Source organism: Microcebus murinus, chromosome 8 (genome assembly GCF_040939455.1).
Source record: "Microcebus murinus isolate Inina chromosome 8, M.murinus_Inina_mat1.0, whole genome shotgun sequence".
In the NCBI taxonomy this organism is placed as follows: domain Eukaryota; kingdom Metazoa; phylum Chordata; class Mammalia; order Primates; family Cheirogaleidae; genus Microcebus; species Microcebus murinus.
In genome coordinates, this window is record NC_134111.1 from 80,067,243 (window position 1) to 80,193,863 (window position 126,621).

At 37.8% G+C, this 126,621-nt stretch overlaps 2 protein-coding genes, 2 long non-coding RNA genes and 1 other non-coding gene across 9 annotated transcripts; 3 read left to right on the plus strand and 2 right to left on the minus strand.

The window, feature by feature from the left end:
- The first annotated feature begins 3,821 nt into the window (after nt 1–3,821).
- On the plus strand, nt 3,822–58,743 carry CREB1 (cAMP responsive element binding protein 1). Of its 3 annotated transcripts, XR_012920612.1 has the most exons (9): nt 3,822–3,935; nt 9,845–9,991; nt 10,751–10,792; nt 17,095–17,195; nt 23,835–23,977; nt 29,347–29,529; nt 31,487–31,637; nt 52,469–53,034; nt 54,335–58,743. XR_012920612.1 is itself a non-coding variant. In XM_012752080.2 (8 exons), exons 1-8 carry the CDS (start codon nt 3,822–3,824, stop codon nt 52,611–52,613), a joined length of 1,026 nt encoding a protein of 341 aa, XP_012607534.1. In that variant the 3' UTR covers nt 52,614–58,743. The 3 variants fall into 3 exon arrangements, 2 of the variants coding, with proteins under 2 accessions (XP_012607534.1, XP_012607536.1); XM_012752080.2 differs by having other exon boundaries at nt 52,469–58,743; XM_012752082.2 differs by lacking the exon at nt 10,751–10,792 and having other exon boundaries at nt 52,469–58,743.
- METTL21A (methyltransferase 21A, HSPA lysine) lies at nt 6,208–80,063 on the minus strand. 3 transcript variants are annotated; one of them, XM_076005879.1, is made up of 5 exons: nt 79,117–79,238; nt 78,047–78,222; nt 76,466–76,577; nt 18,918–19,006; nt 6,208–6,524 (listed from the first exon to the last, which is right to left on the minus strand). In XM_076005879.1, exons 2-5 carry the CDS (start codon nt 78,191–78,193, stop codon nt 6,519–6,521), a joined length of 354 nt encoding a protein of 117 aa, XP_075861994.1. In that variant the 5' UTR covers nt 78,194–78,222; nt 79,117–79,238; the 3' UTR covers nt 6,208–6,518. The 3 variants fall into 3 exon arrangements, with proteins under 3 accessions (XP_075861994.1, XP_012607549.1, XP_012607539.1); XM_012752095.3 differs by lacking the exon at nt 18,918–19,006 and having other exon boundaries at nt 79,117–80,063; XM_012752085.3 differs by lacking the exons at nt 6,208–6,524; nt 18,918–19,006 and adding an exon at nt 66,336–66,960 and having other exon boundaries at nt 79,117–79,311.
- On the plus strand, nt 31,650–52,286 carry LOC142872380 (uncharacterized). The gene is made up of 2 exons (XR_012920615.1): nt 31,650–44,372; nt 45,251–52,286. It is a non-coding gene; the product is annotated as an uncharacterized LOC142872380 (long non-coding RNA).
- LOC105864307 (uncharacterized) lies at nt 79,234–99,966 on the plus strand. Its single transcript, XR_012920614.1, has 3 exons — nt 79,234–79,319; nt 93,485–93,590; nt 98,120–99,966. It is a non-coding gene; the product is annotated as an uncharacterized LOC105864307 (long non-coding RNA).
- On the minus strand, nt 95,434–95,538 carry LOC142872402 (U6 spliceosomal RNA). Its single transcript, XR_012920666.1, has one exon. It is a non-coding gene; the product is annotated as a U6 spliceosomal RNA (small nuclear RNA).
- Nucleotides 99,967–126,621: the final 26,655 nt, after the last annotated feature.

The window sequence follows — 126,621 nt, forward strand, 5'->3', positions numbered from 1 at the left end:
AACCTTAAAATCTGTACCCCCATAATATGCCAAAATAAAAAAAAATTAAAAAAAAATTTGTTTCTTTTAGGCATGACACTTTTGAAATTTATTGTAAGTTCATAGTTTCCAAAGGATTAGTCTTATGGTAATTTTAAGGATAAATTATGATAATTCAACTTTTAAACATTAATCTCAGATAAATTTTAAAATTCATAATTATTGGAAGAACAAGAATTATAGTGCTGTCAAGCCAATAGTATTTTTAAATAATTAATATATTTTAAGTGATTTCTAAGATCCGTTCTGTTTGTAATATTTCAGGCCCAATATTCCTGCAGCATTCTGAGTTCATATGTACCTAGTCTTTTTATTTTTTAGCATTATTCAATTTTGGGTTTTTTATAGTTTTGTATATGTTTAGTGAATTAGGAATCTCCTTTCTTCAAACAATTTTAGGAACCCACATAAATTTCCCCTAATATCTAATCCTGTGTCTGGATACAGCACTGCTGGCTAGACTGATACTGGATTAATAGAATCCAGTATCCAGATTAATAGAAAAATTCAAGATCCTACACATGATACTATGCCATCTCTTCAGCAAAAGCTTTCAAAGTCAAAATAATTGCACCCACTTTAAATGCTATTAATAGTTTAGTCCAGTTGGGAGATTGCTATTTCAGTACCCTCAAGGTGAAAAAATAACAGTGTCTGTTTTAGTTGAGTTACTGAGTTTCTCATCCTGAAAAAGTTGGTCTTCCTTAAATAATTCTTAACAGCACTTTGAGAAAAGGCCTAAGTTTTCTGATGAAAGACTATATTTGTTCTGTTGCCCAAGAGGTTGGTATCTACTTAAAGCTAAGAGTTAGAAAAATTAAGAAGGCTGTGCCCTACACTGAAAAAGGATTGGTAGGCCACCTGAATGAAATAATAATAAAACATTAGCAGTTTAAATGAGCACTCCTATCCATTGGAAATATCATACCTTGGTTTTTTAAGAAAAGAAATATTATCCAGTTGTGGAGGGAAGAAGGATGAAGATCATTTTGACTGTGTCCTTGCAGCTATAATTAACTTATATCAGTAATGGTTTTGTTCCTTTATTGGAATATAGTGTAATAAATATTTTATTTTCCAAAACAAAAAGTTGTAATGATGCCCTGTACCTTAAACATCAAAAAATAATTAGTCTCAATTTGTTGTAGAGTAAACAAAAACAAAAGAAATGTGACTGATCTGTGCTTCAGATTGCATTTAATCAGATAGTAGAGTGAAACTACAAATATCAAATGACAGCATAGCTTAAAAAATGTGGCTTGGAATAAAGTCTTTTTAAAATGGTGTGTATGTTTTGTCTACAGAGGTATACATTTGAATTTGTTTGTCTTCATCCTAGTTGAAAATGATGACTTAGGGGAGAAAAAGGAGAAAAATTTATTTATGTTTACTCTTATTTAGTTTGACTCTGTACCATCCTGAATGAATTTATTCATTTATTGTTATTGAGATGAGGTTTTTTTGTTTTTTGCATACCATTTTCTTCCACACCAAAAGTAGGGTAACTTTTAGGATAGGTAAACTGTTTTGTTGTTGTTGTTGTTATTTTCTGTTACATTTGATGTCTTAAATTCTTTAGTTTAAAAGAGCATAGATTGTAAGTATACAACTCAGTGAATTATTACAAGTGATAATAACTAAAGTTATTTGAGAATTTTTAAAAGCCATTCATTTTTATTATTTAGAAATGTAGAGTAAACAATTTAGGCAAAATTTAAACATAAACAGTCATTTCATGTAAAAAGGGAGGGGGAGCAGAGGATGGGTAAAAAATGTTGTGAACACAATAAAGTATTTACTATTCATGTTAAAAAAATTTGGAATTTGAAAAATTTTTTGTAGAGTATCTCAAAATCAGGATTGAAGTATAGTTTTAAAATGTTATAAATGATTTCTGATATTAAAAATTTTGTTAATTGTACAAATAATCCTGTATCCATGCTCACAGGAAGAAAAAACCTGAATCAATACTAAAATAGTAAAGTATGTAAAGAGTAAAAGGTGAAAGTCATCATTCTGTAGTTCTACCAAATCCTAGTGCTCTCTTCACAGCTACCACTTACAATTTAGTGTTTAACTTCCCACATCTCTTCCGTGCATACACCTTTACAACAATTTGTTTTACTTATTTTTGTAACATAAATGGGATTCTGTTTTACAGTATGTCATTACATTATAGACTATTTTTAATGGTTCTCTTAATGATGGATACTTGTTTTCAGTTTTTTGCTATTAAAAAAAAAACTAAAGTGAATACCTTTGAAGTTTATCTTTCTGAACTAGTCAATAATAGTTTCATATTGACTAGTAGTTGTTTTGTATGTTGGATATTACTGTGTTGATTATATATGACAGATACTTTCTCCCCGTGCACTTACCTTGGGGGCTTTATGAATGTTTTCTTTGTTTTTTTGCAAACTCAATCCTAGGAATAGTGAATGTTTTAAATAATAATATTGTCAAATCTGTTAATCTTTTCCTTGTCATCTGTGTTTTTTGGATTCTGGTATTTCTAAACTATATTCATTTCCACAGATATTTTCATTTCCATTTTTAACAGTCACTTGTAAAACACTTTCTTTTTATAGCACCCTATGAATGATAGCAAGATATATTAGTATATAATACATTGTGATGGTGTATAATGATCACATAAGGATCCGTGACAGTTTTGATTATCAATTTCAGAGTTATAAAATAAATGAAATATATTCTGGAAAAGCAGTGGGGTTTTTGTGTTATTTGTGGAATCACTCTAGGTAGTCCCACACTTTTAATAAATTCATTTTCAACAGGTAATGTGCTAGGCACTGAATTATAACAAGTATTAGAAATATTGCCTGTTTTCCTGAATCCTTTAGACAGGATTGCTTCCCCAGTTACCAGAAATTCCTCTGACCTCCATGTACAGTAGCCATTGCAACTAGGAATTGCTCTCCCCTTGCTTCTGCTACCATCCACTGCCAGATTACCCAACAAATATACTAAGCTCTTAGCAAAGCAGGCTCTAAAAAGTGACAAAAGAAATCTTAATTACCCAGAATTTTACAATTAAAACTTTTAAAGGTAGTTTATTTCTCTGTGTATGTAGGTATGTGTGTAGTGTAGTGTTGCATGCTATACGTGGGGTGAGGAGTCAGAACACTCTAACTTTTTTTAGTGTTTGGGGCCTCCAATTTGCCTCTTTGTCCATTTATTCTACCTTTATATTATATATTAATGTCCCACAATTTAGGCTGTTGAAACTTGATCTGATTTTGTCCTACCACCAGTAATCTTTTGTGAAAGTAGCTTGCAATTTCTCTGCATCTTCTCTGTTATGGGAGAAATACACATATAGGAGATACCATGAAGCCAGTATCTCATAGACTCTATTGTTAGTTCCCTTCTACTCTCTACCCTCTCTCTGTACCTGATTGGTACAGTTTGGGAAGATTATAATTTTGCTGTCATCCCTCTTCTCTTTGTTAGTAGGGGAGATTCATGAAAGAAAGGAATCCCTAATTATTTCTAGATGGGGTAATATCCCAATTGGAAAGAAACACCCAAGAGAGAAGAAAGATTTTTCTTTTCTGAAGGGTCTAGAATTTTTACAGCTCAGCAAATTTGGACAAGTTTGACTATAATTCAGCTACATTATATTTTAACTAAATTTCTGAGTGCATTTGCTAACCTAACTAGCACATATACCTATTTATAACTTGAAATTTACCTTTAAAGTCATAAAAGCACAAAGCACTGTAGTGCTTGTAACATTCTTCCATATTATTATAGGTAACTAAATGACCATGGAATCTGGAGCAGAGAACCAGCAGAGTGGAGATGCAGCTGTAACAGAAGCTGAAAACCAACAAATGACAGTTCAAGCCCAGCCACAGATTGCCACATTAGCCCAGGTATAAATCATATGGAGAGATTCCAAGTTGTGTCTCTTCCAAGAGGAATGTGTTTCCAAGAGAATTTAGTTTTATTCCAGAGATATACATAGAATGACCAGAGATGTTCTTAGAATATCAAAATTCCTATTTACTTAGTATAAGCATATGTTTAGAAATGATAGTATTAATTCAGTAACAAATAGTAAAATATATTGTTAAACATTAATACAGTATTTGTAAGGACACGATCCATAAATAATTACATTTTTAACTGATGAGTAAATTGGCTCTCTGCAGGAAAGAAAATCTTGGCTATGACAATTGCTTTTTTTTAATATCACACAGATTTATTTTTGGGCATATGGGTGCAGATGATATGAAAGCATGAGTTTATATATGCTTAAACTAAAAAATAGGGTAAGCAGATAAATTTACATATAAGTAAATTTTAAGGTTGTTAGTAGTTTTTTTGTTTCCTGTATATTTTAAATACAGTTCCTGATTCTTTCCTTTCATCTTTGTCTTAAACATCCTATCTTTAGGATAGTCTCTCATTCTTGTTTTTTTGTTCTCACATATTTTTTCTCAAATATTTTATTAACAACTATTTACGTAGATATGGGTGAGAAAAGTGGTTAACATAAAAACCAAATCACAAATATAAACCTGCTAGGTAAGAATATGATATTGCCTCTTTCAGATAAAGGTTCCCAGAAGAAAGTAATCTTAGCAGAGGCTCTGATATGTCTAGCTTTAGTTTCCCCAAGAGTTTAAAAGTTCCTAGGGAAGTCACTGAGCAAGAATGAATCACGGGAAATAGAGGGCTCACCACAGTTAGGGTGTCTGACTGAGCTAAAGTGTAGGTCAGATACTGGATTTCCAGCCCTTAGGAGTAAGACAAAGCCACATACACTTAATGTACTCAGATGAGGCAGGCTGTAGGAAAGAAGGGAAGGGAGCAAGGACCTTCATTGGTATAGGGTCAAGGCAAGCAACCCCAGGTGAGAATCAGAGCTCATCCAAGCATTTTGCCCTCTGGTAAAAAGAAGATACAAGGCCAGCATGCATCTTGATGGTGACTGTCCCTAGCATATCTGTCTTTTGGGTCATACCATTTTGTCTCATCTGGTTGTCCTCTAAGCCTACTGTATAGTGTCACCCTGGGAATTCCTTTCATCCTGCTGTCTTTTTCTTGTGGGGTTTGTGTTCTTGGTGTAGTGTAGAGCATGGTTTCCTATGGTTTCTTGAGAAAGAAGGTTTGACTTGGTAAAGAGTTTTTTTGGGAATTTTTAAAGATTTGATCCACAGTTAGCTTTTTCTAGTGTTGTTTGGAAAGACTAAATTCATTTCTTATTTTGTATCTCTGGTATCTTGTAAAATCTTTGTTCATGGTGCTTCAGAATTTTGTCATCATGGTCTTTGGTTCAGATCAATTTTTATCCACTGTGATATATATATATGTATATATATATATATATATATATACACACACACACACATTGGGCCCTTTTGTAGTAGAAACTCAAGTCTTTGATTCTGGGCAATTTCTTTAAAGTATTTGGTTGGTGATTTTTTTCATTTATTCTTTGTAATTTCCCTAGAATCCTTGTGATCCAGATAGTATACTTTTAGGACTGTTTCTCTAATTTTCTCATCTTTTTTTTCTCCCATTTTACATCTTTTTTTGCTCTGCTTTCTGGGAGATTTCTTAAGCACATTCCAACCCATCTGTTGAATTTTTTATTTCTGTTATCCTATTTCCAAGAATTATTTTTTCCTCTGAATAGTTATTTTTTTCTTTTTTTTTTTAATGGCATCTTATTTATGTTTCGCAAAGGCAGTATTTTATCTCTGAGTATATTAATTAGGTTTTTTTTGTTTGTTTCAAGTTTTCTTCTCCCCATGTAGATATTCCAATAGCCTCCCACACACATTTGTTTTGATCCCTATCTTTCATTTTCTCAAATGTTTGATATTTTGTAGTTGTGTGCTCAGGTTTAAAAATAGGGCACCAAAAAGCTATATTGGAAGCTCTTTGGATGTTTGGTGCCTAATAGCTGTGTGAGCTGTGAGCTTCACTTTAGGGTGATTGTGGTAGTCCTAATGTCAGTATCTTTTAGGTCTTTCCTCTGGGCATTGGTCAGGTTCCCCAAAGAAGGCTTCACTAAATTACCCTGCTCATAGAGAAGAGACCTGGGAGCCAAGTAAGAGGGCTGGGTTCTAGTAGCCACCTTTAGCAATGCCTGGTGTTTAAATTCAAGAGACCATCTGTCCAGAGAATAAATCTCCATTTTGTGTGAGGGTGGAGTATATTAGTTGTTCTTCCACAGAGAGTAGGAGAGGGGATACAATAGCTTCTGAAAAAGCCTTCTCACAGCCTTCCTTATTTTCAGTCTCTCTTTTCACTCCACCTTCTAGAGTTCCACAGATCCTGATCCTCTTGAAGATCTTGTGGTACAAATCAGGCTTTGCCTGCTTCTAAATCATGAGTTGACCTGCTGAGCCAACTCTTCCCAGTTCATTACCATTCATCCACCTGCTCTCCAGCTTCCAAAACTCCATTACTATTGTCTCCTTTCCCATTCTCCTATGCTGGTGTCATTATGCCTATAAAAACAAAATCAATTTTGTGAAGTATAATTGAGGACTCAGGAGGAAGCAAAATTATATGTACATGTTCAGTTTATCATCTTTATCAGGCAGCCCTCTAGCACTGAAGACTTAAAAGTAGAGTGACATCAGACTTGAGTTTTAGTATCTGTTCCCATTATGTTTTTAGTTCTTTTTATTCTCAGTTGCAGAGTTTTTTTCACTTGCTCATCCAAGTTCCTTAATACATATATCATCATACATTTTTGACATTTCTTCTCATAATTCTGATTCTTGTTACTTTTTAATGTCAATCTTTAAATGCCAGGAAAATATAATAAAATTGTCAGACAAATCCAAGATGATTGCGATTTGGTCAGAGAACAGAAGAAAACAAATTCAGCCTAAGTAGTATAGGGAGAAAGTCAATCTCAAACAATAATGAGGCCAGGCATGGTGGGTCACATCTGTAATCCTAGCACTGTGGGAGTTTGAGACCAGCCTGGGCAACACAGTGAGAGGCCATCCCTACAAAAAATAGAAAAATTGGCCAGACGTGTGGTGGTGCATGCCTGTAGTCCAGCTACTCGGGAGGCTGAGGCAGAAACATCACTTGAGCCCAGGAGTTTGAGGTTGCAGTGAGCTATGATGATGCCACTGGCACTCTAGACAGAGGGGCGATCTTGTCTCAAAAAAAAAAAAAAAAGCATGCCTGATTTTATGTTTAGAATTTACAGATATTTTTTTAAACTCAAAAAACTGGGAATGAGAATGTAAATTTTTACAGTTTAAGTAAAAAGCAAAAGGATGACCATTGTAGCTTTCTTATATATGGCAGGCAAATTTGAAAACCTAAATATCCAACAGAAAGGAATTTATTAAACAAATTATGTAATTTTCTGTTCAGCCATTAAAACTACAAAAGACTACTTAATGGTATGGAAATATATGTATGACAGATTTGAAAGATAAAATAGATTCCACAATAGTGTGTTATAAAAATTCAGTGTATGCATGTGCCTTAAAAAAACATCTAGGAGATCTATAGCAAAAATATTAACACTGATTGGCTCTGGTTTATAAGAATATACAGGATTTTTATTTTATTTTTGTGTATCTGTATTTTATAAACTCATAATGCAAGCAGTTGTTATAGAATGATAAAGGTAAGAAAGGAGTTTTTCATTGAGTTAGCTTGTTATAATTACCCTAGAGAAGGCTCAGGGAAGAGGACATAATAATTGCTTCAAATATTAGAAAAGCATTTATATGGAATTGAGATGAAATACTCTGAATAACCTTAAGGTTGTGGTTCTCAAACTTCAGTGTAGGGGAAAATATCGTTGGGCTCTTCTTAGATTCTGACTTTACAAACAGGGCAACCTGTGTAATTCTAATGCAGGTAGTCTATGGACCACATTTTGAGAACCATGTAAAACTAAGCAAGACTTACAGTGGCCAAAGAGAAGTAATTAAGGAGGAAGGACTTCCTAACTGTCCAAAGGTAGAAGCTCATAGTTTTAACCTATGTGCCAAACACTCTGTCTTCAGTAGGGATCTTTCCCCCAGGCTTCACAGTCAAATACTTAACTGCCTGCTAAGTATCTCTGCAAATTCAGATGTCAAATCAATTTCATCATCCTCCATTACAACCCAAAAGCTTATCCATCTTGCGTTTTCTGTTTCAGTTAATGACATAGTTTCCCAGTTTTCTCTCAAATATGAAACATGGGTCATTTTTTTATTCTTCCTGATCTGTTCCCAAATTTTCATAAAATCACTTCTTATTCCCATCCCTACTACTGCTGCTGCCCTATTTTTGGCTTCATCATCTCCTACCTTAACTACTGCTTTCCCTGTTGGGCTCCCCACCACCAGCTTTTTCTCCACCTGAAATATGTTATCTTTCACACCGCCAGTTCTTTAATGTGACATGAACAATGTTTTTTATGACTAGCTCATTTAGCCCCTGCCAACCTCTATTATTTTCTCTCTTGGTGCTTCCTACATCATACAATAAAACACTTAGGTGCTCCAGTAGTGCTGAACTGCTAGTTAGCCCTCTTTGCCATGTATGGTATTTTGCTTCTGGTGTTGTTAACCTTGCTCCCTAAAATTCTGTGCCTCTCCCTTGCAAATAATAATAACAAGTCTAACTTATATTCTTTGTTTTAAATTCACATTTTTCCCTGGAAGCTTCTCTTAGGTTGGGTGGGGTAGCTTTTTCAATATGTCCATTTTTCTCTTAGCAAATTCATCACTACACAGAATTGTATTTAATTGTGTCTCCTTTCCCCATTCCTTCACACATACCTCCCAGTGATTTCCTTGAGGTCAGAGACCCATTTTGCAGTTTCAGTTCTAATGTTGTTCCTGACACATAGGTCCCCTATAATTGTTTACTGAATGAGCAAATAGAATTCCTACTTCTGAGTGTGTTCAAGCATAGGAACAATGATACTATCTGATAGACATGTATGACTTAAGGGCTCTTTTAAGCTGGATATCGATTCATTAAAATTTCCTTAGTTCTAGACTAAGCAGGTCAGTTTTGCTCAAGTTTGAGAACAATAAGATTTTAAAACATGGCTCATTTAACACATGATATTCTCAAGACTTTTATGTTTCTTTGGGGCTAGCATATCTGTTGACCTTGGGTAAATTACTTAATTTCTTTGAGCAGTTGTTATTTTTGTCTTTAAAATGTAGATATTCTTTATTACCCAGTCTTCAGTTTTCTTCAAGAACAAAATGAGAAATCGGATATAAAAGCAGGTAGAAAAATGTAAAGCACCATACAAATAAAGTGGTACTTAGTGTTCAGAAGAAGTCTATGTTACATATTTTAATATAACATTAAAATAGTTTTTTGTAATTTGGGAAGAGTTAATGGGGGGATAGTTTTGGGCTTTTTTGTTGGTTTTTTTGTTTGTTGGTTTTTGTTTTTTTACTTTCTTAAAGAATATTAAATTTTTTTGGCTGTGCATGGTGGCACATGCCTGTAGTCCCAGCTAGTTGGGAGGCTGAGGCAGGAAGACTGCTTGAGCCCAGAAGTTTGAGGCTGCACTGAGCTATGATCCTGCCACTGTACTCCATTGAGTGACAGAGTGATACCCTGTCTCTAAAAAAAACGTATTTAACATTGTCACCTGCAACTGAAAAAAAAATAAAAATAAAAAAAACGTATTAAATCATTAGTTTCTTTCATATTGGTGAAATACTTATCTAACAGAAAGTATATAAGTATTTTTTGCTTCTAAAAAGATATTTCATATTGAACATGAGTACTCCAAGGAGGTATCTGTGATGGTAATTTTTTTCTATGTTCAACACCATAGGTATCTATGCCAGCAGCTCATGCAACATCATCTGCTCCCACCGTAACTTTAGTACAGCTACCCAATGGGCAGACAGTTCAAGTCCATGGAGTTATTCAGGCGGCCCAGCCATCAGTTATTCAGTCTCCACAAGTCCAGACAGTTCAGGTATGTGTATATAAAGTTCTGCATCTACTTTCATAACTGTTGTTTATAGCCATATCTCTTTCCTTTCATTAGTTATGAAAATAAGGGCACATCTAGTTCAGAGTTTATTTTACTCCACAGTAAAGGAATATGCTGCATCTGTAGAGTCACCTTATATATAGGAACATATATACACAAGAATAGACATAAAAACAATGACTTTTTCATCAGATACAGAAGAAAAAGAATTGATCAGGGAAAGTACTTTAAGTATGTGGGATAAAGTGGAAATGCTTGGGAGAGACTGTGTAGAGTTGATGTACCTCAGTTAAGGAAAATTGAGATATAAAAATAATAACTGTACAATTTTCTAAACCTATAATTGGAAAAAATAAATAAACCTGTGATCAAAAATTAGTTAATAACCTTACCTAAGATATTAGTTGAGCTTAGAGATCACTAAAACATTTGCAAAATCAGCTATCTTTAGGGTTTCAGTTAGAGTATATAACTTTGAAATAATAATGTATTCAGAAGGTACATCTTAAAGGTCAGAGATTATACTATGCATGTTATCTTATTCTTTGAGGAGATTTTTCCTTTGGGTTTGATCCAAAGGGAAAAAGTCACTGTAAATCTTTGAAGGTGGCTACTCTATTTAGCTGTAGGGAACCAAGAGCAGTATAGATCTTTGCAGTCGAGCTTATTGAAAAAAAGACCTGAATGTTCATTCAAGTAGGCCATAACCCCAGCCTCCCATTTCATATTTTTGCTTCACAGTCTTCCTGTAAGGACTTAAAAAGACTTTTCTCCGGAACACAGGTGAGTCCTAGGTCCTAGATTTGGAGAGAACTATTATTAGAAAGGAAGGTGAGAAATTATTCTTTATGTCTGTGTCCTTCTCTATAAACATGGAATTTCAACTTGGGTAAAAAACTTAGAGATCTAGGTCTACACCAAACGTGTTACCTACCTAGCCCTTAGTCTATTACTTAACTCCCCTATGTAATATTTCTCCCCTCTTCTAAATGGTAGTAGAGTGTTACTTGAGCACTTTTGGAGTTTATTAAAGTAACCTATTTATAATTAGGGATGATTCCCAAAATATTATTTCCCATGGTGAGCAAGACTATAGCTTCCTAAAACTTTTACCAGGTGATCCCAGTTCTATTCTTGGAAAATAGGTTAGCAAGTCCTTTTCTATTAGACTGCTTCCTCTTCCCTGTACCCCACATCCTTCATATTTTTAAGAAAAATTTTAGACTAAACAAATTCCTGTTTTTCTTCAGCCATTTATTATATGATGTAGCATTGATCCCTCTTCACTGTCTTGGTGGTTTTCTTCTTGGTGAGAGCTGTTGTATTTTCCTTGAGTGCGGTAACCAGAACTAGTTGATGCTTATAGAGGGGAGAAGTGCTCTCTTTGTCCTAGAAGCATTCTATTAATGTCATCAGATTTCATCAGCCATTTATACTATTGAGTCATTGAGCTGCATTTACCTACCTCTACTTTATTCTGTCCTTGTGCTTTTGGTTTGCTTCGACATTTATATGGGGGGGGAAAATAATGTTTTTATGTGAAATCATTAAGTTGTATGGAATTTCCGTAAGACACTGAGAATGGAATTGGCTAACAAATACGAGATAGTATTGTCCACATAAAGACCTAAGAATTGATATGTCTAAGAAGTCACAGTGACTGAGCATTAGTTCTTTGCCTCAGTTACTATTCCATTGAATGCTGACTTACCATTCTCTATGCTATCTCATTACTAATTCCCTACCATATTCTCCTCTTAATAATAGTGGAAAGAACTTGATCTGCTAGTCAGGAAACTTAGGCCCAGTTTGAATATTTATAAGTCAAATGACCTTGGTCACATCATCCCTATATAGCCATATAGAAGAAGATCTTTCTATAAAGAACACACAAAAATTACTAAAATTATAGCCACAAAATTTGCTAAGACTATCATTTTTGGTTTTAATATGTGGTGTTTATATTCTTAATTTTAATCTTTATTTTGGGACAACATAATTTGGACCTGGAGGACCAGGCATGGTGTCTCATACCTGTAATCCTAGCACTTTGAAAGGCCAAGACAGAAGGTTTTCTTGAGGCCAGGAGTTTGAAACCAGCCTGGGCAACATAGTGAGACTCCCATCTCTACAAAAAAATAAAAAAACTAGCTGAGCACAGTGTCACATACCGCTAGTCCCAGCTACTTACGAGGCTGAGGCAGGAGAATCACTTGATCCCAGAAGTTAAAGGTTACTGTGAACTATGATTGTGCCCACTGCATTCTAGCCTAGGTGACAGAGTGAGACCCTGACTCTAAAAAAATAAAATAATTTGGACTTGGGGATTATATGGCCCTTAATTTTATAGAAATAAGTATTTATCTTTTCAGGAACACATTTTTTCATTAAGGTGAGCTATGCTGACAATTTTAAGTGTGTATATTTGCAGAAGAAAAGTTGGGCTTTCTGAACCCTGGATTCTACAATAGAGACACAAACATACTGTTTTATTTTGCTTTAAAAGACCTAAACCATGGAAAATTTATTAAACTTTAATGGTCATTTCAACTGGTTAATAGTGATTAGTATTAATAATTAGGAAGTAGTTTATATCAGAAGAGGTCATCAAACAAGGAGGTTCTTCATACTTCTAGATGGGAGAATATTAGTATTCCTGAACAAAATTTTCAAAATATACAAGGTTCATTTCTCTTGATGTGAAAATAAGATATTGGGACTTCTGTTTATATAATTTAATCTATGTAATTAGTGTAAAAACTAATACGTACTAATATTTCATATCCGGTGTGGCTTTAGTGCCCCAACTTTATCTGTATGTATTTACACAAACCACCTCTCAATAGATTTTGTGAGAATCCTTGCAAAAATAATGTGGATTTCACAATGTATAGGGATTGGCAGGGTGACATCCTCACTTATCCTACATTTCAATATAGTGCCAGAGAGAGGATTTATGAATTATATTACTTTAAATTATTATATCCATTTCTTCAACAAATGTTTGTTGATCACATGCTATGTGCCAGTCGCTGTTCTAGGTGGTTTGAAAGACAGCAGTGAACAAATAATACTTCTCTGTTCTCATGAAGATCATATTTGAATCAAGAGAAACAGACTATGAAAAAATAAAGTATGGCAGGTGAGGATAAGTGTTAGATGAATCAGGGAAAAGGATAGAGAATGATGTGGAGGGAATGATGTGTTCTAGTTTACCTAACATGGTCAAGGAACACAGTGAGCTAAGATCAGAAGGCAGTGAAGGAGGTTAAGCCATGAAGATCCGAAGGTTTGGAAATGAGAGAGCCATGCAGAGATAATAAAAGCAAACCCAAATGTTTGAAGTGAGAGTATGTTTGCGATATTAAGAAATAGCAGAAAGATGTTGCTGGAATGTAGTAAGCAAAGAGGAGAGTGGTTGGAGATGTAAGTTTGTCTTCTTTAAAAACTTAAATCTATATACTTTAAAAAGCATATAGATAGAACATGGATAGAATTTTATATGGATAGAAGCATATAGATAGACTATGGATAGAATTTTCTAAACTATTCAGAAGTATATTCTAGTATTTCAGTGGGTGTTGAATTTATTTGTTAAAAATATGAAATAGTAACACTTTTATATGAGCATATAATAAACTGACTTAGAGCCAGGGAGATAAAAATATACTAAATAAATGTTGTTAAAAACTTGCATAGTCGATAGATGAAAATGAAAGCATAGCCTAAAATGTACTTAGTTTTATCTTATATGAGTTCTCTTTTCCAACACTAGCAGGTGTTAAATCACATTTCAAAAAACCTAAGCTTAGAGTCAGATTTCTAAATCACTGTTATAAGGTATTAAATGATTTTTTAGTGAAACATGTTAAATCACATCATTCTCACTATAGTGAAAAATTAAATGATTTACCTTTAAGAAATGTAGAAATTAGTTTTTAATATTTATACTTATTCTATCTCTTTAAGAACTCTGGTTTTATAAAGAGTACACTTTAAAAATTTTACAAGTAATGTATATATACTTACGTAAAATTTTTTTATTTATAAGGGATATCTGCAAATTAAGAGTTTGAAGATAATTGCTCTAGATGTTTACTAAGCTTCTTGATCCAATGAGTAAAAAACTGTATCTAAATCATGAGCCTCAGCTCTACCCAGGGAAAGTACTTACATTTCCTGAGAACCATGCATAGTTTTAGAAAATATCAAATATTACCATTGCTTTGATTTTGTTCTAGTCAGTGTATAGTTTATTTTCAAATTTCAATAATCAAAACCAGGAGATTTTTTTCCCCTCATATAAAAGGTCCGTATGGGTTTTAAACAAACCAAAGTTGTGAAATACAGATCTAAAAGCTTTATATCTGCAAGTGATAGTTTGGCTTTTTGAAAGCTTCTTGACTTGCAAGTGGCCAAAATTAAAGACCTATTTAAGGAACTTAGGAAATAGTTAATAAGAGAAGTAATAGGAGATGAAGACCAGAGAAAGAGCTTCCATCATTGGAATGTGTATCTGTGATACTTATGAAATATAATTTTCCATGGGGTCATTTTTAATAATATGTTAAGTATTGAACCATAATTAATAATTATTTATAAAATGGATTTTGACATGGTTTTCGTTAGTCTCAGAAATGTGGATCCAGTATGATTTTTTTTGAGATTTTATTGCTGTAGAGACATTTTTGGTTCACAGCAAAATTGAGAAGGTACAGATACTTCCCATGTGCCTCCTACATGTATAGCCTCCTCCATTCTTAACATCCTCCACCAGATTGGTACATTTGTGTTATAATAGAGGTACCTGCATTGTACCATAGTTTACATTAGCCTGCATTCTAGGTGTTGGTATATTCTTTGGCAGTTTTTTGTTATTGTTTTGTTTTGTTGTTTTTTGGAGGTTTTGTTAGAGAGTTCATAGGAATTGGCTTTCTTCTCTCTGGATAATATTCCCAAAGAGCAAATGTTACATTCACTATGTGGTATTGAATAGTTCTAAATTCCCTTTATATTTAAAAAGTTGTAATCACTAAATAGTGATAAGTTAATTCCTTCTGTCTGAATTGACAAACTGTTTTAAATCAAAAAAGGACAACCTTTTATGTACTAAGGGCCACAGATTAAAAAGTAACATTAACTTACTTCATTTCAAAACTATTCTGTGGATTATTTATGTAGCATATTTTAATGTTGTTTTAATGAGTTTCAACTTGGAGGGGGTATTACTAAATCACTATAGTCCTTAAGAGAGGGTTGTAAGGATGGAACTTTTAAGAGTTAAACAAACAGAGGGCAGAGCGAAAGAGCCACAGAAAAACTAAGTAGATTTTGAGTGGAGTATTAATGAAGGTAAACAATAATTGTCACAGTACTGTCCACTTTGAGTTCAGTCTTGTTGCTGTTCCTTGAATTTCTGACCCTTTGCTAAGGTCTTTTCATAGTTCCTAATCTGCCCTATATCTAAAAAGTTTATGCAGAAACTGTTGCATGGGCTAGTTACAGCAGCTACTGATAAATGAAAAATTTTTCTATATGCTCCTTTGGCAATAACTATAGCATTATTACTCCTCCGAGAATCACAGATTAAATTCAGCCTTGACCATCTTTTTGTCTGTAATTCCTGGATTCATTAAATGTTGCCTATTGATTTTTAGGTCTTTCAGACTATACTACTTATACTTTAAAGTGTTTGGATGGTGTATATTACTTTATTATAGGTATATTTTTCAAAGCATTACTGGATTTACCTGATTTTGTTTTAAAGTGAGCATGCATATATCACAAAGCCCTATCAAAATGAATACCTGCTCTCCAGAACCATCAGGCTCACACCATATACACAGTACCCTTGAAATTTCTCAAGTACCTCTGAATATGTTTTTTTTTTTTTACTGCCATTGCCATATGTTTTGATGTGGAGCTAACCCACAGAGACCCTTTTGTCTTGGTTAAATATAATTCTCTCTCTGACAGCATCATGTGCACCTAGTTCAGGAAGAAGCATAAGGCTCCTGCTAATTACACTAGAGAAACTTGGCAGTATTAATTTGACAGATAAACATTTTAGGTGAGTGAACTTTTAGTCTAGAAATGGTCTAAAAATGCCACCGGTTGCTGCTTCTGACAAAATTGCTTTGAGACTGGAACCACCAGGATTTTGATGCTGGTAAGGATGTCTAAAATGGAGATGCTAAGTATTAACAGTGGCTTCACTACTTCTTAACTTTGTGACTTGGGTGAGTTACTTAATCTCTTTGTGCCTTAGTTCTTCCATCTATAAAACGGATATAGTAGTAAAGTACCCATTTGACACCTACTTTACTATGAGTATTAAATAATGTAATAATACGTAAGTGCATAACACCTGGCACATAGTAAGTTGTCAATAAATTCTAGTTTCTGCTATTATCCCATGTAAAATCTTTATTCAATTATATGATTACTTTTCAGTCTTAGGGACATTTAACTAGAAATGCATAGTTCTTTCCTTACCTTGAATTTTTGCTTAAAAATAATTATAGACTGCCAACTTGGAAGCATGTCTATATGCAGGAAGAACTTTTTCCTAAATTGTCAGAAACAACCATCTGAGATGTGGTGAGGGATTGCCGATCTTATTTGTACAATTGTAAATATGTTCATAAGTATTTACACAATATAAATATAAAATATATAAAAAATATTTGGATAGTCACTTTATAGACTTTTGACCAAATATTTAGTTATTCATTATATTCCGCAGTCAGGAGCCTTACTTTAATTGATAGTTTTGTTACAACAAATGTTAAGAAAAAATTGATAAGTAATACTGATGCATTCAGAATCAGTATCATGGAGTCCTGAAAGAAATTAAGCTACAAAGTTTCAGGTTCTCTCCCTTCATCTTAAATAGTCTATAGGGTAAGTAAAGGGAAGGGGAGAGTGATTGGTGTGGTTGACTCCCATGAAAATTGATTTTTTTCCCCTATTGAAGCATGTACAAGGCTTATATATGTATTTTTGTGTTTGGCTTTCTTAAAATTTATAAAAATTTTATGGAAACTAAATTTGATTATCAAGATAAAGTTCTTCTTTATTTTCAGATTTCAACTATTGCAGAGAGTGAAGATTCACAGGAGTCAGTGGATAGTGTAACTGATTCCCAAAAACGAAGGGAAATTCTTTCAAGGAGGCCTTCCTACAGGTATGGAATTTAATGGTTAGAATTTAGAATCAAGGATGTGCAGAAAGCCTTAGTTAGTTGCAGATAAAGAGATGTTAGAAGACCAGTTGGCTCCTCAAGTCACTACCTTACAGATTACTTCTCTTCATCTTGAGTTACTTCTCTCAAATAAATTGAAACTTATCATGCAGAATAAGAAAAACTTCTTACTCTGAACAGTCCTGGGTAAACACTGATAATTTTTGTTTGTTTTTGTAGGCTGTGCTGACTGCTGCCTTTCTGTTAAAAATCTGGAACACATTTGATAAGGTTATAGCATTTTCTAGTTATATGTCAGTTCTGAAGCTACATCATTTATCTACTTAGCAACACATTTGTAAACCATTTGTTCATGCTGTGGTACTTAGCAGAAAACTATTAATTTAATAGCTGTCTCCGAGTTATGTTCTGCTAACATCTCCTAATTTTAGGGGCTCCTTTATTCTAGTTTGTGTTCAGCTATAGATACTGCCTTACCTCCATGGTGGACCAAAAATTTTTTTTTTTTTTTTTTTTTTTTTTTTTGAGACAGAGTCTCACTTTGTTGCCCAGGCTAGACTGAGTGCCGTGGCGTCAGCCTGGCTCACAGCAACCTCAATCTCCGGGGCTCAGAGATCCTCCTGCCTCAGCCTCCTGAGTAGCTGGGACTACAGGCATGCGCCACCATGCCCGGCTAATTTTTTGTATATATATTTTTAGTTGGTCAATTAATTTCTTTCTATTTTTGGTAGAGACGGGGTCTCGCTCAGGCTGGTTTCGAACTCCTGACCTTGAGCAATCCGCCCGCCTCAGCCTCCCAAAGTGCTAAGATTACAGGCGTGAGCCACCGCGCCCGGCCTCAAAATTATTTTTTATATGTAGAAATTAGTTCCATATTAAATATCTCCAAGAAGGGTAATTCCACAGATCTTGATAAGCTTACTTCAGAGATTAATAAACTTCAGGCTCATAATTATCTTCCTTGTTAGTCTAAATTATTCTCTTTATTTTCCTGTTTTTCAAGGGGTGGTTGGTGTCTTTTTTCTCCCTCTTACTTGGCTACTAAACTAACCCTTTTGTTCATCCTCACAATTAAATTAAGGGTCCAAAATGAATGTGGATAAATTATTTTGAAGTCTTAAAAACTTTTATGTGACCAGGTATATGTTATATGCATTTACACTCATAATTTCTTTTGTTTTAAATATAGCTAGTGTTAGATTTTAGCTTTGAAGTATATCTCATGTTAGTATATAACACATTTGATCTTGAAGCACATGTGTTAGCATATAACACATTTGGTACTAACAAGCCACATGGCTTCTCTCTATATAAATTCTAAGGAAATCTTAATTGTAGACCTTATAAAATATGAGCTTTCATTGGAAAAAAACCTTTTTATTTGCTTTAATTGGTATGTAGTCTAAATCTTAGCAAAGGTCATTTAAGTAATAACACTTTAATAATCAGATGAAAGATGTCCCAAGACCACACATATGCAGAGAAAGGACCACTGTCATGAAAGATAATTGTATCTTCCTTACAATCAAACTTCCACACTGGGATACTGTTCTTTTATTTTAAACGTATAAATTTGTAAAACCTAGTCTCAGTGTCTTGGGCAAAGTATTTAACAAAAGTTTTTTTATATGCTTGTAAGGTTGGAGAAATGGGGATTACATGATAAGTGAAAATAATGTGTGAGTTTTTATTGGAACAACCCACCTTAATAGTGATTAATTTATAGCCAGAGGAAGTTCTCAAAGGGCTCTCACTTGGTCTCATTTGGCTTGGTATTTTTACCAGCAGTTTATCTGAAAAACATAGAAACCATGCTTATCAAATTTGTAAATGACAAGGTACTTAAAAGTACCTTGATGGATGGGGGAGAATAAGTACTTTGAAAGATCATAGCAGCCAATGGAAATAGACTGAAACAAATAGGGTGAAATGGTAGTAATAACTGTAAAGTTTCTGAACTTGTATAAAATAAAACAAGTTATTCAGTATAGGATTTTGGATTAAGAATTCATTTGTAAAAGATAATTAAGCTCTTTAATTATTGTTGTGATATTGCTGCCCAAAAAACCAATACATTGTAAAACTACATTAATAAAAATCTAGTGTCTAGATTAAGGGAATTAATCGCAATGCTTAGACTACATCTGGAATATACTTTAAGAGAAAGTAAACTGTCTTCAGGGAGGATAACAAAATGCTCTAGAGCAATAATATGAAAAACTGGAAACAAAAATCGAAGAATAATCACTTCATATGTTTGCATTGTCATGCAAAAGAGTAGATTTATTTGCAAGTCTAGTAAGTAGCTTTTAAACTTTTTTGACCATAATCCGCAGTAAGAAGTGTTTCTTTAAATTACAGTTTACGCCGGGCGTGGTGGCTCACGCCTGTAATCCTAGCTCTCTGGGAGGCTGAGGCGGGCAGATTGCTCAAGGTCAGGAGTTCAAAACCAGCCTGAGCAAGAGCGAGACCCCGTCTCTACTATAAATAGAAAGAAATTAATTGGCCAACTGATATGTATATAAAAAATTAGCCGGGCATGGTGGCGCATGCCTGTAGTCCCAGCTACTCGGGAGGCTGAGGCAGAAGGATCGCTCGAGCCCAGGAGTTTGAGGTTGCTGTGAGCTAGCCTGACGCCACGGCACTCACTCTAGCCTGGACAACAAAGCGAGACTCTGTCTCAAAAAAAAAAAATAAATAAATTACAGTTTTCTATATAATACATACAAATATATACACATAAATATATACATATATTTATGTGTATCTGTACACTTATATATACACACAGACATCTGAAGCAAAAGATACACAAAGCAGTACTTAACCCTTCTCATGTGTGATGTTCAGCTATATTTTTAGAGATAAAATATACATGTAAAATTTATCGTCTTTATTGTTTTTAAGTGTGTAGTTCAGTGGTAATAAATACATCTGTATTCCTTTTTTCCACCCTTCTCCATTCCTCTTTTCCCCACTATTCTCAGCCTCTGGTTCACCTATTTCTCATTTGGTGTTTTATGTTGGTCACAGTGCACTTACTTGCTTTCATGGCCCGCATGAGGATTGTGACTTTAGTTTAAAAAACAGTGCTCTGGAGTCCAGTACTACTCACAATGTTGTCTATAGACCAGACTGGTAAATCAGCATCTGACTAGACATGCAAATTGGGCCCCCACCCCACATGTAATGCATTAGACTCTTTAAAGTAGGGACGCAGAATTCTGTTTTAATACACTCTTTAAGTGCTTCTTTTTCATGCTCAGTTTGAGAAACACTGTTCTAAATCAGCGTTCCTCAACCTTTTTGGCACCAGCGACCAGTTTCATGGAAGATAATGTTTCCAGAGGTGAGGGAATGGTTTGGGGAGGATTCAAGCATATTACGTTTATTGTGTAGTCAAACCTCTCTGCTAATGATAATCTATTTGCAGCCACTCCCCTGCAGATCAGGTACCTCAGATCATCAGGTATTGGATTCTCACAAGGAGTGTACAATCTAGATCCCCTGAATGCACAATTTGTGTTAAGGTTCAAGATCCTATGAAAATCTAATGCAGCTGATCTGACAGGAGGCAAAGCTTATGCAGTGATGCAAGCAGTGGGGAGCTGCTGTAAATACAGATGAATCTTGGCTCACCTCACTGGCTGCTCCACCGTACACCTCCTGGTGTATGGCCTGGTTCCTAACAAGCCACAGACTGGTACCAGTCTACAGCTCCAGGGTTGGGGACCACAGTTCTAGAGCATTGTTAACCTAAGGTGTATGATCTGTTGACCAGCTGCCAGTTTATGAGTTGTTTAAAATAACATAGTTATGTTTTTATTTCCAAAGAGATAGAGAGAAAAGCATCCTTACAATAAGGAGTTCACAGAACAGATAGAAAAGAATCAGTAAGAAATCTTGGAAATGAGAAGTACATTCATGGGAATTTTAAAAATAAATAGTAAGTGGGCCGAGCATGATGGCTCATGCCTGTAATCCTAGCACTCTGGAAGGCCAAGGTAGGCGGATCACTCAAGGTCAGGAGTTCGAAACCAGCCTGAGCAAGAGTGAGACCCTGTCTCTACTAAAAAAATAGAAAGAAATTAGCTGGACAACTAAAAAAAAAATACACACACACACACATAAAAATTAGCTGGGCATGGTGGTACATCCCTGTAGTCCCAGCTATTCGGGAGGCTGAGGCAGGAGGATTGCTTAAGCCCAGGAGTTTGAGGTTGCTGTGAGCTAGGCTGACATCATGGAACTCTAGCCCGGGCAACAGAATGAGACTCTGTCTCAAATAAATAAATAAATAAACAAACAAACAAACAGTAAATGGGATAAACTAGATGAAAGTAGCTGATGAGAAAATTGGTAAACTGGAAGAGATCTGAGGAAATAACTAAGAGTGGAGAACAGAAATAAAGTAGACTATGTGACACACAGGTGAAAAGTCATGGAGAACAGAATGAGATGCTCCAATAGAAGCATTTATAGAATTTCCAGAGGAGGAAATTGGGAGAAAGGAAGTATTTAAAGAGAGATAATAGTAAAATAGTTTCTATATTAGTTAAAAGTACTTACATAGGTAAATATAAAAGCCAGGATTATTATAGTTGTGGTTTGTAACTCCTTTTTTTCTTCCTATGTGATTTGAAAGACAAAGGCATAAAAATAATAACTAAAAATCTTGTTAATGAGCATACAGTGTATGAAGATGTCATTTGTTTAGCAATAACAACATAAAGGGGCAGAGCTTGGGTAGACTGTTGAAGCTAAATATTGTTATAAATTTTACAATGTCAAAAATTATTTGGGTTAGGGGTTTTTTCCCTCCTCAGTGTGATTGTGTTATTCATTTGAAATATGATAAGATTCATTTGTTTTTGTATTACATTTTAGAGTTCTTCCCCCATCCCTGTTGACCTTAACTTTATTTTTTTAAGTATGTGAAACATTAACACTGTTCTTTATATCAGAATTATTTTAAAAAGTGTACTCAATAGTGCACCGTCGACCCTCCCCCCATTTCTTCTATCCTTTTCACTTTTGTCCCATCTACCCATAACCCCTAGTAGATAACTGAACTCACTAAGCTCTGGTTTATCCAACCTGATTTTTTTTCTTGAACAAATAGTAAATACATATATACTTTCTTTCTTTCTTACATGATAGATGTCATGCTATACCCATTATTTGGATGTACTGTAGTTTATTCAACCACTTTCCTATGTGTGAACATATAGATTATTTCCAGTATTTTGCAGTTATAAAAAGTACTACTGTGAATAACCTTAAGCAAATGTGTTTATACTGTTGGAAGTAGGGTGAATTGCTGGAAGTGAAATTGATGTTTAAACATGTAATTTTCTTAGATGTCACCAAGTTCCTTCTGTCAGGGTTGTGCCAATTTTATAATCCCAGCAGCAGTGTGGGTCTTGTTTCCCTGCAGCTTTGCTAACAGAATATGTTGTTACACTTTTTAATTTCTACCAGTCTGATAATTAAGAAGTTAAAAGATCAGGTTTTTTGTCTTTTTTACCCCTTAATTTTTTTATTTTTATTTTTTTATATTTTTTGTTTGAGACTGGGTGTTACTCTCTTGGTGCAGTGGTGTCATTATAGCTGACTGCAACTTCAAACTCCTGGGCTGAAGCAATCCACCTACCTCTCAAGTAGCTGGGACTATAGGCATGTGCTACCATGCTCACTTAATTTTTCTATCTTTTGTAGAGATGGTGTCTTGCTATGTTTTTCAGGCTGGTCTTGGACTCCTGGCCTCAAGCATTCCTCCAGCCTTGGCCTCCCAAAGTGCTAAGATTATAGATGTGAGCCACCATGCCTAATTTGGCCACCAGGCCAAATTAAGGCCCACCCCTTAATTTTTAAGAGTTCTTTATATATTGAGGATGGTGGCCCTTGATCTGTAAATATCTTCTCTGTAAATATCAGGTGACCCCTGATATATGTAAATATCTTCTAGTTTTTTGGTTTTTATTTATTTTTTTTATATTGGTATTTTTTGCAATGCAAAAGAATTTATGTAGTCAGTTTTATTTATCTCTGATTGCATGTGGATTTTAGGTCATAGTGAGCTTTTACTTACACTCAAGCCAAAGAGAATTCATCTTTGGTTTTGTTTTTTGAGGGGGGTATCACTTTGTCACTCGGGCTGGAGTACATTGGTGCAATCATAGCTTATTGCACCCTCAAACTCCTGGTCTCAAATAGTCCTCCCACCTCAGCTTCCCGAGTAGCTAGGATTACAGGTGCATGCTACCACACCCAGCTAATTTTTCTGTTTTTGTAGAGATGGGGTCTCACTGTGTTGCCCAGGTTGGTCTCAAACTCCTGGCCTGAAGCCATTCTCCTCCCTGAGCCTCCCAAACTGTTGGGATTACAGGCATGAGGCACTGCACCTGCCAGTCTTTGATGTTTTCAGTGCTTATTTGGGTTCGTTTTGACATATAGATTGATCCCTGATCCATTTGGAGTTTATTCTTATAATTCATATATTTTAAGTTTCTATCCTAAGCACTGGCAGCTTTATGCCAATTTTCTCATCTTTAACTATTTGTATTTAAGCAGTAAATTTTACTTACATTTTTAAATTAATACAGTTCTCTATTTTTCTAGGAAAATTCTGAATGACTTATCTTCTGATGCACCAGGAGTGCCAAGGATTGAAGAAGAAAAGTCTGAAGAGGAGACTTCAGCACCTGCCATCACCACTGTAACGGTGCCAACTCCGATTTACCAAACTAGCAGTGGACAGTATAGTGAGTAATAGATCATTTCTGTTTTTAAAATTGAGAAGAAAAACTAATGTTTGCATTCTCTTTGAAGGAATCATATAAGTGCCAAGTCTTTTCTTAGTCTTGCTGCCATTATTATATTTCCTTTACTCTTTAATATGCAAAGGTCTGTAATAGAAGTATTTTCTTCAGAGTTTTATTTAGGATTACTCAAATATGTAAGCCCTTTAGATGTCCCTTTATTTTGTGCAGGTTCATGAAGAGTCTAAAGTTTTTTGAACCTCTAGACTTAGTCTTCATATATGTTAAGAGAGGACATGAGTTTTTTTCAGATAAGGAAAACAATTATCCTTTGATATATTTAATGCCAAAAATGGTCTCATTATTCCTTAGAATAATTTGTCTTTCCTTCTAAAAGTGGCATTTAAAAATCTTTGTATTTTATAATGTTTCAAGTGGAGGTGGGATTGGCTTGGTTGTAGTCTGCCAGCACATTCAATCATTACTCCTTTTCATATAAAGGTAGTGTCATGAATTCTGATAATGTAAACATAAGGACTGCTGAAATTCAGACACTTTGCATTTTGGCTTACAGAAGGCAAAATTATTGAAGTTTTCATTTCTATGATGTCTTTGTCTGGCATTTAGTTTTCCCATCTCTTTTACCTCTTCTTATCTTTCACCTAAATCTATTATAAAATGCTTTTGAATTCTGCTTTTATGTGACCAAAGGTATTTGTGCGAAGGTACTTTTTTTCCCTCTTTTTCCCCTAAACCATTGCTTCTCCAAATGCTTCATTCATTCATTTTTTCATTTTGATTTGTTCATTAAACCTAGTACTGCCCATTATATAGTTTTCCTCCCACCTTAATTACAAATTAAATATACACATTAAACCTCCTTCATTGCATTAGTTTTCTAATACCCTGAAGTAATCTGTATCTGAAATATATGTAAAAGTTTGACCCCCCCCACCCCAGGACACTAATTTTTTAGTTATAGCTAAAAAAATCAGCCTTGGTTTGTATTACACTTAATTAGCATTCCAACTCTATTAGGAGCAGATTTTCAAGTAGCAAACTTTTTAGCTCTCCCAAAGCTGAAACTTTTGATAGTAAGTAGAAGGCAGGCATTTTTTACTAAACTTTTTATCCACTATTTAAGTTGAATGAGCTCTTTGTTGGTAGATATGAAGAGGTGCATATCTATACCTACCTGTATGTGTATTTTTAGTTTAAGTTAGCTTCATATCCAGATAATTTTAGTTATTTAAGATGTTCTGCAACATTGATACATAATCTTTATTGTTTCCCTACTTCAGCATACCTAAGGTCTACAACATTCTCCTGTCAGTAACAGAGATGCATTATTACAGAGATTCTCACTCAGACTAGAAAGCATGCTCTTTAGAAAAGAGGCTTATCATAATCCGAAAAAGGGAAGTGAAGTTTAGAGAAATACCACTGTCCCCCTACATGTTTAATTTGGTATACCCGTCTCCTCCAGCAACTGAAAACTACTAGTTTTAAGAGATTAATACCTTGGGATTTTTAAAGCTTTGTTCATTATCTTTATCCCTCATCCTCTCTGTATATGCATTTGATGGAACTGATTTAACATTATGTTCTTGATTTTTTCATTAAGAAGCAATATAATAAATATTCACATATATAGCAATATTTACATCTTAACTTATAAAATGAATACATGGTTGTCAAAATTCAAATGCTAGAGGTTTATAATATTAATGAAAAGTAAAAATCCTTTTCATCCCTTTCCAATAGTAAGAGTGATATATCTTCCTCCATTCTTTTCCATTCTGTGTATATATACACATGTTATCAGGTTTTTTACACAAGTCAAATCTACATTATTTATATGCTGTAGACATACAAACATACATATAGTTATGTATATTGTTTCTTTAACCATTACATGCATCATGTTTCACTGTATAAATGTACCATTTAACATTATTCCACTGAGGAACATTTAGGACATTTCTACTATTTCAAATAAGTCTAAATAAACGTCCTTATATATGTAGCAGCATCTCAGTGGGATAGCATACTAAGAGTGGAATTGTTGAATGAATGCATATCCTCCCCAATTGCTCTTCCAAGTGCTTGTGTCAGTTTATATTCCTTCCATAAATTGGTTATTTTTAATTCATCCTGTTATTGGGTTTATTCATTACTTGGTTCACCTCTCCCTGATATTGAAGTTTTATTAGAGATTCTGCTCTTAGGTAGAAAAACATGTAACTGTCATTTTGAACTTGAATTTTTTTGTTTCACTAAATAAAACTGTCTCATGATGTTTTCTCCTTTATTCCAGAATCTCAACTAAGTTTATACTTAATTGTTTATATACTTTTCTTAGTATAGATTTTCTGATAGAATTGTTATATATAGTTAGAGGTATATCATTGACTTGACTTTTATCTTTTTATTCTTGCTTTAATGATTTTTGTTTTATTAAAAACAATCTCAAACGCTTTTGGAATAATGAAGCATATAAATAAATATTAGAGAGAGCCGGGCGCGGTGGCTCACGCCTGTAATCCTAGCTCTCTCGGATGCCGAGGTGGGCGGATTGCTCGAGGTCAGGAGTTCGAAACCAGCCTGAGCAAGAGCGAGACCCCGTCTCTACTATAAATAGAAAGAAATTAATTGGCCAACTAATATATATACAAAAAATTAGCCGGGCATGGTGGCGAATGCCTGTAGTCCCAGCTACTTGGGAGGCTGAGGCAGGAGGATTGCTTGAGCCAGGAGTTTGAGGTTGCTGTGAGCTAGGCTGACGCCATGGCACTCACTCTAGCCTGGGCAACAAAGCGAGACTCTGTCTCAAAAAAAAAAAAAATATTAGAGAGAAAAACCATGTTCAGTAGGATCAGATTTTAGCTTTCAACATATTTTCATATATATGACCACATTTGATATTTACCACAATTGTACTTAGTGGCTAGAACCTTATGTTTTTATTTATAAATAAGTTGGTTTTTTGTGGGTTTTTTTTGAGACAGAGTCTCGCTTTATTGCCCAGGCTAGAGTGAGTGCCATGGCATCAGCCTAGCTCACAGCAACCTCAAACTCCTGGGCTCAAGCAATCCTTCTGCCTCAGCCTCCCGAGTAGCTGGGACTACAGGCATGTGCCACCATGCCCGGCTGTATATTAGTTGGCCAATTAATTTCTTTCTATTTATAGTAGAGACGGGGCCTCGCTCTTGCTCAGGCTGGTTTCGAACTCCTGACCTCGAGCAATCCGCCCGACTTGGCCTCCCAAAGTGCTAGGATTACAGGCGTAAGCCACCGCGCCTGACCTTATAAATAAGTTTAGTGATGGCACTTGGACTAGAACTCAGGTCTTTTCATATATGGTTTACTACTTCCTTCCTCATACCTTGAGTTCATTGCTGTGCAAACCAAGCAAAAAGTGGTGTGTTACACTTAGTGGAATTTGCATATTAACTATACATGAGAAATTGGGATTTGATTCTGTTAACCTTCTGATTCTTTGAAGTAATCACACAAAATTAATCTTAGAATAATTCTTCCACATTCCATTTTTTTCCCCTTGTCTAAGATAAGTAAAACTTTTGGGATTAGCTAAAGTGGATGGATTATATATGCCAATGTTTTAATTTCCACAAGTATTATTTTTGCTAAACTAACCACATCATAGCCATTAACTCTTCTTATTTCTTTTTTTTTTTTTTTTTTTTTTTTTGAGAGAGTCTCGCTTTGTTGCCCAGGCTAGCGTGAGTGCCATGGCGTCAGCCTAGCTCACAGCAACCTCAAACTCCTGGGCTCAAGCAATCCTGCTGCCTCAGCCTCCCGAGTAGCTGGGACTACAGGCACGAGCCACCATGCCCCGCTAATTTTTTATATATATATATTAGTTGGCCAATTAATTTCTTTCTATTTTTATAGTAGAGACGGGGTCTTGCTCAGGCTGGTTTTGAACTCCTGACCTTGAGCAATCCGCCCGCCTCGGCCTCCCAGAGTGCTAGGATTACAAGCGTGAGCCACCTCGCCCGGCCTCTTTTTTTTTTAATATTTATTTTTTTGTGGAGACAGAGTCTCACTATGTTGCTTAGGCTAGTCTCAACTCCTGGCCTCAAGTGATCCTCCCACTTTTGCCTCCCAAAGTGCTGGGCATGAGCCACTGCACCCAGCCTCCTCTTATTTCTTGATTGAGCAGTGGAGAATTAATTTTCCATGTACAAATGCTTCAGGATATTATAGTTTCCCAGAACTTGCTAACAATTCATCCCAAACTAATTCCTTTCTAATAGGTATTTAATAGTAACATGCTTAAGTCAGACATGTTGATTTTCTTACATATTTTAGTTTTTTCTTAGTTAAGATCCATTACACTATTTTATATATAATGTGATTTTTGGTCTGTCTCTTTCTGGAAAACTTGACCCCTATTAGGGAGATTTGTCTAGAGAGGATCCAAGTGTGTATCTCAGTGCTAGAATCTAAAGGATTGCTTCTTCCAAATAAAATTATCTATTTTTTAAATTAACTTTTTCCATATATGGTAGCATAAAGGTGATTTCAGCTTTTTATAAAGGGAAATGTCTATTAGTGTTAGCAAAAGTTGATTTAGTTTGTAATAGATGAATGGCAAATGTGGTTAATTATGGTATGAACAACAAATGGTCCTATATGCAAATGTTTGAATATGTAACTTAGAAATGACAGTAAAATATTTTTTTCTAAATGATGATCTTGAGCTCTGATTTTAAACTCTATGAGCGACTCTGTGATAATTAAGTTCCATAGGATATTTCAGTTGCTTCGTTGAGTGGACTTTTGAAATAGTTTATGAATTGCTAGAAGAGTTAGAGTAGAATGGACTGCACTGATGAACTGTCATGAATTACACTTTAAAACAACCATTTATTGGGTGCCTATTACATGCCCACCACTGTGCTAAGTGCATGAAAGAAGAGAAGAAAAATCACATTTCTAACCCTAAAATTTATTTACTAGTCGTATAGCAAATATTAAACAATTAATATATTATATAGTTAATGCTAAAATAAAGTATGGATCACAAAGTGGAACCTCTTCAGAATCACATAACTTCAAAAGGGATTTAACATTTTCCCACTTACATGTTTTTTTAAAGATGTTAATAGGCATAATTATTATAAATTATAATATGGTTCATAGAGTGCATTTCTATTGTAGAAATTGATTATGGGTTTCCTGTGCAGCAGGTTACTTGAGTATACCAGATCCTTCTTGGTGATGTTATTTACTGTAATTTCTCTTAGATTATGTCTTGCAAATTATTCTACATTGGATTTAATGTATTTTAAATGTATTATATGGTATCAATTACACTTATAACAATAAAATCCATTGGGTTTTAGTTGCCATTACCCAGGGAGGAGCAATACAACTGGCTAACAATGGTACCGATGGGGTACAGGGCCTGCAAACATTAACCATGACCAATGCAGCCGCCACTCAGCCGGGTACTACCATTCTGCAGTATGCACAGACCACTGATGGACAACAGATCTTAGTGCCCAGCAACCAAGTTGTTGTTCAAGGTAAGGGAATTCCGAATTCACAGGTGTAGAAAATTCCTTGAAATATTAAAATTTTATAAACTCTCAGAAAAAGTAAGTATCATATTACAAAGCACTGTTAAAATGTAGTTAATTTTTCTTCAGTATATTACAGAAAATATTTTCCATGAGCTCTTCCATTATTCCAATTGGACCAAAATGTCATGGCATAAAAACAACTATTTTCAGTTTTAAAAATACAGCATCTATCTATCTTTAACACCTTTAGTATTTGGGGTAGGAGAAATAGGGTAGGTTAGAAGGAAAGGCAAGGAAATAAGGAATTGGGAAAGATAGATTCAAGATCTAACTTTGCTTCAATCTGCTATGTGACCTTGAACAAGACCCATCCTCTCTGGGCCTCATTTTTTTCCCCATGTTTCAAATGAGAGTTGTGCTAAATCACTGATAAGAATCTTTGGAGGTTCTGTTTGGAATCTTTGGATTCCAAAGATTCAAAGATTCAAAACAGAATCTTTGGAGAATTCTGTTTCTCTGTATTTTGTTAAAAGAAATTTTAGGACCTCTTTTTTCTAAGACCATCAGTTTTTATTTTGAATGAAAACATTCTATTCCAAAAGATATTATATCAGTATGCAAATCTGCTGGTCTTTAGAGAAAAAGTAGTAGCTAAATCCTTGATGAATCATAGAAATTGCTTTTTTTATTTTGGGAACCTTTATGGATAGGAATTGACCATTTTTCTTTGAATTTATTTAAATATTTCAAGAATATAAATTGGGCCAGATTAGAAATTTGCAGATTGAGGAAATAATAATAAATTTTTTAAAATGTTTTCATAAATAATACATTTTTCCTATGTTAGGTAATGACATATATATCCCTTTATTGTGGATAATAACTTTTGAATGATCCTAAAATACCAACTGGAGAGAATCATAACTTTTTTTTCCTAAAAAGCCAAAGTTGTTTCTATAGTCATAACTTATTTAAAGAGCCCTAATGTATTTACAGAATATATTCTGTTACAAACAAATATTTGAAAAAGATAATATTTTCCTTATTGATGGGAATAAAACACCTTTTCACTTTACATGCAGGTACTCAAAAATTGTAAAGCAGGATGTCAGTGAATTTGAATTCTCAACGTCAGTTTGAAGATGGTAACACATTTAGTATAAATTTTTCCACTCAAACTATACACATTTTAATTGATATTAATAATATGAATGATTTTATATACCTTCAAATTCTCTTAAGTAATGTTAGGTTCCTTATTAGGAGAGCATATTATGAAGCTGTTTTTAGAAGCAGTTTGACAAATAGTGATTGTGTTTGTTTTCAGAAATGGTGATCAGTTAGAAAAATAAAACTTCAGTTTATTTAGCCATTATCATTTACATTAAAAGAATATGTTTACAGATTATATAATTGACATCAAGTCAGTACACTTTTTCATACTTTCAGTTTTGTTTTAATTAGAAATCTATAATAGTTGACCATAATGCTTTATTTTCTCTTCTATTTTGCTATTTTATGAAAAATCATGGTCGTTTTTATGTCGTGGCAAGAGTCTACTTGAAATTTTTTAATATGAATTTACCAATATCAAAAGGAAGACATTGAGGACTATATCTAGGAAGATCATCCAAGCTGTGCCCTACTTACCTTTTAGACTTAAGGTTGGTAAGCATGTTAACAACAGCATAGAACTTCATTCCAATGAAAAATAAATATAAAACCCAGACATAGGTTAAGACCTCTTTCACCCGTGTCTATACTAATAAATACATTAAATTGGGAATTATTTCTTAATAATGACCCAAAGAGTGCTGATTCTTTCAACATGTTAGTCAGAATCATCATCTGTTATTTTTGCTTCCCTTTTAATCCAGAATGTTTGCTTAGATAGATGATTGACACGGTTGCATCAAGTTGCAGTGTTTCTGTCTTATATCATGTTCACTATTCTTTTCAGCTGCCTCTGGAGATGTACAAACATACCAGATTCGCACAGCACCCACTAGCACTATTGCCCCTGGAGTTGTTATGGCATCCTCTCCAGCACTTCCTACACAACCTGCTGAAGAAGCAGCCCGAAAGAGAGAGGTTCGTCTAATGAAGAACAGGTACATATATTGCATTTACTTAGATTGCTATAGGTTAAGTACATCCTCAGATTTTGCCAGATGTGTGTCTTTACATCTACTGGTAATAGAATCTTTGTATTGGATTTTTTTTCTGATAGAATTGATACATCTTGAGATCATGTGTCAATTTTTGACCATAGAGTAGTTTTCTTTCATACAATTTCCCCATGGGAGATTAATGTGCAGCTTTGCTGGTTGACCTTTGCTCCAAACTACTAGCCAGGTTATTTAGAAATTGTTTCTTTTAATGAGTAGTATTGTTCAAGAAAATCAAGAGTTTCATGTAGGTATATTAACATTGAATGTTAAATTTTATTAATTCTAAGTTTACTTGATATAAAGTATATGTATGATGGGCCAGTCCATGTTGTAATGAATATTATCTTTACTCAAAATGATAACAATTTAACACCTAAGGATTCTTCAAAACTATATTAATTCTAGGAATGCATGTTACTGACAAAAACCTTAAAATATAGTCTTTGGCAATGAAAATACTATATATCAAAAGCTATGAAATGTGAGTAAAGCAATTCTCAGTAAGTTCATTGCTATAAATAGTTTTGCCATCCGAAAGCAAAATAAAAGTAAGTTACTATTTAACTTAGTATTTTAATATGGAATGATGACTAACAAGAACATGAAAATAAAGGTGTAAAAAGTTTGAAATTGGTGTAAGTATTCTGCTGTTCACCTAAGATACTTCAAACACTATGATAAAGTAAAAGAAACAGATTGAATTTGGAAGATCTGTCTTCGAGTCTGGGCTTTATCTGTCATCTGTGATTTGGAGAGAACATAATTATCTTCTAATCCCCAGTTTTCTCCTTTGTAAAATGGGATCCCACCACCTACCTAAAGTGTTGTTCTAACAGTCAAGTAAGATAATTCCTCTGAAAGCACTTTGTAACTGTAGTGCTTTGTTGAAATGTTTTGTGTATGCAATTTTGTGTTTCAGTTCAGATCATCTTCTTTGTTCCAAAAATATTCTTAATTGTCATACAGTGTTAATAAATTACATCTAAACTATGAGAAATGGCAGAAGGTGGGTGCATTGATGCACTGAGGCAAGAGGATCCCTTGAGCCCAGGAGTTTAAGGCCAGCCTGGGTAAAACAATGAGATACTGTCTCGAAAAAATAAAGCAGGTCTTTTTCTGGGATGTTAGGAAAAGAGTTGGACACAGCCAGGTGACTTTTTTTGTTTGTTTGTGAAAATCAATTTCTGATTTTCTTTTGAATATTTGTTATAATACTAAACAAAAGCATAAAAACTGTGCATTCATATTTAAATGCATTTTAAAATATAAATGTAAATCTTTCCAGCTTTAAATCTTTTCAGTTTTAAAAAATGTAAGGAAACGCTTTACCATTGTTAAAATTAGAAGCAAGTCTGATTGAGAAGTCTTAAGCAGAGGGTAAGTCTAAATTTAAAGATAACTAAGCTTAATGAAATAAAACAGAAAGAGTTTAAAAAAAAAAGACAACAGTGCTTACTAAAGAAAACAGTTCTAAGAGACACAGGAGAACAATCAGAAAATAAATTATTTTGATGATAAAAACAACAGAAACACTTTGGATTATGTGTATATAGCTTGGCTCTGTGAAACAAAACCGTTTCCCCGTTATGCAGAAAAGACTTAAGCAGCGGTGTAATGGTAGTAAATGAGAAAGCAGCACTGTAGCTTCCTGCCTGCTCCACTTTGTAGAGGCCAGCCCAGAGCACTGTCCATTTGGGAAAACTGTTTTAAGTTGACTGGCACATAAGATTTCCTTTTTTTCTCTATTCGTTTTTCCTTCAGATTTATGACCTTTTCTACCACCACCACCAAGTTAGTGATAAGACACACCTAACCACAGTTCCTGACAACCTTTGCTTACATGAGATAATCAGGGAAGCTACCTGATTTACCATGGACTCTTTAATAAAATACTGTTGCATTTCAACTCAGGGACTGGATAATGAAAAAAGAATTTTTTTAATAAAAAATACTTTTCCTTAGATTTAGTTACACCATCCGTAAAAGGGGGGAACTTCCCATTGATTCTGCTGTAGTTCTTTTTCCCCTTCATTACCAGATTACTGCTGCTTCTACTATTTAGTTTCCATTCACTGGAGTCTGGTTTCTGTGACTATCGTACCACTCACATATCTATAAAAAGGTACAAATTCCCTCCCACTTTGCAAGTCTAGTATTCACTTTTCATTTAATTTTACCTCTATGGAGTATTTGACACTTTTGACTGCTCATTACTCTAAACTCTTCTTTGACTTATCTGGTTTTCTGACTACTTTTCAAATTTTTCCTTGGAACCTTTATTTATATCCACATATTTCAGGTATCACTTCCATGCTAGTACCTCCTAATTTTATACATTCTGCCTTTGACCTTTCCCCTAAGGTACTATTTATTAAGTCCCACTATATACTGGAAATTATACTGAGGTTCTTTATATATTAATATATTATTTTATTAATTCTACCTGCACTACAATAGAAGCTTAGCTTATCCCCACTTTACAGAGGAGGAGACAGTAAATATAAAAGTTAAATATAATGCCAAAGGTCACACCTTTTAAGAAATTGGTGGAACTGAAATTTGAACCTATGTCTGGCACCAAAGCCTATGAACATGCTACTTCACTGATTCCAGTATGCATCGATCTCCTGCTGTGCCTCTCAAACCAGAACAGTTTGCTTGGGATATGTAGCACCAGGAAATAAACATGGAATGCTTTTCTTGAATGTTCATTTTGCTCAAAGATTTTAAAGAAATAAACATTATTTTTGAAGTCAAATAAGAGATTTAAAAGAAATTTATATCAGCAGTGGTTGCTTTGTGATGTGCCTACAGAACACCCATATTTAGTTTCCTGTGCTATTGTGGCTATTTCAGAGGAAAGGTTAAGAGTAGCACTCTCCTCCTGAAACATACTCACTTGAATGAATGTCCCTTATACATATCAAACAGTCTATCTTAAACTAAACTTTAATGGTTTGAAATGGTTGTGATCCAAGAATTCAGCACTATCCAAATTGCCATTTATGTCAAATGAAGTGATAAACATTCTAAAAGAAAATATAGATGATTGTTCATTTGTGTTGCTGCAGTAACAATCACAAAATCTCAGTGTCTTAGAACATAATTTCTCTCTCACTTACATTACATTTTGGCAACTGCAAGTCAGTTGCCCTGGGCTTCTTCACCTGGTTCTCTTTCACATACTCATCTGGTTCTAGGATCTCGCCTAGAGCAGCACCTCTTTGAGACATGCCATTCTTGTGGCCATGGGAAAAGGGCAATGCTTTTTTAAACATTGCTTGATTGTGGTGAACATCACGTCTGCTTGTGTTCCATGGGCCACAGCATAAGCAAAGACAAGACTAAAGTCAAGGGAGTGTGGATGTGACCTTTTCCCATAGGAGTTAGCAGTGAACAATTGTGAAAGTATTATAATACAGTCTACCGCCCTTGCCTTTATATACCTTTAGCGTGTAGGGGAATTTTATTTATTTATTTTAAAAAATTTTTTATGACAGCCTGCTACTAAATAGAGTGTAGGTAGATTTTAATAGCAGATTTACTAAAGGCAGAAGTAATAAAGGCAAAGGTTAAATAGATTAGACCATAGAAAAATATAAAACCTCTGTTTAGCAAAGAAAAGGATAAAGTAGCAAAGCAAACAATAAATAGGAAACCATTTCAACAAATAAGGTCAGAAGACTAAATGAGTTGAAGGATATAAACAGGCAGATTCCTAAAATTAAAGTGTATTCAATGTAAGTTAAGGTACGTCCATTCAACTCTTTACAGCTAGTCATTAAGAATGAAGATAGGTAGAAAGATGTTCTTGGTGGACAAAAGCAAATTACCAGAAAGTACGTATATTATAATCATTTTTTAAAATTTATCCTTACAAGTGAAATACATTCATTATAAATAAGTAAATTAGAAAACATAAGCTAAAAATTTAATCACCTATAAGCACACCATCCAAAATGTTAACATTCTAGAGTCAACTTGTCCCCAGTACAAAGAAAGATAAATATATATTTTTAATGTATGATTTTTAACTTTGAAATAATTTTAGATTTAAAAAAGTTATAAAAATAGTACTAAAAAGTTCCAGATACCTTTCATCCACCTTCCTCTAATTTTAGTATATTATATAACCAGGGTACTTTTATCAAAACTAAGAAATACATTGATATAATACCATTAACTGAATTATACATTTTACTGAGATTTTCCTAGTTTTTCTACTTACGTAGTTCAATTCAGGTACCATATTGCATTTAGTTGTCATGGCTCCTTCATCTCCTCCAATCTGTGAAAGTTTCGCTTTACTTGTCTTTCATAGCCCTGTCACTTTTGAAGAGTAGTGGTATGGTTTCTTTTAGAATATCCCTTAATTTGGGTTTGTCCAATGTTTTCTTATGATTGGATTGAGGTGTAATAGGTTTGGGGAAAGAATACCACAGAAGTATAGTGTGCCCATCTCATAACATCACATCAGGGAGCACATATCAGCCTGACTTATTACTGATGATGCAAACTTTGATCACTTGGCTAACGTGCTATCTGGGGGTCTCTACTATAGAGCTACCAGTTTTCTCTTTATATACTCTGCTCCTTAGAAGTGAGTCACTAAGTCTCACCCACATTCAAAGGGAGGAGAATTAAATTCCACCTCCTAAAAAGGAGAATATCAAAGAATTTGTGGCCATGTGTGTTAAAACCATTATAGTAATCAGTGTATTTTGGAGGCTATGCAAATATCCTCTTTCTTCTTAAAGTTTTGCCCACTAATTTTAGGATTGACCAGTGAATCTTGTCTATAATAATTATTACTGATATTTTAATGGAAAATTTCTATTTCCCCCTTTGCTTCTCTATTTATTAACTGGAATTCTTCTATATTGAAAATGTGTCCCTTCACATTACTTATATCAATGTGGATTCATGGGTATTTTATTTTGGGGGTTAAAATCCAATCCAGCTTTGTCCTTTGGGATCTCTTTTAAGGTGCTTTCTGTATCCTTTGACATATCCCATCCTTCCCCAGCCTCCACTCACGACCTTTTTACTTTCTGGCACTGTAAGATTGTCCAAGCTCAAATTCTCATCTCGTATTTTCCCTTCTTTAGCCTTGGAGTCAACCATTTCTCCAATGAACTCTAGTTCTTTTTATTAGAAAATGGTATTTAGAAGTCAAGAATTAGGCACTAGGTTAGTTGTGTTCTTTGTTATTATTGAAGTTTCATATCTGTAGGCCCTCACAAAGACAGAGCTAGGAAATATATGTATGGCTTCATGAAGGCATACATCCTTATTTCTGTATCTGTGTGTGTGTGTGTGTATTTTCCACAGGTTCCTCATCTGTAGATTCAACTAACTGCAGATTGAAAATATATGAGAAAAAATAGAAAAGTAACAGGAATAAAAAATAATACAAAGTAAAAAGCAATACATTTTAACTATTTATATAGCATTTACATTGCATTAGGTATTATAAGTAATCTAGAGATGATTTTAAGTATATAGGAGAATGTGCATAGGTTATATGCAAATACTATATGCCATTTTTTATAAGAGACTTGAGCATTTGTGGATTTTGGTATTTGAGGTGATTTCTGGAACCAGTCCCCCACAGATACCGAGGGACAACTGCACACTAAAATAAATACATATATGCACTAACATATGTGATTTTAATCTATAACCACAAGATTCATTGTGGACTTCCCCCATTTGCTCATTTATAACTTCTTTCTCTGACAGAAACTTGGCTTACATATTGGTTTAAATCTAGTATCCATATAAAATATTTTCTGAATTGGTAATGTGTGTACCCTGTGATAAAGAAATTTACCAATAACAATATAGTGTTTATACTTTTTCTTTTTGTTTTTAGCCTTATTACATTTAGTGAAGTACTGTTTTCTAAAGTTACTTAGCTCTGCTCCTTCTTTCTCCACCCCCTTCAGTGAGGGTATGTTATGTTTTTAATAAGTTAGATTCGTTATCTTCATTTAGTTCTGGGACATCATGTTTTTTATTTTTAAATTTGCATATAACTAAGTTCACTCTTTGTGCTGTATGGTTTTATGGGGTTTGTTTGTTTGTTTGTTTGTTTGTTTTGAGACAGAGTCTCGCTTTGTTGCCCAGGCTAGAGTGAGTGCCGTGGCGTCAGCCTCGCTCACAGCAACCTCAAACTCCTGGGCTCAAGCCATCCTTCTGCCTTAGCCTCCCAAGTAGCTGAGACTACAGGCATGCGCCACCACGCCCAGCTAATTTTTTCTATATGTATTAGTTGGCCAATTTCTTTCTATTTTTATAGTAGAGCCAGGGTCTCGCTCTTGCTCAGGTTGGTTTCAAACTCCTGACCTCGAGCAATCCTCCCGCCTCGGCTCCCAGAGTGCTAGGATTACAGGCGTGAGCTACCGCGCCCGGCCGGGTTTTGACAGATGCATAGCGTCATGCATCTACCACTACAGTGCCATACAGAACAGTTATACTATCATAAAGATATTCTCTAGGTAGTCAGCCTCTACCCCTTCCCTCATGCCCTGGAAACCACTGAACCCTTAAAGTTTTGCCTTTTGCAGAATCTCTGTAAATGAAATTATACAATATGTAGCCTTTTAGATCTGGTTCTTTCACTTAGCAAAATGCATTTAAGTCCCATCATTATTGTTGCATGAATGAATGGTTTTATCACAGAATATTTCACTATGGATGTACTGGTATGTATGGTAAAATAACTGTTCAACTTGATTGTTTCCAATTTGGGAGGAATAAAGTTTGTAAACACTTATGTAGAGTGCTTTTTTTCTCCAAACTCATGAAGTAAAACAGCAATGTAAAGCTTTTTATATGGACTTCCAATTCACTTGGGTAATTATCAATAATAAAAAGTCTCCCAATAACAACAGCCCAACAGCCCAAGAATTCTGCTGATTCTACCAAACTTATAAAGAAGAACTAATACCAATTCTCCTTAAACTATTCCAAAAAATTGAGGAGGAAGAATTCTTCCTGATTCATTCTATGAGGCCAGCATTACCCTGATAATAAAACCAGACTAGGACAAAGAAAAAAAGAAAACCACAGGCCAATATCCCTGATGAACCTGGATTCAAAAATCCTCAACAAAATACTAGCAAACCAAATCTAACAACACATCAAAAAGATAATACACCATGATCAGGTGGAGTGGATGCAAGGACAGTTCAACATATACAAATCAATAAATATGATACATCACCAGAATAAAGGAAAGAACCATATGATCATCTCAATAGACACAAGAAAAGAATTTGATAAAATTTAACATCCCTTCATAATAAAAACTCTTAACAAATTAGGTAGGCATAGAAGGAACATACCTCAACACAATATAGGCCATGTATGATAAACCCACAGCTAACATCATATTGAATAGAGAAAAGCTAAGAGACTTTCCTCTTAGAACTGGAATAAGACAGAGATGCTCACTTTTACTATTCTTATTCAACATAGTACTCAAAGTTCTAGCCGGAGCCATTAGGCAAGGGAAAGAAGTAAAGGGCATCCCAGCTGGAAAAGAGGAAGTCAAATTGTCCCTGTTTGCAGAAGACATGATCTTATATGTATATAAACCCTACCAATTCTTAGAACATACACAAATTCAGTAAAGTTGCAGTATACAAAAGCAACTACAAAATTAGTAGCATTTCTATATACTGAAGAGTGAACTAGCTGGAAAAAAATCAAGAAAGCAATCCCATTTATAATAGCTATGAAAAATAAAATTTGAAAAAAACCTAGTAATCAATTTAACCAAGAAAGTAAAAGACCTCTACAGTGAAAAAACTACAAAACATTGATAAAAGACATTGAAGAGGACAAAAGCAAATGTAGACATCGCATTCTCATGGAGTAGAAGAATTAATATTGTTAAAATGGCCATACTACTCAAAGCAATTTACAGATTCATTGCAACCCCTATCAAAATACAGTGGCGGCCGGGCGCGGTGGCTCACGCCTGTAATCCTAGGACTCTGGGAGGCCGAGGCGGGCGGATTGCTCAAAGTCAGGAGTTCAAAACCAGCCTGAGCGAGACTCCGTCTCTACTATAAAAAATAATAGAAAGAAATTAATTGGCCAACTAATATATATAGAAAAAAAATATTAGCCAGGCATGGTGGCGCATGCCTGTAGTCCCAGCTACTCAGGAGGCTGAGGCAGGAGGATCGCTTGAGCCCAGGAGTTTGAGGTTGCTGTGAGCTAGGCTGATGCCATGGCACTCACTCTAGCCTGGGCAACAAAGTGAGACTCTGTCTCAAAAAAAAAAAAAAAAAAAAAATTACAGGGGCATTTCACATAAATAGAGAAAAACAATTCTATAGTGCATATTGAACCAAAAAAAAAGCCTAAATAGCCAAAGCAATCCTGAGCAAAAAAATAAAAAACCAAAGCTTAATGCATCACACCACCTGACTTCTCATTATGCTATAACGCTGTAATAAGCAAAGCAGCATAGTATTGGTATTAAAAGCAGACGCATAGACCAATGGAACAAGATAGAGAACCCAGAAATAAATCCACCTATTTACAGCCAACTGATCTTCGACAAAGGTACCAAGAACATATACTGGGGAAAGGACACCCTCTTCAATAAATGGTGTTGAGAAAACTGGATATCTATATGCAGAAGAATGAAACTAGATCCCTGTCGCCATATATAAAAATCAACTCAAAATGGATTAAAGACTTAAACATATAACCCAAAACTATAAGACTGCTAGAAGAAAAGATAGGGGAAATGCTTCAGGACATTGGTCTAGGCAAAAATATTATGGCTAAGGTTTCAAAAGCATAGGCAACAACAAAAAAATAGACAAATGGGACTATATTAAATTAAAAACCTTCTGAACAGCAAAGGAAACAGTCAGTGAAGTGAAGAGGCAACCTGCAGAATAGGAGAAAATATTTGCAAATTATATATCCTACAAGGAACTAATAGCCAGAATATAAAAGGAACTCAATTCAATAGCAAAAAAAAAAAAAAGAAAGAAAGAAAAAATTTCACTGAAATGTGGGCAAAGAATCTCAATAGATATTTCTCAAAAGAAGACAAATGACTATTAAATATATGAAAAAATACTCATCATCACTAATTATCAGGGAAATGCAAATTAAAACTATAGTGAGGTACACATATCATCTTACCTGAGTTAGAATGGCTATTACCAAAAAGACAAAAAATAACTTAGTGAAAGTGAACATTAGTGCAGCCATTATGTAAAACTATGGAGATTTGTTTTTTAAAAACTAAAAATAGAACTGCCATATGATCCAGCAATTCTGCTACTAGGTACTTATTCAAAGAAAAGGAAATCAGTCTATCAAAGGGATACCTGCCATGTTTATTGCAACATTATTCACAATAGCTAAGAAATGGCATCAGCCTAAATTTCCATCAACAGATGAATGGATAAAGAAAATGTGGTGTAGATACACAGTGGAATGCTATCTAGCCACAAAAAGAATGAAATTCTGTCATTTGCAGCAACATAGATGAGCTTGGCAGACAAGGGTTAAGCGAAATGAGGCACAGAAAGATAAAGACCACACATTCTCACTCATATGTGAAGCTAAAAAAAAAAAAGGTTGAGCTCATGGAAGTAGAGAGTAGAAATTTTGGTATTAGAGGCTGGGAAGGGAAGGAGAACAGGGAGCATGGGGAAAGATTAGTTAATGGAAAAAAAATTACCACTTAGATAGGTGGAATGAGTTCTTGGTGTTCAGCAGCACTGTACGGTGAATATGGTTAACTACAATTTATTGTATATTTTGAGAAAGCTAAAAGAGAAAACTTCAAATGTTCACAACACAAATGATAAAAATTTGAAGTGATGGATATGTTAATTAATCAATGCATATTATATATGTGTATCAAATCAATGCATATTATATATGTGTATCAAAATGTCACTCTGTCCCATAAATGTGTATGATTATTATGTGTCAACTAAAAAAGGGAAAAAAATCTTTGCCTAACCCAAGATTACACAGATTTTCTCCTATGTTTTCTTCTAGAAGTGTTACAGTTTTATGTTTTACATTTGGGTCTATGATCCCTTTTGAGTAAACTTCTGTTTAAGGTGTGAGGGATGTGTGAAGAGAAATGTTTTATATATGGACATCCATTTGTTCCAGACCATTTAATTAAAACAGTATTCTTTCTCTGTTGAATTGCCTTTGTTCTTTTTTTCAATGGTTGACTATTTGTGTGGGTTGTTTCTGGGATGCCTAGCTTCTTCCATTGATCTTTATGTCTATTTTTTAGCCAATACCATGTGTCTTGATTACTATACCTTCATAATAAGTCTTGAATTTGGTAGTTTGAGTCCTCCTGCAACTTTGTTCTTGTACATAATTGATTTGGCTATTCTGGTTCCTTTGCATTTTTATACATATTTTAGAATCAACTTGTTGATATCTACAGAAAGCTTATCAGGATTTGGATTAGGATTGTGTTGTGTTTATAGATCAAATTGAGGAGAATTCACATCTTAATACTGAGTCTTCCATTCCTTGAACACAATATACTCTTCATCTATTTTTTAGCATATAGATCCTGAACATACCTTATTAGATTTATACCTAAGTACTTCTGGGATTTTTATATTTATTTTAGGGCAGTGCTCTTTGAAATGGTATATTCAATAGTTCATTGCTGGTATATAGAAATAAAATTGACTTCTGTATATCAACTTTTTATCCTGTGACCATTCTAAATTTTACTTCTTCTAGGAGCCTTTTTAAAGTAGATTCTTTGGGATTTTCTACATAGACAGTCATGTCATCTACAAATATAGATAGTTTGAATTCTTCCTTTCTAATCTGTATGTCTTTTATTTTTCTTTTTTCCCTTATTGCAATGTGTAGGACTTCTGGTATGATATTAAATAGAAGTGATGAGAGGATATCCTTGTTCTATTCTTGATCTTAAAGAGTATGTTAGTTTTCTATTATTGCTTATCACAGATTACAACAAATTTAATGGCTTAAACAGCACAAATTTATTATCCTCTAGCTTTATAGGATTCAAAGCCCTCATGAGCTCTCACTGAGCTAAATACAGTCAAGATGTCAGCAGGACTGCATTGCTTTCTGGAGATTCTAGGGGAGAAATCTGTTTCCTTGCCCTTTCCAGCTTCTAGAGGCCACCCACATTCCTTGGTTTATGGCCCCTTTCTCCAGATTCACGCCTCTCTCTGTGTCTTCCTTTCATAGTCACATCTTCTGCCTCCTCCTTCATTTAAGAACTCATATGGTTTCACTGGGCCCACCCAAGTAATCCAGGATAATTTTCCTATTTTAAGGCCAGCTAATTAACAACGTTAATTCCATCTGCAACCTTAATTCCTCTTTGCCATGTCAGGTAATTCACAGATTCCAGAGATTAAGTCATGGACATCTTTGGGGGACCACAAATAGTTATAATAGCCATAGCTTCTTTGTAAATGCTCCTTATTAGGTTAAAAGCCTCTTTTATTGTAGTTTTCTGAGAGTTTTTATCATAAATGCTTGTTGAATTTTGTCAGATACTTTTGCTGAATATATTGAGGTGATAATGTGGTTTTTCTTATTTAGTCTGTTAACAGGGTGAATTATGTTGATTGATATTCCATTGTTGAGACATGCTTGCATTCCTGGGATGAACCCCTACTTGGTCATGATGTAGCATCATTTTTACATATTGCTGGATTCAGGTTATCAATATTTTGTTGAGGGTTTTCCTGTCTACATTCATGACTAATGAGGTTTTAGTTTTCTTGTCATAGGTTTGTTATTAGGGCAATGCTTGCTTCATAAAATGAGAAGTGTTCCCTTCTCTTTTTCTAGAAGAGGTTGTATAGAATTGGTGTTATTTACACCTTATATATTTGGTAGGATTTGCCATCAAAACCATCTAAGCCTGAAGTTGGCTTTTTTTTTGGAAGCCTGCCCCCCTTCCCTACCCAAAACCATGAATTAAATTTCTTTAATAGATATGGGCCAATTCAGACTACTATTTCTTCATTGAGTTTTAGAAGAAATGGATTTGTTTCTTCTAAATTGTCAAATTCATAGGCATAGAGTTATTTGTAGTATTTATTCATTATCTTTTTAATGTATTATAGGGTCAATAGGTATATCCCTTCTTTCATTCCTAATATTGATAAGTTCTGTCTTTTCTCTTTTTTGTTTTGGGCAACCAATTGTTAGTGTCATTGGTTTTCTTTTTACAGTGTCATTGATTTGTTCTCTGATCTTTATTATTTTCTTCCTTCTGCTTGCTTTGGTTTTAATTATTCCTTTTCTAGTTTCTTAAGGGTGGAACTTAGATCAGAGGTTGGCAAACTTTTTTAAAAAGGATCAAAAAATACATATTTTAGGCTTTTTGGACCAAATGGTCTCTGTCTCAGCTACTTAAGTCTGTCATTTTAGGACCAGAGCAGCCATGAATAATACATAAACAAATGAGTATGGCTGTGTTCCAGGAAAATTTTATTTACAAAAACAAGCAGTGAGGTGCATGTTGGCAACCCTTGATATAAATGATTGATTTAAGACCTTCTTTTCTAACATAAGTATTTCAGACTATACATTTCCATCTAAATATTGATTTAGCTGCATCCTACAAATTTTTATTTATTTATTTATCTATTTATTAAGAGACAGGCCCAGGCTGGAGTATAGTGGTGCAGTCACAGCTCACTGCAGCTTCAAACTCCTGGGCTCAAGTAGTCTTCCACCTCAGCCTTCCAAGTAGCTGGGACTACAAGTGCACACAGCACCATGCCTGGCTAATTTTTTATTTTTTGTAGAGATGGAGTCTTGCTGTGTTACCCAGGCTGGTCTTGAACTCTAGCCTTAAGTGATCATCCCACTTTGGCCTACCAAAGTGCTGGATTACAGGTGTGAGCTACCATGCCCAGCCTCATTTGTCAAATTTTTATTTGCATTCAGTTCAAAAAATTTTTTATTTCCTTTAGACTTCCTTTTTGGCTTATAGATTTAGAAATGTTTAATATTTAATTTCCAAATGAGGATTTCCCAGGTGTTTTATGGCCTAAGAATATACTTTGTATAATTTCTTTTTTCTTAAATTAGCAAGTATCATATTAATGTCAAATAGGTATAATGGGTTATGTCACTCAAGTACTCTATATCCTTTTTTTATTTTCTACTTATTCTATCATCACTGAGAGAAAAGTGTGAAGTATTCAGCTGTATTTATGAATTTTTTCATTTCTCTTTTCAGTTCCATCAGCTTTTGCCTCATGTGTGTAGAAACTCTGTTAAAAGAATACACATTGAAGGCCGGGCGCGGTGGCTCACGCCTGTAATCCTAGCACTCTGGGAGGCTGAGGCGGGCGGATTGCTCAAGGTCAGGAGTTCAAAACCAGCCTGAGCGAGACCCCGTCTCTACCATAAAAATAGAAAGAAATTAATTGGCCAATTAATATATATAATATAAAAATCAGCCAGGCATGGTGGCTCGTGCTTGTAGTCCCAGCTACGCGGGAGGCTGAGGCAGCAGGATCGCTTGAGCCCAGGAGTTTGAGGTTGCTGTGAGCTAGGCTCACACCACGGCACTCACTCTAGCCTAGGCAAGAAAGCGAGACTCTGTCTCAAAAAAAAAAAAAAAAGAATACACATTGAGAATTATATCTTCTTATAGGATTGACCTCTTTATAATTGTATAATGTCCTTTATCCCTGACAATATTCCTTCTGAAGTCTGCTTTGTCTGATAATAATAAAACTACCCCAGGTTCCTTTTGATTAGTTTTTACATAGTATTCTCTTCTCTATTCTTTTCCTTCTCCATGTCTTTATATTTGAAGCATATACTTAGGTCTTCCTTTTTTATTGAGTTTTATGTCCTTTAACTTAACTTGGATGAGGGGTTAGCAAACTATGACTTATGGATCCAATCTAGCTTATAGCCCATTTGTTTGTTTATCACACACACGTAACAGGAGGCTATTTTAGGCCAATAAAACCTAAAGTACTTACTATCTGACACTTTATGGAAAAACTTTGCCTACCTCTACTTCAGACAGTAAGTTAAACAATTAAAAATTAAACAATTGAAAATAAGTGGAAAATTTTAGTTTTATGTTTGTATATTTAATCTTCAAAGCTTTGAGAAAGTCTTTCACCATCATCATATTTGAGAGATATTTTTGCTGGATATAGAATTCTGGGTTGATCATTTTTTCTTTCATAGCACTTTAAAGATTTTAAATTCTTTAAAGCACTCCATTTTGTTTATGATTTACAGAGTTTCTGACAAGAAATCTGTATTACATAATGCTTCTTTTTTCCCTGCCATCAAGCTTTTCTTTGCCTTTGATTTTCAGCAGTTCAAATATGATATGCCTAGGGATTTTCCCATCCCTCCTCCCTACCTCCACTATATTTATCCCGGTTGGTATTCTTGTATCTGTGACTTAGTGTCTGTCATTAATTTTGGAAAATTCTCAGTTATACTTTCTTCAAATATTCAAACAGAAAACTGCCCTGTTCTCTCTCTTCTTCTTCTGAGATTTTGGTTACAAGTATGTTAGAATGTTGAAGACTGTCCCACAGCCCTTGGTTGTTCTGTTCTCCCCACACATACACTTTCTCTTTGTGTTTCAATTTACATAGTTTCTGTTGTTCTCTCTTCAAGTTCCCTGAGCCTTTCTTTAGCTGTGTCATTTCTACTCATGAGCACAACATCAATAAATTAATCCATTTCCATTTGATCCTTTTTTATAATGTCCATCTCATTGCCAGAATAATCCATCTAATCTTACATGTTACCTACCTATTCTTTTATAGCCTTTAGCATATTAGTCATAGTTATTTCAAATTTTATATCAAATATTTCTAACATGTGTATATGTATGTGAGTCTAGTTCTGGTGATTGCTGTTTCCTGGGAGTGTGTTTTCTTTTACCTATTCATGTGCTTTGTAATGTTTAGTTGAAAGCTAAACGTGGTACATAGGACAATAGATGCTAATATGAGGTGAATAGTTTTTATTTTTATGACTGGAAATGGGCACATATTTCCTTCTGTGAGGACTTTAGTGTGGAGGGAAAAGGGAGTAATCCAGGGTAGGAGTTGGGCTATTTATGAGTTGTTATGGTTACCATCAGTAACCACAGGCTTCAGATATGTGGAGAGCTAGTTTGTTTCTAGGGTGGGAGTTTTCAGAGCACTGTTTGTTTGATTCTAAATTTCCTGTCTTCCTTTCATGCTGTGCCTTAGCTAGGATGTTTGTAAGCTCTTATTTCTCTCCTGTCCCTCTCCCATCCCTCTGTTAATTTGGAGCTGTTTTTCAGAGGGATGTGGGGGGATGGGATCAAGCTTAGTCTTAGGCATGCATTGTAACTCTCTTGGTCTCAGGGGTGCAGTCCTCACAGTTCTCTTGCTCCTCCCCCAAAAGGTTGGGCCTTACACATTCCTTCCAGCTGCAGTGAATGTTCACCAGTGCCCTAGGGCCAGCAGTGTTGCCCTTCCTTCCACAGATTAAGTCTTTTGTTCTATAGTAGAGATAGGCTCCCTGTAGAGTTGCTTGTTACTCCAAGTCAGCTGCTATTCCCCTCGCATTGGTCTATGCCACAATGGATATCTCTTAGTACTCTTTGTAGTCTTTTCTGAATGCTGGATTGGGTTCATGGAGAAAAAGCCTTCAAGAGCATGCAGACTCTCCCAATTTCTACAGTAGTCCCTAGAGGTTGCACATGACCCACCAGCCTGCATTCTGGGCTTCATCACTTTTTCACCTGTTCTAGGTGAACTCTTTTTAACACTGTCCAGTTGCCTCTATCCCAGGTGAGGATAGATGCCACTTTTTATCCTGAGGCACTGTCTCCTTAGATTTGGGGTCAGTTTTATATAACCTTAGTTGTCTGATGGGTTTGAAAAAATTCATGAATTTGAAATTAGTCCTCTTTTTCATTAAAGGATGTGAGTAACATTCTTTCCTAGTTCTCTACATCCTGGAGCAGAAGCCAGAACCAATACAGATATTTTTTAATTAATACAATTTATGTAAATGAAGATTTGAAAGACCTATACAAATCTGAAGGCAAAAGAGAAAAAGCAGTTAGTATGGAAGGATTAAAGATGCCAAAAAAGAAAGGAATAAGTGAAACAAAATAAGAGTATTACATAGAGGTTGCTGTGGTTTGAATGTGTCCCCCAAAGTGTGTGTGCTAGAAACTTAATCTCTAATGCAAAAGTGTTGAGAGGTGGTACTTTTAAGAAGTGATTAGGGGTCATAAAGGCTCTGCCTTCATGAATGAATTAATGCTGTTATCATGGGAATATAGATTAGGTTACTTATCCGTAGAAGTGGGTTCCTGATAAAAAAGATAAGTTCATTTCCCTTTTTCTCTTGCTGTCTCATGCTCTCTTGCCCTTCCACCTTCTACCATAGGATGATACAGCAAAAAGGCTCTCCTTCCCAGATGCAGGTCCCTAGGTCTTGGACTTCCTAGCCTCCAGAACTGTAAGAAATAAATTTCTCTATAAGTTACCCAGCCTGTGATATAGGCTGTGAGTAACCCTTATCTGAAATGGCTTAGGACCAAAGGGTTTAGATTTCAGGTTTTTAAACATTTGTATCATTCTTACCAGTTTAGCACCCCAAATCTGAAATGCTTCAGTGAGCATTTGTTTTGAGCTTCATAATAGCACTCAAAATTTCATATGTTGGAGCATTTTGGATTTTAGATTTTTGGATTTAGAATGCTCAGTCTGTATTCTGTTACAGGAACACAAAACAGACTAAGAGGCAAAAAAATTAGTTCAGTAAATGTGGTAGGAGGATGTTGAAACACATTGATATGTAAGAACTTTTTTTGAAAAAAATGTGTCTACCAAATCAATTTCAGAATTTGTAGGTCATCTGTTTACCTGAATGCTTGGAATCATAAAATCCTATTTCTATATTTTAAAAAAATCAGAGGTCAGTTTAACCTTCAAACTAAGTCCCAATACCAATCTATTTATTGGCAAGGTCCTTTCATTCTCTTCTGTACTTATAATATTTAGATAGAAATTTTTGAAAAGCTTTAAGAGGCACTCTCCAAGCTAGAAATTTGTTTTAAAATTTTTATTTAAAGTTCATTTGAATTTTGTATTCTACTCTAAAATGTAGTGCTGTGTATTTTAATATGAAAATGTCTGCCACCCGTTAACCAAAATAGGTGCTTTAGAATGATACACCACATTTATTCTTGGCTTTGCATACTCCTTAATACAAAGCTAACTTGTACCTTGGTTTGGGACATGTTGATGACTCCTTTTTTTTTTCTCTAAACAGATGAGGAAGCAGTTCTTGAATGGGAAGGGACCTGCTGGAAGCTACATAACTAGTTAGTGTCAAGCCAGAGTCTAAACCCAAATTTCCTATCCCTAGTTTAGAACTTTCACTAGTGTATCGTATTTTATTAAATTTGTATCCAAGTTTATTTATTTTAAACTGTGGCTAACTTGAATATCATTCTGAAGAGAGTGTTAGTTGAAATTTATTTACTATTCCCCTAAAAGAAGTTATAGTCAAATATAGACATGCTACATGGAATTCCTTTTTATAGAGTCTCAATTCACATTGGTATATTGAAAAGATCCAAGAGATCTTGTGTTAAAGAAATAAGTTAATTTTCTTAGCCTAGTGTTTCATAGTTTTTTTCTTTTGAGGATCATATACTTTAATCTTTCACAATACTATAGTATACTGATTATGATAGAACAAAGGAGATACTAACCTACAGGATCATATTAGTTTAACTTTGGAAATTAGCATGTAGCTGTAGCATTCATATGGGCACTCTACTTATGGACCATATATTTTCAGGTAATGGAGAGGAGAAAGCAAGGGAAATAAGATTAGTCAACCCTGGCTTTAATTAGACTTATAAGTATATATACATCCTACATGCTTTCTATATTGTTAGAATTTACCAAATACAGAACATCCAAAGGGATCTCTAGTATCATCCTTTCTAGATCACTGTTTTCCTCTTGGCCCCAAAGTACCTCTTGGCTTGCCCTCTTCACTATTCAGTGGAAGGCTGGGGCCATTTTTAATCCATCTCCTCCCATATTTAAGTGATGCTATGGATTATATATTGTCCATATTTCTCTATTGTGGATAATACAACATTAGATGTAGTTTTTATTCCAAAAATCAGTATGCATCAGAAGCAAGTGCTACGTTTTTCTGAAGTGATAGGCTATATGAGGATGAAGACATTAATGGAATTATAGTATTCTACCATTTGAATTTTCTAGAAATAATAATAGCTAACACATTTATAAAATGCCAGGTACTATTTGTGTGCTTTACATATATTAACTCATTTAATCCTCATAAACCTTTTGAGGTAGATAATATTACCATGTCTTTTTTACAGTTAAGAAAGTTAAATAATTTTCCTGGGGTAAGGTAGAACCACTTAACCCCAAGAATCTTAACACTGAAGATATTATTAACTGCTACGCTACACTTCCCCTGATGTAAATGAATGATTGTAAATTACTATGTTTTTCTTTTTTTTTTTTTTTTTTGAGACAGAGTCTCACTTTGTTGTCCAGGCTAGAGTGAGTGCCGTGGCGTCAGCCTAGCTCACAGCAACCTCAAACTCCTGGGCTTGAGTGATCCTTCTGCCTCAGCCTCCCGAGTAGCTGGGACTACAGGCATGCGCCACCATGCCCGGCTAATTTTTATATATATATATCAGTTGGCCAATTAATTTCTTTCTATTTATAGTAGAGACGGGGTCTCGCTCTTGCTCAGGCTGGTTTTGAACTCCTGACCTTGAGCAATCCGCCCGCCTCGGCCTCCCAAGAGCTAGGATTACAGGCGTGAGCCACAGCGCCCGGCCTTGTTTTTCATTTTTTAAAGACATAGAATCTTCTTGCTTTCAACTCTTATGTTTCTTCAACAAGAACCTGCCTTGTTCTAGTCTCTGTGCGACTGGCTGAGGTTATAAAGAATAGGATGTGGCCCTTGACCACATAGAGCTAAAAAAGAACACTGGTTTAGACTTAGCTTGCTAAAGAAAAATAATTTTATTATTTTTAATCTATTTTATAAAATAATTTATTTTTAATTGTGGTTAAAAAAACAGCATGAATTAAAATTTATCATCCTAACCATTTTTAAGTAGTTCAATAATGTTAAATATATTCACATTGTGGTACAATGTGAATTGTACAGATTTCCAGAACGTATTCATCTTACAAAACTGAAACTGTACCCATTAAACATCCCCATTTCCCCCTTTCCCTACCCTTACCCCTATTCCCTTGCATCCACCATTCTAAGTCCTATTTCTGTGAATTTGACTTTAGATACCTCATAAGTAGAATTACAGTATTTGTCTTTTTGAGACTAGCTTATTTCACTTATCATATGCCTTTGAGGTTCATCCATGTTGTAGCTTACAATAGGCCTGCCTTCCTAATATTCCATTGTATGTATATACCACATTTTGTTTATCCATTCACCTTGTTGATAGACATTTGGGTTGCTTCTACCTCTTGGCTATTGTGAATAATGCTGCAGTGAATATGGATGCATAGATATGAATTTGAGACCCTGCTTTCATTTCCTTCGGGTATGTAGCCAGAAGTGGTATTGCTGGATCATATGGTAAATTCCGTTTTTAATTTTTTGAGGAACCCTCATTCTGTTCCATAGCAGCTGCACTATTTTGGATTCCCACCAAGAGTACACAAAGGTTTGAATTTCTTCATATTCTCACCAACATATTATCATCAACAATTGGTATTTTCTGGTGGTGGTTGTGATGACTTTTGCTAATAGTAGCTATTATAATCATTCTCATGGATTGATTTGCATTTCCCTAATGATTATTGATGTTGAGCCTCTTTTCATCTGCTTATTGGCCATTTATATATCTTTGGAGAAGTGCCTACTCAAAGTCCTATGCCCATTTTTTAAAAATTGGATTGTTGAGTTGTGGGAGTTCTCATATATTTTCTGGATCTTAACCCTTTAACAGATACATGATTTGCAAATATTTTCTTTCATTCCATAGGTTGCCTTTTTACTGTTTATTGTATCATTTGATGTGCAGAAGTTTTTAAGTTTGATGTCATCCTATTTTTCTATTTTGTTTTTGTTGCCTATGCTTTTGATGTCATATTTAAGAAATCACCGCCAAATCTAATGACAGGAAGCTTTTTCTCTGTTTTTTTCTAGAGGTTTTATGTTTTAGGTCTTACGTTTAAGGTCTTTGATCCATTTTGAGTTAATTTTTGTATATGGTATATGGTAAGGGTCCACTTCATTCTTTTGCATGTGGATATCCAGTTTTCTCACTACTTGTTAAAGAGACTTTGGTTTTTTAAAATGCTCTGAAATGATTAGTTTGTAAGATTTTCTATTTAAAGAATGTTTTTCACATTGAAATTTAGCTTTACTGTTTTCTTAGTTATTGATATGGATAGAATTTCAAGTTTTGCAGATAATGCAGAATATTTTAATATAGCGAGAGATGTGGTTTTTAAGTGATTAACTCTTGTTTATGATGTTTTTTTGATGTTTTAAATCAACCTTCTATGATATATTAAGATTAAAATTTAACATAAGATAATTTTCAAGTCATTCTGTATATTTTTCACATGTCTAATATGTACAAAAATGTTTATTGCTTTGAGCTATTTCTCTTTTTAAAAGTACTCTAACCCAAAATAAATAATACAGAAATCATTTGCATAATTTTTCCTGTCCTTTTTTCCTTGTAGGGAAGCAGCCCGAGAGTGTCGCAGAAAGAAGAAAGAATATGTGAAATGTTTAGAAAACAGAGTGGCAGTGCTTGAAAACCAAAACAAGACATTGATTGAGGAGCTAAAAGCACTTAAGGACCTTTACTGCCACAAATCAGATTAATTTGGGATTTAAATTTTCACCTGTTAAGGTGGAAAATGAACTGGCTTGGCCACAACCAGAAAGACAAAATAAACATTTTATTTTCTAAACATTTCTTTTTTTCTATGCGCAAAACTGCCTGAAAGCAACTTCAGAATTTCATTCATTTGTGCTTTTGCATTAAACTGTGAATGTTCCAACACCTGCCTCCACTTCTCCCCTCAAGAAATTTTCAGCGCCAGGAATCATGAAGAGACTGCTTTTCAACCCCCACCCTCCTCAAGAAGTAATAATTCGTTTCTTGTAAATTGATGGGGGAAATAAGGAAAAGAAAATCTTTTTTAAAATGATTTCAAGGTTTGTGCTGAGCTCCTTGATTGCCTTAGGGACAGAATTACCCCAGCCTCTTGAGCTGAAGTAATATGTGGGCCGCATGCATAAAGTAAGTAAGGTACAATGAAGAAGTGTTGATTGCCAAATTGACATGTTTTCACATTTTCATTGTCAATTATGTAAAATTGTTAAGAGACATACACTCTAAAAAAGAATTTTAGTATGGTATTGAAGAAATTAGGAATGTATTCAGAGTGCTTTCTATGTACATTCTCTTCTTCAATACTGAAACCTTGTCCTTTGGTTCTTACGAACATTCTGTATTAACTATATCTCTTCCATAGGGCAGTTGTTGCTTCTTAATTCAGTTCTGTATGTGTTCAGCATTTTTGAATACATTAAAAGAAGTAACCAACTAAATGAAAAAGCATGGTATTTGAATTTTAAATTAAATTGAAGTAAATAAAATTACAAATTAGTACTAAATTCTAAGTAAAAAGATGCTGATTAGTAAACCAACCCCTTGAGTTACATAACAAGGTTTTTAAATAAATGTTTTTGTCCTCGCTTTCAAAAATATTTATATTGTCACTTGTTTACTTAAAAGGATATTTCTAATTTACTGTTGTCCTTTGCACTTACATTATACCACCAACAGGAAAGCCTTCGAGATGTTAAAGCAAAGTGATGTATTTGTTATGAAATGTTACATGTAGAAAAATACTGATTCTAAATCTTTTCCACATTAACATACTTCAACAGAGAATCACCAGTGAATTTTTTAAATGAAAGAAGTTGTAGGGATATTATTCTAAAAAGTACAGTGTTAGATTTTAGATTTGCACAAGGAAAGCAATTCAGACATATTTGAATGACTACTGTACTACAATATTTGGATTGTCATTCTTATAAAACATTTTTTCGTTCTCTTCTAAAAAGGGTAGTTATATTTTAGCTTTCCAATATGCTATATTGCCTTTGTCATTTTATAAAGGAGCTACCTAGTTTAATTCCTGACTATAATAGTCTATATTTGTGTATGTCATACATTGTTCCTCTAATACTACTTTTAATTATTAATTTCGTGTTTTATTCACTGAGCCTGATAAATCTAAAAGTAATCCCTTAAAAGAAAAATAAGACTATGGTGGATTTTAAAAATTTGGAGACTGGCATAATGTTAGGTTATAATTTCTCATTTGAGAAGGAAATTCCTTTTAAAAAAAGAGTCAAGAAACTTAGAAGGTTAATGCTTCATATTTAGTAATGGGTTAAGAAAGTTAAATTTGTTTAACATGATAACAAAATGTACAGATTTAAGTGTTATTGGGTCCATTTAAAAGAGATTTTTAATTAGTATTTGTAAATGGTATATTTTTGTTTGTAACAAACCATTGTCTTTTTTCAAGGATGAACAGAGTTTATGAAGGAGCATCATTCTAAGAATTGAGTGATGTAGTCTTTATGTTTGGACAATTCACCAGATTCTCAAGAAGGCTTTCAAACGACTGTAAAGTTTGATATTTGTCCTGCTGAGCTAATGGGGAAAGTTATAGCATAAAAAATGTTTGTATACCAGCATAGATTTGTCATTTTCTAAAACTGGTTTAATAGAAACCAAGCAAAGTCACAAATCTGTTCACAAACTGGAATTATTTCTTATTGAGTCAAAATGTCAGATTGAACATTCTTAATGTCATAAGTGTTACAAATGAAAAATTGCCTGGTGTTTAGCAATTTGTATTCTCTAAAGTTCTGTTTTTCAAAAGCTGAGGCTTTCAAGTTAGGAAGTTGGTGGTCCTCTTAGTCCCTGATAAATCAAGGCAATCACATTCATATTAACTGGATGGATTTTATGTTATAAAGACCTGGTCCTTTATACTTTGAGGAAGATTGCACTGGTTTTGAAGTCAGTTACTGAATGTGAGGTGAGGAATGTATCCTGTTGCTAAGTCTGTTTTAGACCCTTGGAAAGACTTGAAGATTTCAGTTTATACAGATAGAAATCAAGCATCTTTTGTGTGGGCTTTTTTTTTAATATGAGAATTAGGGGGGAGGGGAAAGGTGTTTGTTTTTAAGCATGAAGCTTTGAGAACCTTTATTAAGAAAATGACATAATAAAAAAAAAATCCCATAGCCAAGAACATATGTGGCCACATTACCAGTAATAAATGTTTTTCTCTTCATATTGGCCAAAAGGGAATGAAAATGTCATCATAGGAATTTGTACATATGCTACTGATTTGCCTAGAAAATAGCAAGTTTGGTATCGCTCACTTTGCAAATATAGGGCCATGTGGCACTTTTATCTATAGGACAGATTAACTCTAATAAAAATGAAGTGGGGAGGGGTTTATTTTTGATATCTTACTCTTAGGAGTTTTTGAGCTTTGATAGTGTTTAACTGAAAAGTGGTTTAGAAAGGGCTAGATCCAATTTGTTCATTATTGAAAAATTGATATCAGATACAATTTTAAGTTCATTCTTTTTCAAACTCAAGTACCATATTGGCAACCATAATATTGTCATAGGTGCTCTGTTCATTTAGATATCCTGGGGAGGGAGGGGAAATGGCATTTGTATAATATATGTGTACATATATACATACAGTATATAATCTGAAAGCTCTGAGAGCTCTTAAGTCAGGAATGCTGAGTATTATAGTATATTGAGGTCAGATGAAATTTTACATTTTTGTGTGTTCTGTTGCATCCCTTCTGGTAGATTCTATGACTGCATTACTCCAGCACTCATGATTGATTTTTTATCGTCTAATTTTCTTCCAAGTATTTTATTATTAAGTTTTCGTTGGCTTGATACTTTTAAATATGTTGCTAGTCACTTGAAAACTTCCCCAACTTCCCCCACTAAAAGTATTTGGTTTTTATGCTTTGTCTCTGGCAGCTATAACAGTGGTAAGAACATTTTAAAGATAGCTTTTACAAGGAACCACTGACTTTTCAAAAATCATCCTGGGGAAGGAATTTTGATGTTTCATTTGAGCAGGGATTTTGTCAGAAAATGTGTTTTGACGGTAGTCAGCAGCAGTGCTAGTTTCTGAAAGCACAATACCAGTTAGGCAGCCTGTCCCATCAGATGTCATCTGGCTGAAGTTTATCTCTGTCTCTCAGGACTAATCCCTACTATCTTTTAACCTTTTGTGGTGGCATGTGGAATCATACAAAGGCTTAGGAAGAAACAAGTTTGTTTAAACCAGGATGTTTTTACTTACTTGAAGTGACTTCGATCTAGGTTTCTTTTTTTATATTTAATAAGTTTTTAATTCTATGATCAGTTAGAGTCAGCTATTAGCATAAATTGGTCTCTGTTTATTTTGAAAATCAAAGGCTGCTTCATTTTGTAGGATTATATAAGGCTAATATATATTAAAATTAGGATTTTGAATTAAAGTGGGTTTTAGAAATAGTGGTTACATACCTTTTCAGTTATTTTCAAGAGGCTTTATTTTGTTGCCTTTGCAGCCCTGAGAACTGTTGGTATGTTTTTTCCCATTGATCTAATACAAAAGTTGTATATTTATTTGGATTATATTTACATTATATTCTTTGTAAATGTTTGGTGTAACTTGCACTTTTAAAAATGACCCAGTTTGGGTATTAGCAACTTAAGGAAATTCCCTCATCAGTTAATTATCAACTGACTTTTTGGTCTTTCTCCTATCTTTAAATCATGTGACTTTAGAAGCTTTTCATTGATTAAAATATTTTAGCACCCCAAAGCTAGCCTTGAAAAATAGCTGTAAAAGAAACACCAGGAAATTAGATTTGACTAGCCCAGCATTAAAAGATGGGCTAAAACCTAATTTTATTCTTTTTTATCATGGATAAAGATTGAAGGAAAAGTAATTCGAGTGAATAATATTTATTTCCAGTTTTAAATGAGACTTTATCCTCATCCCAACATTAATACTATATATAGTATGCCAAAATGCCCGTTATTTTTTTCCAGAATAGTAAAAGATTTTTGAGGCCATTAAATTATTGTTTTATCATGGAGACCACATGTAGTAATAATCATTTTACTAAATTATTTTTATTTTAAATTGGCTTGGTTGACATCAAGGAAATGCTGCCTAAATTTGACTAATTTCAGATGAGGAAGGGGAAAGTGAAGTGTGCTTATGTAAGCCTGTAGGTAAAGAGTTGTGAGATAAAGTTGTTCACTCAGTTGTACAAAGCACAACTAGAACTTTTTGTTGGGTGGCTTACATACATCTTGAATACTTTTAATGTTAATAATGTTGACTTTATTAAGTTGACTACACAGTCATTGTATGTACTAGGAACTGGTTTCCTTGACTCTCTAGAATCAATGGCTAGGAGAGGCATTAATCCTTGAGGGATTGAACATATCATGAAGCTGAGTCAGTATGGAAGAATTTCAAATAAATTCAAACAGGGTGCTGACGTTCCATCTGTCTCATCTGCTTGTGATAAGTTCTTATTGATTAGTGAATGTAGCTTAAGCCTTTGTATGTGTCCTCAGGGGGCAGACAAACTTTAAGAGGGACCAGATAACGTTTGAATGGAGGGATTATATTTCAGGTGTTTTAACTTGAAATTTATTTTTTAAAAAAAGAAAAATTTAAAAAAAAAAAAATAGAACAAAGCCTGTGATGCAAGTTGGTATTATAAACAGGCAGAGTTGTTTAGCACAGAGAGAAAATATTGACCTGTCTGCATTCTGGTACTGTGGGTGCAGGTCCCAGCTGGGTATAACATGATACATTTTTAATTATTCTCACCAGCAAGTAAAAGGAAAATGAACAATCTTCCGGAAATGTCTTTGAAAAGAATCAGACAGTAGGAAATTCAAATTTTACCTACTTTATACGGCATTATTTAATACTTGCCTATAGAAGCGTGGCATTTCCAAGCTTCTGTCTGAGGAGCATCTCAGAGATGTGAGAGTAAATCTAAGATTGTTTAAAAATTGGTAGGGAAGGAAGAAAATCCCTGCAGATAATGATCTTATGTTTAGTTGGCCAAGTAAAATGATCTATCATTGTGTTTGGGAGGTTTTATTTTCTTATGTTTTTAAAATGAATTGGTAAATGCTTTATAGATGTATTTTTATCCAGGTGCCACTCCAATTTGTGTATGTAATAAACTTATTTATATTAAAAGTGGGAAATAATTTGTCAGCATTTTTCTTTGAGTATAGATTTATTAGAGGTGGCAAAGAAGAGTGCTAGTTAGCAGTTTTCCATGTAAAATTGTCCTTGACTGATTTGTCCACGTCAGTAGAAACCATCACCCCCACAAGAGAAATTATTTCTAACCTATAGGTATCGCTTGAAACTTTTTAGAAACAAAATAATCAGGGAAATTCCTAGAGAGAAAGGGTGTTTGGCTTTTTGGTTTTTCCTTGAGGATTGGGGTAAAGAATACTTCCCCCAAAACTATCAGCACAAAACAGGGTATTGATTTTTAACTCTGATGTTTCTATTGGAGTTGAATACTAAATAAATAACTATGAGGGAAATACATTTCTAATAAAATTCCCTACATTCTAGAAACATCCCTGTTTTAATTTTTTTACCTAAAATCTTTGTGCTTTATGTGTAAAGAAAAAAATGTACAAGTTACAATGCATTTTATTAACACTATGTACATATTAGCTGCTTTGTGTTCAGAATGGTAGCAATTGCTTTGTATATTAAAGTGATCCTTGTGAATTTGTGGAATATTGTCATAAAGTGCTTTTTCTTACTGTAATCTTTGTGGTATCAACTGTCATAATGCCCTTTTTACACAAACATTTATGTGCAGTCACATAAACATGCTTTTAAAAACTCTGTAAGTCTCTTTTTTGGGGATGGGATCTCTATATTTTGGTTTTTGCGAATTGTATTAAGCCATATTTTCTTGGACTCAGGTTTATTAGTTTCATTAAATGAGCAAAAGTTATGTTAGAATATATCATAAACTTGTGTTATATAGCAACAGAAAATTCAAGCAACAAGAACATATCTTAAGGTACTTCATTTTACTGCACTCTTAATTTTTAGCACAAAATGTCTCTTTTTCAGTAAGACTGAACAGTGCCTGTTTGAGGATTTGGAGGTATTACTGTCCTATTGAGATGACTAATGGAGACATATGATCAGCTGTGTCTAATGTAACATTCATGTGCGCGCTGAAAGGATAAGAATAAATAACTTCTCAGGTCCCCTTGCAATTCTAAAATTCTGTGATTATATTATAAAATGGTGGGGGGTGTGGTTAATCTTTGCTTAAGACATAAGAATAAAAGATTCTCTCCTATGCTATTGAACTTCTGAAATAAGTTCTAAAATGTCTGAAAATAAGCAACTATATTTATTCCTAAGTATATTCTTTTTTCTAATTGCCAAATGTGTTTATTAAGCCTGCTATACCTGCCATTATATTGAAAGAATTATATCAATTTCTTTTCTACAAAGAATGATCATATAATTTATTGTAAAAAATGAGACATTTTTGAGAGTGAAAGCGTGATGTTACATGGGGACAACAGGCATAAACCAGGATTGTGCTGAGCAAATCAGAATCTGTGGTCATCCTATTTGTTAGCATGTTCAGGTGCTTGGACGTCCATGCTGTCACTTGACAGACTGCTGGAGGACACATTTCTGGACACTGAAGTGACAAGGAAAGTCCTCAAAAAGCTAAGACACATACCCAAGGATATAATTCTCATAGACTTAGACAGTTTTAGTCCTAACCTCTCCACTAAAATCTAGACTCATAGATTTGTCATTTCTACTTTTTGCAAAATACAGGTCCAAAACAACTTTTATTTCTCCTCCAAATCTTCCTTCAGCTTATTTTTCCATCTTGTAAATGGTACCGCTATCCATTAAATTGCTTAAGGCAAACCCAGAAAAGCACTGCCTTAGTGTTATCCTTCTTCTCACTATGCATTTTAATTTCTCCACATCTTCCTTAAGCACAGTGACCAAACTGGGGCTAAGAATCCTAATGAGAGCCTAATGTGAAAAGAAAGGTTACTTTCCCGGAGTTTGAATGCTGTTTTTACTTATTTTTAATTGAGATGCAGTTTGCATAAACTTAACCATTTTAAAATGAACAATTAAGTGGTATTTAATAAATCCACAATGTTGTGCAATCACCACTTCTATCTAGTTCCAAAACATTTTCATCACTGCAAAATAAAACTCTATACACAATGAACAGTTACTTCCCATTTCCTCCTCCCCTCTGCCTCTGGCAACCACTAATCTGCTTGCTGCTTCTATGGATTTACATCTGAAGAATTCATATAAATGGCAATCAAATGTCTGGCTTCTTTCACTTAGTATGTTTTTGAGGTTCATCCACATTGTATCATGTATCAGTACTTCATTCCTTTTTATAGCTGAATAGTAATATTCCATTATATGTATATACCACAAGTTTATCCATCTGTTGATGACACTTGGGTTGTTTCCACTGTTCAGCTATTGTCAATGCTGGTGTTACAAACATTTGTGTACAAGTAAGTCTGTGTTTTCAAATCTCTGGGGTAGAAACAATTATTCTAAGTGAAGTATCTCAAGAATGGAATACCACCACCACATGTACTTTCTAATAAATCGGAACTGATGGGCACACATGTGCACAGAGGGAAATAAAAGTCATTGGAAATCAAGTGGGAGTGGGGGGAGAGTAGAGTTAAAAATATCTACCTACCAGGTACAATGAACAGTATTCAGGTGATGAGCACACTTATACTTGTGACTCAAGCATTTAAAAGCTATCCAAGTAACAAAAACATTTGTACCCTCTTAATATTTTGAAATTTAAACATTCTTTGTGGTATATACCTGGGAGTGGAATTGCTGGATCACCTAGTAATTCTGTTTAACTTGAGGAACTCTAAACTTTCCCTCAGCAGCTACACCATTTTACATTCCACCATTGATGTATGAGAGTTCCAATTTCTCCACATACTCACCAACACTTACTTTGCCATTTAAAAAATTATAGCCATCCTCATGGGTGTGGTCTCTCATTGTGGTTTTGATTTGTATTTCCCTAATGACTAATGAAATGGAGCATCTTTTCATGTGTGTTTGGCCATTTGCATGTCTTCTTTAAAGTAATGTCTGTTCAAGCCCCTTATTCATTTTTTTAACTGAGTTCTTTCCAGTTCATTTTTTAACAGTTCTTTCTAGTTAGGAGTTCTTTATATAGTCTAGATACTAGACCTTTATAATATTTTCTCCTGTAAGTTTTCTTTTCACTTTCTTGATAATGTCATTATTTCTTAGTTTTTTAAAAAAATATGTACACTTGTAAAAAACTAAACAGTGCCAAAGGGCAGTCAAAAGCAGTTTCTTGTGTATCCTTTTAGTGTCAATCTGTGCATATACACACAAATGTTATACATTCTCTCCTCTCTCCCTTTTTTACACAAATAGTGGCTTATGAACTGTTCCCATTGTACTGAATCATCAATGTAACCAGTACCCCCTTTTGTGGCCGTTTAGCTTGTCTGAAACTTTTGACTTACATATATATGTATACAAATTAGTAACTAGATATACACAAATTAGTATATCTCTAGGATACTTAGAAATTATTTCTGAAGTGTGGTTTTCTTCATATTTGGAGGTAATTTCCTAAGCATTTTGTTAAGAATCTACTAAATTATTATCAATATTGGTTATTTTTTATATCAAACTTTATTTTTTTAAGGAAGAAAAATTAGAAGTAGCAGCAATAACCTTACACAAGGGTATAAAGTAAGTAGGCTTTCTTTCCTCTTCTCATCTCTGTTATACTGTTTTCCCTTCTAATCTACTTCAGAAACTCTTCTCAGCAAAGAAATTTAATTTTTCAATATGCCGTCTTTTCTAGTGTTACTAAATTTTTAACCCTTCCTGGTTGTAGAAAGAAAAGTACAACATGATTTTGGAGCAGAAAGAGCTAACAAATCCTCTAATTTTAAAGTAAAACACAGAGCTGAGGGAGGAATGCCCAGATGTCATGCTGTTCATGTCAGTGCTCTGAGAACACACGTTTCTAGTTTCCCAGAGCAAAGCTGTCTATATTCACTGCAGTGACTCACCTCATTCTTGCTAAAGACTTTGAACGCTACTTCTCTCTAGGTAGAGGTTCTGGAAAGCACTAAGATTATGACTGTTTCTCTAACACTAAAATAAATCACATCTATTTTACCAACTATTAAGTCAGGCCCTATTATCTAGGACCACTTAACAATACTGAGTGTATTATATAGTGATTTTTTAAAGCAAGCTTTTATTTTTGTTAATTTAAGAATCAGAGTCTGGACCAATGGCAGTAATCCAAGCAACTTAGGAGGTTGAGGCACGAGAATCTCTTGAGCCCTGGACTTCTAGGTTTCAGTTAAGCTTTGATCGTACCACCTGCACTCCAGTCTGGGTGACAGAGCCAGACTCTATCTCTAAAAAAAAAGAATCGGTAGGAAATGCTTCCCATAAACTAAATAGCAATTAAATTGTATTGCTTACTGGAAGTGAATCTTTTACATATATTCACAGTAATTTTGTTACTGAGAATATGCTTTGATTTTATTGCTTTATTTTTCTGTCCATCTTTGTTGAACATCAGATGATGATTATTTTTTTATTTATTTATTTATTTGCAGAGACAGGATTTCATTCTGTCAGCCAGGCTGGAGTAGAGCAGTACAGTCATAGTTCAGATGAGGTCTCACTACATTGCCCAGGCTAGTCTTGAACTACTGGCCTGAAACAATCCACTATCTACCTCAGCCTTCCAAAGTGCTGGGATTACACATGGGAGCCACCATGCCTGTAATATCCCTGAAAACTTACTTCTCTCTTACCTTGACAAGGAAAAATAAAGTGCAGAAATTAGGTAATTTAATACAGTAACTCATCTGTAAAGAAATCTGTATTTTTAATATATCAGTGTTTAACAAACTCCCTTTATGAACAGAGCACTGTGTTAATACTTGAGATATAAAGCATAATGCAAGATAAAACATTCTGGCCAGGAACAGTGGCTCATGCCTGTAATCCTAGCACTCTGGGAGGCCAAGACAAGAGAATCGTGTGAGGTCTGGAGTTCAAGACCAGTCTGAGCAAGAGACCCCATCTCTGTTAAAAATAGAAAAAAATTAGCTGGGCATGGTGGTACACACTTGTAGTCCCAGCGGCTGGGGAGACTGAGGCAGGAGGATCACTTGACCCCAGGAGTCTGAGGTTGCTGTGAGGGAGGCTGACTCTACTGCACTGTAGCCCAGGTGAGACTCTCAAAAAAAAAAAAAAAAAAAAATCTAAACAATGTTACGGTTCTGCCCTGAGTTTTCAATCTAGTGTTAAGTATTTTGATCAATTAGAATTGATCCTTTTGTGTAAAAGAATAAATGTTCAACTAAAAACTATTTGAAGATAGTACCCAGGCCATCTATCATGAACTAAAGCAAGCTCCCCTTAAGAATGATCCACTTGTAAAACAATAGCATTCTTTATAGTGGAGTTCTAAGAACCTGGAGTCATACGTGTATTTTAATATAGCATCTTGGCAGTAGTATTTGATATTAATTGAGGGAACAGTTACTGACACCCACTAGATAGCTTAAAACTGTATTATATTATAGTTCAAAGAAATTGGGCAATCTGAGAATCGAGGCTTAACAAAGTAGGCTTGAACTCGGTTTCTATCTTTAACTTGAGGACATAACAAGAACACTTAAAATGTAGATTTATGAGATAAATTAATACTTCTAACAAATAAATAATATGTCCCAACTTCACTGACATTTGTAGTGGATACTGGTGTGCTGCCCAAGTATTTATTCATTCTCTCTCTCTCTCTCTGTCACACACACACACACACACACACACACACACACACACACACACACACACACACACACACACCCTACACCTCTGAAGCACTCATTTCCCCAGCTTCTGGGAATGTTGGTGGCTGATGGCTACCAACTGAGTCCCACTGCAGGTACTGTCTTCAGCCCAAGGTTATGCCCCTTGCATCCAGTCACTAGTCCATACAGGAGCATCCAGCTCTAAAGAGTTAGCTGTGTACTTTCCTGACTACATCCTAGCTCAATTTCTCCCTCTTTCCCAGTCATGCTTCTCTGATTCCCTAAAAGTACTGGTGTTAGAAAGCATTCCCATTTTAACTTTCTGCACCCTAATCTCCATCTCTGAATCTATTTCCCCAGCGAACCTGATCCACAACAACATTCTAAAACCAAAGAAAAATCACTTGATTTTCACTTATACAGCCAAACTATTCCTGATTTTTTTCTTGCTTGTCTATTAGAAAGAAAAATTACTTTCAACCTTTTCTGATTCTTAATCTTACAAAAATGTAAAACATAACACAGTAACAGCTTACCTCACCTGGCAGAGCACCCAGGCATCTTGAAGCTCCCTACTTCCACCCCACCATACCCCCATCCATTTTAATACCTATCTGCAGCGTTAGGGATCTTAAAGGAACAGAACTCTAATGTATTCATTTCTAATAATATACCTAAAATGGGACTGGCTTTTCATTACAGTGTTAGTGATATTGCCAGGCTTTTATTTTACTTGTTTTAAAAGATCTTCCATATATATTCATGGTGCGGTATTGGCATTTTATGGATTCAGTAGACTATTTCCATTTCATGTGCATTTATCAGCATTGTGTTGAACTGGTACAGAATACTCACAATTTTTAATTCACCTTTATTAAAGTAAAACTATTTTAAATATATGCAGAAAATAACAATGGATATTTTTACATCAAAGAGTTAAAAAGGTTTTTAATGTTTTTTAAAACAAAAATCTATCTCTAGTACCAGATACCATATTGAGATTATAATATTCTTGCAGTCTAAATTTGTTTAAGCTATTGTTTAAGCTTTTATATTGTCAAAAAGATTTGTGTGACTTCATTCATAAAGTCTATCAAAGATAGGCCGGGTGTGGTGGCTCACACTGTAACCCTAGCACTCTGGGAGGCCGAGGCTGGAGGATCACTTGAGGTCACGAGTTTGAGACCAGCCTGAGCAAGTGCGAGACGCCCATCTCTACTAAAAATGGAAATAAATTAGCCGGACAACTAAAAATAGGAAAAAAAAAATCAGTCAGGCCTGGTGGCACATGCCTGTAGTCCCAGAGTTACTCAGGAGGCTGAGGCAGGAGGATTGCATGACCTCAGGAGTTTGAGATTGCTGTGAGCTAGGCTGATGCCATAGCACTCTAGCCCGGGCAACAGAGCAAACTCTGTCTCATAAAAAGAAAAAAAAATCATAAAACAATTTAGCAGTCATTTAACCCAAAGGTCAATAGCCTCTAAATGCAATGCATCTTTTTCCTTATTTGTGTGTGTGATATATACCAGATACTGGGGGAGCAAACAATGGAAGAGGCAGAAGCATTCCTGGCCTCCTGAGGCTCCTGGTCTACTAGGGATTCTGACCTTGAATGATCAAGTGCAACACAAAAGGAGCTTACATTTGGGGAGCTGACCTCTCATAGAGAGATGAGATTTAAAACTTTTTTGACATCCTTTGCATTATAAAGAGGCAAGGAAAGCCTAGAAGAGAAATACACAATAACATTTGAGAAAGGATAAAGCTGAAGGGGAAAACAATACCATTTGATTTAAAGATATCTATTCCAGTCAAAGATTTTAGCTGCTTTTAAAAAGTAACTAAAATTTTATTTTACATATTCCTTTGTTTATATAACTAAACCTAAAATTAAGCCAAAAAAGCATGATATGAGACCTCAGAAAACTCATCCTACTCAAAACAACCAAAAGTGTTTAAGACCTAAATGGGAGCTGGGTGCAGGGGCTCACACCTGTAATCCTAGCACTCTGGGAGGCTAAGGCTGGTGGATTGCTTGAGCTCAGCAATTCGAGACCAGCCTGAGCAAAAGACAGACCCCATCTCTACTAAAAATAGAAAAAAAAAATTAGCCAGACAACTAAAAATAGAAACAGCAAAAAAAATTAGCCAGGCGTGGTGGCTCGTGCCTGTAGTCCCAGCTACTCAAGAGGCAGAGGCAAGAGGATGACTAGAGCCCAGGAGTTTGAGGTTGCTGTGAGCTATGATGATGCCATGGCACTCTAGTGAGACTCTGTCTCAGGGAAAAAAAAAAAAAAAAAGACCTAAATGGGGCAAAAGACTTCAATAGCATGAGCAGTTCAGGGAATGTATGTTAACTCTCTTCTTTTACATCCAGAAAATTAGAAAACTGGGCTAAACATTATATACCTCAGAATATACTTAAAATAATTTGCATGACTTAACCTCACCAAAACAAGATTACTAGTTTAAAGACACCTTTTTACCAGCCCTTCATATCATCAGTGAAAACTGTTTTTATCAAGAGGGAGTAGCACGGTACGTACACAAAAACAGCTTAAACCAAAATTTCATACTTTTCTTTAATGTTAAATTTCAGAGTGAGTAAAATATAACTAAAAATCACAGCAATGGGACAGAGCACTGCTTTGTCTTAAAACTGCACATGTGCTTTGTCCCCTGAGAACCTCTAGTTAGACTTTTTGCAAAGTAAGCCATTTCATTAAATATGGTTAGAATTCCAGTTTAAGACCTTAATGGACACACTCAATAACATTTTTATAAATTATAGCCAATTATAAGTCCTCCCTCTGGTTTCTCTTCTGTGCTTTGTAGATATGTATATCTTTTTCAGGATCATAATGAACCTTACTCACAGTAAATTGCCTCTTCAGCATTGCTAAGAAGTTGTTATCCCGTTCATAGCGAATTCGACAAGCTAAAAGGATCACAGAGCGATTGCTACAGAGATGTTCCAGTGTTTGAAGAAGATCTGTGAATGTTTCTTCTAAATATATGATATCAGCTCCAAGTATCAGGTCAAATTCTCCAGGTGAAAAACTCCCCAAATTTTGTCCCCAAGTCAGCTCCTTAACCACCACCTTGGGTTGGATATGAGGAGGTAAGTTGGCTTGAACGTTTGATTTAAGAAATTCTAATGCTACTTTTCGATCCGTGATAGTCACATGAGCACCTACAATGTGGGACAAAGAAAAAGTAATGTGCACATCAGTACAACTCTAATAGGCAGAAAAAGGATCAAGTTCAATGTAGAGTGTCTCTCCATATTCCACCTGATATGCCGAATATCAGTCTACTTGGACAACTGCAACACAACACTGACTACTGGCTCCTTCTGCACTGCCTGTTGGTAAAAGTGAACCTTTGATTTGCCTCTATCACAAACCTGCTGTTTGCTGAAGCTGTGCCTATAAACTGCAGAGTTACCAAGTGACACAAGCTGATGCTTCTGAATTCTGCAAGCAGAGGGGGCCCATACTTCTTCATTAGGTCACAAGCTTAAGTCAGTAGACCTCATGGTAAAATGGAATCCAAGAATGAAAAATCTGGGAGCACAGTATAATTATGAAAATGATACTAAAAAACAGAAAAAGGCTGTTTTGTGGGGCTAAAGTTTAAAAAAGAATTAGGGAAGAGATAAATCGGCTACTAAGAAATCCCAGTCCACCTCTCCTTATGCTGTTATGAAGCAGCCAACCTATAGGTTTATATAATACATATATAAATCATTGAAAAACTATAAACTTAAAAATTACTGAATTATATTAAAGTAATATAGGTTAAAATGCTAGATCATGTTAAGTGCTAAGCTTCTACATACTGTATAGAAAATTAATGAGGCAATGTTTTGTTAATCTGTTTCTTGTGAGTTGTTGATAATGAACTAAAAGATTTAACTTTCTGAACCATTATTAATCAGAGAAGATTGAACTGTAGTTATCCTTAAGGTGAACCAACCACATAAGGTTAAGTTTGATATACCTCTTCTATGTTGTAGGAATAATAAAACAAGTATAATCCTGTTTAGTTTTGGTCCCAGAAGTTCTGAAATTTAAAATTATGTTTCATTCTTTCATAAAATTATTTCTCACCTGTGTCCTTCTTCAGTTGATAATCTTCATAGGTAATCCCCCCCACAGGATGTCAGACCCGCTGACTAGCACTATCTCTGCGGGAGCTTACACTTAAGTTGTTAGATTTTACAAGCCTGGACCCACCACTTTGACTGTTCATTGCTAGACAGTGTGTTGCCCAATGAGCAGAATTCAAAGATAGTTTTCACCTCTTCTGATGATAAAAATTGGAGACAGCCTTTTCCTTGTTTGACTTAGAACTTTATCTCTGGACTTCTTAACAATCCACAGAATGTTCTATTGGCAATACTGGAGGGTTCTAGTCTTTTATATATTACCTTGGTACTCACTTTAATAGCTCTTAGATATAGACCTTCTCTAATGTCTGTTCCAGGTATTCTGGAGGCTACTTCTAACCTATTTAGGTACCCCAGAAGTTCGAATAGGATCTTAATGCCAGCTGACCATTCCCTATAACATCCATCAATTCTACAAATATGAGTGGCTACCATCAGCCCTGGGATAAAACCTCTACCCTCATACAGCTTACATTCAAGTGAAGAGAAAGGCAATAAGATGTCTTTTAAAAAAACAGAATATCCATTGTAATCATAGCACTCTCGGAGGCCAAGGCAGGAGGATCGCTCGAGGTCATGAGTTCAAGACCAGCCTGAGCAAGAACGAGACCCGTCTCTACTAAAAATAGAAAGAAATTAATTGGCCAACTAAAAATATATAGAAAAAATTAGCTGGGCATGGTGGTGCATGCCTGTAGTCCCAGCTACTCAGGAGGATTGCTTGAGCCCAGGAGTCTGAGGTTGCTGTGAGCTAGGCTGATGACACGGCACTCTAGCCCAGGCAACAGAGTAAGACTCTGTCTCAAAAAAAACAAAACAAAAACAAAAAAAACACAGTATATCCAGTATGTTAGCTGGTGACACATGCTAAAGAAAAAAATAAAGCAGGAAAGAGACATGAAACGTCAGGAAGGGAGGTTGGTGTGAAATTTTAGATCAGGTATGTAGTGAAGTGCTCACTGAGAAGGTGATTTAGATAAAGGCATGAAGGGAGTGAGGGAATAACCAAGTATACATCAAGGGGAAGAACATTCCTGGCAGACAGAAGAGCAAGTACAAAGTCCTCGTGAGGCAGGCAAGGAAGCTGGAGTGACCGGAACAGAGCGAACAAGGAACAAAGTTGCAGGAGATGAGGTTAAAGTCATGGGAAGGGAGCCTGGTCATCTAGGGACCCAAAGGTCATGTAGGTCATGTTTTGAAACTGCTTTGACTTTCACTGAGATGGGAAGCCACTGGAAATTGCTGAGGGGAAATATGAATGGTCTGACTTAGTTCTAACAGAATCTCTGGCAGTGGATCATCTACCACGATGATCCAGGTGCAGGATGCTGTGGTTTGCACCTTGCTGCAACATCCCCAGACGCCTTCCACAAGCCAGCTCCCAAATGCAACCGACCAACAAACAACTACTTTCCCGGCTTTCATGGGAATCACTCCTTACTATTCACTCCAGTTTTATCACCCAAATGTCCATTCCTGAACATTACAGCCTTGTCTATGGTTTTGTTTTGTTTGGGGCTTTTTTTTTTTTTGCTTCATTGGGGTTGAGGGTGCAGAGGATGCATTAAGTCTATCATTTACTCTCTCAGTTTCCTTTCTATCTTTCTTTCCCTAGCAGTGTAGAGAAGAAACAGATCACGTGTCCTGTGGTTTCCCAGTCTGGATTTTGCTGACTGCGTTGTTTGGATGGTTTAGCAGTACAGTAAGAAATGTCATCAGCTAAGAGTGAAAACAGAAAGACTAGAGGTTTGAGAAAACAAAAATACAAAACAGTCGCTCAGCAGAGTAAGACAGGAAGTAGAGTGTGACTGCCCAGCAGTATCAAGAGCCCCTTCAGGTTCCTGATCATGAAATTACGGTGAGACCCCACAGCAGTCTTTCCTCCAGCCACATTCAGCTGAGCGGGCACAGGCCTGGGACAGGTGGCAAGCTACACTTAACCTGGGTTGTTTTTAGCCTAGTGAATAACAGGAGGCAAGGAAGGGCAAGGTGTTGATGGTATGTGAAGATGATGATAAAATGACTCCCCATGAGATTTATACTGGGTAAGGAGGGAAGTGAGTCAATATTTAGTTTATAAAGAGACAACACAGCCTGCTGTCACTTAGTAATGGAAAAGGAATGTAACATGTAATGGAAAAGGAGTAAACATGTCTCATCACTTTTAGTTTTGTAACACCTTAATTTTTGCAAACATTCAAGCACATTCTCTGTGCTAGAGATACAAAGATGAGCAAGAAAGTCCTCACTCAGAGTCATATTCTCATAAGGGAAAGACACAAACATTATTGTAATGCAACATGGGAAGTAAAGTAATAGGAAAATAGGTGTGCATAGGAAATCACATGGTCACAAAGGAGAAATTCTTCAAGAGGAGCAGAGGTCAATCAAAAATTCCCAAAGGAAGGAAAATCTGCATTTACACTTGAAAGATGTGGCATGAACCAAGGGAAAGGGGTGAAGAAAGGGCATTCAGGGCAGAAGAGACAGGCCAGGGCAGTATGTGTGTACAGGACCTTTGAGCAATGCAGTCACGTTGAAGAACAAAGCTGAAGAGGCAGGCAAGTGAGAGCACCACGCCTTGCTAAAAAGCCGGGGGATTTAGCTTGCAAGCAGGTAGTGGGAAGGCAGAGAAATGTTTAAGCACAGGTTACCTCATCGATTCTGCATTTTCGATAGGCCACCATCAAGGCTATTGAGAAAGTAGGTTTGAGAAGATAGTGCAGAGACAGACAGGTCAGGTGGGAGGGTGATATGATCACACAGGCAACATGATGATAGCTCAAGCCAGGCAGTGAGAATGGAAAAGGAGAAATAGCTTCAAGAAGTAGGCTGGGCTCGGTAGCTCACACCTGTAATCCTAGCACTCTAGGAGGCCAAGGCGGGCGGATCGCTCAAGGTCAGGAGTTCGAAACCAGCCTGAGTGAGACCCCATCTCTACTAAAAATAGAAAGAAATTAAACAACTAAAATATATATATACAAAAAAAAAATTAGCTGGGCATGGTGGCACATGCCTGTAGTCCCAGCTACTCGGGAGGCTGAGGCAGCAGGATTGCTTGAACCCAGGAGTTTGAGGTTGCTCTGAGCTAGGCTGACGCAACGGCACTCACTCTAGCCTGGGCAACAAAGTGAGACTGTCTCAAAAAGAAAAAGTAGTAGTTAAAAGATAGAATCAGGCCAGGCGTGGTGGCTCACGCCTATAATCCTAGCACTCTGGGAGGCCAAGGTGGGCATATTGCTCAAGGTCAGGAGTTCGAAACCAGCCTGAGCGAGACCCCATCTCTACTAAAAATAGAAAGAAATTAATTGACCAACTAAAAAGATATATATACAAAAAATTAGCCGGGCATGGTGGCACATGCCTGTAGTCCCAGCTACTCGGGAGGCTGAGGCAGTAGGATCCCTTGAGCCCAGGAGACTGAGGTCGCTGTGAGCCAGGCTGATGCCACAGCACTCACTCTAGCCTGGGCAACAAACTGAGACTCTGTCTCAAAAAAAAAAAAAAAAAAAAAAAAAAAAAAAGATAGAATCAGCAGAGGAGGTAAAGGGGGAGTCAAGAAGTTGGCATGAGTGACTACATGGACAGTGATACCAACTCGGAAGAACGAGTCTGGAAAGCGTTCAAGAAGAGTGCGGGTTTAAGCATGTATTGTTTGAAGTGCTGGAAAATAGCTAGATAGAGATATCCAGCTTTCAGTGAAACACACAAGTCAAAAGGTCAGCAGAGATTTGCACTAGAATTACAGAAAAGTAAAAGACACTATCTTCCTGAGCATTGTATTTTAAGATAGTGGTCCCCAGGCTTGGTTGGCCCTCAAATCATGGAAAGCTCTTAAAATCCAGATTTCCTGACTCCAACCCAATTTATAGACTCCTATCTTCAAGATGGACTATTTTTCTTCTATGAATACAGTAATCCCCTCTTATCTGCAACAGATACATTCCAAGACCTCCAGTTGATGGATGGAACCACGGATAGTACCAAACCCTATATATACTATGTTTTTTTCCTATATACACACACCTATGGTAAAGTTTAATTTACAAATTAGGCACAGTAAGAGATTAACTAATAAAAAATAGAATTATAACAATATACTATAATAAAAGTTACGTGAATGTGCATGTTCACTCTCTCAAAATATCTTCTTGCACTGTACTCACCTATTATATTTTCAGATCGACACTGATCATGGGTGACTGAAGCCACGAAAAGTGAACATGGAGAAGTAGTTCCTAACCAAAATCCATTAGTTTTGTGACCTCGGTTAAGTTACTTACCCTCCATTAAGCCTTCATTTCACTACTTTTTTTCTTTTCAAGGTCCCACTCTGTCAGCCAGTCTAGAGTGCAGTGGCATCATCATATCTCACTACAACCTCAAACTCCTGGGCTCAAGCATCCTCCTGCCTCAGCCTCTCAAAGTGCCATGATTACAGGCATGAGCTACCATGCCCAGCCCATTTCACCACTTGAAGAGAATTCTAAGCCAGAAAGGTCTCCTTATCATGCAGGGAATGAGATAGTATCATGTGAGAATGAGAGACTGCGAATGCACAGCCCTCAGAACACAGGAACTGCTCAGGAATTAGCAGCTGGTTTTTCTTTTTTTTTCCCATCTTGCTCTGAATATCACTGAAAGCTGGTTTTTTTTTGGTTTTTTTTTAACAGGAAAGCCTTATCACCCTATATTAATGTCTGCATAGCATTACTTTTTTGGCTTTTTTCTTTACTACTCCTCTCCCCCTGATCAGACTAAGAATGTAAGCTTCTTGAGACACCTGCCTTCCTGTTCACTGCTCTACCTGTAGCAATCTGCCAGACATGTGAAAGATGCTCCCTAAATTTAGGAATAAAGGACTAAGTTTACAAAAACAAAAACACTTTTTAAAAGATAACAATTAATCCCTTTCTGAGACTTCAAAATCAGTATGTGTTTTAGTTCTCACCGTTTCTATTTTATTTTTTATTTATTTTTTAGGAGATGGGGTCTCACTCTGTTACCCAGACTGGAATGCAATGGTGCGATCACAGCTCACTGTAACCTCAAACTCCTGAGTTCAAGCATCTTCCCACCTCAGCCTCCAGAGTTGCCAGTATTACAGGCGTGAGCCATCACACCTAACTCTGTTTTGTTTTATCGTTTTTGTTTTTTTGAGATAGTGTCTCACTCTGTTGCCCAGGCTAGAGTGCCATGGTGTCAGCATAGCTCACAGCAACCTCAAACTCCTGGGCTCAAGCGATCCTCCTGCCTCAGCCTCCCTAGTAGCTGGGACTACAGGCATGCACCACCATGTCCGGCTAATTTTTTCTATATATATTTTTAGTTGGCCAATTAATTTCTTTCTATTTTTAGTAGAGACAGGGTCTCGCTCTTGCTCAAGCTGGTTTCGAACTCCTGACCTTGAACAATCCACCCCCCTCGGCCTCCTAGAGTGCTAGGATTACAAGCATGAGCCACTGGCCCAGCCAAATTCTGTTTTAAAGAAATTAACTTTTCTCTACCCCTCAGGTTTCAGCATCAAAACTTCTCAAGCCTAATACTTTGTAATAACAAACAGTGAATATGAAAATCATATAGTAGTAGAGAAATGCTTATGACATAACATTAGATAATTTATATGTGTATGTGTATACAGATACACACATATATAGTACCATAATTATAACCATGATTAAAAATACAGACAAAAAAGAATAGAAAGAAATACACCAAAATGATAATTGCAATTATGTTATAGAGTCATAAATAATTAGAATCATTGGTGGGTTTTTTCTTCTCTTTTAAACTGCTTTTAAGTTTATTTTGTAATAGAATTACATCAGGTTTTTAACAAAACTATTAATTTTCATGATTTTCCAAAAAGGCTTCAATCAAGTTTGTTCATCTTTTTTTAAATATTTTTTTGCTAATTTTTTATATTTTTATTTATTCTTTTTTTTCTTTTTCATTGCTTTCCATCCTAGTTTGTCCTATAGTTTGTTCATCTCTTATTCCAAACTATTTGAGTGTCTAATGCATGGCAAATGCTATAGAAGGGCCAAGGACACACAGAAGGAGCTTTGGTCCCATTTCTCAAGAGCCTCAGCCTGCCAGGAGAGACAGACCCATGAAAAAACGGCCTACAACAAAATGTGACAAAGCTGGGATAGAGGTGGGAGCATTCCAAACACTACAGAAAAAAAGGCGGCAGTGATTAATCCTTTGTGGGGGGTGGGACAGGAAAAGACAGTGAAGCTGGGCTGTGAAACATACATCTCCTACTTACAACAACAACACCGTGTGCTGTTCTGTTGTTCTATCCCACACCCAGAACCAACCAAGTCTTCTGTGGCATCGACTAACTAACCCCTCAGTCTGTGATGGTACTTGAAATAACTTATCATGACTTTCCCAAACTCAGACACCCAGATTTCTAGATCAGAAAAAGTATTCAGAATATCAATCAACACTCATGGAGCATTTCCTTTGTGTCAATGAGCTAACATATTTCTACACACAGTCTCATTGGATCCTCACTGTGGAATACTATTATTATCCCCATACTACAGATGGGGCAAAGTTTAGAGGTTAAGCAACTTGCCCAAGGTCACACAGCTACTAAGAGATAAAAGAGGTATCCAAACCAACTGTAACTAGACCTATGCACTTTACCACACCAACAGGTCTCTACACCAGCCAACAGATTTGCATCGAGCCCTTGTTCTCAGGAGGACACAGAAGAAATCTCATTTCCCCTTCTAGTTAACTCTTCTCCTATCAGCAGAAAGGGAAGTTGGTATCATAGAAAGAAAATACTTGGGCTGCAGTGTCTGACAAGCCTGGTTTTGAATACCAGCTCTCCACTGATCAGGACTTCAGAAAGTGGGATTCTCCCAGAACACCAGTTTTATTTGAAAATTAAAAGTAAAAATAATACCTAACATACAAGGGGAAGTTGTAAGGCTTGCCTGACAAGAATAAAAGGCAGTGTACCAGCAAGGGCCTCCTCATCACTGACTTAAGTGCTATGGCTGTAGACAAACAGAAACCTAAATCAATTTATATATACTTCCAACCGCTACCTCTGCCTACGCTCCCCATCAGATTTTGGAAAGCAACACCTAAGCAAAAAAAAAGGAATCCTGAAAAAGAAATGAGTTCCCAGAAAAAAAGCAGAACAAAAGAGGGGCTTTAACAGGTCCCAGAATACCTACTGTAGGTAGGTCCCAGAAGAATACTGTAGACAATGTGGTGAGTTCAAAATGCTCTGGAATCCCAGATCCTGACTACCAAAGTGTGGTCGTCACCACCGGGAGCTTATTAGAATGCAAGCTCTGGCAGGGCACAGCCGCTCACACCTGTAGTCCCAGCGACTTGTGAGGATCGCCTGAGGCCAGGAGTTTGAGAGCAGCCTGTGCAACATAGCCAGACCTCACCTCTACAAAAACTTTTTAAGTAATAGCCAGGTGTGGTGGTGCACACCTGCAGTCCCAGCTACTTGGGAGACTGAGGCAGGAGGATTGCTTGAGTCCAGCGGTTCAAGGCTGCAGTAAGCCTTGATCACACCACTGCACCCCCCACCTGGGTGACAGAACAAGACCTGGTCTCTAAAATAAATTTTTAAAAATAAAAAGTACAGGCTCTCACACCTCACACCAGACCTCTGAATTATAATCTTCACTTTTATAAGAGCTCCAGGTGACAATACTGAAGTGATTGATGAATATTTTATATGTTATCTCAGAAGCTGGTCTATCTTCATCACTGAATAGCTTGAACTGTATTAGAGAGTTGTAGAAAGGAGTCAACAGTGAATAATAAAAATAATAATGAAGCTCAAAAATGCTCTAGGCCTAAATTAATGTCTGTATACCAAATGTTAAAATGACAAAACTTGAAATCAATTTAAAACTGTGCACTATTAATATAATTTTTTTATTTTATTTATTCTTAAGATGGGGTCTTGCTATGTTGCCCAGACTGGACTCAAACCCTGGGCTCAAGTGATCCTCCTGCCTCAGCCTCCCAAGTAGCTAGGACTGCAGTTGTACACCACCACGCCTGGCTAATACAAATTTTTAATATAAGCTGCCAATACAAGCTATAGTGGGGCGAACACTCCCTAAGAGGGAAAAACCAGCAAAGTTTCCTCAGCAATGAAGGAAAGAGACTATCTGCTCTACCTACTTCCCAGGGTTAAATCCAAAGCACATTAAAGTATAAAAAACTATATATATGGATAAGATTGTTCTCTTTGAAATCAAAGGCACCTTAAGATCTTATCACTGGCATCACAGAATTGAAGGGGACACAGCAATCTCCCATGAGCAGTATAAACAACAGGATGAGAGGGGGAGAGAAATTAGCCTGCCAGCCTTACTGGAGTTAGGGGAACTATAGTTGGCCCACAACACATCAGTACAAGGGAAAGAAAGTAACCAGTAAGGTGAAAACCAACAATGCATTTCATGCTAAGAAAACAGCAAATGCATCTCTCAACAAATTCTGCTCACTAAGGAGTGAGCCAATGTGTCACACTCACCCAGCAGGGCAGCCACTATGCCCACCAGCCCAGTGCCAGCTCCCAGCTCCACGGCAGAGCAGCCCCTGAGCTCCACAGCTCCCATCTCCAGATATGTAGAAAGAACGATAGCCTAAGTCAAAACACAGTGTGATTATGATTAAGGTCAACAAGTACATTAGGAGCTGCAGGGTTCCAGGTCAGCTACACATGGGCAGGAAGAGACCACACACACACTCTCCTCTCCCACTGCAAGGTTTAATTCCCAGCTTAATGAAACACAGGGACTCAGCTCCTGCTGTGAGATAACCTCCCGAAGCAAGCATAGACACAGCACATCCAATGTCGCCCAGACCTGGGCAATGACAGTGCCCACACAAGAGGGGGTCCTGCTGAATCTGGAACGTTTAACTTTTTACTGTCATGGCACTTTTACACTTGAAGTTTACAAAACTATTCTGGAAGAACTGACATGAACAATCTCTGTTCTGTTTAAGGGACTGTCCAGGTCCTAAACCAAGCTCAGGTCAGCAAGGCCACAACTTCACCCAGAGGGGAAAATCAGTGCGGTGCCTGAGGTTCCCTGAGCTGCATCACTCATGGCCACCGCCCACTGGGGGCCCTCACCATATGTGTTGGACAATAGAAAGTAAATTTTGGCCACAGTTTTGGACTTGATGTGTGAGCTAGCATCTGCTTACAATTCTATAAGAAGAATTGTATAATGTTACTTTTTTTACTGTAATTTATTTTTCATAGCCACATGAGTATAATTGGCAATTTCTTTCTTGGTGAGCATTTGAGAGGCTTCCTATTCCTCATTATTATTTATCTTTATTGTTATGGGAATAGTTTTCACATAGTTACATTGGTTGGACTGGATTCACTAAGTTAGAATATATTAAAACTTTTATTCCTGTTTCTCTCTCTAAGACAAGGCTAAAACTGCCTAACTGTATTTGTGCCAATCATTTATTCAACATTAACGAGCTCCCACTGAGTCCTAGGTGTGGCACCTAGACTGAGGGCACAAGTCACTATTCTCAAGCAGATAGAACACTGCTGGGAGTGAAAGAAGTAAAAATGCAATAATTATTTTGCGACTATTACAACTATGGAAAACCTGAAAACACATGATCTTCATTTTGGGCATTGTCACTTTACAATACTTTTTGGGAGTATTTTAAAAAAAATAACTCAATGAGTGCCCAAAGCAGTCAGAGCTCCTGCTGTCCTTCAGATCTCTCTTACCCACTGGGTAATGACTGGCAAGTCATTAACTTTCCTCAGTTTTCATTCACTCACCTTTAAAATGCAGTCTATGAAGGCAGGGGTTGGGGATGGGGGAATAGGGAGTGTTAGAAAGAGATAGGGGTTTGGGGGTGGCATCGACAATTAAAAGGTTTTAACATTGAAGTGGTGATAGTCTCACCACTCTGTGAACTGTATTTTTAAAACCCCCATTGAATTGTGCCTTAAATAGGTGAAGTATATGGTATGTGGATTATATCTCAGTAAAGTCGTTTAAAAAAAAATAAAGATCGGTCTGATAAGCAAATGTGGACATTTTCAGAGTGTTCCCACCCCCCACGGCTTACTTACCGCATCCCAAACCACTGCTGCGACTCCCAGTTGCCTCCAGTCCTGCCGGATCTGGATCCTGTGGTTTGCAAAGGAGAAGGTGGCAAGAGGCTTGTGGAATGCCCGCAACCCCACTCCCGCTGTCTCTTCATAAGGCACCAGGGCCATTGCACCTGTGTCCAGCCCTCTGCTCAAACCTGTTGTGCAAAAGAATCCTGGGTGATGCTCTGGCCAGAAATGCTATTTAAGGTTGCTTTACTACACGCTCAAACGAAGAAGAAAAACAAGTTGGGGAAGCCTTTGTCTAATTCCTTTTTCATGGATTTTCCTCCGAGTCTTATGGAAAGTGAGATTTGGTTCTGAATTTGGGCCAATGGATGGATGTCTTTGGGCAAAAAGCCCACAGTGTTTCGACTCCTGCAGGAGGCCCTACACATTACACCGTTATCACTCGACGAATTTGGAGCTGCACAACGGGGAGCGCAGTGGTGGCGACCGCTGAGGGCCCCGGGACAGCCGGAGAAAAGTAGCGCTTTCTAAACTGCGGGACTGGCCTGGACCGCAGCAGCAGCCCGCCGAGCGGCTCGGGTTCTTTTGTTATTGTTTTGGTCCATGATGCGTCCTGTAGTGACAACAATGGAACCGAATCTGCATTTAGACTGGGCATTAACGGTTTGCTTATCCTGCCTTTTGACACCAGCCACAAAGATACGGTCGACGCTGTTCCATCTCCTCGAGACTGGAAGTGAACGACACTGGTGGATTCCGAGTGGCTCGCGGGGGCTGAGGACTCGGCGTCCGCAGCTTGGAGGCCTCCCGAAGCCCCCAAACCTAAGCCCGCCCGCCCCGCTAAAGGGCCGACAGGTGCGCCCTTCCTTCCCGTGGGCCCCAGGGCTCCAGCGACCTGCCGGGGTGGGAGCGGGAGGCTGGGGGAGGGGATGCCCACCAGGCCCCCCAGGCCGCGCGGGGCGCCCGCTGTACCCCGAGGGCGCCGCGGTCTCTCTGCGGAAGGCCGCGGTGCGCCCGGCTCGCCCCCGAAGCGGGGCCCGCTAAGACACGGGTACCCAGGGCGCCGCCACGCCAGTACTTACGGCTCTCGCGCGTGCGCTGCGCGTTCCCTGCCCCGGGCTGGCTACGGAAACCCCCGGCCGCAAAACGCCGCAGAGCCGGGCGGCGGGCGGCCCGGGCCGGAGCACGCGTTTCCGGTGCTCCCGCGCGGCGGAGGGAGACCCGGGCGTCCCTGCGCGGGTCTGTCGGGTGTACTAGCGACCCGGTCCGTTGCCCGGCCGCCGAGGTAAGCGCCGTGGGGGCGGGGCGGGGGCGCGGAGGGGGCGTGGGGCGCTCGGAAGAGTCCCCCGCCCCGCGCCAGGCCCGCTCTTGTGCCGGTTCCGCTTTTCCAGGTGCTCGTTTTCTCGCTTGTGCGTTTTGCTTGTTGTTTTTTGTTTTTGTTTTTGTTTTTTTAGTTTTAAAGGTTGCCAGGCAGAGGGTGAAGGAGAAAGTTCGCTCCGAAGAATGCACGGTCACCCATTTGTGCCCGCGTCATCAACGTGGGGACCGAAGCGGCGTCATCGCCCGCCTGGCGGCCTCCGAGTGGAAAAGTTACAAAGCCTTTCTCAACTAAAGCGCGAACGCGGAGTCGGCGCGTGGTGCCCGGGCCTAGCTTTAAAATGGGCGGGGTGGGCCAGGCGCTGACCCGGCGGTTCCCGCAGACTCGGCGCCCTCGTCTGCCTTCTCGGGGTGCGGACAGACGTCTGCCCCCGGGACGCCCGTGCTGGACGCGAGAGGGGCCGCAGGCCTGTGGGGAGCGCGCGGCCGGAGTGAGCGCCGACAGTGACCGCGCGGCGGCCGGCGACCTCCTCTTCGGGAAGGCTTTTTTCTTCCCCGACCCTTGACCCCCAAGCCCTGTCCCCCTACGCCGCCTCTCTCACGGTGATTCCCAGCCCCGGCTGCACGTCAGCATGAACGGAAGTAAACTCGCGACACCCGGACCCCGCCACCTGAGCGCCTTAGCTGGTGTGAGCGGCCGAGCGTTCCTATTTTCAAGAGTTCCCGGAACGGCCTTAACCACTCCCTCCTGGCCTCCGCCGTCCCGCAGGCGCCCCGGCCTCTCTCCTCAGTCTCTAACCCTCCAATGGAAGGCTGGGGCTTGCGGCTGCGAAGGTGACTTAGGTAACTCTGAAGACCACCAGTGAGGGCCTTTTACCTTTATTTTTTTTTCTCTTCCAGTAGTCTCCCCATCTCCTTTCTCTATTTATTTATTTATATTTATGACAGAGTCTCTCTTTGTTGCCCAGGCTAGAGTGAGAGCCATGGTGTCACCCTACCTCACAGCAACCTCAATCTCCTGGGCTCAAGCAATCCTCCTGCCTCAGCCTCCCAAGTAGCTGGGACTACAGGCATGCGCCACCATGCCCGGTTAATTTTTTCCTATATATATTAGTTGGCCAATTAATTTCTTTCTATTTATGGTAGAGACGGGGCCTCACTCTTGCTCAGGCTGGTTTCGAACTCCTGACCTCAATCAATCTGCCCTCCTTGGCCTCCCAGAGTGCTAGGATTACAGGCGTGAGCCACCGCACCTGGCCTCCTTTCTCTTTTAGTATCTCCTTTCTCTGTTACCTTTTCTGCTGCTCAGTGCTGCTTCTGCCTCTGGACTTTGTTTTTTCTTTTCCTTTTTTAGAACCTCCCATTCTTTCCTTGTTTTCTCTGTTTGTCCTTTTGTTTTGTTTTTTAAATTATAAGACAGGGGTCTTGCTCTGTCTGCCTGGCTAGAGTGCAGTGGCAGTCATCATACCTCACTGCAACCTCAAACTCGTGGGCTCCAGCCATCCTCCTCCCTAAGCTTCTGGAGTAGCTGAGACTACAGGCACACATACCACACTGGGCTAATTTTTCTTTTTTCAGTAGGGTTGGGGTCTTGCCCAACTGGTTTTGAACTCCTAGCCTCAAGCCATCCTCCCACCTCAGCCTCCCAGAGTGCTAGGATAACAAGTGTAAGCCACCTTGCCTGGCCTATCTGTCCCTTTTTTGGAGGGAGCCAGTGTTGGGCACAAGAAAGAGTATGGACTTTGGGGCTAGAGAAACCTTGAAAATATAAATTCTTCCTTGGACACTTGAAATGGGATGACCTTGAGTAATTTACTAACCCTCCCTAGATCCCAGGCTTCTCAGCCTTGAAGCCTGCCTAAGGGAGTCAGGCCCCTCCTTCATTCCTTCTCCCTGTTCTCCATCTTTTCTATTGACTTGCTTTGGCTGATGGAACGTGGGTGGGAATGACATTTGCCACCCCTGTGCAGGAGCACTGGGTTCCTGTCATAGCTGTGCCATTGTTCTTTCTCCTCTGCTCAGGAACTGCAGAGCTCTTCAACCCCAGGTTCCCAGGTAGAGCAGAGCCACAGCTGACCTGTGAGATAGTGTGAAACGTGAGTGAGAAAGAAACCTTTGTCGAGGTAACTGCTGAGATTTGGGCTTGCCACAGTATAACTCAGCAAAAGCAGACAGGACACTGGTGTGAATGAGCCACAGAGTTTTAAAAGTTAGATGGCATTTTTAAGTACGAATGTTTAGGTATTCAGTAAAGCAGGTCTTTTTTCCAGAGATCTGCCTAGCTCATGATGACTCCCACCTCCAGGTCAGCATTAACCTAAGATTACGTAACAGCTTTATCAAACTAATTGTAAGAACTGAAGACATTACTTTTACTGATAGTCTTGCTGCAGATATATATGCAAAAAGGTGGGTTTACTTTCTGCATTATTTGTGAGTAACTCCAAAGTACAGTTTAATCATAATATAACAATTTATAAAATTATGCTTTTTTCTTATAAAAAGGTGGACTAGGTGCCCACCTTTACAACTAAAAAGAGAACATGCTTGGGCATCTCCTCCAGCCTAAGGGACCTCCTGTGCACCTTCCAATTGCTGGACTCTTTCAGACTGCTCAGCCCCTTTGGGTAGCAGAATTTAGGGTGGGGTAGAATATAAATAAGTACCTGAAGAGGCCTTTGGTTGGTAGTTTTTTACTTTTATCTGCATAACTAAAATTGTCTTTCCCTCATCATATGACTCCTGACCAGAAAATAATGGTAGAAGGGCACTTATGCTTTTGTCCCTTCTGTTTTCTGGAACTATTCCATGTACAAGGTCATAGTAGAAGCAGCCACCTTGGTACAACCTTGATACAGCTTGATCCCTATCCATGCCCTCCCCCCTTTCCCAGGACTAGCATGGATACCCAGTCTCAGGCTTTGTAAATAAATCTCTGCAGAAGGAAAATTCAGAGTAACTGATGGACATCCATTAGTTATTGCCACCCAGCATCTATTTCTCATTTTCCTGGTAGCAGTTCCCTCTCTTCAGGTCAAGAGCTGAGCTTCTGGGTCCGAGTTCTGGGTCAACTCTCAGCTCTACAGTTTATTAGCTATGAGGGCTTCAGTGAAATGCATTAACCCGTGACTTAATTTCCCCATCTATAAAATAGGGATAATGTGATGATTAAATTTGTAAACAGAGAAGATAACCTGAAGTTATCTAACCTTTATCAAACCTAAATGAGTTAACTTATCCACTTAGAACTGTACCTAGCAAATAGTAAACTTTATATAGCATTTGCTGTTACTATTATGTGTTTGGGATGGATATAACCTCAGGTGACCAGGCATATGTCCCAGGCCTGGCCAATGAGCGTATTCCATCCATCTGGCCGTAGGTGGTTTAGAAGTGAACATGTGACCCACGCTGGGCTTAACTGGCACCCATATCCTGAGACTTCTTGGGACTCTCGGAGAACCAGCCTGTTAGAGAAGGAGAGAAACCTAGAGGACAAAACCAGCAGAGAGTTTAGGCCCTGGTGGAGGGAGGCTGCCTTCTGATGACATCATTCAACCACCTGGATCCAGCTGGCCTGGAATTTTTGGTTATTTGAGCTGTTAAATTCCCTCCCTAATTAGCTTAAGCCTGTTGGAGCTGCCTTTGTTTTCTTTTTTGCTTTTTGTTTTTTGTTTTTTTGTCCCCTGCCAAAAAAAAAAAAAACAATCCTAATACATTCGGTCCATGCTGGTCCCTTAAACAAAGGAGATATAAAGTCACACCTGTGTGGAGCCATCTTCAGTGTGCCATGTAGTTGGAGAAACCAGTCTACAGAGAGCAGATGCCAGCAGAAGCTTGGGGCATAGTTGCTGGGCTTCCTGATGACTCTCTTGTCCTGAGCACTTCCTGGCTGCACCTGGGCTCTAAGGTCCCATAGGACACCAATGTAATCTGATAATAAAATTTGCTTTGTTGTTTAAGCTGGCTTGAGTGCCAGATACATGCAACCAAAGTCCCAGAAAATAGATGTTTTTGTTTGTTTTTAAGAAGTCATGTAGACAGAAATAAATGTTCTACAAGTTCCTCATACATGAGTTGGTAACAGCTAACTTCAGCCAAATTTGCCGGACAACCTGATCCTAACAGAAGGACGTATGTTTGAAAGACATCGGTCTCCTCATGGCACCACTGTCAGGAAATGACTTGAGCTAGCAGGAACCTCCATAAATGTTTGTGAAATACAAGCGTGATCTTCAGCTCCATCTTTCTATCCATTCTATGCTAGGTTGAAGAGGTGGATGCCCACCCCACCCCCCAGCCACCACCACAAATGACCCTGGGTGTTCTGTCCCCTCCCCACTCCTGAGGAGATTTGCTCCTCCCAGAGTATCCTGTGATCTAAACACTCAAGAAAACTTAATGTGTGGCGAAGTCGTCTTGTTTCTCCCTGAAACCTCCTTTCCTCCTCAGACACAAAGCCCAGTATTTCTAGACTGGCCACCTGGTCTCCTTTTCACAGGCCAACATCAGCACACCCTGGGCTGCCACATTGGCGGTAAACGTTGGCAGCACTGCTCTGCTGGCTGCCCACCAGCTGCTTCTCAGCCGGAACAGAGCATCTCCATATCGTCACTCTGCCACCCTTTCCTAAAAACCTGCAGCCATCCCTTTGCGTGCAATCTTCACAACTGTGCATGTCAGGGGCTCCCCGTTGCCTACAAGTTCATCGTGTAAATTTTAAAACCTGCTATATTTTTTCTTTATATTTTGCCTTGTTCTAGAATGTATTTAAGGCAATGTTTCCTTATGTTTTGAAGATTCTCAGTGATCTCACTCCAAAACGAGACCATCAAAATAAGTCTCAGAATGTGGACCAAATCATGAGCTCAATTTGTTCAGGTCATTCATTCATTTGATGTGCAATCTCTCTATCCACTCTGTGCTGGCATGGCAGTGCAGCAAAAACCACGGCCCTGATCTCGAGATCTTAGGTTCAGCTGGGACTGCAGCCCAGGAAGGCAGTTCCCACGACTGCCAGAACAAAGGCCCACAAACTGGGTAGCCTACGAAAACAAAACAACCAAAAAACAGAAATTTATTCTCTCATAGTTCTGGAGGCTAGGAGTCGGAAATCAAGGTGTCAGCAGTGCCATGCTTCCTCCAGAGGTTCTAGAAAAGAATGCTTCCTTGTCTTTTTTAGCTTCTGGTGGCCCTAGGTGTTCCTTGGTTGTGGCAACATAACCCCAGTTTCTGCCTCTGTCTTCACATGACAGTTTTCTTGTGTGTCTAGGTCTCCAATTCCCCCTGTTCTTATAAGGACACCAATAACTGAATTTAGGGTCCACGCTAATCCAGAATGCCTCATCTTTACTTGGTTACATCTGCAAATGTGTATATATTTTCCAAAAAAGGTTACATTCGTAGATAGTGGGGTTAGGACTTCAGCATATCTTTTCAAGTGGGGGGAGTGGGGGAAACAATTCAACCCACAATAGTCAGCAACCAAAGCAGCTAAGACAAACCAATAAGGACAAAATTTTAATGAAAATACTTCTTTTTTGAACTCTTATGAATTTGAGCTGGGTACAGTGGCTGAGGTAGGAGGATTGCTTGAGCTCAGGAGTTTGAGGCCAGCCTGGGCAACATAGCAAGACCCCATCTCTAAAAAAAAAAACTCTTCTGAGTTTTTGTTTAAAATTCACAGTTTTACAGTGGAAATGTGGATAGGATAGGGGTTGAGAGCTTGGGCTATTGATTCATAATGTCCGAGTTTAAATCCTGCAAAGATCCATTTCTTTTCTATGTAAAAATGGAATGGTAGTAATGCCTGCCTCTTTGGAGTGCTGGGAAGTGGTGAATGAGCTAAACCATGTCAATCACCACATATAACACCTGACCATAGTTATTACTCCATAGAACTTAGCTATTATGCACTCATAGCAGTGTTGGATTATTTATTCTGGTTTATTGAGGTTTTTAGTTTGTCATTTAGAATCTTAAATTTTCAAAAGCTAGGATAATTTAAATAAAGCCAGTGCTATCAAGCCTTAAATCAAGCATTACTATGCACTTGGGCAAGCCTTATCTGTCATTTTATAAATGGGCTACTTTGTGCCAATACAGCTTACTTTCTCTATTAAGGTATCAAATTTTATAAAGATCAAGTTATTGTGACAGGTAGCCATTGCAGTGGACTGGAAGAGAATGGCTATTTGACTTTATTTAAACTGAAATTTACAATAGTGACAACAGCATGGGATAACACACCAAATCATCAGCCAGTTTTAAAAGCTATCTGTTTACATGGTATGCAGTTAAAATGAATTTTGTTACGATGGCATTTCACCTGTAGTGAATTTTCATTAATGTGGGTCAAGGTAAATTGATTATACTACTAATCTCCAATAAACAGACACCTTCACCAAGTGAATGTTGTGATGATAGCAAATTAGCAAATTGGACACATTTTCCCACTATTTTTTCTTTTTTGAGAAACAGGGTCTCACTCTGTCACCCAGGCTGGAGCACAGTGGCACCATCATAGCTCACTGCAGCCTTGAACTCTTGGGCTCATATGAAGCAATCTTCCTGCCTCAGCCTCCCAAGGAGTAGCTGGGACTACAGGAGTGTGCTACCATTCCTGACTATTTTCTAAAAAAAAGTTTTAGGAACAGGGTCTCACTACATTGCCCAGGCTGGTCTCAAAGGATATTCCCACCTTGGCCTCCCAAAGTGCTGGGATTATAGGCATAAGCCACCATGCCTGGTTTTTCCCACTATTCCTGAAAAAGAATGAAGTTGAGGGGGAAAAGAAACAATATTGAGGAAATTTCGTTTAATTCATTATTAATGTTTCTCCTTGTCTTAGTTTTTTAGAATGCTTGATTCTATTTCAGGTTACTATGACTGATGTTTTAAATTAGTCTTTTATTCAATATTATAAGTATGTGTAATCCCATTTTAACATTAAAAAAATTGAGAGAGAGATTTTTTAAAGTTTTTTAAAAAACTGAGAATCTTAATTGCTATATACTAGAGATTAAACTGATATCAGAAAACACATTGCCTTGAACTCTCCAACCTAACAGCAGTTCTCAAATTTTTTGGTCTCAGGATCCATTATACTCTTTAAAATTATTGAGGGCAGGCCGGGCGCAGTGGCTCATGCCTGTAATCCTAGCACTCTGGGAGGCCGAGGCGGGCGGATTGCTTGAGCTCAGGAGTTCAAGACCAGCCTGAGCAAGAGCGAGACCTGTCTCTACTATAAATAGAAAGAAATTAGCCAAACAACTAAAATTAGAAAAATTAGCCAGGTGCGGTGGCACATGCCTGTAGTCCCAGCTACTCGGGAAGCTGAGGCAAGACGATTGCTTGAGCCCAAGAGTTTGAGATTGCTGTGAGCTAGGCTGATGCCTCAGGACTCTAGCCTGGGCAACAGAGTGAGACTGTGTCTCAAAAAAAAAAAAAAAAAAAAAAAATTATTGAGGACCCCAAAGAAATTTTGTTTATGTGAGTCTGTTGATATTTATTGTATTAGAAATGTTAAGTTTTATGAAATTAAAACTTAAAGTAATAAGCTATTTGTTAGTTCATTTATACCATACCTCCATTATTCATTAACATCATAGCAGTGACATCATCACTTGTCAGGGAGCCTCTGGAAAACTCCACAGTATACTCATGAGAGGAGAATGAAAGGGAAAATAACATCTTAGTATTAATGTGAAAATAATTTTGTTCTCATGGATCCTCTAAAAAGGTATCAAGGTTCTCCAGAAGCTGCAGACTATATTTGGAGAACTACTGGCCTAAACTTCCTTAGACTAGGTGCAGTGGCTCACGCCTATAATCCCAACACTTGGGAGGCTGAGGCAGAAGGATCACTTGAGACCAGGAGTCTGAGACCAACCTGGACAACATAGCAAAACCCTGTCTCTACAAAAAATAAAAATAAAATAGTGTTCTTTAGCCTTCTTAACAAAACTATCTTCTCAGTCTAAGCTACTGTTATTCAAGAATACTTGTAAAACTCTTGAGTTTCTAACACTGAATATAAATACACAATTTATGTGTTATCAGTATTCCTGTTACCTTTAACATGAAAGCAATACAGAGGCAGTGTTAGAAGTGGGCTTCAGAGGCTAGTACCCTGGGTTCCAACCCCAGCTCTTAGCTACGTACTAACCTTAGTTAACCTCTCTAAGCCTCAGTGTTCTATCTGTAAAATGAGCATGATATTACTATTTAGCTCATAGGCTTGCTGTGATAGTTAAATGAAATAATCTATGTAAAGGAAGACTAACTTCCCAACCCTGCTTTCGAATAACTTGGGGACATATGCCTGGGTTCCAGCCAGTAGGATATGGGATATAATGCCCCTGCCTGGGAGCCCTTTCTTCCCCATCTGCATGTCCCAGAGGTGCTGGATCCCTGAGTCACTGCTTAGAGAAAAGCTTCTCAACTCACACTGGGTTGTGAAATGAACAAGAAATAAATCTTCATTGTGTTAAGCCACTGGGATTTGGAGTGTCTTCACTATTGCAATGGATAGTCTATCTTCACTAGCACATAAGGGCAGGCCATTGGAGTTGGGGAAAAGAGAGAGCTCTCAGGAGATAACATTTATTTTTTATTTCATTTAAAGACAGGGTCCCATTCTGTCACCCAGGCTAGAATGCTAGTGGTGCAACCGTAGCTCAGTGTAACCTCAAACTCCGGGCTCAAGCGATCCTCCTGCCTCAGCCTCCCATTTGCTAGGGCTACAGGCTCATGCCACCACACCCAACTTTTTTGTTTTTATTTTTTGTAGAGATAGAGTCTCACTATTTCCCAGGTTGGTCACATTTAAATGTGGAGGTGACATTTAAATGGAAATGTAAAAAATTAAAAGCTTAAAGGGTTAGAAGATTAGAAGGAAACAGCTACCTAAAGTGCCAAGGGAAAGGCATTTCAAGCAAGGGAACAGAAAGTGCAAAAGCCACAGGCAGAAGAGGGAAACTGTCAGCTTACAAGCCAGGAGCAAAGGGGAAATGGCACAAGAGAAGTCTGAAGAGTCAGTCAAACACAAGACTGAAACTCTCGAAGTACCAACTCCACTAACAGCTTACACCTTTCAGGAGAGGCATGTCCACATTGTCACTACCCAACTGCTCTGTGTGAGGAACAGCCCCTGGGAGACCCCAGGGGTGAGGCTGGCTGCCCCAGAGGGCACTGATATGCAGATAATAAAGAGCTGTCTTTAGGATGCTCAAAAGTCTTAAGGACTAAAGCTCAAGTAGGTGACACAGAAAAAATAACCATATACATAGTAGTCCTGGTATAATTGTGCTCACCACCATTTTGCTTAAGTTCTTCTCTTGTCAATTATTTTCTTGAGACCTCACTGCAGAGAGAAGAAAAAAAAAAAGACAATGGCTCAGTACTACACTGAGGGAATGTGTAGCATAAATAGCAACATTTGGATTTTTCATTTTGCTGATGAAATCACATGTGTTCCCAGCTCCCTGACAACTGCAGCCATGCCTGGCGCTCTCATTCAACAACATGACAGAAGCAGCAGCTTGGGGAGAGGTTTCCAGTCTTGTGTTCTAGTGGGTTATACAATCACATCTGTGGTTTTAGCCAAAGACTACCGAATGAATATTTGTTAAATGAATAAATGAGGCCGGGTGTGGTGGCTCCCGCCTGTAATCCTAGCACTCTGGGAGGCCGAGGCAGGCGGATTGCTTGAGGTCAGGAGTTCGAAACCAGCTTGAGCAAGAGCGAGACCCCGTCTCTACTATAAATAGAAAGAAATTAATCGGCCAACTAATATATATAGAAAAAATGAGCCGGGCATGGTGGCGCATGCCTGTAGTCCCAGCTACTTGGGAGGCTGATGCAGCAGGATTGCTTGAGCCCAGGAGTTTGAGGTTGCTGTGAGCTAGGCTGATGCCACAGCACTCACTCTAGCCTGGGCAACAAAGTGAGACTCTGTCTCTAAAAAAAAAAAAAAAAAAAAAATGAATAAAAGAATGTTACAATTCAGAACAACCACATTAAATTATTGCTTACCTCACAAGTCAATGATGCTAAAGAATTACTAATAGTAGTTACTTTCATTGTTTGTATGTGTTTCATTAACCTAGGTTTCAGTAGTATTCACAGGTGTGATACATGTTTGGGCAAGAAGCTATCGACAGTCTATTTTTTTGGTTTTATTTTTTGAGACAGAGTCTTCCTCTGTTGCCTGGGGTAGTATGCAGTGGCATCATCACAGCTCCCTGTAACCTCAAACTCCTGGGCTCAAGGGATCCTCCTGCCTCAACCTCACAAGTAGCTAAGACTATAGGTGCATGCCATGATGCCTGGCTGATTTTTCTATTTTTCAGTAGAGACAGGGTCTCACTCTTCCTCAGTCTGGTCTCGAACTCCTGAACTCAAAATGATCCTCCCGTCTTGGATTCCCAGAATGCTAGGATTACAGGTGTGAGCCACCACGCCCAATGATTCTAAGAAAAGTCATGGAGCCATTTGCCTTTGCATATTATACAGGTTAATTTGTGTGTAGTTAGAAAAGAGAATACATTTTAAGAAAGTCAGACCAAAAGATGCCACCAAGAGGAGAATGGTAAATTATCAAATGAAAATGCTAGTTTGTAGTTCCAAAAGAACTCACATATTTACAGCAGTGCCTCTTCCCAGATGACGCAGAGCATTTGGGGTTCACACTGTCCTGATGGTATACAAGGCAGTGGGAGTGGAACTGCGTGCAGATGTGACCAGGGAGAAGGCAGTGCTGAGGACCCAGGGCTGGATGCAGGCAGCGCCCCAGACTGGCAGCCCCCAGACAGCCTTGGCCTGCAGATGTGTATTGTTGTCCCATACACACTTGGCTCTCACGGTGTTTTGTTTGTTTTTAAAAGTAGGGAGACGCATCTTAGTCCATGTTGTACTGCCATAACAGGGTACCTGAGACTAATTTATAATGAACAAAAATGTATTGGCTCATGGCTCTGAAGGCGGAAGTCCAAGAAGGAGAAGCCAGCATCCGGGAGGGCTTTCTTGCTGCGTCCTCCTCAGGCGAAAGGAAGGACAACAAAAGAGTGAGAGAGAGCAAGAGAATGAACTTGCCCTTCTGATGCCCTTTTATGATCGGCATTAAGCCATTCACGAGGGTGGACCCCTCGTGACCTAAGCCCTCCACTTGGTCCCACCTCCCAACAGTGTTGCATTAGGAGTGACATTTCCATCTAGCACATGCCTTTTGGGGGACTCATTCAACACCTAGCAAGATGTCAGATAAAAATCAAGATAACAAAATAAAATCAAGATAATGACTTTATTTGAAATCATTTCTTAGAAATGGCTTTCTTTGAAAATTTTGAAATATGTGGCAAACATGGGTCCAAATGCCCTCAGGATAGCAATGGACTAGAGCCAGCTCGGCTCTACCCTCTTTGAACCATCGCTCTCTTTGGTTTGCACAGTTCCCTCCACTCCTTGTCGTCTTGCCCACACAACCTCATTCATTCACAGTACTCTTGGGGTCTCCGAGGAGCACTAGCAAATAACATCTCACTTTTTCTTCTCTGGGTTCTAAGCAAGCTGAGAAATAAAACAATAAAGCCAAAGGCAAAAATATCCCCATTATTTACTGGAAGACGTGGCCTGCCTCTGCAGGCAGACGGACCTCCCACTACCAAGCTGACCCCCCAGATGGGTCACAGGCCACGTGGGATGAGTGCAGGCTTCCCTGTGATTCCTACAGCATGGAGGGAGGGGCACAGGAACATGAAGGTGCTGCCCATAGACCTGCTCCTGAAGGATAAAGGACAAGCGTGAGCCACACGTCAGGAGTTTGTCATTCCCAAAGCACGTCAAAGGACAGCAAGGCCTGAAGTGACACACGTGGAGCTCCTGGTGAGGGAAGGAGCATTCCTCACTAACGGGAGCCTCACGGGCTCTGGGCTCTATGAAGGCTATGGGAAGTTTTCTTGAACATTCCACCCAAAGAGCACCTGATGGCCTCCCCATCGTCATGGTGATTTTCTTCAAGGAGCTTTTAGCTGAAGAAAATGTGGTAAATGTAGTAACATTCAGCTACCATGGAAACAACGTTTCTAGAAAGGAAGAAGCAGAACCCACCATCTACTGGGGCAAATCGAGTAGAACAAAAAGCCCTGAAGGCAAAGGCAAGAGCATAAAAATGGAAAGAACTGAAAGGGAGTCCAAGATGTGCTGATAGGACAGATGCAAACATGAGGAAAACAAGAAAGGGCCCGAGCGCAGCCTGGCGACCAAGGGGCGCATAGCTGAGGCACAGTCATCACATTCGCCCTGCACAGGAGGCAGTGTTAACCCGGCTTTGGAGATGAGGAAACTGAGGCCTGAAGGGATTCCACAGCCAGTCTCACTGGCTCTGCAACCTGTCCCCTCTCCCCGCATGCTGTTTCAGCCAGATGGAAGTGGCTTCCTTGAGAGAAGATGCAGCCTGAGGCCTGTCGGGTGGCCAGGATGGGCTCCTTTAAAGAACTGCAGGTCTGGAGCCAAAGTCCTCGGCTGGGCTGAGAAACTCCAGGCCTGCCCTGCCCCGGTGAGCCCACGCATCATGGCTTGTCCATCCCACAGGCTCACTCGTCTCTTCCTGCTCGGCCTCTTGCCTGTGGTGCTGTGACCTGACTTCCCCATCCTCTGGCTGTCCACTCCCCACTCCGTCCCACAGAGCAACGCCCAGCCAAAGAAGGAAGGTGGGGAAGAGCTGAACACCCAGGGGCATGACGTCCACCTCCGCAGACACTGTTGTTGGTCCTCTCTGTTCATCAGCGGCAAGGTTTCCAGAGAAGCAGGACGGCCCTGTGGCAGGAGAACCTTCTGTGAGTGGTGTCCCTGATGCCTGGGTTAGTCATGATGCCACCAACAGTCACAGTACCTAACACATTACCCACATAGGGTCACATTCACTCAGCAATTCTCTAAGAGAGCAACTATTTAAAATTCCTTAATAGGAAATGTTTTTAGAAGGAACATATGGAGAATGAAAAAGTAGCTAAATATAAACCTGTATTTACAGAACTGAATCAGGGGCAAAGAAAATTTGAACATAAAAAGCTAGATGGAAAAGCTTTCTCCCAAGACAGGTTTTTTAGTAGGGGTGGGTATGTGCTTTGCTGTGTGTGTGAATTTCTAAAATACTGATGTAACCTATAATTAAAAAAACAAAAGAAGAAAAATCATCTTCTAAGGCCAAAAATAATTTTGATGCCAATGACATGAAAGTACTTGAGGCTATATCCAACTAACTTTCATCAGAAATAGCCCTACTTGTTTCTTCTTGCTCTCATGAAGGGGAAAATAATAAATAAAAGGGACATAAAAAAAAACTAAACAAAATAAAAATTAAAATTATCAAATCATAATAACAATATGATTATCAAAATTATCAAATCATAATAACAATATGGCGTTACAGACTTGCAGATGATACAAATAGAGCATAGATTTTTCTAATAGAAGTTTCAGATTTAAAACTTTTTTTTAACTAGTTAAAGTAACTCTAGGAGAAATGTTCTACATCATCAATGCTGAAAGAATAAAAGAGTCAAACTTGAAGTTAGGACAACAGCAGGAATGAAAGAAATTGTCATGGCCCCCCAAAAAGTGAGAAAGGAATGAACAGACATCTGTTGAGCAACTACCGCACACAAGATGGTTGGTGGGGTGTCTCTCATTTGGTTTTCAGAATATTGCTGTAACCAGATGATTATCCCCCGTTATAGACCAAAAATCTCAAGGCCAAAGGTCATACTGCTAGTACATGGCAGATTCAGGGCCCAAAGCTAGTTCCAATCCAGCTCTCTGGCTCTGAAACCCCCTGCCCTTTCCAATACAGCGTGGTTGCTCAGGGTGGCAGCAGTGGGCCCTAGTCCTGATCTTCTCATTTTCCCCTTAAAGTTTTCATTAAAATCTATCAGAGGATTTTTTCTTTAGGGAAATATATTTCCGTGAAAACATCTGGTAGTAAATTTTTCGGTAAAGAGATTCCCTCATAATTTTATCTGTATGTTGTTACTGTTATTATTTTAATTAAATTTTTACATTATTTTGGATGTATATTTCTCTGTGCAGAGACCTTAAATGTTTACGCAGTATGTGACATAAATATTTCACCAGTAGGATCACTGGGAAGCAAGATCTTGCAGCATCAAGCAGTTCCTGGCGAGGCTCCTTCCACTGCTGTCCTTAACTCAGACGTCTACTGCAATTTGTGAATGAGCAGGTGAGCTGTTAGTTGTGAGGCAGTGGGGAATAGGGAGGACGAGAAAGACTCCCAGTTTAAAGGGCCCTTCTTTCTTCCTTCCTTCCTTCCTTCCTTCCTCCCTCCCTCCTTCCTTCCTTCCTTCCTTCCTTCCTTCCCTCCCTCCCTCCCTCCCTCCCTCCCTCCCTCCCTCCCTCCCTCCCTCCTTTCTTTCTTTCTTTCTTTCTTTCTTTCTTTCTTTCTTTCTTTCTTTCTTTCTTTCTTTCTTTCTTTCTTTCTTCTTTCTTTCTTTTCTTTTTTTTTTTTTTTGAGACAGAGTCTTGCTTTGTTGCCCAGGCTAGAGTGAAAGCCGTGGTGTCAGCCTAGCTCACAGCAACCTCAAACTCCTGGGCTCAAGTGAACCTCCTGCCTCAGCCTGCCAAGTAGCTGGGACTACAGGCATGTGCCACCATGCCTGGCTAATTTTTTCTATATGTATTAGTTAGCCAATTAATTTCTTTCTATTTTTATAGTAGAGATGGTGTCTCACTCTTGCTCAGGCTGGTTTCGAACTCCTGACTTTAAGCAATCCGCCTGCCTCAGCCTCCCAGAGTGCTAGGATTACAGGCGTGAGCCACTGCACCCAGCCAAGGGCCCTTCTTTCAACCCCTAGAAAGTGCTGGTTTATATAGCCAGCTTGTCAGTGGCTGAGGAAGTCTATCCCGCTAAGAAATGTATAAAGAGCTCACATACTTAGACAGGAGACAACTCACTTTTCCGTAGATACACAAAGCAGTCAACGTCAAAATGGAGGAGCCCAAAAAGAAATATCACTGAGCAAGAAGGAATGTTGGAACTGCCAGTTATATGTATGTGTGTGTGCATATATATGTAATATATCTTTTTAATCTCAACCTTTAAATTGTTGAGTATTGTGTGTGATAGACTTATATTTATTTGATACATTAGCATTATAGTACGTGTGTAGACTTTATTGATTAATAGACATATATTAGAAAGGCATGCCTGAAAATTGTGTACCAACATGGGTGCAAAACAAAAAATGCTTAGAGTCTACCCACCTAGTGGAAGGTGAACATCAATGGATGTGATAGTTGCAAGAGCCCACACCTGAGTTCCTAAGATCCATACGATAAACCTGAATTGCCTGGGTCTTGGTGCAGGGAGAGAAGAATGTGCCAGAAGCAAGGTACAATTAGATTTCTCTCTGCTTTTTTTCTTACCAATGAGGATGACATCTTGTGAGATTCCCACAAAGGCATGTGGGTTGTCGCAATCACAGAATAGCCCTCTTGTTCCCTGAGCAGCCCCAGTCTGTGGCTCCTGGGACTCAGAGGGACAAGCTCTCCTTTCCAAAGTGATGTGCTTCGGCTGGTCGAGAGAGAGAAATGACAAAGACATTAAAAAGTTGACATCTTCTTCCTGCATGGGCTGCAAAAAAAAAAAGTTCCACGTCATTTGTCGTACAAGAAATGTGCATTAAAACTGTAATACCCTATTATTCAACCATCAGTTATATAGATTTAAACAAATCAGTGTTAGCCAGAGAAGAAAAATATGCATTTCCATATAATGCACTCCAGTGGGAGTGCAAACTGGCACAGCATTTCTGGAGGCAGTTTGAAGTGACCAAGGGTTAAAAAAATATACAGATCCACCGACTTACCAGTTTCTTCTCTGGGGATTTTTCCCAGGGAAATAATCAAATTTGTGAATAAAGATTTAAATACATAAAAGCTTGTTATTCAGACAGATTTATTCTACACATACTTATTGGTGTTTTTATGAGGCAGACTCCCTGTTAGATGCTAAAACACAAGAAGGAACAAAACAGACAGGGCTCCTGTCCTCCCAGAGCTTATTAATAATCACTGCAATGTTATTTCTTTTTTTTTTTTAACTTTTAGGGGCCATGCTAATTTTCTCTGTGTCATTCCAATTTTAGTATATGTGCTGCCAAAGTGAGCACTGCAATGTTATTTATAATGGGGAAAAATTAGAAACCATCTAAGTGACCAAACTTAGAATTTCTCTTTGTAGTTATAAATTATTATCCAGCCATTATAAACTGTATTGTTGAAAACACTAGAAAATATTCACACAAGGTGGATGAGCGGGGGAAAAAGCAGTTAATAAAATAGTATATAGGCCAGGCGCAGTGGCTCGCGCCTGTAATCCTAGCACTCTGGGAGGCCAAGGAGGGCGGATTGCTCGAGGTCAGGAGTTCAAAACCAGTCTGAGCAAGAGCGAGACCCCGTCTCTACTATAAATAGAAAGAAATTAATCGGCCAACTAATATATATAGAAAAAATGAGCCGGGCATGGTGGCGCATGCCTGTAGTCCCAGCTACTCAGGAGGCTGAGGCAGCAGGATTGCTTGAGCCCAGGAGATTGAGGTTGCTGTGAGCTAGGCTGATGCCAGGGCACTCACTCTAGCCTGGACAACAAAGCGAGACTCTGTCTCAAAAAAAAAAAAAAAAAAAAAAAGAAGTATATAAAGTGTAAGCCTCCTCATGGCCTTAAGTACTCAGAGAAGGGTTACAGCTCAGCTCCGCATTTCAGACAAGATTAATTTAGGATGAATAGACTTCCATTTAGTGAGAAACAGAACAGAACAGACAAAAAAGCATTGGGAGATAGGCCCATCGTTTCTTTCTGTTTCGTGCATGTTTTCTGAGGATTATTCTAGAAGGAGTAGGTAGAGGAGTAGGTAACAGCAACATTGATGGAAGATTCTGAGAGGTGTAAGACACACCTAAGAGATACAACCCAACTGAAGATAAGTACCTCCTTCAATATTTAAAAAGCGTCTCTAGTGTATCAATAAAAAGAACTCCTAAGAAAAATAGGCTTGTTCATACATCATTGGTATGAACATGTATTATTATAAACTTTTGAGAAGGCAATTATTTATATCTACCAAAATTCTTAATGTCACTGCCATAATCTAGCAATTCCACTTCTAGAAATACACCTATAGGAGTACTTATGCCTGTAATAACAATTTTGAATAAGGAAATAAAAATCAACCAACATATGTATAATGGGAGTCCCATAAAGAAAGGAGAGAAAAAGAGTCAGAAATAATATTTGAAAAAATAATGGTCAAAAACTTTCCAAATTTCATGGAAAAGATCACACATCCTAGAAACTCAATAAACTCCAAGTGGGATAAACTCATTGAAGATTGCTTGAGCCCAGGAGTTCAAGGCTGCAGTGAGCTGTGGTCATGCCGCTGCACAGCGTGGGTGATAGAGATGCTGTCTTAAAAAAAAAAAAAAAAAAAAGAAAGTTAAAAGACAATCAATAGGAGAAAATATTTTAAATCATTTGTATGATAAGGGAGTGCATCTGGAATATATAAAGAACACTTACAGCTCAACAATAATAGATACATTTAAAAATGGGAAAAGGATTTGAATAAACGTTTTTCCAAAGATACACAAATAGCCAATAAGCACATGAAACAATGCTCAATATCATTGGTTCTTAAAAATGGCAAATCAAAACTATATTTTACAATGAATAAAGTTTATATTCTATGTTTTCATTGATGTTCCCCTTCTTCCTCAAGAAATCCCCAAAATAGGTGGTTAACTATTAATCCAATGATAATCAGAAGATATCTGCTAAATCAATGGATTTCAAACTTTTTGGCTGCAACCAATATTAAGAAGTATTTTATTTTGCCTCATAGCGCATGCTGACGATAAGTAACTTAATCAGAAGGTTTGTAAATTGATATTTACCAACTACTATAACACACTTTGATATTTTATTTTCTATTCTATTTTATTTCATTTTTGGAAATGATTGTGACTCAGTCAATTGATTTTTATAACTCACTAATGGGTCCCCCAAAGTAGGCCTAAGTCATAGTCTATTTGCTATCAGAAAGTATGGGTTTGGCTTTTTGTTTTAAGAAAAAAAAAATATTTGGAAAAAGTTCTCAAAAACAAGCCAAAGGCCGGGTGCAGTGGCTCACAACTATAATCCTAGCACTTTGGGAGGCTGAGGCTGGAGGATTGGTTGAGGCCAGGAGTTTGAGTTACAGTGAGTTATGATTGCACAACTGCACTCCAGCCTGGGCAACATAGCCAGACCCCATGTTTAAAAAAGAAAAACAAATGTATAAAGATTCACTAACATTTTTATGGGAACAATCTGATTCCCATAAAACAGTAGGCCAGTCAAGTAAATCAAACCATCTGGGCATAAAGATAAAAAAAAAAGTCTCTTAAAGGAACCTGCTCCATGGGGAAGCTTGTTAACTGAGATGGAGGAGAAATAAAATGAGTGAAAGAGGTAAAAAAGAAGCACTCCGAAAGGAGATGAAAGAGTAACTCCAACAAAGCTGTGTGCTAGATTTCTGGTTACTTTTTATCTTCTCCCCTTTCTCTTCAAGCTCTAGATTCTGATTTTCTACTGCAACATCTAATCAGAGACTGAATCAGGCTTAAATGTGATTTGGAGTGCTGGTGATCCAATCTTGTTTTGGCCTGATGACATTTTGGACTTGGAGCTAATGGATATCTATCTCCCCTTTTTAGGACTTAGCCCAACCTCAGAAACAATACCAGCAATACGAACATCCTCACTTTACAATGACAGTCTAATTGAAGTGTAAATGGAAGTGCTACTGGCCAAGGGCCCCCATCCACTAATTATGTCTCATTTGAAAATCTGACCCAAGTATCTGACAATCAAAAAGGAATATCTTTCATCCTGCCATTACTTGTTCACGGTTATGCCATCTGGCTCTTATAACCAGAAGAAAACTTGGCAGCCATATTCAACCAGAATGACCATCAATTCTCAAAACATCTTATTTTCTCTTAGCCAAGAACACAGTGACGACTGATCTCAAGTGTCAGTACTTATTCTGCAAAACAAATGACTTGCGATAGGATGCATTTTTTTCAGTAATGTTTTTCAAAAATAGGATTGAAAGAGTATTTTTTGTTGTCATCAGATATCTTACACTATGTTCTAACAGTATAACCTAACTTATATTTTCTTTGTATTTGTCTCTGAATTTTCAGTTCAATTTAATAAATACTTTTTGAGCACCTGCCATATGAAATGAAATGTAATGAGCCAAGCACTAAAAAAATACCAGGTTGTATTGGTCAGGGAAGTGGCTCTAGTTCTGTAAGAAATAAAACATCAGATTTCAGTGGCTTAACCAATGAAAGTTTATTTTATACTCGCTTAACATCTCAACGATACTGTTCTAGGTCAGAGGGCAAGTTTCTTCCACATGGTGATACAGGGACTCCAGCTCCTGCTATCCTGAGTTCCTGCCATACTCTGGGGCATCAGAGTCTTCTGCTTCAAACTGGTGAAGAGGTGCAAGTGAAGAAGACATGCACACTTCTCAGGACACTCTGCCCAGAAGTGACATTCATCACTTTCACTTCCATCCCACTGATAAGAACAAGTCACACAGCCACACCTGGATGCAAGATATTGGCCAATGTAGTTCCTGGCTACATAGTCACTTCCCTACAACAACTTCACAGTAGGGAAGTATGGGAACGAGCTGGAGACCTCTGTCATTCATATTGTGTGTGACATAGCTTCTACCTTCAAAGAACCCTCTTTAGAATAAGAATTAAATAAACAGAGATATTCCATGCTCATGGCTAGGAAGACTCGATACTGTCAAGATGTCAGTTTTTCCAAACTTGATCTATAGATTCAGTGCATTCCCAGTCAAAATCCCAGCAAGTTATTTTGTGTATATTGACAAACTGATTCTAAAGAATATGGAGAGAAAAAAGACCCAGAATAGCCAACACAATATTGAAGAAACACTACAAAGTTGGAGGACTTCCTCTGTGACTTTGAGACTTAACATAAAGCTACAGTAATCAAGAAAGTGTGGTATTCATAGATAGACAGATAAATGGAACAGCATAGACCTATATAAATATAGTCAACTGGTCTTTGACAAAGGAGCAGAGGCAAGACAATGGAGCAAAGGTAGACTTTTCAACAAATGGTGCTGGAACAACTGGACACCCACAAACAACAACAACAAAAGAATCTAGACACAGACATTACACCCTTCATACAGATTAACTCAAAATGGATAATATACCTAAATATAAAACACAAAACTATACAACTCCTAGAAGATAGCATAGGAGAAAATCTACATGACTTTGAGTATGGTGATGACTTTTTAGATATACACCAACAGCACAATCTGTAAAAGAAATAATAGATAAGTTGGATTTTATTCAAATTAAAACCTTCTGCTGGCCAGGTGCAGTGGCTCACGCCTGTAATCCTACCACTCTGGGAGGCCGAGGTGGGCAGATTGCTCGAGGTCAGGAGTTCGAAACCAGCCTGAGCAAGAGCGAGACCCCATCTCTACTATAAATAGAAAAAAATTAATTGGCCAACTAATATATAGAGAAAAAATTAGCCAGGCATGGTGGCACATGTCTGTAGTCCCAGCTACTCGGGAGGCTGAGACAGGAGGATCGCCTGAGCCCAGGAGTTTGAGGTTGCTGTGAGCTAGGCTGATGCCGTGGCACTCACTGTAGCTTGGGCAACAAAGTGAGACTCTGTCTCAAAAAAAAAACAAAAAAACCTTCTGCTCTGTGAAAAAAAATGTTGAAAGAATGAGAAGAGAAGCCACACACTGGGACAAAATATTTTCAAAAGATGTATTTGATAAAAGATTGTTATCTGAAATATACAAAGAACTCTTAAATCTCAACAATAAGAAAACAAACAACTTGATTTAAAAAAAAAAGGGCCAATGACCTTAACAGACAGCTCACCAAAGAGGATACATATAGATAGCAAATAAGCATAGGAAAAGATGCCCCAGGTGATAGATATGTCATCAGGGAAATGTAAATTAAAACCACTACACACCTATTAGGGTGGCCAAAATCTGGAACACTTACGACACCAAATACTGGTGAGTATGTGTAGCAATAGGAACTGTTTCTGGTGGGAATGCAAAATGGTACAGCCACTTGGGAAGACAGTTTGGCAGTTTCCTGCAAAACTAAGCATCCTTTCACCATATGATCCAGCAATCACATTCTTTGGTATTTACCCAAGGGAGGTGAAAACTTATGTCCACACACACACACAAAAACCTGCACACGGATGTTTATAACAGCTTTATTCATAATTGCCAAAACTTGGAAGCAACCAAGACATCCTTCAGTGGGTGAATGGATAAATAAACTGTGATACACCCAGACAAAGGAATATTATTCGGTGCTAAAAAGAAATGAGCCACCACGCCAAAAAAGACATGGAGGAACCTTAAATGCCAATTACTGAGTGAAGGAAGCCAATCTGAAAAGGCTGTGTGATTCCAACTACCTGACATTTTGGAAAAGGCAAAACTGTGGAGACAGTGAAAAGATCAGGGGTTGGGGGAGCGGTGGGGTGACTAGGCAGAGCACAGGGGATTTTTAGTACAGTGAAACTCCTCTGTATGATACTATAATGATAGATACATCTCATTATATTAATACATTTGTCCAAACCCATAGAAAGAAGGTACAACACCAAGACAGAACCCTAATTTCGACCATGGCCTTCAGATGATTATGATGTGTCAGTGTAGGTTCATCACTTGTAACAATTATACCACTCTGGTGGGGGGTGTTGATAATGGGGGAGGTTAAGATATGTGGGGATATTTCTATACCTTTCTCTCAATTCTGCTGTGAACCTAAAACTGATTTAAAAAAATAAAGTTGGTAATAAAATAAGAAAAGAAAGAGGAAAAAGAAACGTCCTTAGAGTAGAGTTCATGGGAGAGAAAGGGCATGGAGGAAGTAGCATTTGAAATGGTCCTTGATTGACAGACAGAACTGCAGACAGCCTAGTTAAGAGTGGCACTCCAGACAGGAATGACCAACACTAACAAAGCCTAGCGGTGGGGAGGGAATGTGGAATAACTAGTTTTCCTGGAACAAAGCTTTGCATAGGAGAGAGATCAAGGTTAAAACCTTAGGTCACTACTATCTAAGGCCTTGAAGGTCAGGAGAAAGCATTTGAATTCCATACTTCCATTATCATGATTATCATGCATTTTCAACACAAGGCCCCCAGAACAATGATAGCAGTAATTACTCACAAGTAACAGTTATAGACCAGAAAATGAAGTAGGAAGGGATTTCGCTTTTCAGATGGCCACACAATTGACAGCGTCAAATTGCATTCACAGTCTGTAATAGATTCCAAAATTTTGCATTTGTTCCCATGTGTCTTGATGTTTATGAAATCCAATCCAAACATTTCCACTTCACTGTTGATCTACTTCTCTTAGGATTATCTCATATTTATCTAGGGATCCCAATGGTAGCCTTACACACCGACATCACAACCGACTGTGCTTCCTTTCAGGTAGGGAAGAGAAACTTTCTCAGGGCTGGGAACTCTATTAATATATACCAACCACAAACACCCGCACATTCCACAAATATGATTTTCCTTCCCCTTCAACAGTAAAGTCACAAAATTAGGGTGTGTAATTCACACTATAAATTTAACTGGTATTAATATAAATACTCTTTTAAAAAAGTTCAGGCTCAGAATAACCAGAGGAACACATACAACAGCATTAGGGAGGCTTAGGAAGATAGTAACTGGACTAGTAATTAAACTTTTTCTGATGTTGTTTATCTTCATAACTCTAATGTTCTGGAAATTATGTCTTTGATGTGTATCTTTCCAAATCTGTTGTAGTTTCAAAATATACCCAAGTAGAATATTTAAGAAATTCTGATCATGGGTGGGATCCGATTGCTTTAAACTGTCCTGCCTTACCTGGTACTTTCTTATTCTTTTGATTCCATTTAACATAATACAGTTTTGCAAAACTATATTTCAGCCATTTTTACCTTGGCTTAAAAGGGTATAAATAGGCATGATATAAACTAGAACTTAGTTATCTGGAGCTCTTAATATTATGTACTTACTCTTATTTTCTCCATAAAATAAGACAATTACAAGGAAGCAATAATTTTCACAACAAATATTTATTTTTTATAAATTCACATTCACAGCCATTTCTCATTATAAAATTAGCAAAAATTAAAAATATATATATAAAGTTGATGAGGATATTGTGATATAAACATTCTCATTCACTAATGCTGTCAATTTAAATGAGAACAAACTTTCTCAAAAACAATTTGGCAAAATGTAGCAGGAGTTCAAAGCATCTATTCCATTTGTCTCAATTATATACATATGCACAGAGCAAAAATATATATTTCCCCAAAATCAAAGTGTTAATTGTAATAGTGATTTCTTGACAACAGAATAATAGGTAGTTTTTATTTTAGTATTATATTTTTAACATTTTTGTCCCTGGTGAGAAAGTATTACTCCCTGATTATGGTAAAAAATCATTTTTATCACTTAAGAATATTTATAGAGAATTTTAATAAAATAAAATATTAATTATATTCAGTGAAAAGAATGCCACATTTTATAAAGAATATAGTAATATCAACTAATTATGTATGTATATGTGTAAATATATAACAATTTATCAAATAAATACAGCTGTGTACTGAGGCCTAAAATGAGGAACAATGGAGCCAAATGTAAAACCGTGTTTATCAATAAGTGTTAGCATTATCAGAATATGAATTATATATATATTTTTTAAAGCCAGTCAAATTTAGCAGTAGGGGGTTGAATACCAACTTTAGTGACACTAATGTTAATAAGTTCTGATAACCCATTACCATTGGACCAGCCATATGTATTATTTTTAATTATTGATTTTATTTACTTTTTAAGTTTTTCAGCACTGAGCTTATATTGCTTTTTTTTTTTTTTTTTTTTTTTTGAGACAGAGTCTCACTTTTTTGTCCAGGCTAGAGTGAGTGCCGTGGCGTCAGCCTAGCTCACAGCAACCTCAAACTCCTAGGCTCGAGCGATCCTTCTGCCTCAGCCTCCCGAGTAGCTGGGACTACAGGCATGAGCCACCATGCCCGGCTAATTTTTTTTTTTTTCCCCAGATACCAGCAGAAAATAATTTTTTTTATATATATATATCAGTTGGCCAATTAATTTCTTTCTATTTATAGTAGAGACGGGGTCTTGCTCAGGCTGGTTTTGAACTCCTGACCTTGAGCAATCCGCCCGCCTCGGCCTCCCAAGAGCTAGGATTACAGGCGTGAGCCACCGCGCCCGGCTGCTTTTATATTTAGAAAAAAACACTATTAAAAAACTCAAATAGAAAAAAATCTCCACAGAGCATGATTATATCATACATTTTATTCACTGTACAGTTTATAAATCCTGTCAAGTTGTGACCTTCCTCTAAGAGGATTAGACTAGATATTCTCTAAGACATCTCTCAGCTCTAAAAGCCTCTAACTCTATGAATCAAACAGCAGACACCTAATAAATAATTGCTGAAACAGTGGACCATGTCTACTGTAAATCTGAAAAGACTCCACCTTTAAGGAGGAATAATAACCAAAGCATGGCCTTGGCATTAAAGAAACTTAGTCACCATCCTGGTTGGGTCTCGCTTTGCTCGGTTGAGGAGTGGGGATAGTAACGTCTCTTTCGAAGGACGGAAAAGGAGCTGGAATGTGATAATCTGAAGCCCTTGCTGTTGGCTGGCACAGAGTAGATGTTTCATAAATGATAGTTTCTCCTCAAAATGCAAGGCTTGATTTGCCAGACTGCACCAGATCGCCAGTTTGCCATCTCTGGATCTAGGCTCCCTTTTTGGGCTCCACAGCTGGAGGTAGAAGGGTCACCTCCGTGGGGACTACGTGATACTTACTTAGCTCTGGGACGTTGAGGCCCGAGTGGCGGGGCGTGGGCAGGCCAGTCTGCCCCTGGGCGCGGAGGCCGGAGCAGCGCAGGGAGGCGGGCGGGCGGGAAGACGCCCTCTGCCGGGCTTGTCACCCACCCACCGCACTGTCTTCCTGCCCCGCCCTGCTTCCCTCAGAAAACAGGTAACCTTGCAGATTACCGGGCAGTCCCCGTGCTAGGTTTTGGAGCTTGAAAATTAAATAAGATACTGGCTCTGTCCTTAAGGAGGTTCTGGCCCGGTGGGGGAGGCAGGTAACAGGAAAATGAGGCCCCACGCGGTCAGCCCTGCCCACAAGGGAACCGACGGTGCGGAGACCGGAGAGCTCTCCCGCCGGGGTGGGGGGCATGTGAGAGTAAAATTCCAAAAGGAATTTTACTTTCTGGCAGAGGCAGATTTTACACTAGCAGGCAAGCCGTTTTGGGGCGGGGGAAGGGAACGCCCCATCGGGACCCCCATATGGAGATGTAAACAGCAGGGAACCTCGTGTCCGCGGGAGAGGAGGATGCCAGGGAGGGACAGGTACCGAGGGAGGGACAGGTGCCGGTAGGAAGTGAGGCTTAAGACCAAATCATGAGGGCTGGGCCCCACGCTTACGTATGGGAAGCAGTGTCTTGAAGCTTGAAGGGACATGACCACATCTGTATTTTAGGGTACAACCTCTGAGGAAAAAGTGTCTCCTGGGTTGGCGGTGGAAGAGATTGGAGCCTGGGGAGACCGGCTGGAGGGCCTGGGACAGTCCAGAGTGGGATGATGAGGGTGGGGCAGGCTCAGAGAGAAGCAGAAAGGAGATGTGACAGCAGGCAGGAACGCAAGAGTGGCTGGGAACCGTTCGTTCCCCAGGTGTGCAACTGTGGACATTGCCTGGCCAGGTAACTCTGGGCATTTCTGGGCTTGGCGTGTTGCTAATATTGCGTGGAGAGATAATTTGATAAAGTATTCACTGTCAGGAATCCAAGATCACTGGCTTGAAATTGCTGTTCCTTGTGACTCTAGAAAAGGGTCCCCTGCCTCTTTTTCTTCTTTTTCGTTTTTTTGTTTTTCTTTGTTTACAATACCATTGATTCCCATGAATATTATCATTCATATTCAAAGTTGCAACACTCCTAAACCAATCAGAGAGGGTCCTGATTTGGGGACTAACTCCAGAAATACACTTTCTGTGAATCTTTCTTTTATCTCCATTCTATGGTATTTTCCAGCAATGATCTAATTCTCCAGAAATGCATTCTAGATAAGACCTTTTTGAATCTCCATATCTGAGAAAAAACATGATAGTAAGTGCATTCCTTGTACAAATACATTAAAGTGTGACTTCTGGAGAGTGTGTCACAATAAATGGCTAAGAAGGACAAGGCTACACTGTAATTCAGGTGCTGGGTATCTGCACTGGTTAGAATGTTTGTGTCCCCTCCAAATTTCATATTTTTTTTTCTCTCTCTCACACTCACACACACACACACACACACACACACACACATCCCCAAATTTCATATTTTGAAATGTAACCAACAATGTAACAGTTATTAAGAGGTGGGGGATTTCTGGAAGTGATTAAGTTATGAGAGTGGCACCCTGGTGAATGCTATTAAGTGCCCTTACAAATGGGCTTGGCGGATTGAGTTCATCCCATTTGCCCTCCCATCCTCTGCCATATGAGAACGCAGCCTTCAAGAAGGCAGAGACTGGGCCTTCTATAGACAATGAACCTGCTGATGCCTTGATCTTGGACTTTCTGGTCTTTAGAACTGTGAGAAATAGATTTCTGTTTTTTATAAGTTACACAACCTGTATTTTGTTATAGCAGCACAAAAAGACTAAGACAGGGTCAGATAGAGCACTTTCTAGTGAGATACTCTGTCAGGAATACTATGCTTTCTGCATAATTCGAACTTTGACTCAACAACAAAAACAAAAAATTCCCTGCGTCATTGGCTTTGGGATTATTTTTGAAGTGCAAGCATCACTGAATACCAAATGCCAAAAATAATTTCTTTTAAATTGGCTATGAATGACTTCTGTTAAAATAATGCTGCTTGTCTGAAATCCCTTTAATATTATTATAATTTAAAAATTATCAAACCTCTTGTTTTTGTCCTTTGATACTTCATTTACTGCTTCCAAGCTTAAAGAAGTTATCATAACTGCTTGTTTCTGTTTTCTGCTACTTTGCTGTGACTTGATTTATATGTTTAATTGTTAAATCTATCTAAAGTTTTTTGGTATAATGTAAATTAAATTGTTTTTGATATTGCTAGCATGAAGAAATAAATTCAGAAGGGGTTTTACTTTTCCACAAAGCAGATAATTTGCATGTTTTGTAAACTGCTTAGCATGGTATAAATGTGAGATAATTTAAACCATAGGAAAAATATTTTTTCACTCCATCTCTCCCTTGGAAAATATTTGAAATATGGTAGTCACATTTCTTATTCCTCTTTGAAGGTATTTTTGGATAGAGTCCAGGAAAAAGATCCTTTGTAAAAACAGATGAATGTTTTATCTGAAAATTTGGTCTGCTTTAAAAAAAGTTAACTACCAAGCATGTTTAAGTGTCTATGTTAGTTACTGTGGTACAAATTATATTCAGTAGAAGTTTCACACTGAGAAAAACCATGAAGTACATAAGATGAATGCATTCACTGTGATTATGCTCTTCAGGAACTAGAAAATAACTACTTAGAATGATTATGCATGAGAATAATTGCTGTTCAATGGAGAAAAACTGGGGAAAATAATTATAAGAGTGAAGACGATATTTCCTAACCATCTGTCATTTAAAAATAAGAAACAAAAAGAGAAAACATAGTATGCTTTTCAGAAAGACTTGGAAGCAGTGCCAAAAGGCGAAACTCTGATGGTGTACACACAAAAGAGCTTCCAGAAGAAATTTGAGATTACTATATACAAAGGGCCTAAGGTGTATTTTAGTGTTACAATTAATTACCTTTATTTGACATTTCTACATAGCCAAGGTGAGAGAACAAATCCAACTGAGATGTCACTAATTGGAAACAGGAAACACCAATAGGAAGACATTTCTTCCTACGAGGTTGGGGGGGGGACGGGTGGATAGGGTAGGAAGGAAGATGACTATAGAGAAAAGCAATCTGGTATTTATCACTTTGAATTTTCTATTTTGTTTAATGCATTGAAGAACTATTAGTAAGCTAATAAAGCACTGTATTGTTACAGGCTTTATTTCCGATAACATTTTATTGGTGTTCTCTTCTGTTGAAGCAATATTCTTAAGTCTTTGGATATTAGCCCCTGCAATATGCCTGTCAGAATTCTCCTACCTTGGAGGAGCTGATGGTCTGGGTGCAGAGGAAGGAGCAGCACGAACCATTCAGTGGGACTGGTTTGCTGTTGTTTAACAATATAAGAGTTAATAACCAGACAAGACAACAATACAACAGATGCTGCAAGGCAGTATGTGATTAAGGGTGCAGCTGGAAGTAATCTCTCTCCTCTAAATTTCCAAGAGCTTATCTGTGCTCCTTAAGGCACTCTCCCCTCTCTCTCTGATGTTAGTTACTTCTTTGTCTTTTTCTCCCTACTAGAAGCGAATGACTCCAGGACAAAATCCCAGTCTGATTGTCTTTGATCCCCTATACAGACCCTAGCCTAGGCCTGCCTAGCATTGCTGCAGGGAAATATTTGTTATTTGAATAAAATGAAGGACACAGAGAATAAGTTCTGGGTGCAAAGAAGATGAGGGGAGGGGTGTGGGTTAGTGTGAGGATTCTCACTTTGGACAAAATGGTTTAAGACAAACAATAAATGTCTGGTGTGGACATTGTTTTTCCCTCTGCAGCTCCTGCATACCCCTTCTGTGGTGAGAATGCTTTGACTTTCTTTTGGAGAACTACCACTCCCCTATTGCATGTCCATGGTGGGACTGTCATCGAGTTATCCTGCCCTCCCCTGTCCTAAATAATGACACTCTTGTGGATACGGGACTTAGGTACAAGAACAGAAATTACCAGTGACTCATCCCAATGGTAGTCTATCCACTGGGATAACGGAGATCATTCATTTGGTCTGCTGTTATTTGGCAGGAAAAGGCTGGCTACTAGTTCTTTGTCATTCCTCCCATAAAGAGGCAAAGTCTGGCAGGGTGCAGTGGTTCATGCCTATTATTCCAGCACTTTGGGAGGCTAAGGTGGGAGAATTGCTTGAGGCCAGGAGGTCAAGACCAGCCTGAGCAAGACACCGTCACTACAAATGTTTTTGACAGAGTCTCACTACCAAAAAATATTTTAAATTTCAAGATATTAAGGGGGTACAAATGTTTTTGTTACATGGATATCTTTATATCTTTTTTTTTTTTTTTTTTTTTTTTTTGAGACAGAGCCTTGCTCTGTTGCCCGGGCTAGAATGCCATGGCATCAGCCTAGCTCACAGCAACCTTAAACTCCTGGGCTCAAAGGATCCTTCTGCCTCAGTCTCCCGAGTAGCTGGGACTACAGGCATGTGCCACCATGCCCGGCTAATTTTTTCTATATATTTTTAGTTTTCCAGCCAATTTCTTTCTATTTTTAGTAGAGATAGGGTCTCACTCTTGCTCAGGCTGGTCTCAAACTTTGGAGCTCAAACGATCCTCCTACCTCAGCCTCCCAGAGTGCTAGGATTACAGGCATGAGCCACCGTGCCCGGCCCATACTGTTTTCTGTAGAGGCTGCACTAACCTGTAGTCCCACCAACAGTTTATAAGCATCTGTTATTTTTTGACTTTTTAGTAATGGCCATCCTGACAGTATGAAAATATGGTATCTCTTTGAAATCCTCTGTTCAGTTCTTTTGGATATGTAGCCAGAAGTGGGGTTGCTGGATTATATGGTAATTCTGTTTTTCATTTTTTGAACTCTCATTCTGTTATCCATAGCAGCCACACCATTTTATATTACCACCAACGATGCATAAGGGTTCCAATGAGCATGGGTATTTTAAATGTAGCAAAGAATCTGTTTATGCAACCTATCTGGTTTCCCTGGACTAAACAATTGGCTTGATAACCTTCCTATATTCTCTCTCTTTCTTTTTTCCTATTGGTCAGGAAGCTATACAGTATGTTATGATTCTTTTACAATAGACTTTAACATTTTTTACATGTATACTTAAATATTTTTTCAAACCAAATTGAAAGCTTTTTAGTGTTTTTATCTTCTCCTAAACACAACATGACATATTAAAGTATGCCTGAACGATTCATTGTACAAGCTTACCCCATCATATTAATGTTCTCTGACCCCACTTACCCCATCTTATCAGTGTTCTCTGGAGGTTTAATTTCACATTCTTCAGAATGGATACTAACTTAGCATAAACAGCTTCTTTGCTCACACCATTGCCATGCTGAGTGAGTGATAGCCCCAGCCTGCAGATGGATAAACTCTTGATCTGACGCTTTGCTATCTGAAAAAATGGTCTCATTTTGCACCCACATTGTAATAGTCTAGCAGTGTAGATGTCTAATTTCCCTCAGCACCTTGAAGATATTACTTCACTGGCTTCTTTGAGGCATCTCATATTTCTAAGGGGAAGACTGTGGCTTGGAAAAGAGGAATTCAAAGACAGCCTGATGTGATGGAATCTGCAATATCAAAGTAAGGCAGCAATATCAAAATACTGCTGTATTTCTGCTTCTGAACTGGGGCCCCTGGCTGCTGCGTGGATATTGTCAGACAGGAGAGCATGAACATCAGCTCTAGACTGTCATTCCTATGCACATCATCTGTCTTTTATCTACAATAGCCCTTAAAATTTTCTTTTTGTTCTTGATATTTTAAAGCTACCCTGTAATGGTTTGACTTTTTAATTTTTTTGGTATATAAAATCATCTTTTGATGTGAGGATTCAACTTTCCCTTCATTTTCTTCTTTTGGAATCCTCATAATCTAACCTCCATACGTCTTAATTGTTCTCTCATGTTTTTCTTGTCTTTAGCTAACAAATTGTGTGAATTCCTCCATTCCAATTCAATAATCTCCTCTTCGAAGATATCCAGCCTAAAGTTCATTCTTTCAATTGATTTTTTCATGTCTATTTTAAAATTTCCATTTGTTTCTCTTTCAGATCAACCTGTTGTTATTGCATAGTTAATTCTTTTTTTGCTTCATTCTTTCTTCTTCTTGTCTAATGGAAGGGATGTTTTGCTTATCTCTGTGAGTATCATAAGCCCATTTATTTTCAATTCCTTATGAAACAGTTCCAAAAAATTAATTTTATCTAGCATGAATTTATGTTCCAACTCAGGGAGGTGGCGTTCATAGTCTTTCTTATGTAAAGTATTTTAATGTGGTTTTGGAATTTTACTTTGCAGGAGGCTCATTTTTAGTGGAAAGAGATTTAGTCTTTATTTCTTCTTCCCCATTCCCTCCATGCTCACTCCCTCCTATCTAATAATATTGCTTTTGTGTCCATGCAGCAGCCAGGAGCTCCAGTTCAGAAGCAGAAACACAGCAGTATTTTGATATTCCTGCTTTACTTTGATATTGCAGATATCACAGATTCCATCACTACATCACGTTGTATCTTTGAACTCTTCCTTCCCCACATCTGCAGCTTCCTGTGAATCCATAGCTCTAAGCCATGGGTTACCCATCACAAGAGGGAGCCCCACCCCCAGCCCCTGTCCTCAGAGCTCCCTACCATGCTGCATACTGTTAGTCTTCACTAACCTGTGGGAGCTGAGGCCCTGGATGTGGGAACACAAGGCCAGTAGGTGCTGCACCTGCCAATTTGGCCCTCTTCACTGTTTATTTTTTTGTTTCTTTCTGTGCCATAGAGGTATTTACATTTTTGCCTTTTGAACCCAAGTATACTATTTTGATTTTCTACTTAAAATTGTCGTCTTTTTCTTTCCTTTTTTTTTTTAGAGACAGGGTCCCCCTTTGTCGCTCAGGCTAGAGTGCAGTGGCAGGAACACAACTCACCGCATCCTTGAACTCCTGGCCTCAAGCGACCCTCCCCTCAGCCTCCCAAAGTGCAGGGATCATAGGCATGAGCCACCACACTAGGCCTGATTTTCCATTTTTATATGCTATTTATTTCTGTGTTCAGAATGAGTGTGGAGGCTGGAGCTGGGGGAGGAGGAGACTTTTCTCAGCTATTGAAGCTGCTGCACCCCTTGACCAGACCTCGGTCATTTACTTCTGCTTATACTTAAGATGCAAAAGTTTGGTATTCATGTGGTCAAATACCACTTCATTCCTTTTCTGATTCCTCTTCATACTTCTAACCTTAAAGTACTTTCTCCTCCAGATGTTTAATAAATATTCATTTTTTTTACCTCAAAGATTTTACTATTTTATCTTTAGTTTTAAAATTCTGAGTAGAACACATTTTATTATAAAGTGAGGAGCTTCTTTTTAAAAAGCTAAAATTTTCTCAACAACACTTATTGAAAATTCTTTTCTCATTATCATTTACTAAAGTATTATACATATTAGGATTTATTTCTGAGCTATCTTCTCTGTTTTATTAATTTACCTCTGTAATCATCTTCTAATAGCAGTCTGCTTTAATTATTGTAGCTTTTATATGTTTTAATATCAGGTAGAACCTAGTTCTACTTCATTATTCTTTGTTTTCTCAAAATATATTTTAATTTTTATGTAGTTTTTCTGAATAAACTTAATTTCATTTTTTTAATTTAAAAAATTACATTGGAATTTTTATTAGTATTTGCATTAAACCCATATATTAATTTGAAGAAAATGTATAGAAATATGGCATGCATTAATTTCTCATTTAAAAAAATCTCCCATTAGGCAGGGCACATGGGGTGGCTCAGGCCTGTAATCTTGAGAGGCCAAGGCAGGAGGATTGTGTGAGCCCAGGAGTCTGAGGTTGCAGGGAGCTCTGATGATGCCACTGTACTCTAGGAGGGACAACAGAGTGATACTCTATCTTAAATAAAAAGAAATCTCCCATTACAATGTTGTGATTTTTTTTTCTTAGTCACATTCATCTTTTTGATTAAGATAATTCTAAGTTTTTAATGCTTTTTCCCCCTTTTCTATTATTTTTAAAAAATAATTATTGTGTGGCCGGGCGCTGTGGCTCACGCCTGTAATCCTAGCTCTTGGGAGGCCGAGGCGGGCGGATTGCTCAAGGTCAGGAGTTCAAAACCAGCCTGAGCAAGAGCGAGACCCCGTCTCTACTATAAATAGAAAGAAATTAATTGGCCAACTGATATATATATAAAAAAAAATTAGCCGGGCATGGTGGCGCATGCCTGTAGTCCCAGCTACCCGGGAGGCTGAGGCAGAAGGATCACTCGAGCCCAGGAGTTTGAGGTTGCTGTGAGCTAGGCTGACGCCACGGCACTCACTCTAGCCTGGGCAACAAAGCGAGACTCTGTCTCAAAAAAAAAAAAATAAATAAAAAAAAAAAATAATTATTGTGGTTTACAGGACAACTTTGTCTTTCTAATATTTCCTAAGTTGGCTGGAATTTATATCTTTTTAAAATTAGCATAAGCATTTAAAAGTATGAGTGTACCTCTATGGTTCTGAAAGAATTTCTTGCCCTTCTCAAAAAGTTCATGTTTTATTTAATAAATTATTAAATAATTTTTAGCTTTTATTTCTGATTATAAAAGTAATAACTGTTAACTATAGGCAAGTATGAAAACTCAGGAAAGAAGGGGAAATTCTAACTTAGAGAGTGGTGAGTGGGATGTTGTCTACCTTTTCTTTGAAGATGTGTCTTAAAAGATGGGGATTTTAATAGTAGGATGGGGAGGAGAGAGAAAAGATAAAAGGGCATTCCAAGGGGGTAACAAAAAAAGGTATGGAAATAAAAATATTCAATGGTTCATGGGACTTGCTTGGTACATGGAGCAAGAATTGATACAGACCAAGGTGGAAATGAGCTGGCATGAGATTCTGCAGATCTTGAATGCTGGACTAAGGGGTCTGGCATTTATTCTGCAGGAAATGAAAATCCAAGCTCCACATTTGTCCTTAAAAGCCTCAACTTCCGGAACACACAAAATTCCTGTAAAGCTCTTTTTGTGCTACAGCACACAGAAGTACAATGTTACATTCGAGAATCACTGTTTATTCATTTCCTGTAAGACAAGTTTGAATGTAAAATGGGAGGAAAAGCCTTGTATTTTGGTTCCTTCCTGATTTTTTTTCCCCAAAGGGAGGGGAAGAAAGTTACATATTTATTCTCCACAATTGAACACAAGCAAAAACCCAATCTATGCCCAACTGTAAAATATAAGCATAGAAACAGCACAGAAATAGACATAGAAAAAGTTTTACATTGCCACAAGAGCAAGTTTATAATCATTAAAGAGTCTTTGTAATGTTATCTAAAACCTGAAAAGTCTGTAGTTTTGGTTGGTTGCCCAGTAAGTTGAAAGGACTTTTTTTTTTTTTTTTTTTAATCTTGGGTTTAATTTTTCTTGGTCTAAGGCCCAATCTATAGCCAGGGGTGAGTCAGAGGGGATGCCTGAAATAATTCTTGTGAGGTTATCCGTGTTAGTGTCTTAGCGTCCATGGATGGCCAACAAAAGCAGGCAGCCTCTGGAATCTGCAAAAGGCACAGAAATGGGCTCTCCATCAGTGCCCCCAGAAGGAACGTGGATCTGCAGGTACCTTGATTGTAGCCCCACTCCCAGTGAGACCTACGCCAGACTTCTAAACTTCAGAACTGCAAGATGACAAAGTTGCATTGTTTTAAGCCACTAAATTTGTGGTAATTTGCTACAATAGCCATAAGAAACTAACATCGAAGAAAAGCAACATGAAAGGAGTCATGTAAAGCACCTCACATGAATCCTTTCCAAAGTGTTCCCAACATCCTTGTAAAGCCAGAACTGCTCTTACAACCACTTTACCAAGGAGGAAACCGAATCTTAGAGAGATTGTGAAACTGCCCAGGACCTTCCTTTAGGAAGCTGCAAAGCAAAGTTCCAACCAGTTCTACTTGACCACCAGACTGCGTTCCTAACAGGGAGACAATGGCAATGTGTGAGCAGGATAGGGACTTGTTTCCCAGGAATAGTAGCCTAATGGGGCGGGGATCCCCACAGCTCCATGACAATGCCTGAGGACACAGTGGCTGCTCAGAAAACAATACCAAAGACAAGATGACACTCCGCCCTATCAGTGATTTCACTTTCCTCCTTACCCTGAGAAGGTGGATAGTGATCAGGGCCAAAGGCGTTGGTGCAGAGGTGGGGCAAAAGAGAAGTGACCAGAATAAATGCCAGAGGGAAAAGGACAAAAAGAGGAGTGTGGGACCTTCCTGCCCTGGTTAATGAAGGGACCGTCTGACCTTTCCCCCTACATTTGATCTAATCACCTTCCTTTACAAATGTTGAAGTCTGAATTTACTTTTCTTTAAAACAAATCTATGGAATTATTGAAAATGAAAATTATTTTTTTGTCTGTGAATATCTTATGCCATGTTAAACACTGATAAAACCAAATTTATACTTTTAAAGGGTGAATTCTATGCCATGTAAATCATATCTCAATTTAAAAAAATTAGACTATTTAGTTAAGATCTCTGGAAGGAATTAAAGTAAATGTTAAAATGTACCCCAAAACCAAAGCAAAAATAACTTTTAAACAAAAATTATATTCTACTCAATATGTCAAATGAAAATTGCATCTGATCTATGTCAGTTACCCTGGAAAATCCCTTGAATTGTCTAGGCTGTAGTAGTAGTCAGGATTAATATATTCTTTTTTTTTTTTTTTTTGAGACAGAGTCTCGCTTTGTTGCCCAGGCTAGAGTGAGTGCCATGGTGTCAGCCTAGCTCACAGCAACCTCAAACTCCTGGGCTCAAGCAATCCTTCTGCCTCAGCCTCCCGAGTACCTGGGACTACAGGCATGCGCCACCATGCCCGGCTAATTTTTTCTATATATATATTAGTTGGCCAATTAATTTCTTTCTATTTATGGTAGAGACGGGGTCTTGCTCAGGCTGGTTTTGAACTCCTGACCTTGAGCAATCCGCCCGCCTCGGCCTCCCAGAGTGCTAGGATTACAGGCGTGAGCCACCCCGCCCACCCAGGATTAATATATTCTTTACCATCTCTTACTAAATCCAGCACAGGCAGTTTTCCTCTGGCGTTGGAGTCCATCTCTATTGCTGTTGATAAGCAGCACATGAAGTCCTTGGCTTGCATTTCAGGCCCACATTGTATAAAAAATACAATTTGTGCATAGTTGACTTGTCAGAAATTAAATACATAGATGTGCAATTTCACTATTTTCTTTTTTTTTTTTTTTTTTTATTTATTTTTTTTTTTAGTCAGAATTTGACATGGGTACACTATTTTCTTAAGTTCTGCTTATTTCATACTATCATCTAATATCTTTCCTTGCTTGCATTTATCTTATGATTAAATTCTATTATCTGGGCGGAGCATGGTGGCTCACATCTGTAATCATAGCACTCTGGGAGGCCGAGGAGGGCAGATTGCTTGAGGTCAGGAGTTCAAAACCAGCCTGAGCAAGGGTGAGACCCTGCCTCTACTATAAATAGAAAGAAATTAATTGGCCAACTAATATATATAGAAAAAATTAGCCAGGCATGGTGGCTCAGGCCTGTAGTCCCAGCTACTCGGGAGGCTGAGGCAGAAGGATTGCTTGAGCCCAGGAGTTTGAGGTTGCTGTGAGCTAGGCTGACGCCATGGCACTCACTCTAGCCTGGACAACAAAGTCTCGCTCTGTCTCAAAAAAAAAAAGAATATATTGATCCTGACTACTACTACAGCCTAGACAATTCAAGGGATTTTCCAGGGTAACTGAGCAAGACTCTGTCTCAAAAAAAAAAATTCTATTATCTAGTCCTAGCAAAACTTAACATTCTTTCTGTGTGTAATACATGCTCCTAAAAAAACAAACATAGTCCTTCCATGTAGATATAATCTCAACATTTTCATATATTTCTTTCTAATATTTTTCCTGTATTTTTAAGCATTGTTGAGATCATTTTGCACATACAATTTAATAGTATCTTGCCTTTTTCTTTTTTTGGTAAAGTTTATTTCATGTTATTAAATAATGTGCCTTGCATCAGGGGAAGATATTTATTTATTTTTTTATTTTTTTATTAGAGACGGGGTCTCGCTCTTGCTCAGGCTGGTTTTGAACTCCTGACCTTGAGCAATCCGCCCGCCTCGGCCTCCCAAGAGCTAGGATTACAGGCGTGAGCCACAACGCCCGGCCTGGGGGAAGATATTTAACCATACATGTTATTACACATTTTTGTTGTTTTTAGTTTTCTGATGTTATAAATAATTCTGCAAAGGACATAAATCTTATCCTGACTGTACTTTTTCATTTTTAAAATTTTGAAATAATCACTGATTTAAATTTGGAAACAATTACTGAAAAGCTGACGGTATAGTTCAAAGAATTTTACTTTTCTCAACCATTTGAGAGTAACTTATTGACTAATGCCACATCCCCAAATATTTCTCTGTGTGTTTTCCTACAAAGAAGGATACTCTCCTACAAACCATAGTGTAACAACCAAAATCCAGAAATTAACACTGATACATTAGTACTAACTAGTAATACTCAGTCCCCATTGACGTCTGGCCACTTGTCCCAGTAATTCGTTTATAGCAAAAGAATCCAGTTCAGAATCAGGTGTTGCATTTAGTTGTGAATCTCTTTAGCCTCCTACATATGGGAACAGTTGTTCAGTCTTTTCTTGGCATTACAGATTTGACACTTTTGAAAACTACAGGACCTTTATTTTGTAGAATGACCTTTGTTTGGTATTTAATTGATGTTTCCTCATGATCATATTTAAGTTTGTTATGAATCTTTGGCAAGAAAAACACAGAACTCATGCTGAGTTCTTCTCATGGCATCTTACCAGGTGGTGCATGACTTAAATTTGTCCCGTTACTGGTGCTGTTAGCTTTGATCATTTGATCAGGGTGGTGTCTGCCAGCCTTCTCCACTGTAATTTGTCAGAGCAGCCCTGGGAGTCCTTTACCTCCTTCTCCATCCCACCTCCCAAGCCAGAGCTTTTCTTCCCTTCCGCTCCAGCTCTGCCTCCCACACCAGGCCACCTCCTGGCTTCCTCACAGGCTCTCCTTACCTTACATGAACTCCAGCACCCCGTACCAGGTCACCCTCTGGGTGGATGCCCTCCTCGTACAGCTGTACGACAATGTACAAGATGCCCAGTTAAACTTGAATTTCAGATAGACTTCACATACTGCATGTAAGATTTGGGACATATGTGTACTAAAAAAGTATTAGACTTCACATACTGCCTGTAAGATTTGGGATGTATGTGTACTAAAAAAGTATTCATTGTTTATCTGAAATTCAAATTTAATTGGGGCAGGCAGTATATTTTTTTTCTAGATCTAGTAATCCTCCCACCCTACTTAGGTTAGGACACCCACCCCCACAACACCAAGCTGCCTCTCCCTGAGGATGCCCTTTTCACGGGGGCTCTGACCCTTGCACCAGGCTGCCCCTCAGAGGGGTACCCTTTTTACTCTGCTCAGACTGTGTACCCCACAGGAGGCCACAGCCACTCCCCACACTCCATGTGACTCCACTCCAGACACATGCCTTGCTTTGCCCGGCCGAATGGCTATAGGAATGAATTGTTCAGAAAGAGAAAAGAAGGGAAGGAAAGAGAATGGAAAGAAAACGCAGAGGCAGAAGTCTATACTTTTAAGTGTGGTTTATATTTTCCCTATACCAGAATGGTTTTTATGTAAAGAAATGGCCTGTATGGGCAATTGATAGCTCTTTGTCAGCCATCACATGGAAACTAAATTATGTTTTTTGAGGATTGCCTTGGGATAGTGAGATAAAAAAAAGTTTCAAGTGCTAGGAGAAATGCCAATGAGGGGTGTTCAGTGTTTTATCTTGTTATCTCCTCATCATTATTTTGTTAGCTTCTGTCTTTGTTAATGCCTTTCATCTCTCCACATTGTGTCTACTCAGGATTTTTATTTTTTATTTATTTATTTATTTTTGAGACAGAGTCTCACTCTGTTGCCCAGGCTATAGTGCCGTGGTGTCAGCCTAGTTCACAGAAACCTCAAACTCCTGGGCTCAAGCAATCCTTCTGCCTCAGCCTCCCAAGTAGCTGGGACTACAGACATGCGCCACCATGCCTGGTTAATTTTTTCTATATATTTTTAGTTGGCCAATTAATTTCTTTCTATTTTTGGTAGAGATGGGGGTCTCACTCTTGCTCAGGCTGATCTCGAACTCCTGAGCTCAAATGATCCGCCCACCTCGGCCTCCCAGAGTGCTATGATTACAGGCGTGAGCCACCTCTTCTGGCCTACTCAGGATTTTTTAGTGAGATTCCCAAATAAGAGCCTATAAATACCAAAGTCCAAATGTCCCGCCTTTTTTCGCAGCAGCCATTGCGCTGGCCTTCACCAATCCTTTTGATTAAAAAAGAAAAAAAAGTGATGGGATTTAAAACCAAATCCAACATACCTGCTAGGCACTATAGGTACTACTCATAGGTTCAGTACTACCAGGTGCTAAATCAATAATCCCACTCAGGGTTATTTTTTCTGCCATGTTCGATTGCTCTCCTTTTTAGTCTGTCCCAGACGTCCCCTACCAGCAGTATATGCCAACCACCCTCAGCCGTTACCTTGAAGATCTGTCTCTCCTGTGTTCTTTCAGATGGATGCTGCATCACTGTCGCTATGCACAGGCCAGGGGCAGAATAGAGCACCAGGCCTCTCTCCCTGCTGCCCGTTTTTTGTTGCCAACATAGGTATTTCATCTTTGTACCGTAGCCTTGCTGCCTGCCACCTCCTAATTCTCACACACCTAAGTGTGACCCTGGACAGATCCTTCTGTTCAGGGCTGAAGCAACATGAAGAGACTTCATGGCCTTTTTTGTTTGTTTAGTTTTTTGAGACAGAGTCTCACTTTTTGCCCAGGCTAGAGTGAGTGCCGTGGCGTCAGCCTAGCTCACAGCAACCTCAAACTCCTGGGCTCAAGCAATCCTGCTGCCTTAGCCTCCCGAGTAGCTGGGACTACAGGCACATGCCACCATACCCGGCTAATTTTTTCTATATATATTAATTTTTCTATACATATTAATTTTTTCTATATATATTAGTTGGCCAATTAATTTCTTTCTATTTATAGTAGAGACGGGGTCTCACCCTTGCTCACGCTAGTTTCAGACTCCTGACCTCGAGCAATCCACTCTCCTCGGCCTCCCAGAGTGCTAGGATTACAGGCGTGAGCCACCGCGCCCGGCCTTCATGGCCTTTTAATGAATGACCTAGTTAGCCCTTTTGACTTATCTGTCTAATTTTTGTAAAGTTATAGGGCAAAAATCAAAACTTAAGCAGAGTTTTGGCCTAAAATAAATAACCAAATTAGAAACTCTAATTTAGGGAAGTAGCTCAATTTCCTAAGAGCTTTCTAATTATGTTTATTAATTTACTGTCAAGCCAACTGTGACCATAAACTGAAGTGCCATGGTTAGAGGGCACATTTCTGGTCAAATAAATTACAAACTCAAGTCAGCCAGTCAAGGCGTATCATGTTCTTTTCAGTGTTTATGGTCTCAGGAAGCAATAAATGACAAGGACTAACATGCAATAAAGCTGTTATCAGACTGTGAGAAAAAGCCGGTATATAGGAGTTACATTATAGCTACATCAGCCTAATAAATTCAGATGCCTTTTACATGTCAGATTATTTTCCCATCACAAGTGAGGTATGAAGTAATGTTTGTCTTTCCAAAGATCTGTCACAGTCAAACCTCCCGTTCCTGCATGAATCACACTGGATCATCTGTTATCACTTACAAGATTACGGCCAGTGGTCAACACAAGCCAGAGTGATAAATGCACAGCTGGCAAACGTGAGAGCCTGGGTTGCCTTGTTTCTGAAACAACGGGGCAAGATTTATGGTGGTAAGGCAGTGTGGTATGTGTGAGAATTTCAGTAGAGGTGGAGCTGAGATATGGAGGAATCAGAATGAAAGATTAGACCCATCAAATTTACAAAGAACCACTGACTCACGATCATGGCTGCAAAAGAAAAACTTGATTAAAGGAAGTTTGGATCCATGCTAAGCTAGAAGCCCAAGTTCACCACATGGACCGGCTGTGGGTTCTATGGCATGTGAGGTCCTCTGGGCCTGGTTTCAGCACTGGGCAGCTTCTGCGGTGAAATGAATGGACCAATAACTCTGTCTCCTTTCCTCAAAGGACTTTCTTAAAGTCAATGAGGTGACAACAAGAGTTTATAAAAATCTTGGTGGTGTCCTACATAGCAAGGAACAAATTTTATGTTTAAAAATATATATAATTCTTACCATTACTCTTTTTGAGGTGTCATGAAATTGAAGAAAACTCATTTGAGTGATATAGATAAAAATTAGAACCTACTAATCAATTGCCCAGAGGCTGTGTTTATTTGTATCCAGCCGCCCCTTAAATTTTTTCACCACCAATAAGGACAAAGGTACAAATGCCAAAGATCTCAGTAGCAAGGATGTCCACTGGCAGAAGCAGCACAAGTTTAGGGATGCCCAGGAAGGTAGGGGACATTTTTCCTTTATTGGGCTGTTTTATAGGCTCAGGACAGGTCTTGTGATGAAGGAAGAAGCCCAATTCCTTTTCCTGTTACGACAACTGGACAATTACAACACACACTTCACAAATTATGTTTCATTTGGATGAAACTGCACTTTGGAATTAATCATAAGAAGAGTCTTGTGAAAGATGCAGAAGAAAATAAATCTCACTTTCTGCATGTCATTAGGATACACAGCATTTACTGTTTAAGAATTAATGTTATATGGTTTGGGATTGAGTCTGTCTTCAGATGGCACCTAAGAAGGTCATGAATACAGCCCAGAGGGACTCCTTAGCTTTTTGTCTGCCTCAACATACACAAAAAAATGACATTATTAAATCATTTCTACCCAATAAAGAATTCAAGGAAGTGAGGATGACGTTATCATACAGGAAGGGCCTTGCATATATTTTAAAAGGTGAAAAATTAGAAAATTTAGAAGCACTAACTGTTGTTAATGACTAATCTCTTGTGGCTATCCTCAAAATGGATAGCAACATATTAGGTGTGCTACTATTACCTGAGACTTTTTTGTCTAGAAAACTTCTTGAGGACTTGAAATCCAGCTAAGGTAACTCTTCCCACTCCAAAGTTCCACAGAACTCTCCCTTCAAAAGGAAATATCCAGGCACCAGAACAAAAGATAGAACCTAAAACTGGAGCAAAGGAGTCCGTAGGGTGGTATACCCAGACGTAGGTCCTAAAGGCATGGACTGGCATTTTAGCATCCATACAAGGATGAAGACCATGACTGGAACCCAGACTTCTGCTTAAAAGCAGAAGCCCAGCAGGGTTCCTTTGTTAAAAGAGCACTAGACACACCAAACCCTTGGCCTAAAGGAATCTCGTGCCCTGGGCACTTTTCGAGTAAGAAGGAGTCTCCTTTGAGAAATTAAAACCTCATGCAAAAGTTTAAGATCTGAATTTATACTGCCCATATAGTATGAGAATCCTAAGCCCAGAAATGAGTATAGAAATGAGTCCAAAAGGGGTGAAACCCACTGTGTGCTCACAATTAAAAACTACAGACCGTATGAGGAAATGATCCACCAATGGAGCCAAGAAACAAACGGGAGAATTAGCAACACAAGAATTGGAGATAATAAGCAATACAATAAAATAAAGTGGCAATAAAATAAGAAAAAACACAGGAGGAAAAGATGAAAGGAATATGCTGTTTAGTAAAAGAAAGAGAGATTAGAATATAACTTAAGTGTACATATTCCTACAAAGTCACTGATTCACAGATTCAAATTGAAACTGGAGAACTGAAGGTAAGCTTGACAATTTTTTTTTTTTTTTGAGGTAGAGTCTTGCTTTGTTGCCCAGGCTAGAGTGAGTGCCAAGGCATCAGCCTAGCTCACAGCAACCTCAAACTCCTGGGCTCAAGCAATCCTGCTGCCTCAGCCTCCCGAGTAGCTGGGACTACAGGCATGCACCACCATGCCCGGCTAATTTTTTCTATATATATTAGTTGGCCAATTAATTTCTTTTTATAGTAGAGACGAGGTCTTGCTCTTGCTCAGGCTGGTTTCGAACTCCTGACCTCGAGCAATCCTCCCGCCTCAGCCTCCCAGAGTGCTAGGATTACAGGCGTGAGCAACCGTGCCTGGCCAAGCTTGACAAATTTTGATCAGTTATACTTTGGTTGGAATAAATTACCTGCAGGGATTATGGATTATGCGACTGTCATTGGTTTATATTCAAAGCTGCCTGATGGGCTTACTGTAGATCAAAAACACATAAATGTTGCGTTGATTTTGAGCTGCTATATGAATCGATTTTTTCCTGTAGAAATGCTTTTCTAGTTTTTAACTTTTTTCTAATTATCAAAATAATACATCTTTATTATTCAAGACAAATTTTGAAATATGGAAAAGACAAAAAAATCAATAGTCTCACTACCAAAAACACTATTAATATTTTAGCATATTCCCCTCTGGCCCCTTTTTCTGTGCAATGTTTCCATATGGAGCTGAATTTACACTGAAATACAATTTAGTACATCCTTTATTTTTATAAATTTAACATATGTCATGAGTATTTTCTCATGTCTCCAAAAATTGTTATAAATCTAGTTTAAATGTTTGCATAATATTTCGTCATGGATATACCATTTATTTTATAATTCTCATTATTAAATATTTAGATTGCTTCAATTTTTTCATTGTTACAACTCTGTAATAAGTATTTGTGCATGGATCTTTGTTTATAGGCTTGATTATGTCCTTAATCTATATATATGATTTTTTAAATAAAGGGACAAATATTGATCTTTACAATTCATGTATTCAAATGTATTTTATTTCAATGCAACAAAACTTACTGAACATTCACTATGTGCCAGGTAACTTTTCCCTGTATTGTGGGTTTTTTTCTTTGATTGTCAAAGTCATCACAGAAAATTTGGCGTGCATGTGCACGTGTTTGTATGTGTATAAAAAAAGGAAAACATAGAGCAGAGGATGCATTAGGAAATTTAGCTGCCTTCTGTCTTCAGTTTATAGCATCTAATCCAGCAAAGAGAAAACTTGAAATAGAACTTTTGCTGGAGACTTAAAAAATTTGCAAAGTAAGTACTGGTTAGGTACAAAGATCATAAGTATGTTGATTTATTTCATTTGATCTTTAGAATATGTCTACACTAAACCAGAAAGGTGAATCAAATTACCACCTTCCCAGACTTTCTTCTCATTATAATTCTGGATTTGATAGCAACTTTTGTGGCTACATTCAAAAGCTACGTTAGCTCATCGACCAAGACATACGCCTACCAGATCCATGTTTACAAACTCCAGCTCTTCTCTATGTTTTTCAACTAAGAGGAACAACACTAACCCTTAAGACATTAATTCTTAAACAGTAAATGCTGTGTTTCCTAATGACATGCAGAAAGTGAGATTTATTTTCTTCTGCATCTTTCACAAGACTCTTCTTATGATTAATTCCAAAGTGCAGTTTCATCCAAATGAAACATAATGTGATCCAATAAACCAAATTTACCCCACAGTAATAATTTTCTGAAAAACAAAAATTTAAACGAATTAATTAAATTGAGCCTATTTCAAATAAGCTAACAACTGATTTCTTTTCTGTCGTGTTCACAGAAGTAGATATACCAGTTCACATTGTCTGTTCAGATTCTACAATAGCAGGGAAAATAATGTAAAAGTCATAGTGCTAAAACCTAGAAATAGGGCAAGGAGCTGTCGATAGAGCATGAGGGGATAAGTCAAAGGACAATAGTTTCTGATGCTACAATCTCTGCTGCAGTGCTCAGTTCTTCCAGCACGGAGCTCTCACTCCAGGGCTGCCGCGTAAGGTTGTGTGTGTGTTTGTGTACCGAGTAATCCCCAGTGGCAGCAGGGACAACAAGCCCTGGTTGAGGACTGAAGTATTGCAATTCAATAATGCCACCACTGAGATGACTTCAGGAAGAAGAAATAACAACAGTTTATTGTATGCGGGGACTCATTTCAGAGGAAACAAAGAAAAGTAACAATCGTGTACACAGGTCAGAAAAGTGAAACACCTTTTTACAGGGGAAACATCTTTTGTACAGTGCACTAGGAGAGGCTGACACTATCTCCAATTTTTTGAAAGGTTGCCATCAAAAGCCGAGGTTTTAAACGCATGCCAAAAAGTAATCTAATAGAAATGGAAGAAATTCAAGAAAATAGAAATGACTGCAGTTTAGTACCTAAATAATTCCTTAAACAATGCTGAATGATGAGGAAGAGGAAACGCGAAATGAATAACAGGAAAAACTACAAGCTGGTTTTCGCTTTGCAAGAATATTTTCTCTTGTGCTTGCACTGCTTGCCTGTCACTCGAGCCTTTTCAAAGCATTGGCCTAAACAAACAACTAAGAAGTGTAAGAAACCATGAGGACAGACTCTGATCCCGTGTCTTACAGCCTGAGCAAGCCCAGTAAAGAGTCGGATTTGCTACAACCAAGACAACAGACGGATGGATGCCTTCCAAGGCTGCTTTGCTGAAGGTGGCAGCTTCACCAGCCCTTCCTTGATCTCTCTTTCTGGGGCAGCACTGGGGAAGGGGTGAGCAGATGAACAAAGGGTGCCATGTGGTTCTCCACTCCCATGTCTGTGTCTATATGTGACACACTGTGTTTGCAGGCGTTTCTTGTATTTCACGACCTGATTCATTGGATTCTCAGTGTGCATACGCTTTTCCCGTGGAGTCACTATGCACCTTGAGAAGCCATAACAACTTTTCCTGTGCAATAAAGTGAAAGAGTATGAGCTTAAGAACCAGGTAAGACTGGGTTTTGAACTCAGCTCTAAATTGTGAGCAAGTGGCCTCTACTTTACTTGCCTCATCTGAAAAATGGGGAAAACAATGAGCTCCTCTTGGAGAAATAATTTAATGAACACATGAAGGTCAGACAATGCCTGGCCTATGAAAGTCTCAAAGAAAATGTAGCTAGTACTGAGCTGCCATTTAGCAAGGGAGAGATTTAGCGTGGAGCCAGACTGCCGGAGTTTGAGTGTTTTGGCTCTGTGACTTACAGCTGTGTGACCTTAGGCAGGTCACTTCAACTCTGTGCTTCAGTTTCCTTATCCCTAAAATGGGAACAATGATAGCCCTGCCTTTTGGGAGTTGTGGGGAATGAATGCGTTAATATACATACAGCACTAAGAACAGCACCTGGCACATAGGAAGTTCTCAAATATCTTAGCCATTATGATCACTAGGGTATGAATTAGCAAATTATTTCACCTGTCCCCTAGGGTTGTTGGGAGGTTTATATAAGAAAACACATAAAAGTACTAGCAAAGGTCCCAGGTCATATTAAGTCCTTAAAATTAGATATGACTTTGGTGCTTATCATTACTATGATTATTAGTGTTTCACTATACTGACTAGTTCTATAGTATAAGACAGATTTCCATAGTTCTAACAATAATGACTTAGCATTATTAATTAATTATCTGCTATCATGAGTTGGTGAAAACAGTATTTTCACATCTGGCTGATAAAAAGTATAAATCAAAAAGGGATACAATAATATAATTTTAAAAAACACAAAATGTATTAGCCTTTCTGGAAATTTCTGACTTTACTACATTCTAACTCTTTGTCATACAGATTTTCTGAGTTTTCAAAGTCTTGTCATGTGAGTTAATTAAAGATATATTTATTTCCCTCAAAGTAATTTGAGCCAGTCCCTTGGTATTCAGCTAAATTGAACTCTAGTATTTTGGAACGGTATCTGTTGACACAAATATATTTGGCATCACTGGGGAATTTAAAACTACATACAGACAGTGTCATGACCCCTCAGATTCAAGATGACAGCATTATTACAGAGGACAAATGTTGCTAAAAAGTTTTATGCTGTCATTTTCTATGCGGAACATATGTGCACGTTAGTTTCTAGTTAGCAGTGGCAGTTAGAAAGACTATAGTTTTGCAAACATTCTTAACAAGGCAGGCTAGGGTTGCTTGAAAAAATAAGCACGAGAGTCTGGTAAACTCTGCAGCAAGACATGTGCAACCTTTTACTCACCTTCTATCTGGTCTTGAGATGGGCCCGTGGGGAAAATCAGTTCCCTGGCTCGATTTGGCCCAGAGGCATGTTCGGTTCTTACCCAACCTGGGGGATATGAGCTCACGCTTGAGATTTTGTTTGAG

Coding starts and splice junctions, on each gene's coding strand:
- CREB1 (XM_012752080.2), top strand. CDS start 3,822: ATGACCATGGAATCTGGAGCAGAGAACCAGCAGAGTGGAGATGCAGCT. Junction 3,936..9,844: donor AGATTGCCACATTAGCCCAG/GTATAAATCATA, acceptor TCAACACCATAG/GTATCTATGCCAGCAGCTCA. Junction 23,978..29,346: donor AACTAGCAGTGGACAGTATA/GTGAGTAATAGA, acceptor ATTGGGTTTTAG/TTGCCATTACCCAGGGAGGA.
- METTL21A (XM_012752085.3), bottom strand. CDS start 78,193: ATGGCCCTGGTGCCTTATGAAGAGACAGCGGGAGTGGGGTTGCGGGCA. Junction 76,578..78,046: donor CAGCAGTGGTTTGGGATGCG/GTAAGTAAGCCG, acceptor GTTTTGACTTAG/GCTATCGTTCTTTCTACATA. Junction 66,961..76,465: donor CATAGTGGCTGCCCTGCTGG/GTGAGTGTGACA, acceptor CCCACATTGTAG/GTGCTCATGTGACTATCACG.